Source organism: Pipistrellus kuhlii, unplaced genomic scaffold (genome assembly GCF_014108245.1).
Source record: "Pipistrellus kuhlii isolate mPipKuh1 unplaced genomic scaffold, mPipKuh1.p scaffold_m20_p_5, whole genome shotgun sequence".
Lineage (NCBI taxonomy): Eukaryota > Metazoa > Chordata > Mammalia > Chiroptera > Vespertilionidae > Pipistrellus > Pipistrellus kuhlii.
Window position 1 is genome coordinate 68,048,242 of NW_023425551.1, and position 144,179 is coordinate 68,192,420.

The 144,179-nt window shown below is 38.4% G+C and overlaps 1 protein-coding gene across 1 annotated transcript; it reads right to left on the reverse strand.

Moving 5' to 3' along the window:
• Nucleotides 1-12,982: 12,982 nt before the first annotated feature.
• TFAP2D (transcription factor AP-2 delta) lies at nucleotides 12,983-63,167 on the reverse strand. The gene is made up of 7 exons (XM_036414912.2): nucleotides 62,629-63,167; nucleotides 59,054-59,114; nucleotides 48,729-48,894; nucleotides 48,442-48,560; nucleotides 36,183-36,324; nucleotides 32,312-32,425; nucleotides 12,983-13,326 (listed from the first exon to the last, which is right to left on the reverse strand). Exons 1-7 carry the CDS (start codon nucleotides 63,091-63,093, stop codon nucleotides 13,107-13,109), a joined length of 1,287 nt encoding a protein of 428 aa, XP_036270805.2. The 5' UTR covers nucleotides 63,094-63,167; the 3' UTR covers nucleotides 12,983-13,106.
• Between the last annotated feature and the right edge of the window lie 81,012 nt (nucleotides 63,168-144,179).

Below are 144,179 nucleotides of genomic sequence, written 5' to 3' on the forward strand. Positions count from 1 at the left end.
AGAGCTCATAAATGAAAGGAGAAATGTAATAAAGAATTATAATGTCCCTCCATTTAGCCTTTGTTTAAGTATTTGAGTAGTACTTATTGATGACTTACTCTGTGTCCCATACCCTACTTCCATGAAGACAGAAATAAATCACTAAAAAAATGAATAAAATAATTTCTGAGAGTGATAAATACCAGGGAAGAAGTAACCAGAGTAATACAATATGGAGTGAATGGAAGAAGAGTGTGCTCTGATTGAATCTAACCTGGGTTTAGATGACAGTTTTGGTCATTGTGAGTGACACCACAGAATGCTTTCCAAAAGGTGTGATATGTAAACTAAGACCAAATGGATTCATAGGTGTGAGAAGTAAGGGGAAGGTGGTAGGTGAAGAGCATTCCAGTTTGTGCCAGATCTAGATAGTATGACTTGCCCTCTCAGGTTGTTGAAATAGTTCAGAATCTTCCCAGGAGCTCTGAGTGAATGTGGTGAGGCTGGAGAGAGGCTAATGGGGCATAAATAAGTAAATAAATGAATAAATATTAAATAAAGAAAATTAAAGGGGCTTTATGTCTTAAGATATTTGGACTTTGTCACAAAAATAGTGGGAAACTAATATTCATTTAAATGGAATTGTCTAAAATTTTAAGAAATATTTTCTGAATATGCTTTGGTACAGGTTGACATTTTTCTATTATGCGAACTCTTACATTTGGGATGACAGAATTTTATTTATTTATTTTATTTTATTTTTATTATTATTTTTTTGTAAGGACTCTGTATTAAACATGTATTGTTCAAAAAATGCTTTTAATTTCATTCACTTATTTATTAACTAGAGGTCCAGTGCACAAATTTGTGCAAGGGTGAGGCTCTTAGGGATGGCCTTCAGAGATCAGGCCCCAGCTCATGCTCCTGGCCTTGCAACCCCATAGCCCCTCTTGGCACCCCACCTTGGCCTGGTGCTCTCCCCTCACCTACTCTACCATCCCACCTATGGGGCGATAGATTGGGGGCAGGCCCTGCTCCTAGATCCCTCAGTGACTAGGAGCCCAGCGGTAGCCCCACACCACACTGACACTGGTCACCATCTACAGGGTGATTGGCAGGGTGGTCAGGCCCCCACTTTCATCCTCCTTGACCTGGTGCCATCTACTCACCTGCTTCACGATCCCGCCACAGTCCACTCTTGTTGGGGCTCATAGGGGCCTGCAGCACCTCCACTGCTGCCACTGCCAGCACCACATTGCCGTTGCTTGCCATGTTCTGTGCTGCCCCCTGGTGGTCAGTGCATGTAATAGCAGGTAGTCAAACTCCCAGTTGAATGACTGCCAAAGGGGACAATTTGCATATTGGGCTTTTTTTTATATAGGATATTTAAGTGAACACTTTATGTCAGGCACTGTTTTGAGTGATGGGGATATGTTTGTGAAAAACAGATTAAATTTCCCCACTATTGCAGGTTCATTTAAAGGCACAAATTAGAAGAGAATTCCTTAGGGGGTGTCAAGAACTATGAAGGGTCTGAGATTTTACCTTACTTGCAAGCTAACAAGTTATCCTGCTGAAGCTGTTAGAAGACATGAGACTCTTAGGTCGGGACAAAGGAGTTTATTACTCATGGTAAAAGCAATAGCCAGAATTTAAACATCTGCCCAGTTCCCACAGGACAAGGTGAAAAAAGCCAGATGATACCTATACATACAGCAGGCTGTGCTAGAAGAGAAGGAACCTGAGCTTGTGAAACACAAATCTTTAATAAAGGCCAGTAAACAAAAGCGTGTCTGTTCCCTGCTCCAGAGGGAGAGATCATCTCTATCTTTCATGGTGGTTTACCACATAAACATCCTTGAGGAGATCATTCAGACCAAAGTAGTCAGTGCAAAAGAAATGTTGACACAACAGAGACCCATGGGAAATTATCTCCTGACAGGTTGATCTTTGTTTTACTCAAAGCATGGACTATAAAATCATGACATGGCCAAAATAAGATGGAAACTTCTTTTATGAGAAACAATATATCTGGATATATGCTTAGTGGGTATGTAAGGCGAACTTTTGTAAGTAGTTGGCCTCAGTGCATTTAATCTGTAAGTTTGATTCTGTCTACACATATGTAGTCACAGAGGCTGGGAGGCTTGAGGATATTATGTGCTACCTTTTATGACTGCTTGAAGTTTGTTACACCTTTTAGGACACTTCACGGCTGCTATTTTTGTTTATGTTGAACTTATATAAACACTAGAGGCCTGGTGCACAAATTCATGCATCAGTAGATGACGATTCAGGCCACATGTTCTCTCCCCACCCCGCCCAGTTTGGTGCTAAATAAATCCTTCCCCACCCAACTCTGGGACATAGATGCAACTCAAGAAGACCCTAAATGGACTGAGATAAAACATCTGCCACATCTTATATAATAAAACCCTAATATGCAAATTGACTGGATGGCAGAACCACTGTCTTTATGATGTGCACTGAGCAGCAGGGGACAGATGCTTAATGCAGGTGCTACCCTTTGGTGGTCAGTGTGCTCCTACAGGGGGTGAGCTGCTGAGCCAGAAACTGGGCTCACGGCAGGCGAGTGCAGCAGCAGTGATGGAGCCTCTCCTGCCCCCGAGCAGCGCTAATGGCCTCTCAGGAGATGTCTGACTACCATCTTGGGCCCACTCCCCAAAGACATCCCCTGAGGGGTCCCAGACTGCGAGATGGTGCAGGCCAGGCTAAGGGACCCTGCCCCCCTCTCAGTGCATAACATTTTGTGCACTGGGCCTCTAGTGTAAAATAAGGTTCAAATATAGAAATAATATCAGGTTATAAAAAGTAGAGTTGCCCTTAACATAAAGTCAAACGCTTCTAGAATATTTTTTTAAAATATATTTTTATTGATTTTTTGCAGAGAAGAAGAGAGAGGGATAGAGAGTTAGAAACATCAATAAGAGAGAATCATCGATGAGCTGCCTCTTGCACACCCCCTACTGGGGATGTGCCCACAACCAAGGTATATGCCCTTGACCGGAATCCAATCTGTCACCCTTGCGTCTACAGGCTGATACGGGTATTTATTGTGAGTAGGCATATGCTAAGTACTTCACATGATTTTATCTTCTTTAATTCCCTATTCAATTTATTCTACTTTCCACAAGTTTTAGAGAAGTTATAAAACTTTTCCAGGGCACACAACTAGGAAAGCAGTTGAGCCCAAATTTCAACTGAAGCAGCCGGACTCCAGCATCCTCTCGGATCCTGACTCTTTCCAAAACTGTCTCCAAAATGACTTGCTCCGCGCTAGGTGATCTGGTAAGCAATTTACATGAACTCATTAAGGTAAACATTACAACAAACCTGGAAGGTACTGCTTTTAGCATAACCATCCTCGTTTTACAGATATAAAAAACAAAATATGGAGAGAAATTTGCCTAAGGTTATACCCAATTTGAAAGTACATATTTGCACAACTAAGGGACCACATTGGAAAGTGACCAAGTCAAGACCACCACCCAAGCAACTTGAATCCAGTCTTTGCTTTAAACCAGCCTTGTACATGGCCTCCGTGCTGCTGTCCTGTCCTAGGCTGTACAAGGCTGGTTTAACACTCTATATCTAGTATGATGGTAAGGCCAGATGAACAAATCCATGTACATTTATCCTGTGAATTTTAAAGAAACAAGACCAATGAAAACAAAGGGTTAAATAAAATTTAAAGTTCTAGTGTTGAACTTATTCAGCATCTTCTATTATATGTTTGGCCTTGTGACTGGCATATACAAAATTCTAAATAAATATAGGATGTCCCAAAATATATATGTATATACTTTGAGTTACATTATATAAAGTCAATGTTTATTAACATATAATTCATTTTTAAAATTTAAAAGAATCTACAGAAATGAATGTTGTTGGGTTTTTTTTTTTTTTTTTTTTTGTCAATGCCTGTTTTCAAACTGATTACTGTTCTGGTCCAGACACTGCTGATAACGAGAAGCAATGGAATTGCAAAAATCAAGAATCATTTTGTTCAGTATTTGTAAGTACATTGTTATAATTCATCAACTGTAGCAGGTTTTCTAACATAAACTTTATTTTTTAATTTAAAAAAAATATATCTTGATTTTTTACAGAGAGTAAGAGAGAGGGATAGAGAGCTAGAAACATCAATGATAGAGAAACATGGATCAGCTGTCCGCTGCACAGCCTCCATTGGGGATGTGCCCGCAACCAAGGTACATGCCCTTGACCGGAATCGAACCAGGGACTCCTCAGTCCGCAGGCTGATGCTCTATCCACTGAGCCAAATCGGTTTCAGCTAAACTTTATTTTTTTATGTATCCTCATTAAAAAAAAAAAAAAGTCTGGTGGATAAATTTTCTTTGTTCAATTCTTACTCTGGCTTCACCCATTATTTTAAATAACTTAAACCTAAAAAGGAGTGAAAATTAAGTGAGTTATCAGCTGTTAAAATGTATATACATTGGGCGGGGGAACACACCGTATTTTTTGAAAAGTGAATGAAAGAATGAGTGGAGTGATTTAATTAGCCTTCATTCAGATAAAGTCTGTGAGATGATTTTATTTTTAAAATGTCTGGGTTCAAGAAAGTCTCTTTTGATTCAATACTATTTGTTGCAGATGGTAAAAAAAATTTAGCTTGACCAATTTGCAAAGAAATCTGGAATTTCCAAAATTACTGATACATGTTCTAGCAGCTATATATTCACATGGCAATTAAATACATGCTTTCTTATAGGGTAAGTGAAGCCAGGCAATAGGGAAAACTTGAATGTTTTCTCTGCACATAGTATTGCTTTTTGCTCCATGATCTAAGGAAGTCATAGGCAATCTTCTCCAAAACCCTTTCAATGAAACCATTATAACAGCCTCTGTCTCAAAGTCATTATAATAGCTTTATAACCTCTGGGATAAAAGGCTATAATTTCCAGTGGAACTCTGTCATTCATTACGAAAACAAAAATTTATCTACTATAAAATGGAAGTTAACTAATTAGAGAAAGCATTTATGAAGCCAGAAAGGAAATACAACTTTCCACATCCCCTCAACCGCCCTCAGAAAAAAAAAGAAAAAGAAAAGAAAAAAACATCTCAACTGTGTTAGTAAATAGGCTTCAAGTTGATAATTAGGATAATTTGGGACAATAAGCATTTATACCCATTTCAGTGCTGTTTGTGGATATAATAATTCGTACAAAGAACATGTTGCTATAGATGAGAGAATAAGTTGTCAGTTTTATTTTCCATTACTCCTTTATTTAAAATCTTGTTTTAACAATGTACTTACAAGATTTATGCATTGGAGACTGTGTGATAATGACTTTCTGTGTGAATGCATGAGATATTTTGTGCCTATCACTTTTCACTTGGTAAAAACACTTCTTGGGCTTCTAGTAATTTATGACTGTCTCCACTTCTTTCAGAGAATATTACTCTATAGACTCTTGGTTAGCCCTTGAATTCCATATTCATTTGCTTGTTCCTGCCAGGTAGAGATATGCCAGGTAGGCACTAGGCTAGCTGTTGGGAATGCAATGATAGGCAAGATACATGGATTCCCTCTTTAAAACCTAATAATTTTTAATCCTAGCAATTTCAATCTTACAATAATATTAGCAGCGAACATCATTTGAGCCCCAAGTATGTCTCAGGCCATGTTATTATTGTTTTATATGGAAAATTTAATTTGATCCTTATAATACCTTATTGATGTAAATGTCATAATTATCCTCATTTTACTGTTGTGGAAACTGGGGGTCATCTGTATTAAGCAAATGATTATTCAAAAGTCTTTAACAAGTGACACAACTGGAATAAATGATGGTAGAGGAGCATAAAGGAGAAAAAAGCACCCCAGTTTAGAGAATTAGAGAAGGCCTCTATGGTAGGTAGAATTCTGAAAATGAACTCCCAAAATTTCTGAACTTAATCTGTGGGATTCTGAATAAAATGTAGTATCACATTTATAATGATGTTACCTTAGGTAACGAATAAAATTTGCAGATGTAATTACTGCTACTAAACTATTGACTTAGAGTTAGTTAATCAAAGGGGAGATCATCTTGATGGACCCAATCTAATCATATGAACCCTTTAAAAGCAGAGCTTTTTCTCCGCTTGGTAGCAGAGGAAAAGTCAGAGAGATGCTTGCTGGCTTTACCACTGTTGCTGACTGTGAACATGAAGGGGGCAGTGTGATAATGACCCGAGAGCTCTGAATGACCCTTGGCTAACTGCCAGCAAGGAAATGGGGACCTTTTCAATCACAAGGAAATTAACCTTCCCAAGGCCTGAATGAGCTTGGAAGAGGATTCTTCCCTAGGGTCTCAATAAGCACTCAGCCTGGTTCTTATATTGAGCTCAGATTCATGAGAGTCTAAGCAGAGACTCAGTTGAGCCTGGCTGGACTTGTGGCCTATAAAAATATGCACTAATAGTTAGATGTTTATTTAAGCCACAAAATTTGTGGTAATATGTGATGCAGCAATAGAAAATTCATACAGTTGCTCATCAGTGACTTTTAAGATGAGTGGGAGCTGGCTTGGTGAAGGAGGTTAGATAGACCATAACGTTCTTAGCTAAAAGAACTATATAGGCAAAGTCTTAGATCATAGAGAGTTTCAGGAATTCAAAGAAGATTATTAGAATGTGTAGGTAGTGGAAGTGGGGACAGAATGTGATGGGGGAAGCAGGGATTCAAGATAATGCTGGGGGATGCTGGAGGAAAGAACCAAGGCCAGGTCACAAGGATATTGAAAATCTTCTAGAAGAATTTGACTTTATGTTAAGGACAACTGTATTTTTTTTTTTTTTATATAACCTAACATTATTTCTATATTTGAACCTTATTTTAAACTAGAGGTCCAGTGCACAAAATTTTATGCTCTGGGAGGAGGGCGGGGTCCCTCAGCCTGGCCTGCACCCTCTCGCAGTCTGTGACCACCCGGGGAATGTCTCCTCAAGGGATGTTCTTAGGGAGCAGGCCTAAGCTGGCAGTCGGACACCTCCTGAGAGGTCCTTAGCACTGCTATGGAGGCAGGAAAGGCTCCCGCATGACACGGCTGCTGGGCTCACTAGTCAAGAACCCAGCTTCTGACTTAGCAGCACTCTCCCCCACTCCCCCTGTGGGAGCACACTGACCACCAGAGGTGGTCAGTGTGCATCATAGAGACCAGTCATTCCACCATTGAGTCAATTTGCATATTAGGGTTTTATTATTAGGATGTGGCAGATATTTTATCTCAGTCCATTTAGGGTCTTCTTGAGTGGCATCTATGTCCCAGAGTTGGGTGGGAAAGGATTTATTTAGCCCCAGACTGGCAGGGGGATGTGTGTGTGTAGGGGGAAGAACATGTGGCCTGAATCTTCATCCACTGATGCTGGTATTTGCAGAGCTGGGGCTGGAAATCTGCAAACTACCTTTCTCATAACCCTTCTTCCCTGGCTTCTAATTGTGTTCTGACAATGGAAGACACTGGTGGGAATTCCAAGGAAGAAGGAAAGGCAAAGGATGCTCCACACGTTTCCAGTACTTGTGAGTATTCCTCAAGCAAAAGAGGAAGGTTATGCTTCCAGCCTCTAGTTCCTTTCACGTTCCTAGCATTAGCCATGCTCTACCCTCTCAGAGGCACCACTAGCACCAGCCTCAAAAGTTGGAGCAACAACAATGGAAGAAGGATGCTCTCCTCCCAGCTTCCAGATGCAGTAACCTCACCTTCTTACTTTTGTTTTTCTATTTCTAGGGATGGTCACTATTTTTTCAAATTACAAGTATTTGGGTGATTCAGTGTCTCATCTTTCAGTCTCTCACATCTGTTTAACCGGTGCTTTTTATTAAATCCTTTCTCTTGGAAATCCCTAGAGAGGATTCTGTTCTTCTGACTGGAGCCTGATATATCCGAATTCCCATCTGGTGTTTGATTGGCATGTCTCGAGTTTCTCCTGAATGTACTTGTGTCCAACCTGCCAACCTGCCAGCACTCTGCCTATTTGTCAGCTACCAGGGCTGCTCCTGGGTGGGCCTGAAATAAGCTTTTGCTGCTGCATTCCTCTGGGTTGCAGGAATTGCTGCTTCTTTGTGTTTTATATATCTACATTTTATTTAAGTGAGGAAGGAAAGAAAAAGAGAGAGAGAGAGAGAGAGAGAGAGAGAGAGAGAGAGAGAGAGAGAGAGAAACATCAATGATGAGAGAATCATTGACCACCTGCATTCTGCATGCCCCTTACAGGGGTTCAAGCCCACAACTAGGGCCCTTTGACCAGACTCGAACCCGGGACCTTTCAATCTGCAGGCTGATGCTTTATCAAGTGAGCCAAACCAGCTATGGTGCTGCTTCTTTGTTTTGTGCTTGAACTCACCTCACCCTGGCCTCTCCATGCCATGTGGATTCTTGGGAGAAACCCCATGAAGCTGTCTGACAACCATCTGATGGATACATACCATATAGACATGCTTCTGCTCCATCACTATGCTGGCTGTTGTTCCTTCCTGGGCTTTTATCTGAGATGGAAACATGGTTTCCTCTCTCTCCAAACTCACTCCCAGGACATGGCCCCTTCTCAGAGAGGTGACATAATAGCTAAGCTTTCTTTAATTAATCTTTTATTTTCTCCTTCTTTTCCTGATCTGGGAACTATGGTGTGTGTGTGTGTGTGTGTGTGTGTGTGTGTGTGTGTGTGTGAAAGAAAAAGGTTCTGACAGAGAAACTTTTAAACCTCAACTCCTCCTTAAGGCCTGGGATTTTGAAACTGAAAACTTGTGCAAAAGTTCAACTCTTGTCTGCATTCCACTGGGCCCCATTCCTGCCCCGAGGCAGGCAGGGTGAAATGTTAGCTGCCCCAAACATGAGGGAGGAAGGTAGGAATGACCACAAATACAAGGTACATCTGTTAGTTTTCAAAATAGCATCCTGCTCTGAATGTTTTCATTCACCCGGAACTATAAAATCAATTTTTTTTGCTGATGTTCACCTTCCCATTCCTTGCTCACAACCCACTTCCATGATTTTCTATCCTCCCCTCTACCCTTCATGCCCTCCCTCCAATTCCCTGGACCTGGTCTGGTTTGTGCTGGGGGCAGCTTGTGCCCATTTTTATTGCGGCACTTACCGGATGCTAATGTCTGGGACCTTCTTGGGAGACCGTGAGAAACTTGCAAGAGAAATGTTCTATTCCACTCTGTATCTTCAGTCTCTAGAACAGAGCCTGCCATTCAGAAAGTGTTCAATAAACTGAGGAGAAATTGCTATCTAGACAAAAAAGTGTATTTTGCCCAAGTATTAAAGATAATAACTAACACATGGCACTAGTTCTACTCTTAGCAGTTTAGATACATTAACTCTTTGATTCTTAAAGTAATTTTGTGAGCAGGTACCTATTATTATACTCTCATTTTACAGAAGGAGAAACGGAAGCACAGAGAGGTTCAACAGCTTGCCCACAGTCACACAGGATGAAGTGAAAAAGCCATGATTTGTACCCAGGTAATTTGTTTTCAGAGTCTATGTTCTTAGTCCCTAGATCATGGCACCCCTCCTAAGTTGGCTTGGCTTTTGTAAGGAGATGGCATGCTCATTGTGTAGAGCATTCATATCCATGTTAAAAATTCTACTGGTCTAAAATGCCTCCAAAGAAGCAGAGAAGGAAAAAAAAATACAGGGAAATGAAATTGTATTGTTTTACTCATTATTAACAAGAATAATTTATTGACACATTTACCTTAAAAGCACCAGGTAACAAAAGGTCAAATTCTTATCACTATCACACTAGGGTCAGGTTGCTCATAAGTGCTAAAGGGTCATGTTATGTCCTGGACATTGAATAGAACATACCCTAAAAAAAAAAAAAAAAAAAAAAGTAGGGGTGGGGGAAGGAATAAAAGAATTTAAAGTCAGAAAAGAATTATTTCTATTTTCATACCATCTCAAAAAAAAGTGAGCAGGAGAATAGATGAGGAATCTTTCCAATGCCTTGGTCTTTCTAGAGAAAAATACAGTGGCACAGAGTTTTCATTGATTTTTCTAGAACCACCAACCTTAAGTCAAATGGTAATGCTGATAAAATAACCTTAGAGGCGGCCCTGAAATTGATTATTGAAACAGCTTTAACACAAACATTTCTTTTCATAGCAATTTGACCTAATCTTTCACAAATTTAAATATGAAAATTATACATTAATTTTGTGTAATTATGAGAGGTTTGCACAGTTTTCTGGGCAAGTAATAGTTAATCTGAAAAGCTTTTTCATTGTTTGATTACCTATTATAACACTAAAAATAAGGTAGATTTCTATGAACTACTTACCGTTACTATTAACTATGATACTAATAATGATTATAACTTTTGCTGAAATACTGATATGTATCTAATTTTCTTCATTGTTCTATAGTAACTATATCTACTTGCCACTAATATGAGATAATGGAAATATTTCCTTATTCAAATAAAAAGAGAATTATCTATAAATTGCCATGGAAGAAGCAAGCCAGATTGAAGCACTGAGTATTAAAAAGAATCAAAACTAAAATGTCCTTTGGCCCATTTTGGACAAAGAACACACACACATTCATTTATTCATTTATTTAAAAAGTGTTAAGTACCTATTATATACAAGGCAAAAGTTGGTATGTTAACAATGTCTATTAGGATATGATAATAAATAATGACTCTAAATATGACCAGTCCACTAATTCATTTATGTCCCAATGGCTGGTTAAGTTAAATGATGGGTGCTGTCCATTTAAGGCTCTGAAGACACCCAAAATCCTGGTAAATAATATGCACTGTAATTATTTATAGTTATGCTTTTGTTTCCAGGGTTAATAAAAAACACCCATTGAGATGCTAAGAACCTCAACTAGTAACAACTATGGGTGGAGAAATAAGCTGGTACAATAAGCCAGATCTAACTTTTCATCTGATTATTGGTGAACATTTTACATGGTATATAACTACATTAAGTACCTAGCAGATAAGCATATCAAAATGTCATATTAAATACATATGTATTGTTAATAATAAAAGGACTAAAAAAAATTAATGTGGAAATTTTATTAAGGAAATATTAGTGGTCCACATTACCTGTATATAGCCTCCTACTACTTATGAAACTGAAATATTCATCACTTTTTGTGTATATATTACAATATGGATAATTTCATGTAAAATGGAATAATTTATTTTGTGATGAAATTTGGAACCGCAGCAGAATCTTAGCTTTATTCTATTTTATTTAAAAAATTTTAAAGCCTTGAATAATGATAAGATTTTAAAAATGGATCTAGATAAACATGAAGCCACAATTCATTTCTTTATTTCAAGCTTTTCTACCTAACTATAAAACCCCTTTATTATAGAGTGATTCCTGTTAATGGAATTGTCTGAATAATTTAGATTTTTATTGGTTATGGCTCCCCTTTTCTGTACATGACTGAAGATAAAGGTCAAATAATTTTAAGAATTATTATTAGGTAAAAATATGTTTTGATCTCTACATAAAAAATATTGAGCAATTAATTTCCTTCCAATTAAAAATAATACTACTATTTCCCATGGGGTTATATTATGGCAGACACTTAGTGAAAGTAATTGAAATATGTTAACAAAAGGATATTATCTTCATGCTACACTTGGTGTCAGGTGTGTCCACACATTTTTAAACTATTTTTTCATAGATGATGAACTATATATTTATTGTAATATTTGCTTAGAAGTTGGAAAATGTTAACAGTAGAAAGATTAGAATAATGTGGTACCAGTCAGATTTCTTGACACTTTCTGGTTTAAATGGTTCTAACTTTCATTCAGTTTGTTTCTGGTCTTTGCAGTGCAGAACCTCCTGTGTCTTAACTAAAAGATAATAAACTGTGGGAACAAGCTATAAGAAAAGGAAGCATCTTAAAAGCAAAAGTCACCTCCGGTCATTCTGTTTTTGTTTTTATTGAACACAGACCTGAATGCTTCTGTGCTTCTAAAGGGTTAGGACACAGCTATCGAGCAGGTAGAAGAAGCACAAAGGTAGAAAAAGCAGGGCCCTCATTCTAATCACACAATCACTGGCCACCAGTACTTCAATGAACCTCCAGGGGTCCCCTGGGGTCCTCTGCTGTCTCTGAGGGGCAGGGCTTTCTGGTGAGATCGCTGCTTATATTCCAGAGCTTTCTTATACATTACAATTCTACTGCTTTCCACTGGGAGCCCAAGAATGGCAAAGCTACTGTATCCATCCTGCCCTGACCCGTTACGTGCAGTCTGTTTCCTTGAACGGTTAGGTTGGGTGTGTGAGGAGAATGGATAGAGGAATTCACATTTCTTATTTCTTCAATATTAAGTTGACTCTCTTCTTAGCTATTGGGCAAAAATAAAGACCTAGGGTGAGAAGGGAATAGTCATATTTGGGGGGGGGGGAGGGAGAGGAACAGAGTTTTCTGGAATTTTTAAATACCACCAAGGCACTGGTAGTTAAATGGGCTGGGGGTGACCAAAATTTTAGAATTTCTGTCAATTCACAGGACAAAGATTCGTGACTGCCCTTTTCAGTTCCCAAAGTATTTATTGATGGATTAATTGCCAGGTTGGTCTACTTATTGAAAAGAGGCACTCTCGTTACAGGGAGTTATGTCAAGACTGGAGCTGTGAGCACTGGTGGTAGAGTCCAGTTTGGTCACACTTTCTGACCCTCCCTACAGAGCAGGGTCAGAAAGCGCATCAGTCAGCTGTGAAACGCATGTGCTGCCTCTCCACAGTCCAGGAGCGCTTAACACTGTGATGTCTATCATTCAGAACAAGAAATTACGTGCACGAAAGGAGTTTATCATAACATGAAACTTTAAAAGTGACAATTTCATCACACGGTTATACTGCTGTTTTCCTTTTTTTCACTTTTTTTTGTGGTTTTGTCCTTTTTTGTTTCTTTCTTTCTTTCTTTTTTATTTTTTTTCATTTCCATTTCTGTGTGTGTGTGTGTGTGTGTGTGTGTGTGTGTGTGTTTTATGGAGGTTCAGGGAACAGTCCAGATTTGATCCACTGAAGTGTAATCACCCTCCATGATATATGATATGTTAGAAAAAAATATCAGCAGCAAGACTCTGGAAGTAGACTGGTTGATGTAGCTAGTCTGTCTTTTCTGTTTTGCCCTCTTTGACGGCGGCCTCTGAGGTTTTCCGCAGTGGGGTTTTCTCCGAGTTGCCATGTCCTTGGCCAGAATCCGCCGCTCCGCCGTTTTTGTGGGAAGTGTGTTTTTCCAAGTAGTTCAGCATTTCACTGAGGACTGTTTGGAAAGTGCTTAGGGCTGCACATATTGCTGGAGTCCCAAAGCCATGAGTGATCAAACTGGAAACGAGAAGTGAGAGGAGAAAGAGATGAGCAAGATACAGTATGAAATCGGACAATAAATCCCCCATTTGATCCAGAACATTCAATTCAACAGGCATGTTTTATATTCCTAAGTGGTGCTAAGCATTGTGGAGGATAGAGCACAAGTCAGTGTATTCCTTTTGACCATAAAAAATTTGGAATGTATTTGGAAGGAGGTTTGTCAATAATAGAGTTGATATGCATGAATTATTAGCAAGTCTGAGTATTTAACACATGACCTGACTCTATCTCATCAAGAAAGTCGGAAAATACAACTTTTTATGTGTGGAAATCATCTCATTTTAAAGAATGATATCTATGCTTGATTGGGCATCGGTCATATAAGAAGAAATCAAAACTGGAGGAGTATGCTTGATGGCTGTTTCTCTGACTTCATTCTTTTCTTCTTCATAGTAATAGAGTTTCATCTGGGCAGGTGGCCAGCCAGGTGGGGACTATATTTCCAAGCTTCCCTTGCAGCTAGATTTGAACAAGGGACTAACCCTTTCACAATAAAATATGAGGGTCGGTGTGAGACTTCCACCTATTTAAAAGGAAACTGAGTGCCCTTTGTGTCCTCTCAAAGTAGTTATGCAGCTATGCAGATGAGGATAGTTACCTTGGTGATGGAGATGGAACAACATAGAAAGGAGCCCTTCACCTCTAGTCTCTTTAGTGAGAGAAAAATAAAATTCCATCTTATGTACACCAATCTGTATTTGAGTTTTAGCACCTACTAATTAAATAATAATCATACCTAATAAGCAAATGTAGGGTGCCATTGCAACCTCAGTATAGGTAGCCGTTACAATCATGACAGATATTTCTAGTTGAACAAGTATGTGCAGATTCACTCTTCTTGTGAATAGAAGCCATCCAGATTGTCCACTTGGTCAACTGTCTCTGAAATAATATTGCCAGGTTGCTCTCCATTGTTCATACTTGAAATAATATTGAAAATATGCTAGACATATATTATGCATGTTATACTATGTATACAACATGGTATATACTGTATATTAAAAAAAAAAAACTATCAACTTCTTACAAGCCCTAGGTTGTTAAAACTTTAGAAGTTTTTAACTGTTATGACTAGAAGTTTTTAACTATCCTTGTTATGATATGTTAACTAGTTACCTCTCTTAGGGTATGTAATCTTTAGGAACAAAAATATAAAACAATAAAAATGAGGGACTTAGGGTCTAATACAGTCCACTCATTATCACCTCAATTGTGACAGTAATAAGATATATCACATGGAATTGTGTTTGAATTAATCCATTTAAAGGATGCAGGATAGTGGCTTTGGGGTTTTAATGGTGAGGGTAAGATTATCTGCATGTACCTCATTACACTGCACAGGTTGCTAGCATCCTTCATCTAAATATTTTGCAAAGCTTTCCTTACGTCTAGGACATAATTAACACACTCAATAAAGGAAAACAACCTCAGTCTCCAAGTAATAAGAAACAAGAATGGTCAGTGCTTGGCCAACTATGTGCACCAAATTTGTAATATAAGACATCATCAGTTGAAACTGGTTTGGCTGAGTGGATAGAGCGTCGGACTGCGGACTGAAAGGTCCCAGGTTCGATTCCGGTCAAGGGCATGTACCTTGCTTCTGGGCACATCCCCAGTGGGTGTGTGCAAGAGGCAGCTGATCAATGATTCCCTCTCATCGATGTTTCTAACTCTCTATCCCTCTCTTTATCTCTCTGTAAAAAAATCAATAAAATATATATTTTTTAAAAGGCATCATCATAGCTCAAGCATATGCATCTCTTTGCTGCAGTGTCTTGCACTACTGAGTGGGAAAACTGACTTCGCTCCATTTCTACAATGAGAAGAGTCCATAGGCTTTCGGAACTGTCAGGGAGTCTGGACAACAAGTGGAATTGATGGGAGCAGTGGAGGAATTAAGCATGTCTGCACCCTTACAAAGAACTGAGGAAAGCCAACCATCGATATCTAGATGCTTGGTCCTGGAACAAACTACCTCTTTTCTCGTGCTTTATTCCTGTTTCAACGATCCTTACTTCATTAGATGAGTATCGTTTTCCTCTATACTGCCATGTCCTCTTTGGTTATGACTACCTTCTTCATCTGAATATGCAGAATTAATTTTACTAGGTTAAACATTGAAGTTACTAGCTAATATTTGAGTTCTGACCATATGGTAGGCCCTATTCTGAGTACTTTATCCTGTATCATCTCACATAATTCTGGGATCAACACTAAGTAGGTAGTAATTATTTCTGTTTTATAGATGAAGAAATTAATGCCAGAGAAGTAATAATTTGCCTGAGAAATCTAATATTCTGTATTGCCTCTACTTATATTCTTCTTGGGTTAAGGGTGTGTTTTAGTCCTTTTCTTTGCCAAATCACATTATGTTGGCAGTTTTAGCTTAGTTTCTCTAACTTGGTTCTGTGGGCAGACTTGTAGGCCCAGAAGATGTTAATTCTTTGAGCTCACTTTCCTGTTTAAGACAGGGTTTTTAAAAATCAAGTACAAAATGGATAGGTGTATATAAGTGCTTTAATTCTCCATGTCCAGAAGAGTTGTCACCGTAATGAAAGGTTCTTAAGCTTGCATTCTTCTTGGCTGATGGCCTTTCCTGCTTCTTAAATATGTACCTGCTCATTAGCAGGTTGCATTGTCATCTCTGCCCTGCACTGAGAACCAGGTGTCCCAAGTCTTCACATTGGCTCTGACCTTAGGCAATTTGTGATTTGGGGGAAGTTACTTAGTCTTGTAAGATGACAGTGGTCTAACTAGAACATCTGCATGCTTCTTTCCAACTCTATCTTCAATTCATTATTATTAATGCTTATGGTGCTCTTCTTCAAATGCAGGGCATGAACGAAAGGCTATGGAAGCTGAGCTCAGCAAGGAAGTCAAAATTGATTGTGGAATAGTCAACATAAGAAAAATAATTACTTGAACTGTTATGTTTCCACATGAAAAACAGCATGTAAATTTTGTTGGTTTCCTTAATTTAACAATACCTTCACATTGAAAAAGCATGCACCTGCCCACCCCCTCCCTAGGTGATACTAAATGCAAAGCATAACCTCTATTCTAACAGCTTTCAGTGAGGTTTATGAAGCTAAATAATTAATCCAACACTGTTTTAGAATAGCACAGGAAAAAAAATGTGAAATCACAGGGTGATTAAAAACAACAATAGCCAAAAAACTTCTGGGATATCATGAAAGTCTCTTGGCCGCAACCACTCCAGAAAAATAAGTGTATATCTCACTCTCGGTGACATAGAAAAAGGAGAAAAGAAATAATGTAGAATGTATAGAAAAAATAGAAGAAAAACAGAACTGGTAATGCTGACTTTCAGGCCTAGACAGAAAATAAACTTAAGTAATCTGTAATGTAATACACTACAGTCAAATCTTAAAAATCCGTGATACTGGAGATTGCTTTTTTTTTTCTTTCAAAAATGCTAGTTTTTAACCACAGACTTAATATTAGGTTCTACTTGGAATTTGCATGTATTTTCATAGGATTAACATCAGAGAACATTTCCTAAGTAGATAGCAAATATTACTTGGGTAAATAGTAGCCATGATGGTATTGGAGTAGGTAGTCAAAATCTAGAAGTTCTAAATTCAAATTCATCTAAAAGTTGATCCTCATGAGACAAGTGAAAAAGACAAGTAGCAATGTATCATCTTCATGTCACATTTAAAAAATTTTTGCTGAAGAATTGCAGAGGATACACATGTTATATGGATTTCTTAACACATTTTCATTCCCTAGGTCCCCTTCCCTTATCCTTTGTAATAGTGTGTCCTATTAATTTATTTTAAAAAGGCTTATTCAGGCATATGTCCTCTCCATTCCCAAACCTCTGATGGTCATTCTGTTGTGTACCTTTGTTTGCCCTTTTTCTTCTTTATAGACAATCAAAGTCTATGCACCCTTCAAAATCTGTAGATGTTACTGAAAAAAGGAATTAGTTTCCTGATTCCCTTGATTAAGATATTGAAAAAGAGGTGTTCCTGCCAAAGTGATGAAAAGACTTTAATAGAATCCTGAGGAGAAAGAAGTAACATTCCATCCAAAAATGTGAAATAGAGCAGAGAGAAGACAATGGGAAGAAAATAGACCCATGAGAATAAGATCTCAGACATCAAAGTGAGGAAGAATAATGATGACTTAGAGCAAAAGTGATCATCAAAGTCTACAAAAGTTTAATTAAGTGGCAAAAAGGATGCTTTGTATCTCTAAAAATGTGTGGTTTGGGCTCTTATTATAAATTTGTTATAATTATAGTCTAATATTAAAAAATATAGAGTGCTAAAACAAAGTAGGGGGGGAAAAACCATAACCAAAAGCAAAAATAATAAAACAAACAAGGCTGAGGTGGGGCATTACTGTCATTAGACTATATTCTGCTGCTAGCATTTGGGTAATAGTCACCTCCAGGGGGCAGCAGCCTAGGGGAGAATGAGTAGGGACTTCAATATATGGAATCATTGAGTTAACAAAGGCTAAAAATTTCCTTGGTTCCATTTGGTAGTCTCTGATGCTGGAAGACCTTGAAGTTCAAGAATGTGCAAAAGAAATAATGCAGGGATAGGCCTGAGGCTTGTGAGAGATAGTGCTATGTTTGCATATAAAAGACTAAATGGTAATTAAGATGCTTTCCTCTTTTCAAACTGTGAAATAGAGTTGAGACTTTTTAAATATAGAAAACCCCTATTTCAGGATAAAGAAAACACGGGAATGTGTTTCTGAGACACTAGCTTGTTAGGTAATCTTTGAAAAACTATGGGAGATGAGAAAGGATTCAGTGAGATGGAACAGAGAAACATGCCTTTATAATCAAAGCAGGGGGAAAAGGGACAAATTTGAGAAACTCTAAGATTTTAAATTACATTTAATTAGTACCTTAACAATTTTTTTATAATTAGATATTTTAAAAATCAGATTTATTGTGTTTGAATTTACATAGGGTAACAGACTTTTTAGGTATATAGGTTATTGAATTTTGACAAACTCATAGGGTCATATAATCACCACCATTATCCACAAGTGTGGTTGTGTGTATTTTTTAATACATTCACTCTCCTCACCCCCAGCTACTGAGAATCAGTGCTCCAATTTCTATCCCCAGAGTTTTTGCTTTTTTCTTCAAATACCATCTAAACTGAATCCTAGTCTATAGACCCCTTATGACTGCCTCTTTTCACTTAACATACCGTGTTTCCCCGAAAATAAGACATCCTCCGAAAACAAGACCTACTTACAGGTTTCCTTCTGATTGAAATATAAGGCATTCCCCCGAAAACAAGCCCCCCCGTAGGCTAAACATGAGAGATTTGGTCCACTGATTCTGAAAGAAATGGAGTCACAAGAAATTCACCAGGAAATTCAGGAATTGGATTGTTATGATGATGTTCCAGAAGATGATGATATGATTGTTATTAAATAAATGAGAAAATTCTTGATAGTGTAGGATTCACAGTTTGTCTGGTTTGTGTTGACAACTACCGTACTACCATACCATATACAGGTAATAAATTTCCTTTATTTTCATTTAACAATAAATGTGTACCGTATTCTTCTTCATGGGAGCAAAAATTAATATAAGACACTGTCTTATTTTGGGGGAAACAGGGTAATAATTTTGAGATTCATCCACATTTTTGTGTTTATCAATTGATTCTTTTTATTGCTGTAAGCATTCCAGTGAAGGGATTTATCACACTTTATTCATGTAATGGATTATTACAAGTCTGATATTGGGTTCAGAAACCCAGTCAGCACTTCAGTGATCACCTCTGAAGGTGATCACTGAAGTGCTGACTGGGTTTCTGAACCCAATAAAGTAACTACTATTTTGCTTTATAAAAGTCTTATAGAGCAGTAGCAATGCAATTAATTTACTGTAGGGATTTAGCAATATATCTGCCAAATTCTCCCAAAATACCATGTGATAAGTAAAGATGGAGTGGGTCGGGGGAACTGAGCTAGATGACAGCAGAGTGAGGAAGAGTCACAGCTGGTTGGACAATGAAATCCAAAGTGGACTTAAGGGCAGTTGTCAACCTTGCAGGACATCTCTGGTGGAGCTCCACAAGGCCCTCTCATTAATTCCACGCTGCTCGACATGTCAATTGACAATGTGGTTGAAGGCATCATGGATTTGTAACTTAATGGCTGGAATTAAAATAGAGAGGAAAATTCCTGCATTGGATAGCAAAAACCAACGTGCAGAAATACCTTAATGTGGTAAAAAGCTTAGTTGGTGGCCAAAATCAATGCTGTGAAATTTAGGGGAGATTAAGGAAAACATACCCACTTACAGTACACTGAGAGATCTGACTCAAGAGTAATTGTTAGGAAAACGTCTTACCAAATCAGTAAGTCTAAACTAAAAAAAGCAAGGGTCAAAATTTGAGGTTTGAATCATAGCTTGTCAGGCTTAGGAGCTATATTTATCTTGAACTATTCTTTCTGTCTCTAACTAGATTCCAGCCCATTGATTTCATTTTCCTATTACTAATTTCACACTGAGGAGCAGGAAGGTTCTGACAACTGACTGTGAGCAATATAATCACCTGCTGAGAAAATCTAGACTGACAGTTTATAGCACCTGATGTTAGAGAAAATGTAACTTATATTTAACAGTCATCTTCTTAATTTTATTCATGGTTTAAAAAACTCCTATTTTGCTAGACCTCCCAATTAACATTCTCTAGAGCATCTTTCTGCAACATAAACCATCTCTTTAAATTGGCTGAGTGCAGGAAGGGAGTAACTGTTTGCTGGATCTGTTACCACTGTAATTAGCTAGTTGTTAATATTAATAATAGGAAGAAGGCGAAAGGGAGGCCAGACACTATAAGCATGGTCATCTGGGCATCTTCACCAGAAAGCTGAAACTTTACAGGTCACCGGGGGAAAGGTCCAACAAAGGGGAAGATAGATGCATGCACAATAAAGTCTGCGTGACATAGGGAAGGTACTTGTATGCCAGTCCACAGGAAGAGCAGTTGGGAGTGAGATCAGGCCTGCAGGGGAAGGCAGTTGGAGGTTATCAGGCAGGCAGAGGCAGTTAGGGATAATCAGCCCACAGGGAGAGCAGTTGGGGGTGAGATCAGGCCAGCAGGGGAGGGCATTTGGGGGCAATCAGGCTGGCAAGGGGGGACAGTTGGGGGCAAGATCAGGCCAGCAGGGGAAAGCAGTTGGGGGCAACCAGGTCGGCAGGGTAGAGCAGTTGGGGGTGAGATCAGGCAGGCAGGGGAGGGTAGTTAGAAGCAACCAGGCAGGCAGGCAGAGGCAGTTAGAGACAGTCAGACAGGCAGGCAGGTGAGGGGTTAGGAGCCAGCAGTCCCAGATTGCGAGAGGGATATCCAACTGTCAGCAGTTGGACATCCCCCAAGGGGTCCTCGATTGGAGAGGGTGCAGGTTGGGCTGAGGGAACCTCCCCTCTGTGCATGAATTTCATGCACTGGGCCACTAGTCCTATATAATAAAGAGGTAATATACAACTTAACCCTCATGCCCTTACAAAATGGCTGCCTACAACCAGGCTGGCAGGGGGGAGGGGGTTAGTGAAGGGTGACCAAATGACTGAACAAGAAGGCTGCATGGGGCAACTAGGCCGGCAGGGGGTTAGTGAGGGACGACCAAACAACTGGCAGTTAAGGGCAATCAGGCTGGCAAGCTGAGGCAGTGAGGGATGATCAGGCTGGCATGGGGTGGGCAGTTAGGAGTGACCAGACAGGCAGTCAAGTAAGTGATTAGGAGCCAGCAGTCCAGGATTGTGAGGGGGATCAGATCTAAACCAGCAGTTGGATATCCCTCAATGGGTCCAGGATTGGAGAGGGTGCAGGCTGGGCTAAGGGGACCCCCTCTACCCCCTGGGCACAAATTTCGTGCACTGGGCCTCTAGTACTCTATAATGTTTGCACAGAAAGGAAATAGCCTAAGGATGCATTTCTCAGAGACACATTAATGTTTCTCTCTCCCTCCTCCTCTCTCTCTCTCTTCTTCTCCCTCTCCTTTACTCTGACTCTCCCTCTCTCTCTTCTTTCCTCCATCCCTTTCACTCTCTCTAGAAATCAATGGAAAAAAATATCCTCAGGTGAGGATTAACAAAGAAACAAACAAGCAAAAGAAATTACCCCCATAATTAAGGTGCCACATGACTGTACTTGACATTAATGATGATGACTCTCAAGAAACTTCCATAGAATAGAAATTTCAAAAACTTTTCTTCACATGTTGTGACCCTTGATTAAGGGCATTTTTTTTTTCCCTTGGGGCCAAGGTCTTATGTGTTTATCTTTAAAATCTCCAAAACTTCAGTGTTAATTTGAAATGCAAGTTAATATAAGATTGTGAATGGACAATCTACCAGAGAGACAAGAGCTGTTTTACTTTCCTTAATCTGTGTAAATATGGTTTACATTTCACTAGCTTTGTTGTATCCCAGACAAAACTGTTTCTATATTGCTCAAATTGTCCTTCAGAAGTACTTTATCATTAGTTTAATTGATCTGTCTAAACTAATTTAAATTAAACCACTAACGCAATTTTCTAAAATGTAGCCTAAAGCAAACTCTTTTGGAATCTTCCCCTGGATTCTTCCTCTGTTGGCGAGAGATGGGCCTGGATTCCAGCACATTCTTTCCACCTAACTAAGCAAACACTGATTTAATATGTACTGAAAAGAAAACAAAAGCCTCATTAGTATTTGCCACTGAAGACTGGATCACTCAGTTGTGTCTGCCAACCATGGATGGAATTTTTTAGCTTTCTTTTGATATATCAAAAGTTGGAAGTAATAGATACTATTATGCTACAAACTAGAAGACTGAAAGTCGAGAGAAAATAGCCAACTGCCATTTTCTCATTTCATTTTGTCAAATTTCAATTTTCTATCTGGACAATGTTTGACAAGCCAACTTCTCTTCCTCCATTTCTTTTGGTATGTGTAAAGGTTGAAATAGTTTAGGCTCTTATTCCTAGTATTTTGTTATGTTGCATTATGCCAATGGATGTTTGCTAACATGTATTTTTGCTTTTCTGTATTGCATGCGGATGCCACTGTCATCAACTTCAGTTCTATTCGTTGGCCTCTGGGAGGCATGCAGGTAGCAAGATTTAAAGGAAAGACAAATCTCCTTTTCCTCCCTTCCTGGATTATTCAGCTACTGCAGGTTGAGTTGCAAATACCGCCCCAGGCTCAGTCTGTACTCCCCACTCTAGTTTCTGATGGTGGCCAGAAAAGTGCCTTCTTGCACTCATGAGAACAGCTGTGAGGGCATGGGGCTGGGAAACAGTCCCTGGAAATAGGCAGGAAAGGATTGCAGGCCTTCACAGAAAAACCTTCCTTCTGTTCAGAGCTATGAGGGTAAGTCCTTTCATCTCTCTGAAGAAGCACAACCCTGAATATAGGCTAGGGAGAGAGACCTCACCCTGAGGAAAGCTGTGTTATATTCTCCAGAATTTGATGGCATCTATCTTAACAGGTTGAAGAAATAGAAGCAATGGAAACCGTCTGATTGTACTTATTTTCTACATAGATTATATGATCCCATGGCCCCAAGTGATTTAAAATTGAGTTTAACCAAGGTGCATATTTATGGCACATTTTGCTTTGGTGGCTAGACAGCATTGAAATGTACTCATTGGCAAGGCCTTCACAGCACTCACCATGATCTGTGGCTCCTTCAGCTGGTGTGGTTCTCAAACCTAAACATATATGAGAATAACCCAGGGAGCTTTTATTTATTTATTTTTTAAATACCAATGCGTGGGTCCCACCCCAAAGATCCTGATATTATTGGTTTGAGAGGGATCCAAAACATCAGTTTTTTGTTTTTTTTTTAAGTTTAAATGCAGCTAGGAAGTTAGATGTGTATTCTAGGGCCAAGAAATAACACCTAACTACCATGACTGCTATCCTTTCTGGGAAAATGAAGATAATGAATTTTTTTTAGCATTCCCCACAAGAACTTTGGCAGAACCTGAGTTCTATGGAATGTCAATAAGTATTTGAAAACACACACACACACACACACACAAACACAAATAGTTTCTGTGATCAAGTTTTGAAAAGAGGGGACTAAGTTTTCCTTTCATTGGAATAAAAAATGGTTGCATTCAAAAGGTTCTGGGAACCTTTGACATGCTAATGCGCACTGGCACACTTCAAGAGAGGTATAATAGTCAGGGTTTCTTGATCCGAGAAACACTTGATCTTGAGACAATTTCAAGGTGCACTTTGTGGCACTAATGCTCTATGAAACTCAATTTGGAGAAATATGTTTATGACTGCCCTGAATCTCTGTCAGATAGGGAGAAATGCTGCCTCTTCACCTCCCCTCCCCCTAATGCCACATTCTTCCTGCTCTTCTCAGCCACTTATTCTGAGGTCCCAAAGGGTCCTTGGGATTCCATTTTATTTCAGTCCAGCTCAATAGAAAAGAATGCTAAGGCTAAGGGTACAATCATTGCATACCCATTAGGAGAGACCAAAGTCTATCACAGACAAGTCAACTTTTTGAAGGTAAAGAGTTTTTATATTTTATTTATTTATTTATTTATTTATTTATTTATTTATTTATTTTTACATATGGGAATAGAGCTTTTGTAGATAAGTGAACCATAACCATTTCTGTATATTTCTCCTTATTAGACCATTGATATTTTCTATAGTATAAAGGAATGAAGACATTAATCTTAGGACTGCTGTGCTTTTTAGTTAAACCCTATTCAATTGTTGACTTAAAAAATAAACGAGTGCCTAAAGCATAAAGAGGAGAAATGAGATCATATGGAAATATAGTATAAAGAATGATTTAAAATAAAGCAGTGAACCAGCAATGGAGTAAAACACCATTGGTCTAGAAGGAGCTTTAGAGATCATCCAGCCTAACTGCATCAATTTACAGAGAAACACCCAGAGATTGCCTGCCTTCAATCCACATGCCCAGCTGATAACAGAGACAAGACTGAACTAGGCCCCCTGACTGAGTGTCTCCCATGATCCCGTGCTGTTTCCCTATGTCTGCTCCTCAGTCCATTGCTTAAAAAAATCTGAAATTATTTAAATAAAAATTCACCGAATTTCTTCCTCAATGTATGCATTCCCACAAATCAATTATTCACACGTAACTATTGTGGGCCATTTTTGCCACTTACTATTAGAAACAATTGCCATTGGATTCTGTTATTTTAATTACTAACCTCTTACCTGCTGAACCTAAAAATCCACGAAAATGTCAAAAATGTCATTAAATGACCTGCTTTTACATATGTATCTCTTGTAGCATTTAAAACAAATGCCACACAACATGTGAAGTACAATAAATATTGGCAACTGATTGAATTCTTTAATTTCCCATTTAGTAGTAAATTAATGTAAGTGATTTAATGTTGATTTATATGAGAAGTGCATCGTGATTCCATTTGTCTGCTGATGAAGTGAAAACTGTTTTACCCTATTTGACATTGCTGTTATTGCAAAGCTTACCTCAAGGGAGTCTCTTTTCTTTTGTGTAAACACAGATTATCCTTGTCCACTTAACTGGTGAATAACACCTGATGAGTATATTTTTCTTTGCTCCTGGGAATGGCACTCACTTGCAGAGTTTACATTTTAAAGTTTAATTTCAACCTTATGTAAAGGAGCTTAAGTTTGGGAAACAGGATTTTTTTTTTTTCCTTCACAATTCAGGCTCACTACTTCTAATATTTTTTTAAAAATTTATATATATATAAATTTTATATATATATATTATTGATTTTTACAGAGAAGAAGGAAGAGGGATAGAGAGTTAGAAACATCCATAAGAGAGAAACATCTATCAGCTGCCTCCTACACACCCCCTACTGGGGATGTACCCACAACCAAGGCACATGCCCTTGACCAGAATCAAACCTGGGACCCTTCAGTTCGCAGGCTGACACTCTATCCTAGGGGTGTCGAACTCAATCAGAGAAGGGGTCAAAATCTAAAATCCAGCCTAAATCGCGGGCCGAATGGTTTACTGAACAGTCATAAACTGTCATTGTGATGGAAACGCAGCAGAGTGCACTGATGATAGCGCGGTGCGGGCCACATTGCAAGGCCTGGCGGGACAGATTTGGCCCGCAGGCCTTGTGTTTGACGCATGTGCTCTATCCACTGAGCCAAACCAGCCAGGGCTATTCCCAATATCTTAAATAAATTGGGTTTAGATGTCCCCGTGGACTAGGCTGAATATCCTAGAACAGTAAATGAAAGCTTACTATTTTTATTTCTTAAATGCTAAGCTTAGTTGTATAATTTATTTCATGATGCTTCCTTTTGGGATTAGGTACTTAATTTAAATTCCTTCATTTCTCTCCTGGCACTAAAAATTCTTGTGTAATATTAAGAAATTCACCCTCTGCAGATAATCTTCCCTGCACTTTCCCATCCCAAGGGAGGAGGACTATGCACATCGCAGGCTCCTCAGAGAAAACTAAACATGCTCACGCTTAAGTAAAGAGAAACATCCTTTCTTCAGTATGTTGCCAAGCACGCAGCACTCAGAAGATGCTAGCTGAGTTGACTGGGATGCATGACATATGTGGAACACTAACGGAAATGGGGATAAATAGCCCCAGAACAAAAAACTCAGAGAGGCATGAGAGCTGCCTTTAGAGACTGGGAGGGTAACAGGATAGAACTGACTCTGTAAGACCCCCAAGGAGGGGGACTTTAGGGAGACAGATGTTGCCTCATTGGGGGGAAAAAAGCATTTCTAATAGAGCTGTCAGAGATAGGAGGATGCCTACTCGAGCAAAGAGCAGTCTATCACTGCAAGTTTTCAAGCTTGGAATGGGTGACAACTTGACAGGGATGCTGAACAGAAGATCCAAATATTGAAAAAGAGTGGGGAATATAAGGGAGCTTTCAACAGTGAGAATCAATGGAAAAATTTAATCACCAGCAGGCACACAGGTATCTGGGAATGCTGTACATTTCTTATTTTCAAAGCATTATGGGAGTAGTAGGAGCATCTAATTCTAAGGTGTGATGTTAGCACACTTTCTCACTCAAATAGGAGAAGTAAGCACGTTGATCATTCCACTTCTTCAGCACATGGCCCTGGGGAATGAATCAATGGAGGATTCATTTAAGACCTAACATTGCTAGCATCATTATCTTCATTTATTAATGTATATTTTCTGCGTATATACCATGTGCTAAGTACTGTGGATGGAAAAGTGATAGCCTGTATGCTGCTTCATTCTCTATTCTAAAATCCCTCTCATATAATCTTTGACTATAGTTGTCTTCCACATTAAAAGTCCCTAAACAGAGACAGTCCTTTAGTTAGTTATTTTGTACCGCCTGACACTAGTAATATATTAGAAACATTTTAGGCTGCCAACTGAGTGCTGAGAAAGAAAATTTCCTTTTTCTGATAGACTGTTCTTTCTAAACTGAGTGTTAAAGATAGTTTAACCTCCTTCCCTATTCATGTTGCTAGACGCTTGATTCCAGATTCAATGCGATTATGAAAATGTAAGAGGTGGGAAAACATTAACATGTCCTGAGATCTCAGAGGAGATTGATAGCATTTTGAAAAATTAGGGCTCTGGGTTTCTGTCTTAGCAGAACATGTTCTGTCTGTGGAACCCGATGCCACCTGATCTCACAGCAATTGCCATGCCTGAGAATTGTCTACAGGGTCTCCTACAGATTTCATTTCATTTTCTTCGCACTTCCAGCAGGAGCTGTGTTGTCTGCTGTGTTCTCTACAGCAAGACACATTTTTGTTTCCATACTCAGTAAATTATAAATAAGGAATAAATCTGCCTCCTGTTATTTTGATGGAAACAGTTGTGAAAAGTGAGGAGGGTCCTTGCGCGCACAGGGATCCAGAGCACCCTGATATGTACATTACCACAGAAAATTGGAAGTAGTTACCCGTGCTTTACAGGGCTCTGATCACATCCTGGCTTTACCGGAAAATATTCAACCTGCTGAAAGTAAGCCATGATTCTTAAGGAACCAAATCAAGCACCCTATCAGGTGCAATTCAAGTGGTCTTCCCTGAGAAGGAGATATTTTTTTAAAATTCTTTTAAAAAATATATATTTTATTAATTTTCCACAGAGAGGAAGGAAGAGGGATAGAGAGCTAGAAACGTCAATGAGAGAGAAACATTGACCAGCTGCCTCTTGCACACCCCCTGCTGGGGATATGCCCACAACCAATGTACACGTCCTTGACTTGAATCGAACCTGGGACCCTTCAGTCCGCAGACCGACGCTCTATCCACTGAGTCAAACCGGTTTCGGCAAGAGAAGGAGATTTTGATTAAATAAAATAGTAGCACAAGGTGATGTTACTAATTATTCTCTATGCCCATTCAATCGTGCTCTCTTCTTTTTCCCCAGCCAGCACTCAGCAAAAACCGGAAAACAAAACTCTGCCGATGGACTGTACTCAAAGTTAGATGTGCTCTGCTTCCTGTGTAACTCATTTTTCTCTTGAGTTTTTGCTTCTATCAAAATTAAAGTTACCACTGTCAGTAGGAAATTATGAAAGGAACATACTCTATGCTAATATTGCTACCCAGATTATTAGCAGAATAATAGATGTAGAATCTCTTTAATATATTAGTGCACTGTACAGGATAGAACTTTACATAACTCTCAGCATCACTTTAAACATGAATAAGAATTGTTTTTCTAATAGTCTAGAAATATCTTCGGACCATGGTTCTTAATGCTGCCTAACTATCAGAATCAACTTTATTTTATTTATTTTTTTAATATATTTTATTGATTTTGTACAGAGAGGAAGGGAGAGAGATAGAGAGTTAGAAACATCGATGAGAGAGAGTCATTGATCAGCTGCCTCTTGCACACCCCCTACTGGGGATATGCCCGCAACCAAGGTACATGCCCTTGACCGGAATCGAACCCGGGACCTTTCAGTCCCCAAGCTGACGCTCTATCCATTGAGCCAAACCGGTCCCGGCTCAGAATCAACTTTAGACCTGCACATAACAGATGCCTGAGTGCAATCCTAGACTTGTTGAATCAGATATTTAAAGGGGTAGTCCAGTTCTTAAGCGTTTTAAAAAAACTCCAAGAGAGAGTCCACTGTAAAGCCAGGTTGTAATGTGTGGAGTCTCTTTCAAGATCAGGCAACACGCAGACTTTTACAGTCCTATTAAGATCATCTATCCAGGCTACTTTTAATAAATGCACAGTAAAAACAAAAACACCCACTTAAATCCAGTCTACATTAGGAGAATTCAAACTGGAGATGTTTAAATCATGTTTAAGACTTTTGTTTAAAAGGATATACAGCAGGTCCTGCAATAACATAGTTTCAATATCATGTTGATGAGAAGCCATAGGAACTTAACTCTTGTTTGTATCAATTAGCCTAGAGTAAAATTGATTTCATTATCCATCATTTTGCTTAAAGTTGCAGAACCTATAGAGGACGTTAAGTGAGACCTAGTGTAATTTAAGAAATAGAAAAGAATGAAGTCAGACACTTATCTTATACCATATGTAAAAATTAACTCAAAATGGAGCAAAGACCAAAACACAAGACCTAAAACTATAACACCCTTACAGGAAAACACAGTAGGCCAAAAGCTTTGTGACATTGGATTTAGCAATGATTTCCTGGATGTGACACAGAAAAAAGAGGCAATAAAAATAAAAATGGGCAAAATTAGCTACATCAAAAACATCTGTATATCTATATAAAAAGGACACAATAAACAGAATAAAAAGGCAACCTACCCAATAGGAAATACTTATAAATCATATATCTAATATGGGGTTAATATTCAGAATATATAAAGAACTAATAAAAATCAACCACCAAAAAACAAATTGGCAGATTAAAAAGCAGGCAAAGGACATGAATAGACATTTCTCCAAAGAAGACACAGAACGGCCAACAAGCATATGACAAAATGATTAATATCACTCATCATAAGGGGAATGCAAATCTAAACCATAATAAAATATCCCCTTCCACTTATTAAGATAAATACTACCAAAAATAAAGTAAAAAAGTAAATAGCAAGTGATGGACAGGATGTGGAGAAATGAAATAAAATCCTGGGCCCTGTTGGTGGGAATATAAAACAGTGCAGCCACTATGGAAAACAGTAAGGTAGTTCTCAAAGAGAGTTATAATATGACATAGTGATTCTACTTCTGGTTATAGATACAAAAGCATTGAAAGCAGAATCTTGTAGAAAGGTTTGCACACCCAGGTTCACAGCAGCAGTATTCACAATAGCCAAGAGGTGGAAGCAACCCAAGTGCCCATTGCTGGATGCATGGAGGTGTAAATAAGAATATTGAAAGCTCATTTGGGTAACATTTAGTTCAAGCAAGAAGTGTAATATCACATATACACACAATGGAATGTTATTCAGTCTTGGAGTTAAATTTAACACATGTTACAACATAGACAAACCTTGAGGACATTATACTAGGTGAAATAAGCCAGTGAAAGAAAAACAAATACTGCATGATTCTATTTGTCTGAGGCATCTAAAGTAGCCAAATTCATAGGGACAGAAAGTAAAATGGTCATTGCCAGGGGCTGGGGGAAGCAAGAAATGGGAAATTGGTATTTAATAGTCATGGTTTCATTTGTGTAATGAAAGTCCTGAAGATTGGTTGCAGAACAATGTGAATATATTTAACACTACTTAACTGCTCACTTAGAAATGGTGAAGATGGTAAATTTTATGTCATGTGTTTTTCACCTCAATTTTAAAAAGATATAATTTAGGAAATTTGCTATAAAGTGAATTTTGGTTAAGAGACTTCTAACAACATTCTGTTTCCCATTATAAAATCAAAAGATTTCATCTACATAATTACTCTGGAGTATAATTATAGAAAAATAAATTAAATATTCAGCAAACATTAAAAGGAGTATAATAAGTGGAATTTATAACTTTCTGATAACAAAATACTCAACATATAAGTAACACCAAAATTTTATAGATCACACTTTTATAAATAGATACATTATTTAGTGTTAAACATTTTAAGGTATGGTTATGGCTGTGATTGAGAATCCGCAGCTACAGATGATCTTGAGTTTTACACCTCGAATTTAATCTCTCTTTCTCTTTTTTTTTTTTTAAACTGAGAATTGGGGAAGCAATTTACCATATCTTTTGCTCTTCTCTGGGAGATACCAGACTAGCTTGTTATCATATTCTGCATGGGGGTGTAAATAAGATTATTTAAAACCCATTTGGGTAACATTTAGCTTAAGTTAGAAGCAAAAGTTTTCTCTAAAGAGTTCTGTGGCATTAAGTTGTTAAATGACTAAAGTATCAACACATTAGCAAACCAAATGACTTGGCTATTTATTTCACACTGTAGCTGATATTAGATTTACATATGGATGCTGTATTTTATTTTGAGCTCACTGTCTGATGAAGGCTGCAGCATCTATACTGGAAATAACCTAGTAGACATGACATAGAGATCCAGTTCTCTATTTGAACAGTAAGTTCCTCCTTAGAGTAAATTTGTACCTTAAACATCCTTAAATTCATAATTAAACTAGCATGAAAAGTGTTAAGTTTTGGATGAAACTTCTGTAAAAAATATAGATGTTTTTAGTATGTACCCAAATAAAAATATGGAAAATATCTGTACAGATAAAATAGGGAAGCTATCTGTACCTTTTAAATTTGGGTCACTGGTAAATAATACATCATTTATAGGAAAGCTTACTTTATATTCATTTTTCTTATTTTAGCCCACTACCATGATACAATGGAGGGGTTTTTATTTCACTTACAGCCAGAGAAAGAGAGGCTTAGAAAGAGTGTAAAAGTTACCCCAAACAACCCAGCTCCAATGTGTAAGGGTCTAAATTTGAAGATGGTTCTATTGACTCCAAAGTATTTTGTCCTACATATCTAAGCATTGAATTTCCTTCCAGTTTTAGAATACTCACCTTCACTAATCCAGTTGAGTCATAGTAGAAAAGTCCTGTGAACTATGACTTATATTTTCTGTATTTTTGGAATATAAATCCTAAATTTAGTCTTCAGAGATGTGTCTATTATATCTTGGGGAGTCTTGTGATATTACAAAACAATATTCTATGTTTCTGATGCTGCAGATAAAATTCTAACTTATTTAAGTACCCATTTTTTTTTATTATAATGGGGTATTCTCCTGAATATCATTATAATCATTGAGAGGTATTAAAAATTTAATGTATATTACTCTTTCCTTAGCATTGTATTTAAGCTAAATGATACTAGTTAAAAGAGAATAAATGTATTTCTATGGATGAGAACTCTCATGTAGGCACAGAATCCTAAAATTATAAATTGGAAAGTGTCTAAATAGTTATATATTCTTTTCCACATTGCATCCAGGGCATGAGTTAACCAGGAAAAATATTCTATTCTTCTCCAAAAACCTCTCAAATATGAAATTCAAAATATGCTTTTAATAATACATTCTAGGTCCTTTAAATATGTTAGTGTGGACTAACTTAAGAACCATTTACATTTCTAGTTATCAGAAATTATACTCTTGGAAAATCAGTCTATAATATCCCATTCATTTGTCATATCATCTGTTCATTCAACAATTTACCTAATTAAGGCAAAGAACTGTTTAATGGACTTCAGGCTCCTAATCCAAAGTGTGATTATTTAAAACAATAGTGGGTACTTTTAAAGCCATAAATTCTTGATACAATAATCACCAATGATATTAAATCTTCTTATCTAAAATGCATTAGTTAATGTTACAATTTTATCTTAGATGCTTGGAATTTCAAAAACTTCAGTTAGTCACCATATGCATATATGTGAGATCTCTAAATGAAATTGTGATAAGAACACAAAATGTCTAGTCCAGTTTGAACAATTAGCAAAGACAGTTTGAAATTTAGAAAGAGAGTCGGAGCCAATTAGAAATCCCGTCTTACCTGAAATGTGTTAAGTGCCTCTGGATGTCCAGGTCTAGAATTGGAGTGGGTCGGGAAGATCCCAGGGGTGATCTATCTTGGCTCAGGAGGTCTTGGAATTCTTTACAAATTTGTCTAAAATAAAAGGTTCAAAGTTAAAGTTGAACTCTTGAAATAGGGACTTTAACTTCATCCCATGGTATTTTATGAAAGGTTCATTTTCTCTTTTACTAAAGGACTAGACACAATTTCATAAAGCAACCTGTGAAGTTCCATCCGCAACATGCAGATGAGGTTTACAGTGGCAGTGTTGCTCTCAACATAGTATGATCATAAACTTTCCCAGTGAGCAACAGTCCAGGGGCATTGATAAAACCAAAGTTAATGTTATGGTGAATATTTATGGGTTAACCGCAGGACAAGGGAAAAATCTATGTGAGAGGATTATGAGCAATCATTACTTTTTAAATTAAAATACGATGTTGAGATGATATCATATCTGTAAAGAAGTTTAAATCAAGTTATAGGCTTATTCCAGAGCCATGATGCAAGTAAAATCATGACTTTGGAAAATCCCCCCTTTCCCAATATTTCATTACAATTCAGACTATTGTAGACTAAATTCATAGTTTAATATTTGATGTGGTTACTTATACACTATGTCATCGACTAGCCTCACAAAAATGATTGTCATGCTCCATGTAAGGGCATTTGCTTGCTGTTTTTTCTTACTTTAAATGATTACGATTTCTGATCATTGGTGTCAGTTTTAATTGCCACATTACCATGTATAATATGTTGTATAAAAGTAAAGGCTTTGTGATACATATTCCAAACGACATATTCTAAAGAAGTGAAACATTTTTTAAAACAATGGCAACAAAACACTTGATCAACACAGTAGCTAAAGAGTGAAGGAAAGGACTCCCCAGAAGTTGCTCAAAAGAATATGTTTTCTCACGTGAAGCCACTCCACAGCCAAGGGATAATGATTGTGAATAGATTTACTTGTCTGGATTAACAGTAAGCAGTCATAAAATGTAACCATGTAGCCCTGACAATAATTATCCATGTAGCCAAAGACAATTATGAAAGAGCCAATGTATTCCAGGTGATAGTTATTCCATGGTCCCAGCCACTAATTCCTGCCCAAAGCATTTGTGCCATTAACAAATAACTACTAGAAAATGACAAAATATATTTTTGTTGTTGTTGTTAATCCTCACCCAAGAATATTTTTCCGCCTGGACCGGTTTGGCTCAATGGATAGAGCGTTGGCTTGGGGACTGAAGGGTCCCGGGTTAGATTCCGGTCAGGGGCATGTACCTTGGTTGCGGGCATATCCCCAGTAGGGGGTGTGCAGGAGGCAGCTGATCGATGACTCTCTCTCATCGATATTTCTAACTCTGATCTCTCTCCCTTCCTCTCTGTACAAAATCAAAAAAATAAAAAAAATAAAAAAAATAAAAAGAATATTTTATCTGAACTTTTCACTTTTTCTGTTCTGAGTTAGACTCAGTTGACTGACTTTCAGGTATGTAAACTATTTTTAATAAATAGCAACTCAAGGTAAGTGTTTAATGGCATCAAGTGATGATATCTGTGGGCATCATTATCTGTTGTGCTTTGTGTTACTTAATAGTTGGCTATATTACCTCTGTTTTAAGCAAATTTCTAACTAAAGTTTCAAATACAGACTGATGCTATCATTTTTCAGATTAGCAAAATGAATTGCTATCTGGCAGGCCATCAATATGATCCATTATTATAAAAACATATTGGAGTTGTTTAAAGATATGTTTTTTAAATTTTTCTATTAGATTTAAACATATTAAAAATTAAAATGAAGTTTGAAACATTGCTTTAGTTCTTGTGTTATAATAAGAGAATTATTTGAATAATTGAGCAAACTAATTTATTACATTAAGCTATATCAGGAGAAGTTTCAGAATTCTCAGTAGTAGATATTTGAATCTGCTGCTTAATTCACTGACTTAGGACAGCTTCTAGACTTAAAAAAAGATGACAATTTTATAGATATTCTGTAGGCAATTATCATCATCATCTCCTTATGGCACAAAATTATTTTTATGCCTACTTTCATTCTTATTTAAAATTTTATTTATGAAGTTACAATAAGAAATATTCTTATTTCTTCAAACAAAATGTCACATTATGAATTATGTAACAAAAGATGATCTTCGGTGAATCATAAATTCTAACTTTGTCACTTACATCATTGTTCTTAAGGACACAATTTTTAGCTGATGACTGAATTGAAAGTTCTATATTTCCCCTGTTGATGATTAATGATATGGTAATACTCAGTTAAAACTTGTTAACTATTTTGCTTTACTTTTATGTAGCTCAAATGTTAATCATATTTAGTTCTAAATTTAAGGAAGATGTTGAAATGTGTTTCCATAAATCAAATACATGTTTTGTATTTTACTTTTTAGATTTCAAAAATTTTCTAATTGTTTCTATCTCTCCTCATAAATAACTATCTAATTATACCAAAGTATTTTGGTTAATCAACTAGGCACTAGAAATAAAGAGGAATCAGGAGGCTAATGACACTTAATCAGTGGGCCTTCATACAATTATATATTTAGTAATATAATAAAATACAAGTGAATCTATTATTCATAGAGATAAAAAAAATATGTAAGCCAATGCAGGTCAGCAATTGGATCTCTCATACAAAGAATTTTGAATTTTGTACATATTTTTGACACAATTGTCAAACTCTTGGGAATGAATGGATTTGTGAGAATGTCTATTTAGGCTGCTTAATTTCAACTCTGAGTATTTTAATTGTAAACAGCCAATGCTTTACTATCAGTGAAGTTGAAACTACTCATAACACATGTTGGATCTATTGGTAAGTTGCAAAAAAAGTGCTATTCCTACACATTCTTTATCTACTTAATTTGATGACTATTAGTACTGTATATATTTGTATAACTGCATTGTCTCTGATTCTTCTTCTTTTAAAAATATTTTATTGATTTCAGAGAGGAAGGGAGAGGGAGAGAGAGATAGAAACATGAATGATGAGAAAGAATCATTGATCAGCTGCCTGCCTCTTGCATGTCAGGTGCCCTGACTGGGAGTCGAATCGTGACTTCCTGCTTCTTAGGTTGATGCTCAACCACAGAGACATATCAACTGGATTGTATCAGATTCTTAATTCTCGTTTCACATTATCTAATAAGAATACAGATGGATATAAATAACCAAAAAAAATTATATACGCTCTGTTCTAATTTCTAGATGTTTATGGTCTGTGTACTTCCTGTAAAATAAGGTCATTGAAACTAGAGAATTAAATTTTTGCTTGATTTTTAGTGGTCCGCAAATGTTCAGCTATGGGAAGAAGAATCAAAGAAAAGTGCATGTTTTCACAATATTTTATGAAGTCAAAGGTCAAAATGTCACCTAAAATAATATACATGATTTAGATCCCAGGTGGAAAGAAAATACAACTTCCTGGTTGAATCTACTACTCTACAGCAGATGTCTTAGCCTAACTTTGACAAATAGTCAAGTACTTCTCTTCTCTCAAGTCCTCTTAACATTTATTCCTGTGAAAACAAAACCTCAGCATCAGTTTTAATACACTGACTCCCAGACACTCAACAGAGTGACGGACTCCCCCAAGAAAATGGACTTGTGTTTGGAATGTTAATGGTGGCTGAGGTGGTAGTGGTGAACCGTTATAAAACCATTCCTGTGGAAGGAAGACAGGGAGAAGGATTTCTCTGCTTTAGAATATGCACAACGAAGCCACCCGAAAATGTGAAGGTGTTTTCTCTTTCTGAGAGCCTCCCCACTTCATAGAAAATGAAACACCGAGGATAAAGCGACAACAGAGGCTAAATTGGCTTACTTGGTCGCTAGGATCATCTTTTTTCTTGCTGTCTGTTCTTTCTGTTCCATATGTTGTCTGGCAAGATGCTCTCCTACAGCTTTGGCTGGAAACTCTGTCTCACAAGTGTAGCCAAAATCCCGAGCCAAGTGTAAAGCCTCCCCTGTTGGCAGACAAGAAAAGTCAATTTCTCAGGATTGACCAAACTTAGGAAGAGAAATGCCTTATAGTTTCCTCAAGCCTCATTCCTGGCTGTGGTAGGATGGATCATTTTTTCCTATTTATTCTAAACAATCCAAGGGAAAGGACCTTTGTGTAGGATGGGTATGATGAAGAGAAACTGAGGAACAAAAGCTGCTTACCAGGTAGGGGTATGTGGAAAATCAAGGGGAAAACCCAGAACCCCAGTCTAGGAGTTTTGACTTCTCTTGAGGTTTGGCCATTCAGCCAGACTGACATCTGAGATTCAGGGGCATTAGTTAATGCCCTTGGGAACAAGCTTCGTGGGTATGTCATTCTTGTTGCTGCTCAACCTACAGCCCATTCTCAGTATATCCCAAATACTCAGCTATCTTTTCCAGGGGACCTATCAAAATATTGGCAAAGGGTCTAAATGATTTTTTCAAAGAAGCTGGAACACTTTGGAAAGTGAGATAAATGAATGCTATTGGTTTTATATCAGTATGTTGCTAATGAGAGTATACTGCATCATTACAATATTATAGTAGCATTATCAGGCTTTATGGTTAGCTTCAGTACTTACAGTACTAGGTACAATGCTTCTTAAGTACATTACAAAATATTTGAAGCTTCATCAGTATAATAAAATATAAATAACTTTGGTTCTTCCATAAAATCTTAAACCCAAGTACATTTGTAAGAAATGGGGCAAAAAATTGTTTATTGGTAAAGATTTGTTGATGGACTTTGGTCTGGAAAACAGCAGTATTTTAAAAGCTCAATCAAGCCAACTCTCACTCAACCATTAAAAACATTTAAAAGTCAAGCTTTCACTACCTACTTTGTTCAAGGTACAGTAGTAGATAAGAGTAATGGGGACATCCAAGATTATCCCTATTTATAGGAAGATGACAATCATACCAAATACTAGTTGCAGCAATAACAACAAACACAAAAACACCTTATTAGCACTTTATAATTTATATTGCACCTATAGAAGTAATATCTATAATATGTACATGTTTGTTGACATAGTTGACATTATATATAATACAAGCTATTGTCTTACAAATATCAAATGAGTGTTGGAGATAAAGTGTTTCACATAAGTTCAAAGGAGGTGGAGGTGATCTAACAGCCACCAGGTCAATCAAATGTTGCCATGAAAAATTTTAAAGTCAGGCTTGATGTTCAAATCATATGATGTTTGCATGGTGATTAGCCAAAGTAACCGTCTAAGATGTAATAGATTTAATCCTGCTTTATACTCACAGAATAACATAGTAGTGGATAATTTAATACCAGAAAGAAGTAAAAATGATTAATATTATTATAGAGTAGGAATAGTGTATAATTATACAAAGTAAATATACTTAACAGGCTAGTTAATATTAATGAAACTTTCATATATTTTGCTCAGTAAATATATTCATTTTCTCTGGAAATGAGAAATAATAATTTTTTAGGTTGGGAAACTCATTTATAATTAAGGACAATGAAAATCACCAATAATAAAAAACAGGAAAATATTTTAGGATAATATAGAACTGAGAAAATATAATTCTAAGAGTAATTTTATCTTAAATTATTTTTGGACACCTTGCCTTTATTACAACTAAAAAAGCTACAGGGGAAAAAGGTAAATAAATTCATAAGAATTTTTTTTCAAACATTTTAATTATAAAAAATTTCAAACATATTGCAAAGTTGAAAGAGTTTGACAATGAATTGTCATATGTCCACCCTTAATATTTTACTTGCTTTATCAATATCCACTCACCTTTCTTTACCTCTACTCATTCATCAATACATATTATTTTTGATGCATTTCAGAGTAAATTATAAAACTCTGTATACATCCCCCTAAAGACTTCAGCATTATGTAATTAAACCTGTTCAATATTTGTTTATAGTCTTTTCTTAAAAGCTTTTATCTCAAAAGTTTTCCCTGATGTATATTAATGAGGAACAAGGTTAAAAACTATTGAGCATTGGTTTATTTCTATGATTTATACCTACTGAATAAAGAGAAACTGGTGGGGGTTCTGTTCTGTTTATTTGACAGAAAAGTACATTTATATGCAGATTAGTTAATATCCTGTTATGAAGTTTCAATGTGTACAAATATTAAACAAGCATTAAAATTAGGCTCATATGTATGCAAGTGTGTTTAATTTTTATTTATGTTACCAATAGACACTAATGTTGTCATTCTTTTTTTTTTTTTTTTTTTACCCATTCAATGAGTGTTTAACAACTTTTAAAAAAATATTATTTCTGCAATATGAGAAGTCCTGTTCTAGGTCTTGGAATAGTCTAGTTCAATACATAGTATAAATATTACCATGAGATAAACATGTTAGACCAGACAATGTTTGGTGAACTATCCCATTTTGATCCCTGAATTCTGTTTCAATGCAGCTGCAACATATAAATCTTAGGTAAGATTTTTTTATATTCAGGTGCTAGAAAACATCATTCTCTTTCCTTCATTTTAAATAGAAAGGTGACATAACTAAATGGGAAGGGTCTCTGCCCTAACCGGTTTTGTTCAGTGGATAGAGCGTCAGCCTGTGGACTCAAGCGTCCCAGGTTCGATTCCGGTCAAGGGGATGTACCTTGGTTGTGGGCACATCCCCAGTAGGGAGTGTGCAGGAGGCAGCTGATTGATGTTTCTCTCTCATCTATGGGTCTAAGTCTCTATCCCTCTCCCTTCCTCTCTGTAAAAAATCAGTAAAATATATATTAAAAAAATAAAAATAAAAAAATAAATGGGAAGGGTCTCTATACCAATTAGTCTGGGTAGTGCTAGTTATTGAAGGATCACAATTTTTAATAACACTGAAATGTATAAGCCATATTTTTAAAATGCTTAATACCAGCAGTTTATCACCCCAACCAATTAAGGGAGGAAATGTGTTCATATTTGGCACAAAAAAAAATGGCACAAAGATATTTTCTTAAAAGGATGTTATAATGGCATATAGTATAGTCACTTTTGCAGTTCTGGCCCATTTTATGCAAAGCTCTCACCGTGTGGTCGCTTTAAAAACAGTTTGACTGGAACAGCTGCTATTTACATTTACCCTGACAGCCAGATCCTTCCTTCCTTAGTTCTGTTTACTGCTTCCTCCTGCTTGTGATGTAACATTGTTACTGGATGTACAGTGATGCTACATCAAAAGAGGTGGCAAGTGAAGACACTCTGCTATGTAGTTAAAATGTGTACATCCTGCCACTAAAGCTTTGTATGTTGAGGACCCAAGAATGAATGAGGAAGTGGATCTGTGAATCAAAATACACATGATATTCAGTAAGGATGGAAATCTATAGTTAAAGGCTGTACAGCAGATATGTTAGAGTCAACAGGTTTAAAAACATAGAAATGTCAGGATCACAAAAGCCTATGAATAAATTGCTAGGTTATTTGACTGGTTTGTGAAAATAAAGATCTACAAGCATCTCTGTTTCTGTGGTGGATTAAAACGCCCACAGGGACTTGGCTGGCATGGCTCAGTGGATGAGCCTCAACCTATGAACCAGGAGGTCACCATCAGGGCGCATGCCTGGATTGTGGGCTCAATCCCCAGTAGGGGTCGTGCAGGAGGCAGCTGATAGATGATTCTCTCTCATCATTGATGATGTTTCTATCACTCTCTCCCTTTCCCTTTCTCTCTCTGAAATCAATTAAAAAGAAAACAAAACAAGACACACCCACATGGACAACAAGCAAGTACAGTAACTCATGGTGAAAAGTATGGTCCATAAAGGGCCCAAAACATTTTCCTGTTTACCCCCATACACATTCATAAGTACAGCTGCCCCTACCTTATTTCTGTGTGAGACAAGGTGGGATGCCCTGGTTCTTCTTCTATTTTTCCCCCAGAACAGATTTAAGCTTTTCCTTTATTTCAGTGCACTGTGCCACTTGACTACCAGTCCCCAATTCCCTCTTTACTTGCACAACTGAACACAGTTACACTAACTTTTGCTAGTACACCCATTGCATTTCATGTCATTCCAAGAACATTTGAGAAGCAGGATACATCTTAGAAGGATGGCTTGGGGACTGGTGTTAATGCTTAGACAGTAGTATTCTAAGTGCAAGGCTTTAGGCTCTATGTGGCTATACCACCACTTCTAAAAAAAATGGAAACTACAAAGGAGTATTCAACGTTTCAATAAAAACAGCACCATTTGATGGCACATACTTAGTAACTCTCTCAAAAAGCCGGCACAAGTAAAATTACAGAATACGGAAGAACATGAGAAGAGGGTTTGCTCCCTGGTTTGAGGGCACTCATATTTCCCACTCACAAACAAAAAGTGAAAAATGAAAGAAAAAAATTAAATGGAAATAACTGATGCCTCCTGGAAATAGAAAGTTAATGGGAAAATACTTTCTAAGGAAAGCTGATGGCTCATTTTGTTGAGATTCTTGGTTCCCACAGTATTTTACCAGAAGCAGGTCTAAATGAATTTTTAACAAAAAGGAAATACACCTGATTTTCAACTTTTTATATGGTCATTCAGGCTTATTCCTTCTTTTAAAATCATTGTATTTTAGGGGAAAGTGTACTTTAGACAACTAAATGTCAATATCTAAAACTAATTTGTACTAAAGAACATTTCTACATTGTTATTCACTAGATAATTCTCACCAACCATCACTATAAGTATTGCCTTAAAAACAATTTAGGTTTAACTTAGTATTGCACTACCCAATGTTATTAACTAACAGGAAAAATTCATATGTGTTCAATCCCAGTCACATATTTATGATTTCAGTCTTATTTACATGTACTGGGAAAGAGCACAATTAAGTCTACTGATATGGGGGTTCTACCCCATATCAGTTAATCTCTGGAGTAAGGGCATCTGCATTTTTTGAAAGCTCCTGCAGTAATTGCAAGCCAGTGTTGAGAACCACTGCCCTAAGGCAAGTACTATGTAGGAATTGACTCTATGTCCCCCCCAAATACAAGGAACCCGTGGCTTATTCAATGGGAAGGCAGTCATTACAGAGCTAATATTAAACTGTCCACACCTATATCTGGGCTCTTGCATGAGAAGTTCTGACTTATTATTTGGCTGACATAGTATAAACTCCAGAAACAAAAAAGAACATGTGATGGTAGAAGTGGAGATAGCAATACTAGGAAAACAAAGCCATCAATCCATTGAAAAAGTATATTCCTGTAGGGAGATTTTATGTAAGATGAAGTTGGCTTTTCATACAAGTGAGGAAAAATGGATTATCAGCACCCAATGTTGAGACATACCAAATCTTTGATCTATTTAAACTTTGTTTTGTTGTTGGATGTATAGTATAGATCCAATTTTCTTTTCTTTTTCCCTATATGGCCACCCAGTTGTCTCAACACTGGGTGTTGATAATCCATTTTTTTTCCTCTCACTAGTATGAAAAGTAAAAAAAGAACCACAAAGTAATTAGAAGATAACATGGGATCAAAAAAGACCTTTTAAAGCACGATAATAAAAACTAAAAGCCATGGAATGAGATAGATAAGAAATATGATTATATTAACATCAAAAAATTCTGCAGCACATAGACATAAACAAATCAAACAAACAAACAGCAAACAGATGAACCAAAGCCAGGAGTGGAGAAACTTTACAACTCATATCAGAGATATACTGCCAATTTTTCTGATATACAATGAGTATTTATGCATCAATGAGGAAATATACAAAATTACCCCATAAGGATAAAGTAAATGAACATATAGAAAAGCTCATAAAATTTTCCTAAGATACTCAACTCATCTTCCTTCATAGTATAGGTAGCCTATATATATATATATATATATATATATATATATATATATATATTCAATCAAATTAGCAAAGATTAAAAAATTGACAGTACCCTGCTTAGATTATAGTAGAGGGAAGTACTATCATATCAATACTTCTTACCACCATTGCAGATGGGATTCTAAATTTAAAACCACTGTAGAGAACAATTTTCCATAGCTTCTGAAATTACAAATGTAAATATCTTTTAGCCCTGTAACACATACTAAAATTTTATTGAATAGATATGTTTGCATACTTGCAGAATTATTTACATTTAAGTGTGAGGTTATTCACTGTACAGCACTATTGGTAATAGCTGAAGATTAAAAACACCTATATGAAATTCAATAGGGCACTGGTTAAATAAATTACAATGCACTTGAACAATGGGATACCAAGAGTGTTTTAAAGAATGGACAACTTCTAATCACTGGAAAAAAGAAAAGAAAAAAAAAGAACACTAAGGTAAGATGAGAAAAAAACTCAACAACCAGAAAGTGTATATAGTAAAAAACCTTTGCAAATATACATATGTCATTGGAAAGGAATAGAAAAACTGAAGACATTTGTTTTCTTCCAGGAGGGAACTGTAGAACTTATCTATTTAAAATTATATGAATTCAAAGCAAACTTACACTCTGGCCCTGTTCTTACATTTAATTCTAAACTCAAACATCTTTTATAAATTAAAACATGAGCAATTCCAATACATCCACTGTTGCTCAGTAGGAGTTAGACAACAATAATAATAATTGCAATTTTATTAGAACAAATAGGAAAGTTGATAATTATGAATATTGGAGAAAAGCAGAATGGAGTGCTTGAAAAGCATAAAGTTGAGGCATATAATTTGAAAGACAGTAATAGAAAAAAGACAACAAAATCACAAGAAAAATAATGCAGAGACATGCCTTTAGTGAGCATTACAGTTTATAACAACATGTAATAAGCTGCACCAAAGGGGCAAGGAAAGGCCTGAGCCAAATGGGCTTCAACACATTTGCCTTTTCTGCCATAGTCACCATGAGTAGAAGCAGCAATGTAAGGATACTCTGAGCACATAGTCAAACACAAAGTCATATGTGTAGTAGCCTGTTTCCTCTGCCTCAACCTCTTCCCCCTAAAAATGAATGAAATCATAGATCCGGGTAATATTAGGAAGTAAATGATTTAAGATAATCTAAGAAGGTGTCTGTTTGACCATAATATTGTATGATACAATCTCTGTTTCATTGTGCTCAATTATTGAAAATTCTGATAAACGCTAGTTCTTACTAATACCATTTATCAAAGCAGAATCTCTCAGATAGAAACTATTCTATAACTTAGAATAAGAAATTTACAGCCCGGCTGGTGTGGGTAGGTGGTTGAGCATTGATCAATGAACCAGGAGGTCACGGTTCGATTCCTGGTCAGGGCACATGCCCAGGTTGCGAGCTCAATCCTCAGTGGGGACCATGCAAGAGGCAGCCTTTCAATGATTCTCTCTTATCGTTGATGTTTCTATCTCTCCCTTCCTCTCCCTTCCTCTCTAAAAGCAATAAAAATATATTTAAAATAAGAAAAAAGAAATTTATAAATGAAACAATACCTATTGGCCTGGTGTAGGGGGCATTTTCTGAGACCTTGAAATGAATGTGTAACACAGGCTTTACTAGCATTACTTTATTGAGCCCAATTCCATTGACAGCCGTGAAATGCAGAGCCCAATGCTAGACCGTTTGTGTGCTAGTGGGACACTAATGACCCTCATGATTGAGGTGTTCCAGAGGATTATCTGACTAAACAAGCACCAATTAGAGTTATTATGACAGTCAATTTATTATCCTTTTTATATCATGTATAGTTTTAGAAGGAAGCTGGAAATCTTTATCCCAAAGGAAGGACAATGTGGGAATGTGATTCTGGAATGGGTAGTGGAGGAGTTATTTGGGGATGATAGTCCTTTCATACCTATAATTTCCATGAGTCCCTGAAAACTAGCCTTAAGCTCCACAGTCCATTCAACACCCATTGTGGTACCTATATAAAGGCAATGAGACTATCAGCTTTGTTTTCAATCCCGTGAGAAGAGCAACTGATGGTAAGCATGCCCATCAAAGTTCCTAGCAAAAGAATGTGTTTGAATCCTAGAAGCCTCAAGCAGTGAACAATACCTCTTCTTGACATAAAAAGCCATTAACTAATCACATATCAAGCAAATATGATGTACCTCCACTTGCTATTACCTCTTCTATGGGAAATAATTCATTGTCAAGTTGGTTGTTCTTTTCCTTTGTTTCCTGGCAATGCGATTGCATAGGCTTAGTATTAAAGAAAACAGGGAAATAGCACCAAGTGATAGCATTCCTTTCTCTTACCTTTAGTTGGTTTGTTTGTACTAGAAAAAAAGGGTTTATAGGGTAAAATTATAACTGACTGAATAAATGACTACTGTAAATGGATACTCTACTGAAACTACAAGAGACACTGTTGATAATCAGAAAAGAGGAACAAACCAAGATGTAATGCCATCCTAAATTCGGGCGACTAAGTAGTGTCAGAGGATTCAAGTGATGACCTGCAGGGATCAGGCCGAAACTGGCTCTTCGACATTCCCCAAGGATTGCAGATTTCGAGAGGACAAAGACCAGGCCAAGGGACTTCACCAGTGCATGAATCTGTGCACAGGGCCTTTAGTAGTTTATAAGAAAGCTGATGGACCCTTTTTGGTGAATAGAAATCTAGATTTTTAAATTTTGGGGAGAAAAAAATCTAAAATGTTGCTGGCTTTTACAAAAATGTTTGCTTGATGAGGAAAAATATTACCCAGAGACATGATTAATTCAAAGCTTTAAACATGGTGAGGTTTTAATTTACCACCTACCGTATTTTTCGGACCATAAGACGCACTTTTTTCCCCCCAGAAGTGGGGGAAAAAGTCCCTGCGTCTTATGGTCCAAATATAGCCTACACATATACTTTTAAAAAAAAAGTTTTTTTACTTGCCCGGCTCTGTGTGGTCTCTGTGTGCTTGCCCGGCTCTAAAATGGTTCTAAATGCTGCTGTTTACTTTACAGGGTTGATTACATGTGTTTATGACTGTGATGTTGGGTTTTAATGCACATAAAATATTTTAGGATACAATTTGTTTCAGAATCTTTTTTTCTTCATTTCCCTTCTCTAAAAACTGGTGCGTCTTATGGTCCGAAAAATACGGTAATACTGCACAAGAAAAACAAACCTGGGATAATAAAATCAGACCCATACTAGCACAGAAAGAATAAAGGCCACAAAAGTACTGAAGAGAAGCACCAACTATTTCAATATCCCCAGAGATTGATAAATGGGAGTTGGGTCACCATTATTCTGTATGCAGTTGGCATCACCCAGAGGATTCCAAGGACTCTGAGCCTAACACAGCACGTGGCATCTTGCTGGCTGGAAAAGAGCCATCAATGTTCACCACTAGCCAAATTAACCCTATTTTAATTTAGGTGGAATGTCCTTGTTCTTCAAATGTAAAGCTCCTTTCATGTTCTAAAATTTACTTTTTTTTGTTTTTAAACGGTGAGTCATGACCCAAGATTCAACAGTCTTTAAATAAATTTAGAGGGATTACAATCAACATTTGTAAAGAAAACAAATATATGGAATAGAATAAAAATATCAGAAAATATAGCACTTAAACCTCAGAGGGAAGGTAGGGGAGGGTGGAGGTAAGGGGGTGAGATCAACCAAACGACTTGTATACATGCATATAAGCCTAGCCAATGGACACAGACACCAAGGGGGTGATGGCACGAGTGGGGGAGGGGTGATGGGAGGCAATAGGTTGATAGGGGCACATATGTAATACCTTAATTAATAAAGAAAAAAAAGTTGCAAAAAAAATTCTGCTTCCCCACAATTGTCAACAGTTTGGCTCAAATAAGCTCGCAAAAATTAAAAAAAGAAAATATAGCACTTAGTGATGAAACTTAAAACGTGTGTGTGAGTGTGTGTGTGTGTAGTGTGCATTTGAGGATCATAATGTAATATGTGGGTAGTTGAGGAATGGAAAGGTTCCTTTGTCCCTAACTCTCTTTTCCTCAGTTCCATCAAAGTGCCTGGAATTCAACAACAAAAAAAGATACATTTCTCTATACCATTAATATTTTGGGCACTTCAAATATATCTAATTAAATTGAGTTGTATCTGGGAAGAATAAAATCTTAAGTTTCATCAGCAAAGATTGATGTGACTCCTCTGTATGCAGAGACCAAATGAGTAGAACACAAGTTAGGCACTGTTGTGATAGGAAAGGCAGCTGAAAGAGTAGATGGCAAGACCTCGAGATCATCCTAGGATCTCACATATTTAACCTGCATCCTCTCTGTTAGCATCGATCGACGATTCCCACACAGGATACTCCAGTGCTTTTGGCTACTATAAAGATCAATAAGAAGAATTGCGAATATACCCTATTATGGCTCTTCAGTTTGTACTGCCCAGTATATTCACAGACACGAAGAGAAAAGTCTTTCTTAAGGCCTTCACTTTTCACATCAGTTACAAATTTCATGAGAATTAAGTCAGTCCATCCTACTTGGTGGAAAGGATTTCAGGAAACAGAGCAATGACCCTTAAACCTCATTATAAATCAGAATCACTGGGGGTGTTTTTAAAAAATATAGATGCCTCCAAGAATGATTTCAATTGATTAAGGGGTGGGGTCCAACCATTTCAAATACACCTCTCAGCCCATTCTACTGCAGAATTGGGTGTAAGAACCAATCAAGTCCCACTATCCATGTGGTTCCTATTACATCGAGAACAATTGTTGTGTTAAATAGCTATAGTTTTAATGATGGTGTCACTTAAATTGAGCAGAAATGTCTTCTTTTAGAATCAACACATTAGCCATTTTTTCTACTTTGCCCTTCTCCCCAGCCCTCCCAATTCACTCTAGCAAACACAGCTGGAGATTATAGTAACAGTAAATACATAGTGAATGTTAGTGGCCAATAACATTGTTGTAGTTGTTATTATTACAATTAGAGAACATGCAAATATAATGGTTAACAGCAACATCACCAAAGCAATTTTGCCAAGACAAATGTCAAGAACATGCAACTTCACAAAGTTGTACCATAAGTGGTATGTATAGGTAATCCAGAAAAATACAGATGCTTGTTTTTGTGTGTCACTTACTTTTCACCTCCTACAGCGCCTTCTAGACAAGTGAGCAACCAGTGCAAGAGAAGTGTCACAGGAATACTTAAGTGACTCTTAGAAAAACGCCTATTTGTTAATATTTAAAACAATAGCATTTTGGGTTACAGAATTCTCCTTTAACATTCAAAAACTCCCCCACAAAGATAAAATGAATTTTCAATAATACCTCTTCTTAGAAGAAGATTGAATGAGAATATGCAAAGGTTAGTCCTCATGGAAGAAACAAAAGAAAAATGGGGAAAAAATAACTTCTGGGAACATATTTCCACCTTTGTCTCCACCCCACTGGTTAACCTTAACTTTTCTGTAACTCAGTTTCTCTGCCCATAAACCATGGAACTGCGTAGTACTTAAGAAGATAGATGTCTGCTAGGATTCAAATGATGTATTCTCGGGTTCAGTATCATGCCTAGACTCCCATAAACTCTTTATAAAGAATTATTATTTATCCTGCAGATCATGTTGCACTGAGTTACAATGATTTAAGTCAAATTGATCTGAACTCTAAAACAAACAATAATAAAAATGACAATAGTACAGCCAATTTTTGATGCTGGTATTTAGGGCATACTTGTTAAAGTACCTAAATCTTCTATTGTTATATTCTTCCCTATTATTGCTGAGATCAGTAAATTAAATTATGTTATGAGTTATCTGATCTTTATATTAAGTCTAATTTAGTAATTATTAAGATGAATTAGAAACTTCACTTGTAACTGTTAAACTATCCTGCTTAATAGTGTAGACCAGCGATTTTCAACCAGTGTGCCACAAGAATTTTTAAAACATGAAATACCTGACCTCTTTTTCCTTAGATTGTAAAATTAATAAAATGACAATAGCCAACACAGTAATAGTCATCCAGTGTGAATGAACCAAAATTATGTCTATTTTTATCAGATCAGCAAAAATATATTTTTTGGTGCCCTGCAGAATTTCAGTAATTAATTTCTGTGTGCTATGAGATGAAAAAAGGTTGAAAATCACTGGCATAGACAAAAATAAGACAGCATAATGTAATAATCCTGAGCTTCAAAGAATTGCTAACCTTCCATTGTTACTTTGCAGAGCTGAAAAGCCATACCTTCAACTAAGGAAGTGAGGAGGGTAACATTGGCTGCTTTCCGTCTTCCCGCGGGTAAGTTCAGGCCAAGCCTATCCAGCTTCTCTCTCAGGCAGCGGCCCCCATTCTTGGACTTTGCTCTGTCCAAACACAAGCAAAAACTAGGTTTTGACAATGCACATTCTGAGGGAAAATATGAGAACTCTTGACCACTCAGGGAATTCAACATGGGACAGAAGATGTAGGCGCTGAGGGTTGGGGAGTGTGGTATTGGAAACCCACCATGCTGGAAAACAACTTGAACATACCTTCTCAAAATGCCTCCCAGGAGTGAAGCATTGAGGCATTCTGGTGGTGAGAGGCGCCTCTTCACCTCTGCGATGGTCACCTTGTATTTGGAAGTAGAACTGAGAAGGGACAGACGGCCAGGGACAGAGCAAAATAAGTCTGTGGGGTTGACCACACAGGTACCACCTTTGGAGGAAAAAGCATGTTGTATATTAATGACAGTGAGGAGAGATATCTGCATGAAAGACCGTTAACACTATGGCTCTCCTCAGGACTCAGGGATGCATGGCACACCTGCCTTACACGTACAGCAGCTGGATCATCTCCAAGAGCTGCTCTGAAGATGTCCTTTCAAATGACACTCAACATTTTGTCTTTCAAATATCTACTGGAGGTGTTTATGAAAGATTATCTTAACTTAAATAAAAAGTAGCATACTGTGGAGTGTAAAATGATCCATCAGTGTTAATTTTGATATCATCCATGCCAAGAAACACATCAATTAATTAAAACTCCCAAACTCCACCAATTAACCAATGCAAAAGGTAGGTATTATTTATCCTGTGTTTATATGTATGTACCAAGATTGTTTTTTTGTGTTTTTTTTTTTAATCCAGGACTTAATATATAGAAAAAATTTTGAAAGTTCTTTTCCAAAATGTTTGAGAGCTGCCATATCCTTTCCCTCATACATCTACCAACTACAGACACCACTAAAATTATTTTGCCCACTTCCAGAAACTTCCAACACATGTGGGTGAATAATATGTCAACCCTCGAGATCAGCACACACAGTCAAACACAGTGCATGACCTAGCAGTAACTGAAACACAGTAAATATTAGTGGTCAGTAATCTCCAGAAAGACCCTGGAGCTCTGCTCTCCTCCACGAACAAGAGCACATTTCCTCACCTCTGACAGCTGAAGTAGAGGTGAGGACCCATGATGATCCTTGTTGGGGAGCGTTTCCTGCTGCTCAGTCTTCCCTCACTGCATAATTCCTGAGCCAATGTCCACACTGCTAACAAGGTGGCTACACAGCCCCAGGATCCAAGGCTGCCCTCAGCCTCCCACCCCCCAATTCACTGAGCAAGCTGAGGGAAGAGCTTCCTTGGCAAAGTCAAATTCAAAGTTTGCTTTTGTGAGCATACATTTGATTTCTTCGGTTATGGGCTATCTTAAACTTTTCCAGAAAAGGCTGAAGTCCTCTGATGAAAAAGAAGGAAAAGAAATGTAGGTAGAGTAAGAAAAAATGTTCAGGAGAGTGTTATCCAAAAATCCTTTTACTCAATGGGTGATCCTCAACTGGCATCTCCTAGGAGCTCGTTAGAAATGCAGAATCTCAGGCCCAACCCCAGACCTTCTTGGTCAGAATCTGCATTTTTAAAAGAGCCCCAGATGGTTTGTGTGTGCATTAAAGTCTGAGAGGCACTGGTCTAAAACTCACCACTGGCCTCCCACATACTCCTGCCTTCCTCCTAAGCAGCTCAGAAGGAATGTATGTCAGTGGAGTCTCTGGTATTCTGATTCTGGGCACAGTTACTAAGAAATCTGGGAGGATGTTTAAAAAGGCAAAGGGGTTCTGGACCTGGGTGGAGAGAACAGGCTAACCTTGCCCTACTCTTAAAGTGTTTCCATCCTGTACTTTCTGGAATTCCTACTGGCTGTCTTACAGTCATCTGAATTTCCCCCGGAAGTGCTGGGACTAACATGTTTCTCCCTGAGCATTCTGTGGCTGGTGATCATCCTGCGTGCCCCTCAAAGACAGAAGAGGGGATAGTGAGAACATCAGAAGAGCTAGCCCTCTCCAGACCTGAAGGTGGATCCTGTACACTAGGCTAAATAGCATGTGCTAGTGTCTGGATACCTGCCCTCAGTTAAAACCTGAGGGACCATCATCTTTATTGTCAAACTGAAATTTTTTTTATTATTATTAAACTTGTGGCCAACACCATGCAATACCATGGGAAACCATGCAAATGCCTTCTGCAGGAACTTGAAACACAGATTTACCTGTGCTTCTCCACCTGTCGTCCTCAGAAACAATTTTTAAATAATACAACAGTAGTCCCCCTTATGCACATGGGGATATGTTCCAAGACCCTGAGTGGAAGTCTGAAACCGCAGATAGTACTGAACGCTATATATACTATATTCTTTCCTATATACACATACACTTTGCTGCTTCTCTTTGGCATATATGAATTGCCAGGATCACTACTCTTGCACTTCGGAGTCATTATTAAGTAAAATAAGGGTTACTTAAACACAAGCACTGTGATTAGTTGTCTATCTGATAACCTAGACCAGTGGTCTGCAAATTCATTAGTCAACAGAGCCAAATATCAACAGTACAACAATTGAAATTTCTTTTGAGAATCAACTTTTTAAACTTAAACTTCTTCTAACACCACTTCTTCAAAATAGACTCTCCCAGGCCATGGTATTTTGTGGAAGAACCACACTCAAGAGGCTTAAGAGCTGCATGTGACTCGAGTTTGCCGACCATTGACCTAGACTGTTACCAAGTGACTAACGGGCAGACAGACTATGTAATATGGATATACTGGACCAAGGGATGATTCATGTCCAGGGAAGGACCAAATGGATGGCACAGGATTTCATTGCACTACTCAGAACCATGTGCAATTTAAAATTTATGAATTGTTTACTTCTAGAATTTTCTATTTAATATTTTCAGACTGCAGTAGACCTCAGGTAGCTGATACTATGGAAAGTAAAATCGAGGATAAGAAAGTACTACTATAATGATAATAATAATACAGATTTCCTAGATTTCTGGGCTCAAAAACATGACTATACTTTTGGTTGTGCTCTCACTTTATACCTATGCAAAATGCATTTTAAAAATAAACATGTGACTTCTCAAACATTGAGATGAACAGGAAAGTAAGCTAGGTAATGAATCTGGGTTTTAGTGACATATCATGAGAATTGAGAACCTGAGAACTTTAGAATTTAGGTCACTGCGAGGTCATCTGAAGCAAAAAATATGTTTTTAAAAGCCATAATGATGTTGATAATCAAAATTCGCACAGCCCTCTACTGAAAATGGGCCTCCACCCACAGCCACGATGAATCATAAGCAAATGCATATTCTTACATAAAGTCCCTCTCTGTACACCAGCCAAAACACAATTGAGGGCACAAGACCGCTCACCCAGTGCATCTCAAATTTATTATCAGTGAGAGAAAAGGGTCTGTGTTATTTTCCTGGTTGCTAAGGAAAAGGACACACTTTTAGACCTTTCTTATCTTTACTAATGCACAGTGGGCTTAAAACCTTATTTAGAGAGATTCAAAATATTATAATTTTTGGAAAAGGAGCCAAATTAGGCGTTCTCCAATTGGAAGCAGCACTCTTTGGGAACGGGAAACCCCGTGTGCTGAAAACCAGCTGCTCCCAGGGAAGCCGTTGGTCAGCTACCTGGCTAAGTGCTAGCTCTCTGGGCCCTTGGCCTTCCTCTCCTGCATTCAGGTTAGACTTATGGCTTATGCACAGATAAGCATTTATTAGATGAGTCATACAGGCTGAATATTAACAGTATGCTTGATGCACACACAAATTGCCTGGAGGATTTATTTTGTATTCAGATTAGCCATCAACTCTAGAGCCTTTTATTTTTTATGTCATAGCATCTTTAAAGGGAATTTCTGTTGCTTTGATACTTGGCATTGCTGCAGCCTTGGGGAACTCTCTTGTCCCTGGCTCAAGATTTGGCAACTTGTAAAGTTTACAGCAGCATGGGGGCACCTCCTATTATTCTTCCCGGTTTATTTTGTAGGGCAGAATTCAAAAGCCATAGGTCAACGTCACCAGAGTTGTGTAGTTGGAATGAAGGCTCCAAGGAGGTGGGAATTCTTTAAGGAGATCCAGACAACGGATGGCAATGGTGAGATTTCAAAGAAGGAAAGTCATGCAAGAGTCAACCATGCCCAGCCATTGACAGTGTCCATCCCCAGTGTGACTAGTTGAAACACTGTGCCTGTGTTGCCGGTCAGCTCTGATTGAAATTATATAATATTCATTCTAGTTCCAGCACTCCGGGAAGAGGCATCTCTGGTGCCACAGCCAGGGTCGTCCTCCGGAAGAACTCTTAGAGTACATCTCTTTTCCGTTCCTAGTGCACAGAAGCAATCCTTCCACGAAGGTCATTACTTTTTAAATGGGAACCTGGAGATACGATGTCCTATTTCCAGTGCCGCTGTAAACTTAGATATGTGTAGCTATAGTAACAGCCTAAGAAATCAGGGACTACCTGCTCAAGGTCACTTGTCTAGGACTTGGCTATCAGTGTAAAAGGGATTAACGTGGCCACCGCTATAGGAAGAAGGAGCCAAGGGCTTAGGGTGTGTATGACAAAGTCATGCACTAGAGAATAGATGCAGATCCTTCAGCCCGCAGACCTTGCTGGGTCCCAGGCCTGTAGAAGCAGTAGGGGACTGGGGCTGCGCCCTCTGAGGCCTGGCTGGAAACGTCTGAGGCCTGTGTCTCTAGGCACGGTGTGGGGGAGTGGAAAAAGGACTGGGCTGCAAGTAACAAGCTGGCTCACTAGCGATCCTTTTGATTTTAGGCGAGTTAACTCTGGAACTCAGTGGGGTCATCTGAAAAATGGGGATGCGCACAGCTGCTCTCCTTATTTTCCCAGGTTGTGAGGAGGCGCCATGGGAAATGGATACACGCATGCTCAGCGCCCTGAGCAAAAGCCACCCAGTCCCACCCTGATGCTGAGCACCTACCACGTCACTGGGTGCGAGCTGTGCAGCCTGACAAGATCCCCACCCACGTTTGGCGCAGTTCTGGGATTAGGAAGCCACGCGCCAGCGAGCTTTTCCTCTTCTCATCCCAGGCAATTAGGGCAGAGGAAACAGTCACGGTCGTCTCCAAGGAACCGAGGCTCCCCTGGCGCCCCCAAAGCTGCCTCTAAGCCACGGGTGCCCTCTGATGCCCCCCACGCGCCCCGAGAACAGAGCGGGCGATGGCCAGAGGCCCCGCGCCTTCTCCAGGTGCGATCAATACTCCCCGCCGGGCTCGCGGGCGCGGCCGGGGCGCGCAGCCTCTCCGAAGCCGCCGCCGCCCGTCCGTGTTGACATAATTAGACCAAATCTTGAGAGCAAAATAAATGTTCTGTTCGCCTTACAGCCAAACAGATGTTTACAATTCAAATGAAAGAAATACAAACGGCAGGGATTTTTTTCCCTCCCCTTCTTCATCTCCAGCGATCACTCCAGTGTGTTTTTTTTTTCCCCTCTTTTTCCGGCACATTAAAAATGTGTAAGCGATTTCGAGAGTTTCCTGTCCCAGTTTGTTCTGCTGGTGCATTTCTTCGAGGTACACGTTTAAACGGGGTGGGGTAGGATCATTCCCGGGGGGTTTCCCCTCTAGCCTCTTGCCCTTCTCAATCGCAACACCCCTCCCCAAGGTAACAACCCCGCCCGCCCGCCCCCCCCCCCCCCCCCAGTCCTTGGAAGCAGATACTAATTGTAATCAAATGACAAAGGGATATGGGCTTAATGGTCATCAAATAGGCCTCAGATGGTATTTGAGCAGCAAAGTGCTCTGTCTGGGGGAGGATATGCCAGGTATAACCGGATTACCAGGTTTGAAAGGCTCTTCCTGGTGCAGGTTCCAGGCAGAACAAAAGAAAGGGAGGTCTGCAAGGGGAGACCTACTAGTTCAATGTGGCGGTGGGTGTGCAATCGTGTGTGTGTGTGTGTGTGTGTGTGTGTGTGTGTTGGGGTGTGTATGTTAATCCTATTTCCCAAAGATAGAGTGCTTTGGCTTTTGGTGATTTTCAAAGCAATAAGGAAATTGGGGAGAAGGCATCAGGTTTTGGGAAAGCAGTTCCCCCAGTCCTGCAAAAATAGATTTCTAACAAACCATGTGTCCAGGTCTTTTGGTATATATATGGATTTTAGACTTCACAGAAAGGTGATTGGATTCGGAGTCTGTATCCGGGGACTAACGAGGCAGGTGAGGCTCCAGGTGTATTCCTGGCCTCATTGTCACAACACATAAGCCATAGAAATGAGTTTTGAGGTAAGAAGCGAGTCCATATAGGTCTGACAAAAGAAGAGGCACTAGTGTCCCCACCCTCCTCCAACCTTACTCCTTCCAGGAAATGCTGAAAGACCCAAAGGCTGGCTCAGAGTTGGGGGTGGTGGGGGAGGGCTGGAGAAATCCGGGGGAAAGCCGGTCCTTCTGGCCAAGCAGCCCGAGGGCAGCCGTGGGGGCTGCGGAAGAGGAAAGCGGTCAGATCCATCCACCCTGCTATTGGCAGACTGGGCGATGGATGCTAAGCTCCGTTTCATCCAAGCATTTTTATTTTTTTTTTAAAATTAAATCGGATCTGACAATGTTTGTGCCGCAGCCTAAATGCCTCCGCCTGGCGAGCCAGTCACCTCTAAGCGATCTGACAAACTCCGGCGCTCTTAAAACGTGCAGGATTCAGATCATATTAATTCCCCCAAAAATGTTTTGATTCAAAGTAGTTTGTATTTTGTGTAGCCACAGGCAATCCGGAAAGCGCTCCAGCCTGCCCACGGCCGGGCCGCTCCCTCTCCGCGTGGCCCAGAGGCTACGGCGGTATTTAAGCTTCTGAAATTAGCCTGGGGCAGCAAGGCAGAGTGATCACAAAGCGGAACAAGGGCGCTTCCCCTCTTCCCTTTTTTTCATTTTTTTCCTTTCTTCCTTTTTTTCTTTTTTTTTTTCTTTGTTGAGTCTGCCATCCATGATTTCGTACAAAAAGACCAGAGCCAAAATGTCACTTCCCACCCAACTATGGAAAAACTGGGTTTCCTCATCTCACCTCCATCCTGTTCTGAAGGCCACAGCGCCCAGCCCAATGGAGCCCCTACCCCTGCTTTTCCAGTCTGGGTCCCCCTCATTATCAGCTTCATCATCACCATCGCCGTCCTCATTGTCATCAACATTGTTCTCTTATTATGAAATTCTCAGGGCGGGAAATGAAAGGGGCCAGCGCCTGCCAAAGGGGAGGGGGCCATGAGGGAGTCTCAGAAGATTCCAGGGGAAAAGAAGAGTGGGTTTTCCTTTTTTTTTCTTTTTTTTTTCTTTTAATGATTAAAAACACAGACGACTCCTGTAAATAGAAGCCTCATTTCTTCAAGAGATGCCTTTTGAAATCCAGCATCTGAATATTCAACGGAGGCAAAGCTCCACTCTGTACGTACAACATTAATATGATCTCTGCAGAATTTGCTACTCAGAAATATTAACATATCAAAGCCGACGCCCGGAGGCGAGAGAAGCTATCGATACCGAGGACTGGGTAAAGTAAAGATTATTGGTTCTGATGGTTCGAGTGGCGGAGCTGCGGGCGAAATCGCGCACACCATTAACCGGGAGTGAGCGCGCGGGGAGCCGCACCTCCGAGGCGGTGGCAAATATTTTATCTGGGTGGTAATTACCTCTCTGCTGCCCCCGCTTCCGCACTTTCTTGGGCGATGGGGCCTTCATTATAGGCAAACACTACGTAACTAACTGCCACTTACCGCAGTGAGTCAGGAAAATGGGATTTGGATCTTTACCTATAGATGTGGCCAAATTTTAACTGGAACTCCCTCCCTCCACCAACACACACACACACACACACACACACACACACCACTGCAAACCAGATAACCTCTCCTTGGAGAACTGGTGTAGAGCATTTAGGAATCTGCCTTTTCTTCAGGGGCCTTTGGAAATAAAATCCATTTTTTTTCTCCCACAATAAATTCTAGAAATCACTAGAAATGTAAGTTTATCCGAATGCTTTGCAGGAGAAGGAAAATAGTGAAACGTTGTGCTTTTCAAGAAATTATGTTTCATGTGGAGAGTTACCTGTAAAGCATGTATGAGAAGAGAAACAGATACCCTCATCTAAGCCATTACACAATAAGGTGACATGGCAGAGCGCTTGCGATCATGAAGAACAAAGGTGACGAGAGCTGTTGGTATGAGGAATCCTGTGCGTTACTGTGACAATAGAGACAAGAGGCTTCCTTAGCTTTTCTCCAAAAACTGGGGGTCCTGAGATGAGGTGCTGGGTGTGCTCAGCAGGATCTACACCACATTTCAATGCAAGACTTCCTGGATACCCTTGCTATCTGTGAATTGTCATGCACATTGATCTGTTCAGAGTAAACAGACAGCACATCCTGGTCTCCAGGGCTATCCCAAGTTAATTGGCCTATCTTTAAGACACATAGAAAATGAATAAACTCAGCAGTTAAATGCTGAACTCCTTTTGCAGGGCGGGGGAAGACAGAGGGAGTTAGTCAAACAATACAAACAAAACCCCCAAGCTACCTCCCCATTTTCTTTGGATGCAGGCTGCTCTCCTAAAAGATCAATATTTGGCTTAACATAGCAGATTCAGAGCTGATACGTTAGGTGAAGTGAGCTGGCACCGGGTCCTAGAAGAATAGGAAACCATCACCCGAGGAAGACCATTTCTGTGACTCTGATAGGACAGGACCGCAGCTCTGTCTGACCTTATCGTTACCCAAGAGCTTTGGCCTTTTAGGGGAGGCTGGCGTGGAGGTGTCCCCTCCGGCTCTCTCCTAAAATTCAACTGATTACACAGCCATCTCCTATCCAGCTCCCACCTTGGACCTCGAATAACTCCCACCTTCTGTCAGGTATTGTAGGACCTGACGCTATTTCCAATCAACTGAGAGGGTGATCAAGCTGAACTCAAAATCCGAAGTAGCGCGCGAGCTGCGCTCTGGGAGGAGCGGGCTCCGGGCGCTAATAAGTGGCGCTGTCCTTCAGCACCACCGATATCTTTGCGCGCCCGGAGTGCTTGGCCTCACCTTTGGTGAGATCGTCCCAACAGACTGGGACAAGCTCCTTTCACCTGGCTCCTCTTCCACTCTGCTTTTTTAACCCTTCTTCCCAACAGGCTGTATATTTTCCCTCAGTTTTCACTAGTCTTGGGCCTTTTTCGTGGCATGTCAACATGACAGTATTGGCCTGGCTGACAGGTTTAATATTGCTCATGTAAAAAATATATTTATGGAGCATCACTAGTAATTAAAAAACACACACACACACAAAAGTTCTCAAATACCCACCGGGTAAAACGACATACTTAAAAAGCTATTTTACATTTAATGGGAGTTTCAAGCTTCCACGATAACAATAGTCAAGTTCCCAAAGGAAAGCATTCTTTGTCCCTCCCTCCTCCCCACCTCAGTTTAAATGGAGCTTCACACTGGACATTGGGTTGCAAAACCTGCCATTTAAACATAAAAGAACCTACTGCTGTCTGTCAATATATTTCTCTCTCCCTCTCTGGAATCTTTAAATGAACTTTGAAAGAGAGGGAGAGTGACTGAAGAACATTTATTTGGTGCCATCAGAAGTGACTCAGTGTTTAGTGGTTCAGCTACTAAAGAAAACTGCAGCCCTGGAGCTGGAATTAGTCCTGGTGAATAGGCCACGTCTTATTAATTCGTATGAAGTTGGGATAACAGCTGGTCCCCCTTGCCTTGTATGCTCCTAGGGTTACTCAGCTTACTAGGAAAATAAGCTTCAGAGGCACTGGATACAGTTAAGTGGGAAGCTAGCAAAATCTGCACTGCCTCGAGGCCCTTAAGATGTCATAGTTCAAAACCTTTTGTCAAAATGGAACATCTGAGATGCAGCCCCCTTCAGTGTCTGAGCTGAAATCAACAGCTTTCTACTCTTGTCCCCCCTTCCAATGCCATGGGTAACTCTGGATTCAGATGTTTTCTTCAACAGATGGGAACAAGAAAGCTTTATCCAGTGCAGTTAACACCACCTCCTCCTCCCACCCTCCCTTAAAGAAAGAAATGTTCAGGACATTTAGAAAAATAAGGGCAGCTACAATGTTGGTGTTTCATTAGCCTTCCCTGCAGCCTCAATGAATCCAGCCTTTCACAGAATCCTTCAAAGCCTCAAGCTAACACCATCACCTCAAATACCCAGGCTGTGGCTGGCACATTTAGGACTAAAAAAGACCAGAAATTCTGCTCCAGGATGTGGTGATGGGGAAAGGAGGTGTGAGAAGGATTTTTTTTTTTTTTTTTTTTTTTTTAATCTTGAACTTTGATTCTGTCACTGTTCTGTGAAAAACTCAATCTCTTCTATCAGAGCTTTTTGGGGCACAGGCTAAGTTCAGGCTTCAGTGGAGGAAGGGAGGCTTTTGAATGTGGGTGTGTCTGTGTGGGACAAGAGTAATTGACTAAGAGAAATTGATTTCTCAATCACCAGACAAGGGATCTGATGTTTAAAAGCACCACCAGATCTTCAAAACAACATAATAGATAAGAAAAGAATGTTTTAACGTGTCCTTACCTCTTCTTATCACTCCACCTTGGCCATTGAGAACAAGCCCACACTGGGCTTCCACAGAGCCCTTAATAAAAGGAAAATACATAAAATCACTGAAAGAGGTATTAATAAGTATGACCCTAAGAGTTAAGTCTTTCAATCTGTCCTGTCCCTGAACCTCATATCCACATAACCTCATAGTAGACATTTAAGGCAACCACTGAGCTAGAGCAAGTTTGGCAGCAATCATAATAGGGGGAGGGGAGGGGGTTGCCAGAAAACCACAATCTAAAAGTTGTATAAATCTTAAGGTATGCATTTTACAGCACCATGAAATATTACACTTCAAAGGGCCTGAGTGCCTTTCATCTTGGCATAAGAGAATGAGAAACCCTTTGAGTCCCCATCAAGGCACATAGCACAACATATACAGTCTCCATGGCACTTTCCACAGGAAGCAAATTACACCAAATGTATCAGGTTTGGCACTGTGGGTTTCTTGAGAGCTCAGAGGGATCACTTCAAGTGAGAGATTTAAGTTACCTAATGAAGGTTCTCCTTTACCCCAGTTGGAGGAGCATCCTATAATACTACCCAAAATGGGGTCCTATAGAGGAAACACCTTCAGGGTCACTCCTTGTAGACCTTCGGGGCCTAATGGATTTGGGGGTCATTTGAACTAGGAAGGAGGTAAGGGCTTGCTGATTTTTTACTAAGAAAAATAAAAATTTCTCTCTGTGTGTCTTTCCCCCCCTCCCTGAGTCCAAATGTGTTAAAGGCTCATTTTCCTTTACAAACAAACGAGGTATTGGACATGAAAGAGGCCTTGAAGGGTGTTAACCTACCCAACAGCCCGTGAAGAGTTAAGTAAATGCGGAGAGAGTCGGTGCATAATAAAAACCCACTTTACAAAACAACCTTTACAGCCCTGGCTCTCTTTCGCTCCCCCATTTTCACCATATTGAGGCAGGCCTGTAAGAGCCCCCTTTTCAACCAGTTCACGAGCTCTTTCTTATTTGAACTGTTCTGCCTTAAAGTGATTATCAAATCAATATGGAAAAAAAAAAAACTTGGAAAACTGGGCATAAATTAAAGCGGTGATGGGAAAAGGTGTGACAGTTTCCTTTGTTGGCCATAGCAAATCTTTTTAGGGGACTCAAAGATGGAACTGAAGCCACAAGGCTGTTTGCATCTGTTAGGCAGACTTAGACTGCCCTCCAAACCATTGGACTTTCACTTAAAATTCTGTGCAGGGAAAAGTATATTTACATTTGTTGCATTTGAAATGAGGCATATGCTGATGAATGTTTCTTAAAAAGAAAGAAATAAAAGGAGAGAGACGGGTTTCTCCCACACATCCCCTCCCAAGTTCTCGTTTTAAAAGTAGCTATGACCTTTTTCTTTCTATTTCATTCTGCTAAGTCCAGGAGGAGTGGGGGAAAAAAACAGCTTGCCAGATTTACAACTTGCTTCCTAAAATTATATATGTATATCTATAGACATGATATATAAATAGATCAGATACCGTACTCCTCAATTTCTTCTAGTATCTTGGAGCGTTTCTCTCAGTATCAATATTAATAAATGGGGGGGGGGGGAAAGAAGATTAAAAATGACTTTAAAAAAGCATATAGGCTGGGGAAAAAAGGTTCAAAATATCTGAAGTGAGGAAGGCAAAAGGCCACAAAGCTCTCCATGGGAGTGAAGCCTCTCTCTCCCATTCTCTGGCATACCGCTAAGATGTTTATTTTCTTAGAAGAAACGAATCTTGGTCTCTTCACTTAACAAACTTTCCCCCCTCATAAGTAAAACGTTGTTTGGTCAGATGACATTGCATAAATGACCAGTTGAATGGCACTAAGTCGAAAATTGGATAAACTACGGTGTTCTTTTGCACGGGACTCTCCCTTTGTCTGGTGCTTGCAAATGTTCTAATCCTCCCTTTTGAAAAATGCCCGGCTTTGTGTCTGGCACAGAAAAAAAATTTGTACAGATACAAAAAAATCAGCAGCAGACGTGGCTATTAAAAAGAGTAAATAGGTTTTAGTTGAGCAAAGCATTGAATGGCAGATTTCTTTCCCCCCTGAGACATAAGGGGATCCTTGTGAAAAATGTAAAAATGCCCGGAGCATATAAAATTATTTCATAAATACAAATGTAAAAAGTCAAGGTTTATGAAGCCAAATCTTTTTTCTTGTGTGCCGATCGTGTGGCTATGGCTCTTTGTTGGGATTGTAAGGGCTTTCGCTGTAATTTTAAAATGATCCCATGCTTGGAGGTAAATGAGGGGGAAAGATTTTTTGTGCGCAACGAGGGTTCCCTGACGTCTCCAACTTGGGCTCTTCACGTACCTTGCCCGGCTGGCTTTGTGGCGACTGTGGAAAAGGTGGCCAGCTTTGTGCGGACTGAAAAAGTAGGGACGCACAGATAGAAGTGGCAGCATTTTCAGGCAAAAGAAGTTACAAATTCATGTTTTCTGGGTTCTTTTTTGGACATTTGTGGGCTTATTTGTTTGAAATGGGGCTGTGATATGTTTATATAATTATAAATTCTATTGTTAGAAAGAATATGCAAAATATGCATTAAGAAAGTAAGAGATATCTAGTTGAGTGATGGCCTCCACAGTATCTGATTTCCTTTCTTTCTCACTCTCTCCCTTACCTATTTCCTCCCTCCTCTCTCCCCCCTCTCTCTTTCTCCTTTTTTGTTTATCCTCTCTCCCTTCCTTTTCTCCTTTCTTTCTCTCTATGTCTTTTTTTCTTTCTCTTTATTTCCCCATTCCCTTCTTCTTAAGGAGTTGCATCTTACATAAATTAATGGGTTGGGGAAGAAAAATAAAGTTGCAAATGAACGGGTTGGCAGGATTGGGTGGGCCTCAGGCAAAGAAATTAGGCTCAACCCCAGGCCCTGGTGACTGTCTTGTGCAGATTCTTTCATTGGGATGCATTTTTTGAGTTTTTCATTTGTGATTCTTCCCTATCCACATCAATCCAGTATCTTTGGTGAAACTTCTAGCTAGAGCTCAGGTCCCAACAATGTCTCCAGAACAAACCAGCTCCTTCAATTCATAGTAAGCTCCCCACAGCTCAGTCAGGGGACAAACACCTGAGACCCAGCAAAGCGCCAGACTGAGGTTAGGATTGGTCATCCACTTATCGGGTCTTACTCTAAATCTGGGAGTCTCAACCTCAGCCTCCTAGCTCTCCCCTTCTCCCCTGCCGGATCCCCTCAGGGGCCGAAATGTGGATTCACCAAAGACTTCCCTGCAGACCTACGGAAAGTGGGGGCCTCCGCTAGCCGGACTCCGGAGCGTGCAGGTGCAATGCCTTGATCCAAGGGGAGAAAACGAATGGCACACGCCTCCTCTAATTGTTTTGATAACTTTCCCTAAGTGCTGTGTGTGTGAGTGTGTATGTGTGTGTGTGTGAGTGTGTGTGTGTGTGTGTGTGTGTGTGAGAGAGAGAGAGAGAGAGAGAGAGAGAGAGAGAGAGAGAGAGAGTAGGAGAGCAGAGAGCCGGCTTACAGTCAGAGCCTCGACAGAGCGGGAGGGGGAGGGCGCAGAGGGGAGGGCCAGACAAATTCACTGCATGCTTATTTACCTGCAAGTCGTCCGCTCCCGCTGCGGCCAGCCCGAGGCTGGGCCCTGGCAGGAGCCTTTGATCTGGGTGCATTCCATACTGAGAGCCATGACTCATGAGGGACAGGTCGTGGCGGCGGTAGGCATCGAGGCAGCCCAGCTCCCGCCTCTGCTCGTCCAGGCAGGACGACTTGAGCGCGCGGGCATTGTGCAGGTTGATGAAGTCGGCGGGCTCCCCGTGGTGGATCTGCTGGTAGTACTGCTGCGAGTGGTGGAGCGAGTTCAGGGAATAGGCGTCGGGGGTGACGGCCGGGTGGCTGTGCTGAAACTCGTAGTGGAAGGACTGGTGGTGGAGCGGGGTGTACTGGTGGTTAGTGGAGAAGTAGGGGGACGCGAACTCGGTGCCGGTGGTGGAGTACGTTAGAGGAGAGGAGGAGGAATAGGCGACGGTGGAATTGGCCACGGACTCCAGGCAGCCGAGCTGCATCAAACGGTAGCTGTTTGATCCGTCGTGACGTATCTGGAAGGAAGAGGGGGAAAAGGGAGAGCAGAAAAACTTGAGGTTTGTCATGGTGCCACCGAGGCGCCACTCTCCCGGAGCCGGAGAGCGCGCGCAGGGCCCGACCCGAGCCACAGCCCAGCAGCCCGGGTTCAGCGCCTTCGCCTGGAAGCCTCCTGGCGCTGGCGGACTGGGGGTGGGCGGCCCCGTCCTCACCGTCAAGAGAGGGGGGAAAAAGCCCCCACCCTATATAGGTGCGGTGACACCACACACACACACACACACACACACACACACACACTCACACAGCCCCTGCCCCACTCGCTCGCGGGCTTCGAGGAGCCAGGTCTGCCACTGGCTTGGGGGCCCGGGGAGCAGAACCAGAGAGTCCACCGGCTCAGATCGCCTCTCCCCTCCAGCCGGACCCCAACCCCGAGATCCCGCCGATGTCCTGGCTGGAAGGTTTGGCCAGATTGTTCAAAATCATGGTCCATGTATTAAAAAAAAATTACTCTGTGCACATCGTTCTGCATGCTCATTTCCTTACCCAGTTGGGGCAAGGCATCAGAACCCCCTTTCTGCTTCACTTTCTTAGAATAAGCCCATTCCAAAAAAGGCGCGCTGTCCCCCCTCCTCCCCTGTCCACCTACCGTCTCCCCCCATCAATCTCTTTACTTTGCCTTCCTGAGTATCCTTTCTCTATCTCTATCTCTTTCTCCGCGCCGCCACCTCCTCCCTTTTCTTTATTATTAGGATTATGTTTTCCCCCTCATTATGGCAACTATTTCTTAGCGTGGCACAGTTGCCTTTCCTGGCGACAGATGTCATAACGAACTTTCTCCCCTTTCCTTCCTTAACTTCTCCCGAAAGCCAGATTATAATTAAACATAACGGTCCAACATAGATTAGAGACAGGGGAAGCTGCCACCGCCGCCGCGCCGCCACTGCCGCCACACACACACATACGCGCGCGCTCAAAAAAAAAAAAAAAAAAAGTAATAATACCTCGGCATCGTGGACTAGTCCCGGAAAGGTAGTTGACATGTTGGGTTTCTCCGAAAGCTTACGATGCAATTTCCCCCTCCAAAAAAAGAATCCGGGAAAAAAAAATCCAAACTTCTTGTATTTTCCAATTTTTTTAAAGGAAAAAAAATGTTCTATAGATAGAGATCTAAATTGTAATGGCTTTGCCCGGATCAGATAGCTCCTTGCCTCGTACCCACTTAAAAACCTGTAGGAACAAATTTTTCCCTCTGCACAAAAGCAGCTCCCTGGAACAGATTTTGTACTTGCTGAGTATTTCTTTGGCTGATGTCGTAGGTCCCTTGGTAATATAGAAGTTTTGAAAATTAAGCATCAGCACTGAGAACTGGGAGGACAATAGGCAGAAGAGATTTATCCCAGGAGACAAGGAATAAATATTGTATCTTCGCCTAATAAGGAACTGGAGGTTCTTTCAACATTTTTATCCATTTTTTCCAACCTTTATCATGCTTTTCTATACCGACTGAGGTGAGGACTCATCTCTGCAGAAAGAATTTGCACACATTTTATTGTGAAGATAAAGATCGAGCCCTCCTCATCCATGTATATCAGAGATAGAAACATATATTAATTAAAGCTTCCTTTTGCACGAGAGTAAGTGTTCATTCCTATTGGTTCCACTCCCTGGATGCTGAAAAAGCTGTTTTTGTTTTTCTTTTGCAACACGCACCCAAATCAATTTCATCCAGATTGGACTTTCTGCTTTTACACAAGTGGAAACAATACTGCTGTTCCCATATTTATATCGAATTTGGGTTCTTTCCCCTCTTTTGGAAGGCGGTGGCTTACACTTTCTGCAGTTTTTAAAAGAAATAACCATGGTGGATAATCCCACATTCCCATCATAAAGAAACATTGTAATGGGCAATATATTTTAGGAAAAATACAAGAGAATAAAGACTTGTGACAAGATTCCACATTTAGGTAAAACGTTGTCTTTCAAACCCCAACTCTACCCACTTTCCCCCTCTTTTGTGCGTCCCTTCCCCTTCGGAAACAGTGCCCCCATGAGGTGTGGGGCTGGGCCAGGTAGCAGGGGCATCAGGTATTTGAACACCATTACCCCAAAATAACCCTTACATGTTTGAAAGTTGTATTTTACAAAGAGAGGTCAGAAAGGAGGAAGCACACAACCGCCTCTGGCTCTTTAGTGGGTTTCTCGACTTTCAAGGAGTATTTAGCTTTACTTCATTCAAAATGTGGCTTCTTCCTCCAAGTTGTCTAGCGCCTGGAGGGGGTATCGGTGACTACATGCCCACAATACTGAGGCTGTGAAAGGTCCTCTCTCCAGGCTCATCTGCCTCCTAAGAACTGGCTGGCCCCGCAGAGTCATCTCAGAGATAGAAGGGGTAATTTAGTCTTAATTGCCATTTCATTTGGTTAGCTTTTAAGTGTTTAAGCTGAGAAGGTGTCTTAATCATAAGCCGCAGGCAAACAGGCATGTGGTTTTCTTTTCTTTTTTTTTTTTAGGTCGGGGGCTTGGGAGGGTTTATTAGGATCTGCTCATGCAGGCTAAGTGGGGCTGTCATTCAGCACCCTCTGCTTTATACAAATGGACAAAGGCACACGACAAGAATTGAAATGCACTGTCTGAGATGGAGATCAGCGATGCTTCAGCCCTGCACAAGGGTCAGCAGCCAACACTGGCTCTCCTTTTCCAAGGTGCGCACGCACCCCCACCCCCAAATTCTTGAAATTCCATATTTTGGTGTAAGGAAGTCAGGAGACAGAGTCCGATGAAGATGAAAAGAAAGAATGCCTAACTTGATCTTTAAGTGGGAGGGGTAGGAGGAGCGCAGTTGGCACCGAGGGGCTGAATCCCAAAATGCTTGCAGCGAAATCTTTTGTTTGCCAGGATTGGGTGAGGCCTCTATAGTCTACCCACAGACGAAGTAAATGTCCTCTGTGCCATCTTGCTTGATCCCCCCCGCCCTTCCCCAATGACTTTACCCAGAACCCCTCGCCCCTGGAAGAAACAAACCTCCCGCAGGAGAATGTCTGGGGCCCGCAGGTTATCTTGGGAATTGTCCGGCGCGCTTTTTTTGGTGGATGATGTTGGTTTCCCAGTTAGTCCAACTCAAATGGAAAATGATGACCCCCCCTCCCCCACGCCCCTGATGTCAGATACATCTTCATTGAAGGCAAAGGGACCTTTTTTCTCGGCTAAGGTCCAGGAGGCAGACACAAAATCCTCTCCCCTGGGAAGAACCAGGAGGAGGCTCAGGACGTCGTGACCGCCTGCTCTGCCTGCAGTCCCCGCGCATTTGGCCCGGTCTTTCTCCATGAGGACAGGCACAATCAGTCCCTGAGCTTCTGATACTGTCGGTAATGAGCTCAGGCCTGGCACCGAGTACAGCCACCGAATGACCTCTGATTGTCTCCTCTGAACACTTCAGGACATCACCAAAGAACTGGCAACCATATCTCTCCATTCCCCTTCCTAGTCCAACCCTGTTTCCCCCGAGTCACTTCTAGGGACTGAGATAAGAGGCGCCCAGGGGTGCCTTTAACTGTGCTTCTCCTTCCCTTCTCCCCCAGGAATTGGAAAGTAAAGATAATGCATAATGAGTAACACTTGTATTTAGAGGAGGCGAAGCTGGGAGGGTAAAGTGCGTCTTTTTAAACGTAGGGGTCTACTTAGCCAGGACACCACGTCTCCCTTTGGAAAGCGCTTCTGCCCCCACCCTGGTGTCCCGGCTTCCCACACCAGAGGCTGAACCGTCAGGAGACTCCATTTGGCCAACTGCTCCCTCTCGCCTCATCCCAACAAAAATCTGTTTGTCCCTGAAAGAAAAGTTGGGGAACGCATCCGAGCCATATGCACATACTGGTCAGCACTCCCTTCCATCTGCTCCAGGGTTGCTCAGCGCGCCCCTTCTCTAAAGAAACTCATGGAGGCAGGTGTGTGGTGTGCTTGGTGTCTGTGTGTGCGTTGTGCGCGCGGGATTTGTTTCTGACAGACATTCCCCCCCTCCCCGCCCCCCCGCCCTGTCTCCCCTTCCCACCCAATTAATAGTCCAGAGCAATTAATAAGTGCCATCTTGCTTGGCCCAAAGGCTAATTTCTCTTTCTCTGCGCGGCCTCATTCGGGGAGCGGTTGGCCACACATTCTCCAATGGGGGATGGGGGTGGGGTGGTGAGTAATTGAATTAACCGGCTTAGGCGAGTTGGAGACTGGTGACAATCGCCTGGGGCTCCCTCCCTCGGGGAAACCCATAGTGAGCTTCCCAGCCTAAGCCCCAGGCCAGAAAGGCTCCCGCCCACTCTAGAGAGCTCATAAAAGGGAGTGAGTGACCCTGCCTGTCCCACACCCTGGAGAGGGTCTTCCTTAACACCCAGAGCGTCTGTTTCTCCATTTGGTTCCAGGCTTCACACTCTGGGAGAGATCGTTCTACCAGCGGGGCTTAGGAATCTGCAGAGAAAGCTTTGTATCTATCATTATTGCTTTGGTTATGATCCAGAGCTAGAGAAGGGAGCTTCTGAATCGTTTCCTTCAGTTCAGACGCTGGTGTGGGAAGCTTTGGTCCCTTCTTGAGCTTCCAGGCTGATATCCAATCTTAAAGTTTTTATCCAGTCTTAGGCTTCTGCACTGAAAGGGTCATGGTTGAGGCTGGTGGACAATTACCAGCAAACAAGTGCTGGTCCCAAGTTTTAGTAAACATATATTTCTCCCCCTCCTCCTCATTCCTACTTGGAATATCATTTTCTTCTGCAAATGGGTTTATTTGTTTTTAGGTAGCCTGAATAGATGTTTCCCACAAAATTGCCTAGTACTAAGTAAAGTGGAGTAGTTAACGATTGCACTTATGTGGGCATTTTCAAACAAACGTATTTTCTTAAGACATATTTCCATACATTGATCAACCAGAGTGTCTTCCTACATCCCTTTTACCCTCCTTTTTTCCTTCCTCTCTTCCCTCACCCGCTCCCTCCCTTGCTTCCTTTCTATCTTCCTTCCTCTTTAGCGGAAGCTAGATAAGAGGTCGAATCCATTAAGCTTAAGGCTCAAGAGAGCACATGTGCATGTTGTCTAAGAGTGAACTGTACTGTGCCCTGCTCCAGTGGGGCATGCAGTTCCCTAACCAGACGTAAGTTTGCACAATAGGAGACAATTTTCATGACTGCAAAGACCCTGGCTCTGTATGGGAGAGCAGTAGAGCACTGGAGATCCATTATATTCCTAAGATGTTCTTCCCACAAAGCAAAACAGGAGGTGTAGATCTGAACATCACTACCTGTCTTTACGCTCCCAAGCCTCTGTCTTCCCAGGGCTTATTTGGAACGTACAGAGAGATCAGAGATACCTTTAGCAAATTCAAAGAAAGACAATGGATGTTGTTTCCTCTCTTGTGGTGTCTTGGTTCTGTTGCCCACTGGCACCCTTACACCACTCTGTGACTCTCCTGGCCTCTGAGGCCACCATCCTGGATGGGTTTCTAAGACAAGCTCAGCCTGGAGTCTCCAAGAGCTAACCTCACAGGGAGCTGTCAGGGCCCTCTCCCAAGGGCAGGAGTCCCACAGTCACTCAGGATTTTAATGACCTGGAAAGGTCTTCTTATCATTTTTCTATCTGCCTTCCTTTGGGTAATCCACCCCCAACTCCCATTCCACCTCCAGCAACAGAAGGGCCACTTGGGGTAAAACTTTACTAAATTGCAAAAGGAAAAATAGAAAACCACTTTAAAAATATATATATATATATATTATTGATTTTTTACAGAGAGGAAGGGAGAGGGATAGAGAGTTAGAAACATCCATCAGCTACCTTGCACACCCTCTACTGGGGATGTGCCCACAACCAAGTAACATGCCTTTGACTAGAATCAAACCTGGGACCCTTCAGTTCGCAGGTTGAGGTTCTAACCATTGAACCAAAACCACTTAGGGCTGGAAGACCACTTTTTAAAAGAGCTTTGGGATATTTATAGGAAATTAATATTTCTGACAGACACTCCAGTCATTCCAGTTTAAGTGTTGCCATTGATTTTTAAAAATTCCTTTCTCCACCTCCCATCCCCCCAATTCTTTTTTTTTTTTTTAACCTCTTGCATGACCCTACCTTGCCCTCTGGGCTGTTTGTCAAAAGCCTAATACAGGATCTGTATTCTGTCTTAGCCTTGCAGGCTGGATAGGGACACGGATTCCATAATCATACAGAGAAAATGCATTTCCAAGCAATTAAGAAGTCTTGCGAACATATTAGGTGAAAATTAAATGGAAGAACTCTCTTGACTTGAGATTTCTCTTTGATAACAGCAGAACTTGGAGCTGAGGCCCTCATCTGAGAGGACAGACTCAACAGCCTTGGAGTTGGACGCTGGAGGGGAGTGCACTTTCCCAACTCCCCACCCCCTAGCTTGGGGTGCCAGCACCATAGCCTTGACAGCCTCAGCCTCCAGCTTCCAAGGGACTCACCCCTGAGATCAGGAAGTGTTCTCTCAGCTGGCTGTGCTTTGGGGGGCAGGAAGCTGTCCCTTTGGCTAAGGTCTTGCTCTCCCAAGGGATACTTGCCTCCTTTCGCTAAGAAAAGCATGCTCAGAAGGGCTGTGCTCAGTCCTCTCTCCAGTCCTTCAGTTGTTTGACCTTGAAGCAAATAGAGGCTTTTGAAAGTTCACTTGGAGCCTTGGGTTGCTAGGCACTTTTTCAAGTATTGGCTCATTTGCTCCGGACAACACTCATCCCCATGACTCAAGTAGGGAGGACCATGTAATTCTGGGGCCAAAATACTGGTAACAGCAAAGCCAACAACAGCTAAGCTGTATGGAGCACTTACACGCATCAGGCCCTGTTCTGGCTTCTTTACAAGCAATTCACCCTTCCAACAACCCTACGAGGTCTGCATTATGTGGTAGGTGTAGTGCTTATTAATACTAGCATGAGGCAGGTATTCCTGCAAACAGGGTCACAGAAATGCATGTGAAAGTGAGGTGCAAATAAATAGGGGTGATTGCCAAAGTCACGCAGGGCTTTAAAATCGGTGATTTGGGCTTCCAATTAAAAAAGTTTTTTGTTTTTTTTTTTCTTTGACAGCTCTTGGCCTCTGCTGCTACAGATATTGGTAACTTGTCCTCCTTTTATCCATTCCTCTCCAGAAGCCTCACAGAAAATACACACATGGAGGCCCAATAGGTTTCTTTTGCAGTAAGGGACTTGCATTGAGTGGAACTTTTCCAACTGCCCGGCTTTCCTGATCTTATCCCTCTCTTTTCTGGTGACTGACACTGCCTGCAGGGAGGGGAGGAGGAGTGGGGCCTTCCAAGCTTGTCCCCACTCCCCTGGCTGGTTGGTCTCTGACTCTATCCCCCACCCCCCCACCCCCACTCCTGCAGTCAGTGCTTCAGCCACCCTTCAGATAGATCAATCGATGGATCGCAGGGATCCTTGGAGGCTGCAGCACTCACCCGCGCCAGGCCTCAGGGGGACCAGAGGAGCCACCAGACATTCCATTAATTTATTTTTTTCTTTTCTGGCTGGGGCAGCTGTAGCTTTGTATATCCAGTGCTGGCCTCTGGGACCCCATAGAAACGGAGGTTGTTAGTTGTTAGGCAATAGAAACGCTGAATCTAGGACCATAGGTCCTGCGTTTCAATCCCGATTCTACTGGATTTCACTTGTAAAATGGGGAAAAAATAATACTAACAGCTCCTTTAGCTGTTGTGAGGCTTAAGAGATTGCAGACCCGAGGGAAGGTTTTGGAAAGGAGGGTGTTGTTAAGGAGGTGACTGGAGAGGCCAATTGGGGCATCCTTGCCTCACTATGGTTCATTTTCCTGGCCCTTGGACAGATGCCACCAATGTAAATAGGGTTGGGTGAGACTTCAGAGGCCACAAGATCCTACCCTTTACAGAAGGGTAAGGTGTAACGTCACAGGTCTAAGCAAGTAACCAGGCTGGAGCTGGAACTCAGATGCCTGCATCCATTCATTCCAAAGCCTCTCATTCATGACCCAGGAAATGGACAGCTCTGTCTTCCTCCCAGAACTCAATTCCATTTCTTTCTTTCTTTAAAAAAATAGCCAAAACCGGTTTGGCTCAGTGGTAGAGCGTTGGTCTGTGGACTGAACGGTCCCAGGTTCGATTCTGGTCAAGGGCATGTACCTTGGTTGCGGGCACATCCCCGGGAGGGAGTGTGCAAGAGGCAGCTGGTCGACGTTTCTAGCTCTCTATCTCTCTCCCTTCCTCTCTGTAAAAAATCAATAAAATATATTTTAAAAAATATATACTGATCACCTGTCTCTTGCACGCCCCCTAGTGAGAATGGAGCCCACAACCCACAACCTACAACCCAGGCATGTGCCCTGACAAGGAATCAAATTCAACCATTTTTTGAATGGCTAATTACTATTTCCTCCTGGCTTAATTAACATTTTGATCTTTTAAATTTTGAATTTCATTTCTTCTCTCTCTCTTCCCCCCTCCCTCTCTCTACTTCTCTCCCTCCTTCTGTTTCCCCCCCTGTTATCTCCCCCCAGCCTCCTCAAATACCTTCCTGAGAGTCTGTTCTGTTTTAGCTCCCTCTCCTTTACTCTCCAAAGATTTATCTCACTTTTGTCTAAATATCCTGGGCATCTTCTCAGTGACATGAGGGTGGGTTGAGTGGGTGAGGGGTGAAGGAGATGCTTGTCCATCTGCAGTACTTCAAGTTCTGGTCTCCCTGACCTTCTAACTACCCTGTGAATCTATCTTGTTGCCAACCCCAAGCCCTTGCACTTCTCCCCGATAGCAGCCTTGTGGAGCATTGTGACAATCAAGTCCTCCAGTTACTTTGTGTTTTTTTTGTGTGTGTTTTTTTTGTAAAAGAACTGTGTCTGCCTCTAATGTCAATTACCCCAGCAGCCTCTCAGAGGTTCTGTTTATTTTTTCATTGACCTTTTTCTTCCTTATGTGCTGGAACAATGCCTTATAATTTTATTTATCTTAATCTCTGGTGCAATCGCCCTTTTATTCCTCAACTTGGCTGTGCTAGTGTTTGCCTTTACACTTTCTTGACTTCATTATGTAATCTTGCCGAATCTCCTTGCTCTGTGCATGCTATTTAGACCTCATGTCTGACTTTTACTTACCCTTGAAGAGTTTTGTTTTAAAACTCCTGGTCCATTCATATTTACCTTATTCCTTCCTCCCCCCCCCCCCCCCCATTTCTCTGCCATGTGGAATGTCCAGGGATATTGTCCAGAAATTTTAACAGTTCTGCTTAATTACACGTCTTACCTAACCGGATATTCCATTAATTGTTTTTTTTCTGCTATTTTTTGGCAGCCCTCTTTCTTTCTTTCTTTCTTTTTTTTAAAAAATATATTTTATTGATATTTTACAGAGAAGAAGGGAGAGAGATAGAGAGCCAGAAACGTTGATGTGAGAAAACATCGACCAGCTGCCTCCTACACAACCCCCACTGGAAATGCACCCGCAACCAAGGTACATACCCTTGACCGGAATCGAACCCGGGACCTTTCAGTCTGCAGACCGACGCTCTACCACTGAGCCAAACCGGTTTTGGCAGGCAGCCCTCTTTCTAAGTGAGTTCTGGATATAGGCACCATATGGGCATCAGATAACTACTAGGATGAATCTCCCTCTTTTGATTTATCTTTGATGGTGAAGAATGCACATATTCTGCCAGTGATTGGCTTTGTCACTTCAGACAAGTCACTTATCCATTCTGTTCTCTCTCACAACCAGGTTGGATTAAATGGGGGTAAATATATATGAAACAATTTGCAATTGATAATGTATTTTTAAATGACTCAGGCATGAGTTATTTTTGTAAATTACCATCCTCCCACAGGCCAAGCCTTCTCATTGGGTTTGTGGCCCTAATAGTGATGAAGAGTATCCCTTCTCTTCCATGACCTATCCTTTCCAATGCTAAATTCTGGTTTATCTGTCTTCATTGTAGACATTTCTACTGATTTCCATGTCAGAGGACCGTGTTTTAAAAGTCTAGATGCAGAAGAGGACATATTATTCTATTGTCATGAAATCCTTAAGGGAAACTATAGCACCCCCCTCCCAACCCCCACTCCTCTCTGTCTTCCAAGGATCTCTTAAAAAGATAGAGGTTTCAGCCACAGAAACAACATTTCACCACTCCTGCCCTTTGGTAATCTTCTCTCCATCACGTTCCTCTCCTGCTCTTAACAACTCACTCATTTTCTCTGTCTTCACACAAAGCATCTTTTCTGAAGAAGTGTCCATGAAAAAGAAGACACCCCACTCTATTGCCTCTTGGAGTCTCTTCCCCTTATGGGTATCCTGCCAACATGGTTGGGAGTAAGTCATGCTATGGAATATCCATTTTAAGTTTTGTGAAGTATGTCAGTATGGCTTTATGCTTTGCTATCTTTTAGATGTAAAAGTAACACCTCTCAAGCCCTCCTTTTAGGAGGAATTAGAGACTAATTCTAGCATTGAGACTTCTCTCTAGTACAGGAAACACATATAGACTGTGATGCATTAAATATGGGCCATATACTAGTATTAGACATATCTGTAATGAATGCAGACATTCTGCTAAATAATACAGTGTAAGGTTCTTTGTATGAGTGAACACTATCTACTTCTCAAGTATTCGCGTGCCAGCAGGTACAGAGAACAGGTTTCTTTTGCTAGTTAAATACGTTGAAACAGCATTAGTCTTTTAGGAGTGTGTTCTAATAGAATTGCTGAAATTTAAACAGTGACAAAATTAAGCACATGTAGGTGTTCTGCCCTGGTACATTCAATTTGGACTTAGAGGAGGAGGCTCTTCCATTAATTATCTGGACTCCCGCGGTGAAGGAGGAATAGTAATGCAGAATGTCAGAGAGGCATGTTTAAAGGTACCATTCATGACAAAGTCAAGTGTGTCTCAGCTATAGTTGACAGCAAAATTCAAAATCCTTGATATGTAGAAATGGTATACCTTGACAACATGCTTGTTTACCATGGTCATATAGGTGATGGTAGCCAAAATAACCCAAGCTTTAAAGAGGTCTGGGATTTCAAATTGTTCACTCTAATGTTTTTCCCCCTTTTCAAAATCAGCACAACAAAGAACACTAAAAAATGTGTGTTTTTCCAGAGAACATGGAACCTATTCATACTTCCACGGTTAAATAAGACCACTGGCCTCTTAGGAAGTAAGTATAGAAAGTTCATCTTTTTCCTCTCTAAGTTAGAATATCTGGCATGAGACAGAGGCTGTGTTATGACTCTTACTAGGTTGGGAAGAATGCCAGCTAGATGGTTTGGAATGACAAAGGTAGGGTTCTTCTGACACCATAAAATGTATTTTTAGGAAGTGATTCATTGACTGGACATTAAAAACCTACTAAAGGACAGGGGGATGTTTCACTTACTTAACTGCTTATGCAACTCCACCCCAATGCAGAAAATTGGGCCATCTTAATACCCAATTAAAGAACTCTTTACCATGAAATCAGTACATTGCATTCCAGGGAAAGGAGATAATGAAAAGAGAGACCAAAGAAAATCCCGAGCTTCTTTCTGAGCAGCGAAACTTAACAAAATCTTTTTCATTACACTGAGAAACATCTCTCAATATGAGTCTCTAGCAAATAGACACAATCAGTTTCAGATTGTCTGTTTTATGCAGAAATACTTAGTAACATGTGGGTATTGAGTACTGTTGTGAACTAAATTGTGCTCCTCAAAATTTATATATTGAAGCCATGACCCCCAATGCAACTGCATTTGGATATGGGGCCATTAAGGAGGAAATTAAGGATAGATAAGGTCAAAAGGGTGGGTCCATAATCCAATACAATTTATGTTCTTATAAGAAGAGGAAGAAGCACAAGCAATGTGTATCCATAGAGGAAAGGCCATCTGAGGACATAGCAAGAAGGTGGCCATCTGCAGGCCAAAAAAAGAGGCCTTTGGAGAAACCAAACCTGTGGGCATCTCAACTTCAGGCCTCAACAATTATCAGAAAATAAATTGCTATTATTTAAGCCATCCAGCCTGTAGTATTTTGTTATTGTAGTCCTAGCAGACTAATATAAGCATTTTGAAACAAAACAAAACATCAAAGCAAAATCAGAATGGCCCATGACATCCAGGATTTGGACTTGTGTTATTAGTTAGAGTCTAGCTAGATCATGGTGTTGGTGCAGGCTGGCCTGACAGTCAGATCTTGATTTCTGATGAATACCAACCACCTCTCAAAACATCCACAGTGCCACTCTGACCATAACGGATCAAGATGAAAATAAGATTATGTTGTAATCAGGTCTGAACACAGAGAAAACATTAACTTGTCCAAACCAAATATGAAAACACATCTCCATCCTAAATGCTGCTTCTTTAGTGATTACAGCTTTAGTTTTAGTATTCCCACTCTAGAAAAATGTATTGAGGTGAAGTTTCTTTAAGGGCACTCAATCCAGTGTGAACCTCTGCTTTTTGTATCATCCTTGAAATCACCCAACTAAAATCTAAATCCTATAAGTCCTTTGTCACACAGTTTATTGAAATGTTCCATGGCTCCCCATGATGGGTGTCCTTCATTACTGCAAGTTATGAATCCATTTTATTTTCCAGCTATGGGTGTGCATTTGGTGGTCTTTTGCTGTAAGGCTGGCAATTTGAAGTGAAGCTACTTCAAATTGAGATGTGTTGTAATTATAAAATACACCCCTGATTTTCAAATACTTAGTATGAAAAAAAAAATGCAAAATCTGTCTATATAAAAGCTTAAGCAACCATTACAACCAAATGACCAGAACGATTGAAATGACCCAACAACCAGTTGCTGTGATGCGCACTGACCACAGGGTCCAGACACTCAATGTAGGAGCTCTGACAGCCAACCTCCTGCAGCCCCCCTCCGCCATTCCCCTGGCCAGTTGGCTGGCCAATCCCCATGGTCCTGACCAACCCCAATCACAGGCTAGGCCAAGGGACCCCAACCATGCATGAATTTGCGCACTGGGCCTCTAGTATCTCATGATTTTTATTGATCATATTTATAACATTTTAGATGTATTAATGAATATATTATTAAACATACAATCATCTGTTTCTTTAAAAAAAATGTTGATACTAGAAAATTTAAAATTACTTATGTGGCTTCGGTTTTATTTCTGTTGAACAGCATATAATGTCCCATGACAATTCTGATCATGAGCAGTTTACTCTTTTTTTTCTTATAAAAGAGTTTGTTAGTCAGATTAGGACATATTGCACTGTGACAACAATCCATTTAAAAATCTCAGTGGCTTACCACAACAAAAGTTTTTTGTGCTATCAACCACACAATTCAAGTGGGTTTGGATACCTCCCTAGAGGTATCCTCAGAAGCTTGGGGATTTAATGAGATCTTTATCTCTGCTTTAGCCTATCTAGTTACATGTCCCTGCTTAACAATAGGACAGAGTGAGAGGGCAATATTTCCATATGCCCAGAGGAAGGGGAGAACTAAAAATGAAGAACAATAATGCTATTTACCATAAGGAGGAAATGTAAATGCAAATGCATGTTCTAGGTCTTAGCTTAACATAAATGTATGACTTTCACAATATGCCTAATATACTTTATTAAGGGACCTAGATTCACAGGACATCAGCATTTATGTTGAACATACTGTCAAAAGGATCCTTACATTTTCCAAGCTATATGACATTTTCAAATGAATTCCATGTGTAATTACCAATAACTCATAGTTACTGACATCTTCTTCTACCACAATGAACTTTGAAACAAAGTTCCAGGTACTTGGATTAAATAGCAAATAAACTTTTCAAGATCATTGATCATTTTAAGTTGGTTGTCAGGCTCTACATATCTACATATATTTCTATCTCTATACACACACATCTATGTATGTACACGCATATATTATTTTAGTCAACAAGGTTAAGAACAAATTGATCCTAGAGATTTCATTAGTTAGAATCTTACCACTGCAGGAGGGATTCCTAAAATGCAAGTGAACTTGCCTTTATTTTCAAAGATCTCCTCCTAGCATCAGGAAAGTTGTTTGTAGTAAGCCCAGGGGAGGGAGGAGGGTCTGACAAGCTTTCTCCTCCCGCTTTGTGGCTGAGCTGAGAAAGCGTCTAGTAGAACTAAACTTACAAATACAGATTAGGAGGTTAATTTCTGGAGGAAGCAAGCCTATGATTGTGTGGAGTATAAGAAAGAGGGGGACTCAGCACTTGATCTCTTACTTTCCTCCTTGCCCACCATCTGCACTGCCTCGTAGACTGTATGCCTCCAGCGCACAGCCTAAGAGAAAGGAGCTGTCCGTTCAGTACCATGGCCACGTGCAACCTGCCCGCCAAAACACAAAGAACTAAAATATTAATTAAAAAAAAAAAAAAAAAAAAAAAAAAAAAGCCAATCTGCTCAATCCTCCGCCCGCAGGCAGGCTCTAACGGAAAACTGCATATGCTCCCCCTTTCTCCTCAATAAATCTTCATGTGGGCATTAAAATACCTAAAAGGATTAGTCACTAAATGCTTGTACATTGGCTTTAATTCGCAAGAAGCTGTATGTCACAGGGTACCGTTGGAACTGCAGTTTAATCTAATTTGCAGTATTTGCGTAAATGCTTTATTTCTTTTGCTGATTGTCACACAGGATAATATTAATGTCCCAAGTGTCCAGAGGGAGAAGGTTAACACACCAACACAGAAATGAGCGGGATATTGATTGATGTGTGAAAATATCAAAGCTTCTTTTAAGGTAAAACACAAAAAAAGAATAAATGGAAGTGTGGCTTTTCCTTCTTAAGCTGAATTTATTACTATTATTTATTATTTGATCTTAAGGTAATGAAATGTGTTTTTTAAAAAGGATTTTTGCACTTCAGTTGGATATGCTGTCCTACATACTGCATTCAAAAGCTGTCTATATGGGAGCAGTGAACATATTCTTCAAAGGATTTAATTGCAGAATCATTCTTATTTCCTTCTGAGGAGTGTCTATCTTCCTTTTGTTGAGTTGTGTTAGTTCTTTATATATTTTGGAGATTAACCCCTTATCAGATGTGTCATTGGCAAATATGTTCTCCCATGTAGTGGGCTCACTTTTCATTTTGATGATGATTTCTTGTGCTGTGCAGAAGCTTTTTTAGTATCATTGCTTTCTTAGTAGTCAATCAGGATGATGACAATTTATTTGTCATCAGAATTTTGTTTTACTTTGAAAAGACTAATTATATAAAATTTAAAGTATTCTGCTACTCAATGCTAGTTTTTACACTTCTCTAGATGGTTTAACATATTAATTCTCAATAATTCATTTAAATTTAAAATAAGCAATCAAATAACTAGTAAGCACCCATTATATATATATATAAAATATTTATTGTTGATAGTATTACATATATCCCCCTCCTATTTCTCCCTATTGCCCCCCTCTACCTGGATCTCTCCTCACATCTGGCCTTCACCATCCTATTGTCTATGTCCATGGGTTATGCATTTAAATTTGTTGCGTAATCTTTTCCCCCCCTCTCCCCCCTGCCCTCTGAGATTCTTCAGTTGCACCTATTATATTTACATCCATTATTTTATTAGATAGTGAAGAAGGCATTATAAAGTGATCAAAACATAATTTTAATATTTGGGGAACTACAATAGTTGAAGAAGCAGTATTCACATATAAAAAAAGTTAAGAATATGAAACCAATTATAATGAATGAAAAATACGGTAACAAAATGTGACATTATGATGTGAAGCAGAGAGTGTGGTAGGTTAGTTTACTTGTACTTGGTGAAGAGGAACATTCTGTTATAACACAGTCATAGCCTAGGCATTGATATGTAGCATTAAAAATTATAGTCCCAGAATCATAAAATTTATTCACATTTTCAACCTATAATTCTTCTTTACAGAAAAAAAACTTCCCCACTTTTATATTAGAACTTGGCTATCATTTTGTTCTTCATATGGAGCTTTTTTCTTTTCAGGGAACTCATGCTTTCTTTGCTCTACAGAGGAAATGATACATTCAAAGCATAAACATGAACTTCCCATGGGACTGCTTGGATGGTAACTGGATAAGAGGATTACATTAGGGCAGAAGTTCAGGCCATATCATATCAAACCTGATCATCTTCAGACTAGCTGTGCAAGGTAAAGACTTCCCTAAATAAAGATAATATTCTCATCACTGAACAGTAAGTTGAGTTTCTTTTGAAGTAAACTAGCAAACAGAGTAGCATAGACTTAGAAATTAGACTGGATCTGGAAAAGTTGAAGGGAATAACTTTTAATTAAAATATTGACAATGAAAATGTGTGAACCATAGAGCCTAGCCAGTGTGGTTCAATAGTTGATTATCAACCCATGAACTAGGAGGTAACACAGTGCCAAGGTTTAATTCCTAGTCAGGGCACATGCCTCGGTTGTAGCTCGATTGCCACTAGAAGATGTGTAGGAGGCAGCAATCAGTGATTCTGATCATTGATGTTTCTCTCTTTCTCTCTTCCTTCCTCTTTCTGTAATCAATAAAAACTATTAGAAAATAAAATAAAATATGTGAACCATGGAATTGATTATACAAGCTTTTAGGTTTAAGGATTTTGTTTTTTAAACAAACACATCATTTCAAATGCACTGGTAATTCTAAGGAGAGAACTTTTCTGGGAAAATTATCTACAACACTATTTAATATCATCTGTCATCTACAAAAATACATAACATTTACATCTAATTTGTATTTTTAACAATTATTTTGAGAAAGTTCTTGCTATGACAAATGGATTTTTGCTAATGTATTCTGTTACATTTTATACATATTTACAAACTCTGAAAATATAATTTAGGGTAAAAGATGAATAATAATTTATTTTTTTATTTTTTTTTTTAAATATATTTTATTGATTTTGTACAGAGAGGAAGGGAGAGAGATAGAGAGTTAGAAACATCGATGAGAGAGAGTCATCGATCAGCTGCCTCTTGCACACCCCCTACTGGGGATATGCCCGCAACCAAGGTACATGCCCTTGACCGGAATCGAACCCAGGACCTTTCGGTCCCCAAGCCGACGCTCTATCCATTGAGCCAAACCGGTCTCGGCAAGATGAATAATAATTTAAAAAATATTTATGTGCTATATAATAGCTTTTTAAAAATAATGTTTAATTTATAGTCATAGATTTCAAAATATGTGGTGTGTTTCCAGATTCAGTATACATACATAAAAACTTAGTACCTGAGTTCAGGAATATAACAATACATTATCTGAAAGTCTTAAAACTCATCCATCAAATCTTTTACATGCTTAAGTGAGTGTGTGTGTGTGTGTGTGTGTGTGTGTGTGTGTGTTGCTTATTCTTGAATCTAGGCTGACTATTGATTCTTTTTAACTAATAGAATGTTGTGAAAGTAATACTGTATGACTTCGCAAACTGAAAAAAGTTCTACCCTGTAGACTAGGACACTTGCTTTCAAGCTTATTAATTTCTTGTTTAGCCTCAAAAGTCCTATGATGTTCAACAAACATTAAAGTTTGGAAGAAGCAATAAGTGATTGCTAGGGTTTTGTCATATTCTCCATGCAAAATTTAAAAGTAGTTCAAGGAGGTCATTTTTCTTCTGTTTCTTCCTATTTTTGTACATTTGTGTCTCTTTTATTGGATGCCATCCACTGGAGAATTAAAAGTCTCTATTATAATCCTTGGTTCAGGTGAAGGTGAGCAAAAGAATACAGCTATCTTTAATATATATCTATATCTATATCTATATCTATATCTATATCTATATCTATATCTATCTATCTATCTATCTATCTATCTATCTATAGGCTTCTAAATCCTCTCTGTAAAAAATAATTTATATATATATAAATTATTTTTTACAGAGAGGATTTTTAGAAGCTTATTGAAAACCAGTTATTTATAGTTCAAAGGTGGCACCTTTGGGAGCTTTCCTGTAACAATGAGTTCAGACCCATCAACATATTCTGAGAACTTGTGAGCTATACACTTTGTTAGTCACTGGGAGTAAGATGCAGCCTCTGTCTTTGGACTAATATATTAGTCAGGCTTATGGCAGGAAAGAGACTTCAGCTTAGTTGAAATAAAGGATTACACTTTAATGATGTGGCTAGGGTTAAGAGAAAGAGGATGTTAAGTTACCCATAGAACAATTATAGGAGGCCATAGAAAAAGTAACAGTAGGAGACCATTGCTAGAACTGAAGAGAAAAATCAAGGAAATGGTGTTATTAGAGACTCGTGAGAGCTGAGACATTTGGAGAGTTCTCTGAGAAAGAGTGCAGGTCAAGGTCATACACAACTTCTGCCAAAGATATTGTATCCTAGTTACCACCCATTGACCAATCCAAATAAACAAATAAATGGCTGTAGAGTTCAAATTCTGGCCTACAGGGGAAGCCTACTGGCCCTAGAGAAGGAAACAAAGGGTGGAAAATAACCTTTTTTTAATCTCATAGGAAGCTAGTTGAGATTAACTAGCATAAAAATTTTACAGCCTATTTGGGAGGTGGGATTGTGGCAGTGATCACATGTGTGGGTAGACAGAATATAATTTCAGGAATGTATTTTAAGTATGTTAAATCTACACTCAGAACCTAAAAATCTACATTCATTACTAAATAGGAGAGGTAGGCAGGCTCCCAGGCTGCCTATTGAGTCAATAGATAAAAGTCAGCTTAGAAAAAGCATGTCAAGGGAAAGCTACCCATTACTTATTTAGTTTAATTTTAGAGTGACCAGCTACTACTTTTATTAAGGTAATTCTGACTAAGAGATTGGATGCCATGGTTCCTTCAAAGATTGCCATACACCACAACTAGCATATTTCATAACTTAATATCTTACCTGCAAAGACCTAATCAGGATTTATTTATTTATTTATTTTTAAAAAATATTTATTGTTGAAAGTATTACATACATTCCCTTGCTCCCCCAAATGACCTCTTTTAGCCTGCCCCCACACCTTTGTCCCACAGGCCTGCACCACCTTATTGTCAGTGACTATGGGTTATGCATAGAAGCATACAAATTATTTGGTTGATCTCTTCCTACCCTCCTCTGCCTTCCCTCTGAGGTTCCACATTCTTTTCCATGCTTCTGTATCTCTGGATCTGTTTTGTTAGTCAATTTATTTTCTTCATTAGATTCCACATATAAGTGAGATCATGTGTTACTTATCTTTCTCTTAGTCAGGATTTATTGCTACAAGAAACCCAGAACTGATTTTAGGCGATTATGCAGAAAGGGACGTTACTGAAAAAATTTTGAGTGGCTCACTGAATTGCCAGGAGATTGGGTAATTTGGCTTGGTGAACAGGAAGGTAAAGAAGTGTAAACCTCTGCAATAAATGATGCCTTGAAACTACTTCTGGCAAGGGCAAGTCTGCTTCTCTACTCAGTGGGTACTGGAGGCTTTCCTGTACCATTATTACTGCCTCCAGCAAGATCCTCTACCACTCCTGAGTTTTGTTTTACTCTCAATAGTTCCTGAATCAAACCTGCTGCAGCTGCCTCTGACTAGCCAATCCTAGTGTGTGTCTTGTTTAGCTGTAAGAGAGGCCACAAAAGTAAGTGTCTAGGTTTTTTTTATTCCTCCTCCCCAGGACACAGACGTATTAAGACCTACAAAGTGAGGAATTTTTAAAATGTAGGAATGGGATGAAAATACTGGGAGTCATATATTAAAAAAAAATATTTACCAATATAGCTATATTTCTTCCTTTTTAAAAAATATACTTTTACTGGTTTCAGAGAGGAAGGGAGAGGGAAATAGAAACATCAATGATGAGAGAGAATAATTGATTGGTTGCCTCTTACATGCTTCCTACTGGGGATTAAGCCTGCAACCTATGCATGTGCCCTTGACTGGAATAGAACCCAGGACCCCTCAGGTCAGTGCTCTATCCACTGAGCAAAACTGGCTAGGATAGGAGTCACACATTTTAACTTCACATGGCACACATCTATATCCTATATATAATATATAATGAATATAAATATAAGTATATACCTAGAATACATTTTTATATATGTTATATATATGACTCAAAATGTATTTTTAGGGGTAAAAGACAATGACAATTACTAATTGATATTCTTATAACTCTAAGCATATTGACCTATCAATGATAAGATTGTTCTTTTTATTTTTTTGTTTTTAAGAATAGTTTATTGATTTTTAGAGAGAGAAGAAGGGAGAAGAGAGAAACATCAATGAGAGTGCAACATCAATTGGCTGCCTCCTGCATGCCTCCCACTGGGGATTGAATCAGCAACCCTGACATGTGCCTGGACCAGAAATTGAACCAGCAACCTTTCAGTGCATGGGATGATGCCCAACCAGCTGAGCCACATGGACCAGGGCAAGATTGATGTTTTTTAAAAGTCCACAATTAATACTGGCGCAGAGCAAATCAAATCATTTAACACTTATATAAGTGTCTATATCTAATTAAAGAGAGAAGTACAACTTATGGCATCCCAAGTCTTTCTTAGAAGGTCCATACATGGTTGATAAATTTATACACATCTCACATTAAATTTCTAAAACATCTATTCAACCAACAGTATAGATTTAGTTTTAAACCATACACATTATATATTTTATACTTCTTAAGGTACATTTCAACACTATGTCTCCTAAAAGGGCTTAATTATCAATACACTAGCAACATTTTGTTTTCCAACTCAAATTAATTTATGAAGATGTAGGTTTTCCTTTAATATCTTGGGATCTGGGACATAAACCAGGAATTCAATGTTTACTTTTCTCATGATCTGTTTCAGGAGTAATTGTTAGCACTATTTTTCTTTATATGAAAAAAACAAAACTTGAGTTATATGCTCCAACTGCTTGCAATCTTGGCTATGATCACACAACAGTAAGAAAATCTCATTTCATTTAAATAGGGTAGGCAATGCTGAGGTCTTTAAATTTCATTTTGAGCTGACACTGAAATATACAGAGAGTAGCTTAGATGCAGACATAATATGTTGGGAAAATTCATGTTTAATTTTTATGCGAATTAACAAGGATATCTGCTTTGGAATAATGATTCAGGAGTGATTTTCTGGTTAGAGAGACAATATGCTTCCAATATTGGTTATTCAAGTTTGGAACAGTTTTCAGAGTCCAGTTTTAAATTATTTCTGAGAATGTCTGGTGGAAGGAAACTGAATTAGAAAGAGTATGATGAGGGAAATTCATTTGCATCCTATGTATAACAGCAAATCTGTTGGATGACATTTAAAAGAGGATTAAAGCTGATTTCTTACAAGCTGTAGGATAATCAGATTTCTGAGCTAAAACAGAACTAGGATTTTCAATCCATTTGTAAGATATAATCAGAACCCTCACAATGCATTTGCTTCTGCATGTGGGATTCCTCTTTCTTTTTATCTGGTTCTTCCTGATAGTTTTTAATGAAAGAGTGGGTAAGGATGTGTTGTTGTTCCATGTTGTTCCTGTTGCTGATGTACAAACTCTAGACAAAGTAGAGTTTGTACACACCATGGTTCTGCAGGCTCTATTTACTTGACTTAAGCCCCAAGAGTATGAGATTTTTGTTGTGCAGCATTATTATGGCACTAACTGACTATACAAGTGGATAAAGTAATTTATTTTATGATAGATACATCAAGACAAGGAAAAATAATTTCCAGAGTATAAATGAATCACTAAGAAGAGACTGGGACTAACTGGTAGTTACAAAATAGGCATGAGAAAAAAGCATAGGGAATATAGTTCACAGCATTGTAATAACTATCTAAGGCACCAGGTGGACAATTGAATAATTGGAGGGAACACTTTGCAACCTATATAAATGCCTATCCACTGTGTTGTAGACCTAAAATAATACAAAATAGTGTTAAATGCAAAACTGTAATAAAAAAAAATAAAGAAATAAAAAAGTAAAGGTGTAAAGAAAAAATAAAACTATACAAGAGAAAAAGATGAGACTGGGTCTATAACTTTGTTTTTTGAGAGTAAATTGCTTATTTTTTATTATTATGGATATACAATCAGTAATTCTAATTTATGGCACTTCTCGACATAATCTTTATAATAAATTTACCACTCACTGAGGTGATTTGCTTATCCTACACATGTCTCCTTCAAAATACATGGTTTAGGTCTGGTTGTGAAATTTTCAGACTTATTCATAACTTTCATATAAATTGGAAATCTTGATATCTTCTTAAATTATATTCTTTTAAGATTCTCCCATCTCTCCAATCACTTTAGTTATTTTTTTTATTGAATTTCATCCAAACCCTTTCTTCAGGGAGTAGTCCTTATTTTGCACCAGGGTTAAATACCACTTTCACTTTTGTTTCCAACTAACTTTCTGGAAGGTCTCCAGAATTATTCTGAAACTTCAGGTCTTGGCAGGTACTCTTAGAGGAACTTCAACAGACCTGCAGTATTCAGCATCCCTTAGGCCACAGTTTACCAATGACTCATTACTTTTTCTAAGGTAAGTTTCCAATCAAAGTACAGTGAGTTAATTGATGTTCTCTCTGGTAAGGATACCCAGAGTACAACAAGATTTTGTTAGTGTGATAATGCAAATAAAAACAGAAGGGGCATCCCTAAATAGCATAGGTACTTTCCAATCACTCCCGACAAATGTCATGTAATAAAAGAACTGTAAGTACATCCTCATCAGAGCTTATGTTTGGTGAAGGTCAATGGTCTAGAGAAAGTGCATTGTTTCTGCTTAACTATAGTCATCTTTCAGCCACGACAGAAACAAGAGAGGACATAAAATATATTGACAGTAGTCAGGTGGAATTCATGTTTACTCGGGCCCATTAAAAGCAATTATATAAAATGGAAAGTAGAGCAAAATATAGCATATAGGTTGGGTTGGGCTGGGACTTATTTTGGGGTAGGCTCTGTGAATTATGGTTTATCTGACTTCCCATTTCTTCAGTGGGAATGTGCTGGGGAGTTTGCATAGTGATGAAGTAGGCCTTCAAAAGTGTGTGAGTAGAAAGTAGCAAGGTATATATAGATTCTCTCTTACACTCCCAAATACACATGGCCCATGTTACCTGTCAACTAGACTACTTATGTATATGTTTATTTCCTTGAGCCAAGTTTTCACAAGCTTGTGATTGGGATCTGAGGACTGAAGACCAGTCATGTGATAATATCAGCACACTCTGTAGATTTTCTTTTTAATCCTCATCCAAGGATATGTTTTTAGAGAGAGGAAGTGGGCCAGGGGGGTGGGGAGAGAAACATTGGATGTGAGAGAAACATTAATCTGTTTTCTCTTGTACATGCCCTGACTGGGGATCAAACCTGCAACCTAGGCATTTACCATGACTGAGAATAGAACCTGCAACACTTTTATGTACAGGATGATGTTCTAACCAATGGAGCATCCTGGCCAAGGCTAGATAGTTTTTATTTTCATCCCCTTTCTTGGCTAATTACAAGTAGAAATAGAGCAGACTTATTATTTTTAATAAGTTTTAAAAATCTATTTTCATCCATCCTGGGAAAAATATAACTTTTAGTTAGTAGTTTATATTCTTAAGAAAGGCTACACCTTCTATGAAAATACACACTATGGGACGGTCATTATATGGTGGCTTGCCATTTATGGAGACTGGTACAGGAGTTCAAGGCTTTTCCTCAACCACCTGGGGAAAGGCACAGGAATGTAAGAAAAAAAAAAAAAAAAAAAGAATAAATTATAGTTCTTTTATCCTGAAAAAGGAGTACTGCAGAGGTTGGAGAAATGATTCTCAGCATGATTTTTAGAACTGTGGCCACCTTAATTGGAATTGGTTTGGGTGAATTTAGAGGTTAAACACATATCCTGATGGATTTCGTGCAAGGTTATGTAAAAGTGTTCTTATACTGATTTCTTTTTCTAGGAACAGCAGGGGCCTTGGATCATTTCCCCCCCCCCTGCCACTCAGGTTTATAACTAACAGGAGAGGAAAAACCTGTAGGAACTAAAGGGACATTCTTCTTCCTTCCCCATCTCTCCAAGGAGACCTTCAAAAAATAGAAACTCAACACCACTGGACACCTGCAATTTATTTTTGTAACTATAGCTAATTTCTGCCTATGACAAATGACCTTATATCTTTTCTTTCATCTTCCTGTACACACCCCTGGACAATACTCTGAAAAGAAGGTGGGAGGGTCCTTTGATGGATAAAAGATAGACCGTCTACTAAACAATAGATTCAACAGCATCTTTGAAAGAAGGCGATGTAATGTCCAAAGGAAGGGTAAATCACTACAACAAACAAAAGTGACACATTCTGCTTCCCCCCAGTTCCAATCAGCAGTGCCACTGCAATTCAAGAGCTCATTTGAAACCAGGAGAGTTTGGCCCTTTGGATTCCAAACTAATTTCATAGTTCTTCTTCTTCTTCTTCTTCTTCTTCTTCTTCTTCTTCTTCTTCTTCTTCTTCTTCTTCTTCTTCTTCTTCTTTTTTTTAAATCTTCTTTCTTTCTTTTCTTAAATCTCTCCAGTCATTGCTGAATTTCAGTTCTCCACTGTCATCCTAGCAGCTTGTGTTCAGAAGCTTCCCTCCAGGCTAAGAAATCATCAGAAGGTGGCAAACATCTTCCCGCAAGAAAATAATGATTGAGTTACTTTTCACTTAGCGTTTATTTACATTATAAGATAAGACACTGCTAACCAAATCACAACTGTGTCACTTTTTAATATCCAGGATGTGGAAAATCTAAATTTAACTGTTTTTGTGCTCATGACTTTTATTTTTCAGACCCTTCAAGATTTAAAATGCTAAAAATCTGCAATAGTAATTAAATAAGATAATCCATGAAGGCAATGTCAAAGTAGCAATTCTTCCGTAAAGAACAATAAAACTGTTGTGAGGTGGAACCCTGGGTTCAAAATAAGACCACCGGAGGCTGATGATTGATTAAAAAAGCAGGCAAGGCCGAAACGGGTTTGGCTCAGTGGTAGAGCGCCGGTCTGCGGACTGAGGGTCCCTGGTTCTACTCCAGTCGGGGGCATGTACTTTGCCTGCGGGCACATTCCCGGGTGCAAGCGCGCGCGCGCGCGCGCGCGCGCGCGTGTGTGTGTGTGTGTGTGTGTGTGTGTGTGTGTGTGTGTGTGTGTGTGTGTGTGTGCGCGCGCGCGCGCGTGTGTGCACGGGCGCACAGGAGGCGGCTGGTCGGTGTTTCTCTCTCATAAGCATGCAAGGATTTATTGAAATAAACTGTCCAGGATGGCCGCAAGAGCACCACACGCAGGTGGACTCCACAGGACCGCACCATTCCAAGGGTAGGCAGTCCCTTTAAAGGTTCAAATCACAGGAATTTTTCTTTGTTCTAAATTCTAAATCCTAAACATTACATTCTAAAGACTTGGGTCAGCCCAGTAGGGTCGTTCCCAATCAGATCCTGCTGGACATGGAAATGTGGCCCTATCTTGCGATAGTCGAAAACACAAAAGCAAAGCTCAGAGGTTATCTACAGTTTCTATATCTGAAGGTTACTGAGTCAGTGGGAATCAATCTCCTGTGGTCTTGGTCCCAGGCAAGGGAAAATTGCCTTAGCCTCCAGGTCTCCATCTGAAAGCTAAGGTAAATATCCTGTGTTTAATCAGGTGCAGGAGCCAGACAAAAGGGTTAAAATTCAAACAGCAGTTTTTACCAAAGTATGGTTGCCACTATATTTCAAAAATAAGTGAAAGAGAAATTCTTAAGTTTTATTTTACTTAGTGACCAAATCCTTTCTTGCAGAAAGTTATATAATTAGCACAAGCATTTTAAATGGTTAGGAAATTATTTTATGATATAACAAATGGTTTGGATAGGAAATTGTAAAGATACTTTACAAAATAGTAACACATGATCTACTAGAAGAAAGGAACTTCCATTTGCCATCTGTGCATGTACTAGGCAGGTGTTATATGTTTTGGTGAGTTACCTAATTTTCTTTTCTTTAGTTGGTCAAGAGAAAAGTCACATGATATTTAAACTGCTTCCTCTTCTGTCTATCTTAGAGAAAAAAAATCTAGTTTAAGTCTGTAGCAAAGATGAACAAGCATTATTTCTTTTAAAAAATATATTTGTATTGATTTCAGAGAGGAACAGAGAGGGAGAAAGAGATAGAAACATCAATGATGAAAGAATCATTGATTGGCTGCCTGCTGCACGTCCTACACTGGGGATTGAATCGGCAACCCAGGCATGTGCCCTGACCAGGAATCAAACTGTAACCTCCTTGTTCATAGGTTGACACTCAACCACTGAGTCATGCCAACAGGGCTTTTTTTTTTTTTCTTACAATCATTATTTCTACAAAGTTTTTACATATTAATATTTCTCATTTTCGAGAAGCAATTTTCCCCCAAACTATTTTAAGTAAGTTTATAGCATCCAGTTGTTTCAAAAAGTTTATAGGGTATTTACAAATAACTCTTTATAGGGTATTAATTATAGAAAGACTTTAAAGGGCTCTTTTAAGCAATGCTTTATGAATCTGTTTGAGGCATTTAAAAATAAGTTTCACTTCTAAAACATTATCTCTAGTTAAACCTGGTGTTATTGCCACTCCCTTTCTTTCAATTCATTTATTAAATATATATTTAACAAGATCTTACTACATTTCAGAATAGAGCAGAAAGGGGAATTAGAAACTGACTGCTGGATGTTGGTGGAGAAGGATTGAAATTTTAGATAGGGAGGACAGGAAAGATATCATTGAGTTGACATTTGAGTAAAAACCTGGAGGAAGCAAGAAGGTAGCAAGCCACCTGGGAGAGGAGTGTTGTAGGCAGAGAAAGCAGCAGGTGCAAAGGCCTGACTAGGAACAGATCTAAAGTGCTCAAGGAACAGCTAAGGGGCCATTGAGGCTGCAAGGGACATAGCAAGGGGGAATGTAGGTCAGAGAAGTTATGAGGGACCTGATCATTTTGATGAAACTTTTTTTTTTCTTGAGCTTTAACTTTGAGTGAGACAAGAAAAAATTGCAGAGCTCAAAACTAATTTGACATAATAGGATCATTCTGGTTGCTGTGCTGAGGATTTTCTCAAAACAAGTCCAAGCAAAAGAAATTAGCTATGGCAGGAATTCAGGTGAGAGATTATGGTGGTTTTGGCCAGAATGGCAAAGGTAAAGGTGGTTAAAAGTGGTTAGGTTTTAAATATATTTTGAAGATGTTTCTGATAAGATTTGATTACAGATAGGGATGTGTGAGAGAGAAATTAAGAATGATTCCAAAGTTTTGGCTTGAGCAACTAGAATTATTGAGTTATAATTATTCATGATGCAAAAGCTTAAGAGAAGAACAGATGGAGGAAGGAGTTTATGACAGATCTGGAGATGTAGTGAGATTGAGAAGCCTATCAGACTTCAAAGTAGAGATATTAAAGAGGCAATTGGATGTACAGCTTTGGATATTAGGAAATAGGTTAGCCTTCAAGGTATAAATTTTGAAGTTATCAGCATTTTGCTGAGTTTAAACATATGGGCCTGGTTCAGATAAATACAGAGATAAAAAAAAAACACACAGAAATCCAAAGCCTGGCATGGAGTCCGCCACTGTTTAGAATTTGGAAAGATGAGGAGAGATCAGCAAAGGGGGTTGAGGAGGAATACAATGAGGTAGGAAGAGAGCCAGCAGAGTGTGTATCTTGGGGGGAAAAGTGTTTGCCCTGGCTGGGTTGGCTCAGTGGATAGAGCATCGGCCTGCAGACTGAAGGGTCCCAGGTTTGATTCCAGTCAAGGACATGTACCCTGGTTGCAGGCACATCCCCAGTAGGGAGTGTGCATGAGGCAGCTGATGGATGTTCCTCTCTCATCGATGTTTCTAACTCTCTCTCCCTCTCCCTTCCTCTCTGAAAAATCAATAAAATATATTTAAAAATAAAAGAAAAGTGTTTTAAGAAGGAAGGTGTGACTAACCAAGTCCTTTGCTGCTGACAGATCAGATAGGATGAGGACTGAGAATCGGCAACTGTAATTTAGCAGCTGGAGGTCACTGGTGACTTTGACAAGCAAATTCAATAGAAAAAGCGTAGGTCTTATTGGAGTAGATTCAAAATATGAAATCAAATAGTGGGTCAAGAGAGAGTTTTCTTTTTAAGATGAGAGAAATGATAACATGTTCCTACACCAATTGACTGAGCTTCATTCAGTGTAAAGTAAATCATGAACACACTTTGTACAACTACTATAAAAATTGTCACAACACTTTTTTAAAATTACCAGTTTACATGTCCCTCAAATTCAGCAGACTATGAGCTCCTCTGGGACAAAAGATGAAAAATGCCAGCAGAGAGGGAGAACATGATGATTTAGAGAGCAAGGAATGACTGAAGGAATTGTTACTGAGGGAGCGATTGTTCTTGTGTTGGCGTGAGAGAATGACATCTATTGTACAAGTGGAAAAGTTGACTTGCCCAGGTGCATAAATAGCTTGTCCTTAATAATAGTGGGAAGACATATCTTGTGGGTGCAAGTGCTGATAGGAATGCATATGGGAGCTTGTGGCTGTTACCATTGAAGTAGTCATGAAATAGAAACTATTGGAGGACTGAGGGGAGAAAATAAAGTCTAAAATAGACATTTACCAAATGTTACCCGAATGAACTCAGGGAAATGCAGTATGATTTCCAGACAGCACCAAGGGCCCTCTTGAGATTTGTGGTCATGCATTGAAAGTGAGATCCGTCAACATGCTTTCTTCCACATGCTTTTTTTTTTTTTTTTTTAGCTTGGATGAACTGCTCAGGTTAATTATTTAAAATGTTTAATTTTTTCCCATGCTAAATGTTGTGCACTGGGGAAATAAAAATGACTAGGAAAAAGCATCTGGTCCCAGGAGTTCATCGTCTGCTGAATTTGAAGGACATGTAAACTGATAATTGTAAAAAAGCATCGTGATAATTTCTATAGCAGTTGAACAAAGTGTGTTCATGACTTTACATTGAATGAAACTCAGTCAATTGGCCATAGCAAAGTAAAAACAATAACTTCAGAAATTGCTTGTTTACTTTGATATTTGGCATGCCTGTGTGCAGTGTAACTGTGGCATTTGTAATGATTGCAAAGTGTATGCTTTATGGAAATTGTTAGGATTATAGGAAATCAGAGCTGGAATGAAACACATGATTCATCCCCTTATTTGACTAATGACGAAGCTGGATCTCGGAGAGGAAAGGCAATTTGCTTAAAATGACAGGCCTGGTTTCTCTAAACCCAGCCTCTTTCTGTTCTACCCTCAGACCAGGACTTCCCCAACCCAAGGCTCTGTGATAATTCTTATTTGTTAATATTTTAACTGGCCCTGTAGTGGATTTCTCCACTTTGCAAGTTCCCAGCCTTCTATAGTTTAAGAGCAGAAATTGCTCTGGTATGCCGAAACCGGTTTGGCTCAGTGGTAGAGTGTTGGTCTGCGGACTGAAAGGTCCCAGGTTCGATTCTGGTCAAAGGCATGTACGTTGGTTGCGGGCACATCCCCGACAGGGGGTGTGCAAGAGGCAGCTGGTCGATGTTTCTCTCTCATTGATGTTTCTAGCTCTCTATCTCTCCCTTCCTCTCTGTAAAAAATCAATAAAATATATTTTAAAAAATTGTTCTGGTTTATTTCAGAGGTTAAACTAGGAAAGGACTAAAGCAACTTAGAAGTGAAAAAGAGACAAAAGCAAGAGGAAAGTAGAGAACTCTTCACCTACAGTCACACAGGGGACTTAAATTGTCTCTAAATTTCTACCCGCTATAAATATAACACATAATTAGTGGAGATTTATTAGTATTTATTGTTGGACATTGTGTATCACATAAAAAAATACAGAAGGTCCTTACCTTTGAGAAAATTAAAATCTACGGGCTGAGGGAGAAATCCATTTGTCACTCTATTTTGCCTTTGTTCCTTTTGTAGTCCCTTCCACTCATATTCAGACTTAAAGAAACTCAGAAGGGAAAGAAAGCGTCATATGTAATGAACTCAGTAACTTCCTTGGTAAATCTCTGAAAATGTCAAGTAGATTTGGGTAAACAATACATAGTGGAAAAGAAAGACTTTCCCCCCCCTAAAGAACATAGTAGAGACACATAGTCCAAACAGTCCAATTATTCAATTAGTTGACAAATAATTAAATTAACATTTTAAACAATTAAATTAACATTGAGTGTCTATTATATACCCTGAAAGTTTTAGAAGCTAATATTACATGAATTAATTATTCATGCATAATATATAACATGAAAATTGATGGTTGGTAATAAGTTTAGGTGGATAAAGAATATTCTTTTAAAAAAATATATATTTTTTTATTTCAGAAAAGAAGAGAAAGGGAAAGAGAGAAACATGATGAGAGAGAATCATCGATTTATTGCCTCCTGCATGCCTTTTACTGGGGGTCGAGCCCACAAAGTAGGCATGTGCCCTTGACAGGGATCGAAACAGGGACTCTTCAGTTCACAGGCCGATGCTCTATCCACTGAGTCAAACCTGCTAGGGCAATAATATTCTCAAAGAAGATTTTCTAATCATATAATTAAATAAGACTCTTTGGTTTTTGTTTTTTCATCATATACTGCTTGTTAATAAAATAATACAAGTTGGATACACACACACACACACACACACACACACACACACACACACATATGGTAAAGGAGTAATCTATGACTTAGTTTGGAGTGGAGATTGCTGGGAATTAGAGGGCCCATGGCCTCAATGGAGTGCATAAAAATCCCTTCTTAATGTTCATAAACAAATAGCTGGAAGAGATGTTAATTGTAATTATTACTCATTTTTGGCCTGTGTTTCCCTATTTATAGACAAAAAATACAAAAATTTAAAAAACCATATCCATCTTGCACCGTTATTCTTGATTTTTCCTACTGGTGAACAATCTTGCCTAGTTCTCCTTTCCTTTAATTGGTCCTTGGAGAGTCCTCTCAAACCTTTACAATGACATTCAGTGAACATTTCTGAGTGATGCCAACCCAGAATCCCTGTGATAGCTCACAAATTATAGATTGAACTAAAGCTGTATTACTTCTTTTGCAATGTTTAATGCATGAGTTTTTCTATTTGGTATGGCTAAGTTGATGACATACAATATTTTTTCTTCTTCTTCAAGCTTCATGAATTTCTGTGAATATGGTTTAAAGTATGTTCTTTAAAAATGATTACATGGCAAAGCTTTCCTTCTATTGTTTCCTCTGCACATGGTTTGAAGCCAAATGATTACGCACGGATGATGTATTTCTGAAAAAGTAGAAATGGTCTGCAGCGGTGGATTTAAGATTCTTAAAAGTCACTGCTTCTGCTTTGACAGATCCACACAAAGAAAAGTGGATTTTTGGAATATTTGCAGATCTCTTCAACATCTCGTAAATGAAATAAAGGGTGTCTTTTGGTGCATATATCACATCAATTTCAAACTATTTTCAGCCTTGAATAAATAGGTTTTAGATGTAGAGGAAAACTTGAACAATATTTTTAATAATGAGGAAGGAAACACATTGTGATTTTTCTGTCTGTGTTCTCTATTCTTCAAAATTACTTAATGTATTGTGCATGAAAGCTCATTAAATAATGCACTTCTATCTCCCTTCTACTTATTTCTCTTTTTTTAGCATTTATCATTCTCAGACATATTTTACAATATATATGTATATTCGTTTTTAGGTTTACTGCCTTTCTCTAATGACTCAAATGAGAGCTTCAAGAAGCCAGAGATTTGGTCGATTTTGGTGATTGTTGTATCCCCAGTTCCTAGAACTGAGGCTAGGGAAGGAGGTGAGGTTGGCCCTATCTAAACAACACAGAATAGATTCTCTGCTGGAAACATTTTCTTTTTCAGGACTTAAGAGCTGCTAGACAGATAAAGCAACAGTTCACTACTATATTTGATTTATTGGCTTCTTAAGCCTTCGTGCTGGGACACATGTGTGCTCTTCTTCATATATGATTTTAAGAACTATCTGGTTGCAACTAACCATGCGCTCTCTGCTCCCAATGGGAGACACATCTTATTACTTCTAGCTACTGTATCTAATCCCAATTGATGATATATTTTCCTTGAGGTGTGTCCAGGTGTGACTCCACGTGATTTGACAATAAATTGATTATAATTTCACTGTCCCTAACACTGTGCTGGGCAGGAAGAATGAGGAATTTCTGCCTTGGCAGGGAAGATGGTTTCTTGCTAAGCCCAAGAGAAGATTCTTCCTTGTTCATGGTTTTCCATGACCACAACTGAAGTAGATAGAGAGGAATTTCTGTTTTAGAAACAGCCATTTTAGCCTCTCACCTTCTGTAAGTATGATTTGCTGGGGGCAACACATAGAGAATTGACTCCTAGGCCCAGACAATGAAAAATGAGAAGCCTTTGTTTACCAAACATGGCCTTCCCGTCTCTCCCCACAATGCAAATTCTTTAAAAGTCTAATCAACTGCTATTTTATTGAATTCCTCTTCCACTGTCAGCTATCATCTATCTATCTATCTATCTATCTATCTATCTATCTATCTATCATCTATCTATCATCTACCTATCACTCTTGATATTCTCATCTAATCCTGCTTCTTGAATATCCACTGCCAGCAAAATGTTCACCCTTGCTTTCTTCTGTATCTTCTGTTCCCTTAGAAACTAGATTCAGAACTCTGCCCATTTTTCTAACCCTTCTACCATTGGTGTTCGTCTTTGCCTGTTCCTTAGATCACCAGGAAAGAACAAAGCTGTAGCACCTGTCCCTAGGCTTTTTCTCTGTGGATGGCGTTTACCCTGTAAGTAATTATTGCTTTTGTCAGGTGCAGTAAGTTACAGAAGGGGTTTTGGAGAGACCTGTCAGATCATGCTCACCCATTTCTCTGGCTTTTCCCATATCACAGCTTATTTTTCCCCAAGGCCTCTGCTCTCACACATACTTTTTCTAGCATTTTATTTGGCTTGAAACTGCCTTATTAGGCTTTTGCAAATTCTGAAAAATGCATGATTAATATGACCCTTAGCATTCTTGAATTTCTTGCTCAGAGTAAAAAAGACTTGTAACAAAGACTCCTTCTCTTACTGTCTCTCTTGTCAATGAATATATCAGTCTAAAGTGTCTCCCTTTTGACAACACACAGTATTGTAGAAGCAACACAATCTAACTTTATATTTTTCTACCACACTTCTCAAGTTTCTAGTCTAGGTATGAATATGAGCTGCAAGGCACAAAATTCTACAAAATATGTAAGGATAAGATTATGCCAAAGCTACCTACACTTTTTCTGAGCATAGTAAAAGAAGAAAACCATCCTAATTCTTTAATGAAGCAAGCATAAATTGATATAAAAACCTGACAAAATTGTACCAAAAAAGGAAACTATAGCTCATCAATGCCAAATTTATAAAACAGATATTAGCAAGCAGATTCCAAGACCACTTAGAAATGCATCATGACCAAGTGGAATTTATTTCAGGAATGCAAGGGCATTTCAAAAGGAATACCATTCATATAATTCAACATATCAATAGAGCTAAGGAGAAAAATAACAATTTGATAAGCAAAAAAGCATTTTTCAAAATTCAACAAGTAATAATGTTAAAAATACACAATTAATTAAAAAACAACAACTTACTTCAGAGAGAAGGAAGAGAGAGAGATAGAAACAACAATTGATGTAAGAGAGAAACATTGATCAATTGCCTTCTGCACAGGGATAAAATGCACAGCTTGGGTATATGCCCTCCCTGGGAATCATTCCCACCACCTTTTGGTGACAGCACAAAATTCCAACCAACTGAGCCACACCAGCCAGGGCTACACAATCAATTTTAAATTGGTAGTTACTTCCTTAACCTGATCCTATATTCATCTACATACACTCATGCCTAAGTCCAAAAGAGTCAACATCTTACTTAATGGGAAAACACTTTTCTTCTCTGTTGAAGTCAGGAGAAAAACAAGGATGTCTTCTATCTACTATTCAATAGAATATAACTCAAAGAAATAGAAACATAAAAATGTGACAGGGAGGAATAAAACTATGTTTTTGCATATAAATATGGTTATCTGGAAAAGCAAAATAATGGAAGCACTCCAACAAATGATAAAGAAATTTGATAAAATAAAAAAATTAAATATAATTGATAAATCAATAGCCTACATATATTCATATAATAACCAGTTGGAAGAAATAGTGGGAAATAGATTTCCTTTACAATGGCAAAAATGATATATCTAGGCATATGAACAAACTTAACAAGATATAGGTAAAATATGTCATAAAGATCTATAAAGTATTTCTAACAGACCTAAAAAATACAAAATTACATATGCATTAACCCCCAGAAATTACTTTTAAAAATGTACCCCATAGATACACAGCAAAATGAAACAAAACAAAAGGAAATAAATTATGTATGTGCAAGGCTATTCATTGTCATACTATTCATAATAGCAAAAGACTGGGGAAAAAACCCTTAATGTCCATTGATAGGAGACTGATGAAAAAAAAAAATAGTACATTTATACAGAAGAGTTATCTGAAGCTGTAAAAAGGGATGGGCAAGATTTTCATATCCTTTTATTGCGTGAGTGATAGAATATACAGTTAAATTAAAAAAAAATGTGAGGATAGCTTGTATAGGGTGTTTTTTTAAAAAAATCTTTCTTTCTTTTTCTTTTTCTTTTTTTGTAAAATTGAATATGCAATTGAAAGATTCTAAGATGTTCCCCAGTGATCTATTCATGCCTTTGGGTAATACTTTAAGTACTGGTGGTCACTGTGGTTTGTTTGTAACCAATAGAATATAACAAATAAGATGGGAGGTCATTTCTATGATTATATTATTTTTCTTTGCTTATCAATATGTAGGGGTTCTTTATATTTTCTGGTTTATAGAGAGGTGGGCAAAAGTAGGTTTATAGTTGTTCATATGGAAAGAGATTTGTAGGTTATACTTATTACAATAGCTTTATTAATTCTGTGTTTCCCATACTCAGAACCATAAAGCTACTTTTGCCCACCCCTGCCCATACATGTACTTTTTACTCTCTTATTCATTTTATTTATTTTTTTAAAAAAAACAGTTGTTCTTAATTTTAATGAAGTCAAATTTATTACTCTTTTATGGTTAGTGGGGGTTATTTTTGTTTCTTTTAAGAAATCTTTGACTATCTGAAGGTTATGAATAGATTGTCTTCTGTTCTAGCAGGTTTTTATTTTTAGCTTTCACATTTAGGTTTATGAGCGTTCTCAAACCAAGTTTCCTTTGGATGTGAATTAGAGATCGAGACTCACGTTTTCTCATGGAGAGACTCATGTCCCAGAGTCATGTATTGACAAGGTCATCCTTTCCCTACAGAATTGAAATAGTCTTCTAATTGGTCTTTTTGCCTCTAGTTTTGCCTTCTCTGAAGTCTGTTCTCCACATAGCAACCAGGATTATTTTTATAAACTGGACATTGTATGATATTATTTTAATGCTCAAACTCTCTAATAACTTCCCAACATAGTCTAAATAAATTTAAAAGAATCCCGTGACTTATAAGAATCTATATAATGTGGTCCCTACATAACTCAACTCCAACTTTGACCTCGTGTCTAGTCACTCTTTCCATCACTCATTCTGCAATAGCTACACTGGCCCCTTGCTATTCCTCGAACTCTCCAGGTGTGTTCTGCCTCAGGGCATTAAAACTAATGTTTCCCTCTATTTGCACAACTCACTATACTACAGTACCTTTAATGTCATTTCCTTAAAGAGGCTGCCTCTGAATGATTGCTCTGATGATCTATAATAACACCACTTCTGTATTCCTACACTGTTCTATTTTTCTTCATGGCATGGTCGACCTCTATCATCATACTTGTTTGATTATCACCTCTCTGGCTCCCATATTAGAATGTAAGCTCCATCAGGGCAAGAACTTTGCTGTATTTATCCCTGTCTGCCAAACTAAGATACCACAGGAAATAGTAGGTACTCATTCAATATTTGTTTAATTATTGAATAAATAGAAAAATAAAAATTGTCAGTGTCATGAAAGACATGAAAGAAAGCAGAGAGAAGAGAATTTAAAATGCACTTGAAGCCCTAACCAGTTTGGTTCAGTGGATAGAGCATCGGCCTGCAGATTGAAAAGTCCCAGGTTTGATTCTGATTAAAGGCACATCCCCAATAAGAGGTGTGCAGGAGGCAGCTGATTGATGTTTCTCTCATCGATGTTTCTAACTCTCTATCCCTCTCTCTTCCTCTATGTAAAAAAAAAATCAATAAAATATATCAAAAAAAGAAAAAAGAAAAAAGAAAATGAACTTGAGGAAAGGAGGAGGTGGAAGAAGAAGAAATAAAAAAAATATGAGCAATAAAATGACAATAATTCATATATATAAACAATTGAATCTAAAAAATCAAAATAAGTGAACAAGGAATCTAATGAACAAAAGAAACTGATGAATAAAATAAAACACACACACACACACACACACACACACACACACACACACATATATATATATATATATATATATATATATGCAATACCTATGGACATAAACAATAGGGTGGTAAAGGCCTGGGGTAGTCCAGGAACCAAGTGTAGAGGGACAATGGGAGGGAAAAGAGGAGGCATCTGTAATACTATCAACAATATAGATTTAAATACATACACACACACACACATACATACATACATAAAAGTTTTTAAAAATGCACTTCTCTTTTGTCTTTGACCTTTTAATTATCTTATATTATGATGCTTCTGCTTCTTACATGTGCTTTGCTGATATTCATATAGCAAAGTGCCGAAAGATTTGGTTCAAATCTTGATCCCATTATGTACCAGTTCAGTGATCTTTGAAAATGTCTGAGCTTCAACTTTTCTGTAAAATGAGAATTAAAAATACCACCCTTGCTGTGTTATTATTTTAGTAATATAAATAACTTATGTAAAACACCAACCCAAAGTTATTATGGAAGATTGCAAAAATTATAACTGTTTTCAATATTACATCATTTCCTATTTATAATTTAAATGAGAATATCACTTATTTTCTAAAATATCTCTTTACGTCCTCCATAATTGCTAGTAGAATTTTTTTGCACATATTAAATACAAAAAATGTTTGCTGAATAAATAAATAGATGCAGACAGGCTCATAAGAAGTAGAATTGCAACAGGAGTCTATTTCCTTCTTTATCTCTGTGTTTTACATTGATTTATTGATTAATAATGGAATTAATCTATCCTTGAGCTAATTACTTAGAAAAAATCAAGATTAAAAAAATAATCCCCATTTTACACAATCTCAGTCTTCACAAAATATCTTTGGCTTCTTATTTCTTCTTTAACTTTAGAACTAGACCTTTTGATTATTCAATATGCACAACTGTATATTTCAATAGGCAAAATACATCTCTCTCTTCCCTTTTCACTTCTGAAACCTTACAAGCTGTTAAAATGTCCATCCCTTCTGCTCCATTTCCTCACCTAAATCCTATCACATACCATATGAATTTTTAACCCTAACACCTGCCTACCCACATGGTTCCAGAGGGGTAAATTAAAAAGCAATAACAATAAAGCTCACACATATTTTAGCCCATAAAGTCTATAAAACATATTTTTCAACACTAATTGCCTACTGTATACAAAACCCCAATAATCAGAAGAATTCAAACTATGTGTATAAAGATCACCACTTTTCCACTTTTCTTAGTTCCTGATCATTTATTTTGATGCTCTTCAATTCATTTAGCCTCAAAAACCTTGGATTTGATGCTTTTGTCTCATTATCCAGGTACCAAATAATCCTCTGGGCAGCAGAAAAAGCTACTATTATTCTGTGATACCTGCTTCCACCTTAGGGTGTGGTGTATGACAGAAAAGAATATTCTTAATTTGTTTCATTAATATATAAATGCTTGATATTACACTTTTCTTATTCTAGTATTGAGTGTGGGTAGAGAAAACTTTAAAGAAAGCTTCTGTATAAAGCCCTACCTCAGTGAATATTTGAATTACTATATACTGGTGATCAGTTAATGGCTCTGTAGGAGGGTACCTGGAACAATTGCCAACCTTCATTTGCAAACATCCTTTATTACCCCATACATCTTTACATTAACCTCTTTTTATGTTTTCATTCTGATGATTTAGTTGGGAACCAAGGGAAAATGATGATGTGTGGAGTAGCCCACTCTGGATGAATATTACTGACATTGTTTAGAATTGTTGGTACATGTTGATAAAATAAAAGCAGACAAACTTTTAGTCAGTTTTGTCATCATTTTAAGATTTTCTATAGACAGCATTACCACTGGCCCTCAGGGCACACCACAAGCACCCCTCACTCTCTGTTGACATGCTACCATTAGCTAGCCACCATGCTGTGTTGATATATTGTGTATCATTGGGAGTTCAACTCAGTGATTAGAGGATGAGTATTCTGAGGGGGAGAAAAGAAAGGCCTATCTTAATCTCACTCTATGTTGGGTATTTTATTTAGGGAATTGCATTTAGCTGGGTTTTCTTTTTCTTGGCTTAATTCTTTTGTTTTGGAAATTTTTGTGCTTAAGAAGCTTACTGGTAGGGCAAAGGAGTCAAATTATCAATTATTTAAGTAGCCTGGTCTACACTTTTCTCCATGCTGTAAAGGTCACCAAGAAAGAATAAAATAAAAACAATAAATTTTGGAGAGCACCCAAAGTTCCTTGTGTAATTTCCTCCTCTTAAATGTGGGCTACATCCAATGACTAGAAAATGGAATATGAAAATTGCAATGGGGTGATGCTTCTGGATTAGGTTATAAAAGACTGATTTATGTCTTTCTGACTCTTCCCTTCCCCGACTCTGAAGGAGACCCCTGGTCAATAGCCAAGGAGAGCAGTAGCTCTCAGGGAATTGAATCCTGTCAGCAACCATTGAGTGAATGTTTGTGTCTCCCTCAAATTCATATGCTAAAATCCTAATCCCCAAATTGATGGTATTAGTAGGTGGGGCTTTTGGGAAGTGATTAGGTCATGGGGGCGGAGCCCTCATAAATGAGTTTAATGCTCTTATAAAAGAGACACCACAGAGGGATGTAACCCTTTCTACCACCTGGGGACACAGAAAGGTCCATGACTCAGAAGAGAACCCTCCCTGACTGACCACACCGACTCCGTGATCCTGGAGTTTCCTGATCCTGGAGTTGACCATGAAAAGTAAGTTTTGTTTTTTATAAGCCAGTCTGTGCTGTTTAGCTATCGAAACCTGAATGAGTTTGGAGGCTGGGCCTGTCCTACTTGAACCTCCAGATCACTGCAGCCCTAGCTGACTCCTTAATTGCAACCTTGTAGGAAAGCTTACTCAGAGGCCCCAGGTAAGCCACATTCAGATTCCTGATCTACAGAAACTGAGATAATCGATATGTGTTGTTTTAAGTTCTTAAATGTGAGGGTCATTTGTACACAATAGGTAACTGATATAATCCTAAAGGCTGAGTAGACACTTGGTCTGTCTCCCACATTATCAGATGACAGTTTTGCTAAATGTTTTGCCATTGCATGACATAGTCCTCCTCATTGAGTGTCTGGTATTAATCTCCTTGTCAACTACCAGCCAATTACTAATCCACTGCAAAATAGTTTAATGTTTTTGTATGCCAGCCCCCTGCATCCTGGACCCATATAGGTACTAAATATGGCAAAACCAATTTCTATAATAAATGTTCCCAAATTTTAGTGGCTCAATATAGTAAAAGTGTATTTTCTCTTCATGTATGGTGCAATGTAAATATTCTTGGTTAATGAGGGTGTGCCGCTTTATGATTCTTTGGTATCTCAACATGCTTATACCTGGTGGCTCTGCTTTCCCTTAGATCAGTAGTTCTCAACCTTTCTAATGCCAAGACCCTTTAATACAGTTCCTCATGTTGTGGTGACCCCCAACCATAAAATTATTCTCTTTGCTACGTCCTAACTGTGTTTTCCAATATTTTGCTACTGTAATGTGAGCCTAAGACCATCGGAAAACACAGATATTCACATTACAGTAGCAAAATTACAGTTAGGAAGTAGCATTGAAAATAATTTTATGTTTGGGGGTCGCCACAACATGAGGAACTGTATTAAAGGATTGCAGCATTAAAAGGTTGAGAAGCACTGCCCTTCCTTCCCTGGCTGTTGGCCAAGGCCTTCCTTCATTCTGTGCCTCCCCCTGGTGGTCAGTGCACATCATAATGAGCAATTGAACTCCCACGGTGTCCTGTTGAACTTCCAAGGGGACACTTTGCATATTAGTCTTTTATATAGCTAGTTATTTATGAAAATTTAAAGTTAAAATCTACCCAGTCTTTCTTAAGAAAGTCTCAATAAGGTATCAAATTATGTCTTCTACCACAAAATTCATTATATTTCTAAGGGAACTCTTGACTTTGATTAATTTGCTGTGAAATTAAATTCTATTTGCATAAGACTTTTTTTTTTCTTTGACTCATCCCTTGAATGTCCTCCTTGCTCTTTTTTTTTGTTTATTTTAGCTTATCATTTTTCAAATTCCATTTTCCTTTGTTAAGTCACCCAGGGCTTCTCCAGCCTTCTGAGATCTTGTCTCCTCTAGACTCCTGGAGTGCTCCCTATGTGTACCATTGATTTGATGGTAAAAGTATCTGTAAGTGCACTGTCATACATATGTATTTATATTACAGAGATGTATTAGGTAAGGTAGGCTAACTATTGTAATAAGCGACCTCTAAATCACAGTAGCTTTACAAAATAGAAGCTTAAGTGTTGCTCATATAACAATTCATAGAGAGTATTTTGGAGGTGACTTTCATGAAGTAGCTCACAGCCCCAGCTCCTTCCATCCTGAAATTCCAACATCTCCTACAGCTATGCTGTCCAACATTGTCATCATTAGCCTGCATGTGGCTGTTGATCATTTGAAATGTGATGTACTGATAAACTGAGATGTTCTGCAAGTGTGAAACACGCATGGATTTTGAAAACTTAGTGTGATAAAAAGACTAAAAATTTGAATAATTTCTAATTGATCACATGGGGAAATGACAATATTTTGTATATAGTAGGTTAAGTAAAATAGATTATTAAAATTAATTTCACATTAAATAAATATTTTGTGCCTATTAGAAAAGTTTAAATTTTATATATGACCATATTATATTTCTATTAGATTGCATGCCCCAGAGTTCTCTTGGATCTTCTTTGGCTCTTCTGTAGTTGGTGGAAGATTAGGAGGGAAAAGAGTGCAAATGATTGGTTAGGCCTAAAAGAGACATATCATTTCTATTTGAATCTCTTGGACAGAATGCAGACATATGGCCTCACTATTCTAAAAGAAGCCTTTTAGATGTGAAAAGAAAGAAGTGCTCAGGAGAAATAGAAAATAGATTTTAGTGACCACATAAGCTGTCTTTTCTGCATGTATTTGTGTCTCTCTGTGTGTGAATAAATATGTTGCTACTCATGTGAGAGACTTATGTTACTTCTCTAATGTCTTGATGTTAAATCTTAACATATTGGAATCCTTCCCTACGGAGCCTTGCACAGTCACTTAAGTACAGAGTCTGATTAAATGCTTTCTGATTGATTTGAATATCAGTGAAAACATGGAGGCAGAGATTAATGTATCAGAATTGAAAGACACTAAAGAGACTGACTTTACTAGAATGTGTGAGTGTGTCTGAATGTGTTTAAATTAGTAAATGGCAGGGGCTGAGGAAGATAGTGAGGGGGTGAAGTGTAAATTGAAGAATAATTGAAAATTTTAACAGAGGAAAAAAAGTTTATAGAAGGCAATGCATACCACAAGAGAAATAGAGACTTGATGTGATAAAATATAAAGTGATTTAATGACTAAAGTGCATGTGAGATGGTGAGACCATTATTTGAGAAAATTGATGCTGTGTGCCTGAGATAAGTATTGGAGTGAAGAAAAACTTTGAATCAGTGAGTCCTGGGAGAAGACTAATGATGATGTATTGAGGCCAAGTCAGGTTCATTTAAAAAAACAGGTGGGCAAAAGTAGGCTTACAGTTGTTCATATGGAATAAAGACATGCAGGTTATGATTATTATAATAGCTTTATTCATTGTAAAGACTGTCACAATGCAATTGTAAACCTACTTTTGCCTACCTTGTGTGTATTAGGAGACAGAAAGGAAAGGGTGCTATATTACTTAACCTGCTACACTTTGCTGCTTCCCATTTCTAAACAAGGACATCAACACTTTTTTTTTTGACGTGGGATGCAGAAAGATTTATGTTTGTTTATTTTTCAAATGAAAATTGTCTCTTTTTTTTTTTTTCCAGCCGGTCTGCTTATTTCAAAGTAGACATAGGCAAGGAGGGAGGCTTATGGCTTTGTAGCCCTAAATAACAAGAAAATGCTAAAGTTTCTTTAATTTTAGAAAAATTTCATGTGGTGTGCCATGAAATTAAGTTGTGACTGTTTGGTGTCAGTGTCTTTTGTCACACTGATTTTTTTATAACCTTTCTCCCACCAAAGAGGGGAATGAAGTACATATAACTAAGGAAGGAGGCACCTTGGGGTCTGAAGATGGCCAGGTAGGTTGGTGGAGTGTCATTGGTACTCTGGATGTTAACCCATCTGCATGAAAAAAAACAAAAACATTTTATTGATTTCAGAGAGGAAGGGAGAAGGAAAGGGAGATAGAAACATCAATGATGAGAGAGAATCACTGACCAGCAGCCTTCTGCACGCCCTCTACTGGGGATGGTACCTGCAACCTGGGCATTTGCTCTGACAGGGAATCAAACCTTCTGGTCCATAGCTCAACCAGTGAGCCATGCCACCCAGGCTCATTTGCATTGTTTTAAATAGAGATGTTATCCTTTGATTTTTGGTTCAGATTGGAGAGCATGAAAAATCTGCCACTAATTTAGCAGTGGCAACCATGTGTATGTGCATGTGTGCATGCCCACATGCTTGTGTGTGTGCATTAATAAAGGTTTTCTATGTACGATAGTGATTATGGATGAGGGCTAGGTAGGTTTAAGTGCTTATGGATGTAGACTGAATGTCTAACTATCCTCTGCAGTATTGTAATCAGATAATCTTACATTATAGCATCCAAATAAACTTTGTGTTTTATGATTTTCATCATTAAAGCATATGCTTTAATACTTTTTTAAAATAGCACTTTCTATTGTTATAAACATTGTGGCATCTATCATGTCATTTGATCTTTGTAGAAATTCTTTGAGTTAAGGATAATATAATTGTTCCCATTTAACAGGCTAACAAGACCAGGATCCAAACAGGAAGAGTGGTTTACTCTTGTTTACTTCATGTGGTAATTGGTGGTGGAGCTGAGACTGTGGATATATAGGATCTTGCTTCAGCTCTAGAGGCAGATAAGAAAAAGCAGGTGTATCAAATCTTAATCTCTCTATATAAAAACCTAAGTGAACGTTATGACCGAACAATCGAAACAACCAGTTGACCACTCGCTATGATGCGCACTGACACTCAATGCAGGAGCTGCCCCCTGGTGGTCAGTGTGCTCCCAAAGCCAAACTCCCACAGCCAGCCAACTTCCCCAGTCCCTCCCCCTGGCTGGTAAACCTCTCAAGGTCCTTCCCCTTGTCCAGCAGGCACTATCCAGCAGCCAGCAAGCTACCAGGCCCTGGCTGGCAGGCTCTGGCCAGCCCAACCCTGGTTGGGACTGGGTGAGATGGCTCCGATAAGCCCTGATTGCTGGCCAGTACTAGGGTCCCCATCAGTGCATGAATTTCGTGCACCGGACCTCTAGTTGGAATATAATCCAATTCATTGGAATGTGAATGATTTGCCTCACAACCATCTGGGACTGTTGTTCAAAGTTCAGACGTCTGAGCCCAAGGAAGATCTACTGAGTCACAGTCCCCAGAAGTGGCACCTGAGAATCTGTGCCTGTAGAAACTATCCTGGGTAATTATCACGCAGACCTAAGGTGGAGAGCCACTGGAGTGAAGACTACAATTAGGCCTTGCAGTTTTCCAGTTCTAGATTTGAGTCCCAGATGTTCTACTAAGTTGTTTGACACCAAGCTGACAAGGGTAGGTGACAAGTGTTCTTGTGTTTAAAATATGAGTAGTAGCCTGGGCCTGGGCACCTCAGCTGGTTGCGCACATTTTTCTTGCACTGAAAGGTTTCCAGTTCAATTTCTGGTAAGAGCACATGCCAGGGTTGCAGGCTTGATTCCCCTGTAGGGGTCATGCAGGCGTAGGTGATCGACGTTTCACTCTCACATCAATGTTTCTTTCTCTCCCTCTCTCTTCTCTCTCTGAAAATTAATTTTAAAAAATCTTCAAAAAATGAAAAAATGATAAAAATGTGGATAATAACACATGCAACTATGAAAAAAAAGTTCCTTAATGTATAAGACTTGTGATTTAGCCAAGACCGGTTTGGCTCAATGGATAGAGAGTTGGCTTGGGGACTGAAGGATCCCGGGTTCGATTCCGGTCAAGGGCATGTACCTTGGTTGCGGGCATATCCCCAGTGGGGGGTGTGCAAAAGGCAGCTGATCGATGACTCTCTCTCATCGATGTTTCTAACTCTCTATCTCTCTCCCTTCCTCTCTGTACAAAATCAATAAAATATATTAAAAAAAAAAAAAAGACTTGTGATTTTAAAAAATGATTTCTGAAAAATGGTGAGTAGAGCTTTATTCCAAAAGTGGGTTACCCTCTTGCTAAGGGACACATGCACATTCAAACCCTTGTGTGTTACCCACATGAGATCACAGAAAGAAAAGAAAAACTAGTAAAAAATAAATTTAAAAATAAAATAAACTTGGCTATAGGTCTAGCAAACTTATTTGGTTAACATAAGAACCCATCTGAAAACCATGGGATTCAAGTTTTGAAGAAAAGGTAAACCATCTGAACTTCAGAGTTTAAGTTGTCTTTAGCAGGTATAATTGATGGCTGCTTGGTTAAATTTTTTTTGTAATTCAATTCCCTTGGTAATCCTAGAAGAATATGAATAACCTTCAAAAGAAAAAAATCTTTGTTGTTTGAATAGCATAGATTTCCATTCAGTTGGAAAAAAATTATAAAATTTTCCCTTGAAAAGCAGTGATTGATATGTTCTGAAAAATTCAAAGAACTTTTTTGAAAATATCAGCTTCAAAACAAAATTTCTCAAGGTTTTTATAAAACCAAAACACCAAAACCCTGATGGGTGCTCTCTTATCTCTGGCCCATATGTTGTCAGTGAATCTGATGCTCTGAATATTTGGAAAAGAAATTTTATGTATCACAGAGTCATATTTTCTTTGTGCCTCAGCTTCATGCTAGGATTGGGCCAAATACTAATGGAAACTTATTTCTGCCAGGCAGAGAAGTTAATTAGAATAATAAACCTTTATAAAACCCAGAGTTTGAGCCAAACACTGTCCAAGCACTTGGAAAGTGTGACATCATCAACAACAACAACAAAAAGATTTCTACCCTGTAAGCACTAACAATTTTATATTTATAGACTATAAGTACAATATAAAAAATGAACCTAGGTGTTCAAAGCAAGAAACTGTCAACTTGATTTTGGGGTCTTTAGATATGAAAGTTTTCTGTACTGGCCATTATATAAGCACATGTTTGGTGGGTGGCTTAGATTTTGTCATCCGGGGAATGAAGAATTTAGGATGTTTTAAAAAAATGTTTATTTAAATAATGTTTTATTTTTTAATTACAGTTGACATATAATATTAGTTTTAGGTGTATTCTACAATGATTAGACATTATATGACTTACTAAGTGGTAATTCCAATAAATCTAATACTCATCTGACATCATTCATTGTTATTAAAATTCCTTACCCCGGCTGCCAGCACAGCCTTTGCTCCTGCCCAGAGCTACCTTTCTGCCTTCCCACGCTGCCCAGAGCCTGGAGCAGCTGGGGCGGTGTGAAAAGCCTGCATTGTCATTATGTTGACGATGCAAGCATCCCAACCCTGGCTGCTGGGAGCCTGTGTATGCAAATTAACCCACCATCTTTGTTGGGTTAATTTGCATACTCACGCCTGATTAGCTGGTGGGCATTGTGAAGGTACGGTCAATTTGCATCTTTCTCTTTTATTAGTGTATTCTCTATGCTATACTTTATATTCCCACCGCTATTCTGTAACAAACAGTTTGTACTTCTTAATCCCTTTATCTTTTTCACTCATTCCCCAACCCTCCTCCCCTCTGGCAGCCAGCCCTCTGTCCTCCGTATCTATGAGTCTACTTCTGTTCTGCTTGTTAATTTATTTTGTGTTTTAGATTCAATTGTTGATAGATAAGTATATATTGTGAATTTATTGTATGTTCTGGGCTGCAAAGTTTCTGTTGAGAAATCAGCTGACAGTTTTCTGGGAGCTTCTTTGTAGATGACTAATTGCTTTCCTCTTGATGCTTTAAGATTCTCTCTCTTTTTTTTAAAATCTTTTACATTTAAATTATGATGTGTCTTGGTGTGGGCCTTTTTGGGTTCATCTTATTTGGGACTCTCTGCACTTCCTGGATTTGTATGTCTATTTCCATAACCAAGTTAAGAGAGTTTTTGTCATTATTTTTCCCACATAGATTTTTAATGCCTGTTCTCTCTAATCTCCTTCTGGTACCCCCATGATGCAAATGTTGGTACACTTGAAGTTGCCTCAGAGTCTTCTTATACTATCATCATTTTTATGGATTCTTTTCTGTTTCTGCTGTTCTAATTGGGTGTTTTCTGCTTCATTATCTTCCAAATCTTTGATTTGATTCTCTGCTTTATCTATTCCACTGTTGATTCCATGTAATGTACTCTTCATATCAATTAATGTTTTATTAATTCTTGACTGTTTTTTTTTTATGTTTACTATCTTTATTTTTATGGTACCTGTCTTTTTGATGAAATTCTCACTAAGTTCATCTACTATTACCCTAAGTTTATTGAGCATTCTTATAACCTGTTTTGTGCTGAGAACAAATTCCAGCATATAATAATTACAAGAGTTTTACCAAAAGGTTGATGGGACTTGGTGAGTCACATGTGTAGTTTACCTGTTGGAAATGGCTAAAAGGCACTTCCCCCAAATCTGAATAGGATTGTTAACTGCCAGACACCTCAGGGCATTTTATTGCCTCCTGTTGGCCAAACACCTGAACAGCTGTAGGCTATTTTCCAAACTGATAATGCTTCTGTATCTTTTATACCTCACCCTTTGAAGTGTATATTTCCACCTTGCCTTGGGACAAATTGTACTAATAAAAGTAGGGTCCGTGGTCAAGGTAAGAGTCTTGCAGCTTCTTCAGCTAAAGCTCCTCTGACCTCCAATGCCTTTCAAAACTATCTTTCGTTCTTAGACTCCTTCTTGAATCTATGTGCAGCTCCTTTCTCCAGGATGTTGAACCCTTTGTAAGGTTTGGAAAAGAACCCCCCGACAGTATGGTGCCTGAATGAGAGACACTAATAACTATGATACCCTAATGAGGGACACCAACAGTTTTGAACTCTGCAGCTAGTAGATTGCTTGTCTCCATTTTGTGTAGTTCTTTTTCTGGAGTTCTGTTCTTTCATGTGGGGTATGTTTCTTTGACTCCTCATTTTGTCAGCCTCCCTGTACTGGTTTCTATCTATTATGTAAAGACACTGTGTCTCCCTGGCTTGGTAGAGTGGCATTTATTATGTAGTAGATATCCTGTAGGGTCCAGTGGCACAGTAGCCCCATCATCCTAGCTGGACACTCTAGGTCTGTCCTTCCCCTGCTCCTTTGTGGGTTATGTACATCCTCCTTTTCTAGTTGAACCTTGATTGTTTTTGGCACCTCAATAGGGTGATTTATCCCTAGGCCAATCAACTACAAAGACTGGCAGTTACCACTATGGAAGATCAGCTTTGTAGTAGCCCACCCCATGGAGCAATATTAAGTATTTTTGCTCAGACCATGACCAGTGCAGCTAGAGAGTGGTCCATGAGTTCTGAGTAGGGGCATCTGAGGATTGAGAAAATAAAAGAAAGAGACAGACACAGAGACAGAGGGAAAAGCTGAGACCAGGTGGGACAGCTGGCCCTCTGATGGAGAGATAGTGACCCAGAGCCAGTGCAGCACGTTTATTATATACAGTATAATTCCAGAAAGTTTTACTAGAGTTTAAAACAGAGAAAATTATGTGAAATCATGATTAAAGATCAAGCTATAGTCATGGTGAAAGGTCAAGCTATAATTTTTCATTCTTTGTGGCCTCTTTGTAATCGTCACTCCTAGCTAAGCACAGATAATTGCATCCATTCCTTGTGCCTGGCTGAACTTAGATAATGAAACATACCCACTGGCACCTGAGCTAAGGGTCAGGCTGACAACGTATCTGCCTCTGGAATGGTATGTCTCCAGAATGTGGCTCTGCCAACACCACTGGACTCAGCTGACAATGATTGTCTGAAGCTGTCCAAAAGGTGTACTGGCTCTTGTGTCTTCTGGGAGGCACAGGGCAAAGTGAGATGCCAACTGTGCCCTCCTGAGGGCCATAATAATGAGCTATAATGTGATCTGCAGATGGCTGTTACTTGTGCTGGGCTTTGTGGTGCCCAGGCGAGGCCAAGCTATGAATCAAGACTGGCTGCCACTAGTGCTGGTGAGAGGTACGAGCACACTGAGGATAGATGCGGTGTGTTTGAGAAATTTTAGGTAAGTCTAAAGCATGAGCTAGGACAGGTCATTTGTATGGAAGTCACTGAAAATGGATTAGGTGAGCCCACAAGTTGGGTCAAGGGTTTCTTAGGGAATCAAAAAGGTGGAACAAACAGTGTTAGCCAGGCTGATGGAGACACAGGTATAGTGCCTGCCTGCTTAACTCTGTGGGAGAAACCCCAGCAAAGGAACAATGGCCTCTGTCAATACTTATCTCTGGGAAAAAGCTACTCCTCCAGCTCTCATTTTGATGCCAGACAATCCAGTTCCTCTCCTTACGTTCTTGGTACTTTTCAAGCTGCTGCCCCTATGCTGGAGCTCAGAGGGAATGAATCCAAGTAAGTCCATGTACAAGACCTTTAAGAGAAACTGTCTTATACTATAGCATCCCTCAGTCTCATTTAGTCCCAATTGCCACTGGTTTTTACAGGCAGAAGTTATGAGGACTTACGTTGCTGGCATTGGAACCATGAGGTGGGGTTCCCGGTTTAGGGTTGGGACTCCTCACTCCCAAGGGGGAACCTCTGCAGCTAAGATATCCCTCCTATTTTTTATCTGCCACACATGAGACTAGCCTATTTTGCTTTTCCACTCCTCCTACCATTCTCACTGTGGCTTCTTTATACCCTTAGTTGTAGAACTTCTGTTCAGCTAGATTTCAGGTGGTTCTGAATGTTGTTTGTCATGTAGTTTAGTTGTAATTTAAAAAAATGTTTTTATTAATTTTTAGAGAGAGGGAAAGAGGGAAGGGTAGAGAGATGGAAACACTGATGAGAGAGAAACATCATTGATCAGCTACCTCCTTCATGCCCCCTACAGTACCATAACCAGGAATCAAACCATTGACTTCTTGATTCATACTCAACCACTGAACCACACAGGCCAAGCATAATTCTAATTTTTATTTGATTGTGGGATTATTCAAAAATCAAATTTACCTACCCTACCACCTTGATCCAAACCCAACTTGGATAGCCTTTTTTAATTTTAAAATATATTTTTATTACTTTTAGAGAAGAAGGGAGAGGGAGAGAGAGCTAGAAACATCAATGGTGAGAGAGAATCATTGATGGCTTGCCTCCTGCACACCCACTATTGGGGATCAAGCCTGCAACCCATGAATGTCCTTGACCGGAATCAAACCCGGGATCCTTCAGTCTGTCGGCCAGCGCTCTATCCACTGAACCAAATAGCTAGGATGGCCCTTTTTATTTTGGAAAAACTGTAAACCTTAGAGTGAGCACAGATATATTGTCTAATATTTGCTATGCATTATTATGCCTTCTATTGGGGAGTTATCACATCTTAATGGATTAAGACTATGAAAACTTTTGTTTGTAATTTGTCATATAATTACAGTGAGATTTGGGACATTTTAAAATGGGATATCTGGGAAATCAATTATTTAGATGATGTTAGGCTAGGAGTTATAAATCTGAAAATAACACAAGTAAGGGTAGAATATCTGACAGAGTAAAGAAATCACCAAAATATGGTAAAATTCTTAAGGACAGGAATCATGTCATATTTAACTCTGCATTTTGAAAACCTCATGCTATATGTGGCACATAATAGGTGTTGAATAAATATTTGTCCAATTGAGTATTTGCAGAACTAATAAAAGCGAAGTTTGAAATCTACACACAGGGGGAGGTGGGAGTCTATAATCACAACAATTAAGTGGAACAATTATGGAGTCTGTCAGAAGTGGTACCATTAACCCTCCGAAGACTGAGACTTTGTGAGAGTAGATTTGAACATTTATATTTGGCTGTAGTTTGACCTAAAGCAGCTCTGCCATGGAAGTCTGAAGAATTTTAAGTTCTGAGAATGTAAAGTTCGACTCTAAATAGAAAAAGATAGTCTTTAGTCTTTAGGAAATCACTTTTTAAAACAGACCAAATGGTTGCAGAGAAAGGTGACCTATCTTTGAGAAAACCCAATACATAAATATCAGAACCGCCAAAAGAGATCAATGTTACTGTCATGAAACTGTCTTAAATTTCCATCCCAAACCTCATTTTAAAATAGCCTTATTTTAAAATGTTCTCTTCAGGAAGAATATAAACTCTTTCAGGAAACAGCTCTGGGAGCTCTGTACTAGGACAGGTTAGGAACTCAAGTGATTACTAGAGTGTTTCTGAAAGAAGATCTATTGGACATACAATTCAAGGTCATCTATCTACTAATTCTAGTAAAAGAAAACCATAGCTAGTGCTTGTAATGTTTCCTTTTAATAAGAAAAAAGAGTGATATTTTTCTTAAAAGTTCTAATGTTAGATGTTAAAAGTAAGCAGCAAGACTCATGGGAAAAGAGGGGCTAGTATTGGAAAAGGAGATTCTTTAATTGATTCAAGTAAGTAAGTGGGACAGAAGAAAACTCACCCTTCAATTAAGCTGGAAAGAGGCTAGAGATGTGCCCCAACAGTAAGGCCGAGTATCTCAAAGAAATATTGATACCTTAAGAAATATTGATTTCAGCCCAACCAAAATTTGAAGACTTGAAACTTTAATGACTTTTAAATTCAATGTGGGAAATTTGACTTCAAGTTAGAAATCAGAATAAATGATAAAGTTAAGAATCAGTAAAAAAAAAAAAAAAAAAAAAAAAGGTAATATTATGGGATTTCTTTTAATTTTCCCCCCTAAAATGTGATATTGCAATGTATTAAAAGAACTAGTAATTATTAAATACCCAAATACTGTGCTTAGTTAGGGCTGTGGGAGATGAAGATAGAGAGTTAATTTTCAAAAGCTACAACTAAGTATTATATAAGAGCTACACTTGTGCTACCAATAAAAATGGAGCACTACCTGGATATGGAAGGGAGAGGTCACTTCCTACTGGGATAATGATGGAAGAGGTGACATTAAAGTTGAGCTTTCTTTTAGTGAAAGATTTTTGTGGCTAGATTGAGGAGCTGTTGTAGCATTTTAGATAAAAGGAATGAATGAGCAAAGGCTTATAATAAGCATTTATTTAGTCCTCATTATGTATTAGGCACTAGTTTAAAAAAAGATGACTATAATATAGAAGCATAATGAGAAGAAGAAAAAAAAACATGTGAGAAATAGTAAACAGATCTGATTTGATATAGCAAATGTTTCCTATACAGGATATATGTAGGAGATGAACTTGAGAAGAAAATTGGGGATTGATGCCAGACTAAATCTCTGATTCTTGAAATAGCTAAATATAAAGAGCATAAAATATTATATTCCAGTGAGTTAAGAGGAAAGTCATTCTTTGTTTTAATTTGAATTTCAAAGCACATTTTAGAGGGACCACCACCTGGTGGCAGAATACTTACATTGCATCATCTGTTATTGAAAGAAACATTCTGACCTTTAAAACTGCAAACCTTTATAAATAACAAATAAGAATATTATAAAAATGAGATAATTATTTTTTGTGTAAATGGATTCTCCATCAAATTTCTTTCTAAATAGAGAAATCCATGAGAGCAATTAAAATTATTTTCCCCTATAAACCCTGATAAATTTTTAAATAGAAAAAATGGTAAGAGTATTCATTTATCTAATTATCCAAATTATTTTGATTATTAGTAGTTATGATTCCACAAATATATATTTAAAGCATTAAGAAAGAGATTTAACAATTTAATTTTTGAGATATTTCAATCTTAAGATATCCTTTGACTGAATTCTTTAGTTGTATCTTAATTTGGTGGTGATTTCACATGTGATAAAATTGCATAGAACTACACATATACACATGTATAAATGGTGAAATATGAATATTTAAAACATGTAAGATCTCAATAAAGTCTGTGCTGTACCAATGTCAATTCCTAGGTTTAATGTTGAGTTATACTTATGTAAGCTGTCACCATTGGGAGATACTGGGTGAGGGTACATAGGACTTCTCTGCACTCTTTTTATCTATCTTCCTGTGAATCCATAGTTGTTTAAAAATGAAAAGTTAATTATAAATATCATTTAGCTCAACTTTTATAAAACTCCAGGGCAACATGAAGTGTTACAAGGTTTAGTATCTAATGAACATTTGGAACTGTATATAAATTCCATCAAATAAAGAATATATCTAGAAAATTAAAAAAAACATAAGATATGAACATTATATTAATTTTTTTCTTAATTAAAATATGTTTATCTAGATTGATGTGTTTTGTTCTCACTTATTATTTATAGACTTATTTTTTCTCTTTGAAATAAGTATGTACATTGAGTGACATTATAGAATACATCAGGTACTAAAAGGAAGTAAATTGAATTATCACTCAAACCCACTTAAATAGTATGGTTTTTCCATCCTTTTATCCGTCTGTTCATCCATCATCTATCCATTCATTCAACATTTATGAGCAAGTCTCTGTTCTGGATGCTCTTTGATAATATAGATTAAAAACGTGGTCCAGACTGTGATGCCTTTTCTAAGTTGCACAAAGGCTCTCTAAGGGCCAGCATTGGTTCAGAAGATAGATATAATGTGTACAAGGAACTTACATTAGTAATTCTCTCATAATATGTATTAAACAAGTTTTCTACATGTCTGGCACTCAATAAACACTATGAAAGTATTAGCTGCTGTTATTGTTATTTTATTAAATTTATTGGGGTGACATTGGTTAAGAAAATCACATAAGTTTCAAATATACAATTCTATGATACATCATTTGTATATTGCATTGTGTGTTTACCATCCAAAGTCAAATTTCCTTAAATCACTATATGTTTACCCTTTACCCTTTACTACAACCCCACCTCCCCTTTTTCTCTGATAACCTCCATATTGTTGTCTGTGTCTATGAGTTTTTGTTTGTTTGCTTTTCCTTTCTATTTTATTTTTTAATTGAATTTATTAGGGTTACATTTGTTAATAAAATTATATAGGTTTCAAATACACAATTACCTAATACATCATCTGTATATGGCATTATGTGTTCATCATTATATTTAAATTACTAGAATTTGTCCTAAGTATTTGACCAAAAGGAAAGTGGCAGGGCCTGATAACCAGCAAAAGTAGAATCATAGAACTTTGTTTTTCATTCGACAAATACTTTTGAATGCCATGGACATGCCAGGCGCTGTTCTTAACAATGGGCCTCAGTAAAAAAAAAAAAAAAAAAAAAAAAAAAAAAAAAAAGTGATTCTCCTTTCAACCCTTGCTGTCATAGAATTCTCTTATGAGTGTTGTGGGGGAAAAAATTATCAAGATTAATTAAATTTATTTTATTTAATCAATTGGTTTCAATTGAACTGCAATATGCTAAATGGCAAAGGAGAGGTTGTGAGATACAATATATTAAAAAGTTTTAAGGTTACCTCTAGTCTTAAGAAGCTATGGTATTAATAAAGGAGTAGACTTTCATAAAGAAATATCAAGTCAAAATGATAAAGTACCAAAATGCATGGTTCAGATAAAAGTTCAGAGGGAGAAGTAATTGTTCAGGCCTGTGGTAACCAAGCAACTTTTCCTGGAACCAACAGCACCGATCTGGGGCCAAAACAATGTACAGATTTGTATTTTGAAATGACTTTTCGGATACATCTTTGCATGACAGAAACTGGTGAGCTGCTCTTCCAATTGGATTTCTCTTTCTTTTGGAAACATGGCCACAGTTACGCATCACACTTCTAGCCTGACCTCATCAGCTCCATTTGATGCTCCATTTGCCTTCTTTCTTCCAAATGGTGATTGGATGGTGAAATTCAGGAAAACCATGGAAGCCACATGCTGAGGTCAGCAGAGGCCCCATGAGCCTGTGTCCCTGAATGACTACATGGAGTCAAACTTTTCTCTCCCTCCCCACCCCCATCCCCATTCCACACTAACTACTGGTCTTTACAAATGGAAAATAAACTTTTCACTATTTACAAGTTTATAGCAGCTAGCTTTAATACACTACAGGGCACCACCAGATTGACTTCCATTTTTTTATTTATTAGCATCTTTCACAGTATATCAGTCAATGAAATACAACATGCAAACTCTGAGTCAGCTGACAATGTACAATCCACAGCGAGGTTGCCGTGGGGACTCCTGGATAATCATTGACTGCTTTAGATAAATTCTGAGCCAAAGATTATGTGCATGAATCTTGTTTTGCAGATATGGATACAACGAGAGAAAGGAGATATGGAATGACTTACTTCATCTCTTAATGGGGTGTTAGGTATCTGAGGAGGTCCATGCGTGTGCACAGAAATGTGTGTGACCACTGTCACCCAAGCTGGTTTACTTTCCATTATGCTAAAGAATGTTTAAAGTTATTCTAAATTCTCTTTTCAACCATTCACCTGCAGCAAATATTAAAAAGCAGCTTCGTCAGTAGTTTTTAAAAAATGACTATGCTTAAAAGATAGTTGTCACCTCTATCTTATCTTCCCTGGCTACAATCCCAGTCCCATTAAGTTTCGTGATGACATTTGCCAAATAAAGCTGATCAGTTTATAAATACAAATGTTCACAAGTTTTCCTTGTGATATGAGTCTAGCTCTATCTTTGACTTTATGGACCTCAGGCAGACACACATTGTAGCTATAAAAAACACAAATGCTCCCATAGCCTGAAGTCATATTAGTAGCCTGAAGTCATATTAGTATGGACCATTTACTAGTAATAGCCGATGGACTGTAATATGGATCCACATGCAGGGGCCAGGCAGTGGCTCACCGGGCCAAGTTGTCACAGCTGGAACACAAGGACCCAGGTAAGAACAATAGTATCATAAGCCTAGACTCAGGGCTTTACATTAGAATTCCTTATGCTCCCATTACCTAATATCAATATTTACTCTTGACCTTTGGAAGACACTGAGCCTAGAGATAGGATAAAATAACTTGAATTTTAGGTAGAGAAATATGGGGTAGAATAAAGGCAAATCTCAGCACACATTTGGGTCTTTCCGTCCACTTTATATAATTGATACACTCTCCCCTTTTTGTCTGGAGTGTTTCTTTGTTTGGACATAGGCCATCGTCTTCTGTTTTAAAAGGACTATGGCAAGGATAGCCCTCCAAAAACGAACTCCTTTCACTCAGATAGGAACAAAGTTAAGAAGAGATTCTAATCTTCTGAGTCCTTGCCAAAATCTTTGGGTACAGCTGAGAAGTCTCCAGAGTAATTAAAGAAGCTGCGATGGAAACTTTCTTTAGAGATTATTTGCAAGTACAGATCCAAACTAAGAAAGTTTAGTTCTCAGTTCCGCTAAGCGCACAGTGGAAAGTAATATGACTTCAGGCTATGGAAGCATTTGTGTTTTTGGATGTCAGAAGGGTTCCTAAGACCGAGTTCCATGTCTTGCTCTCTTTCTGTGTGTCACCTAGAGAGCTGACAGACAGACAGATGCATCCTATTCCTCATGTCTTTGTTCTGAGAAAAGTATTGCCAGACCACATCCCATTGCAATGCTGCATCTGAGAGGATGCCTGGCGCTGCAGCACTAATTAGGAAGTGCCCCTGGCAGTGGCCAGACCCTCACTTGCTGTGATCATGCTGTCAGATCCAGCCAAGGATCTAGCTCTGCCAGGTAGACCACAAGAGGAGGGATACTCTTTTTCTTTCACCCAAGTGGAAAACATGCCTGTGCTAAGCTCCTCCATGTTAGAAATTCACTCTTGCATATCTTATGTCTCTCAATGGCACCTCCAAGGATTTCATTTCTTTAGACCTTAAGAGACCTTTGAGGAGATAAAGAGTGGGGATTACCAGGCAGCCACTTGAAGATGAGACAAAGGCAGAGGCATCAGAACACACACCAGTGTCTGCAGGCATCAATACCTTTGTTATGATATCAGATCATGGTAATTTTCAAATGTTGTCATTTGGCAAATTGGTCGTCAAATAGGTGAAAAAGCTCACCTTAAAAATAAAATAGTACTTTCATACAGAGACTGATTGTTCTTTTTTGTAGTTTCTCTTCTCTGAGTGTTTATGGTGTTTAGTGCTCTACCTTTTGTTTTCCGAGCCCTTTGGAAAGTGTGCTACTCTCTGCTGGTTTCTGATGATCGTTTTGCTCACTGAGGCAGAGCAGCCCTGGAACTGTTCAATACATCTGACTGGCAGCTATCCTCAAGTGCAGATGAAAGACCCTGAGAACACGCTCTTAGCTCCTTATTTCTAAGACATGGCTGGAGTTAATGAAAATTCATTAACTTTCACACATTCAGATTTTATATCATCAAAGACAATCACATGTTTTTTTGTTTGTTTTTTTTCAAAAATGGAATGGTTTTTCTTCCTTTATTAGTGAAATTAAATAACTAAATTAGGATTAATGTATTTGTTAAATTCTTTCAAGATTTTCACCTTTGTCTTTTTACAATGCACATGCACTTGATTTTCAAGACAAAGAAAATCTGTAATAGTACCACAAAATTTGAAAAATATGATGTTGGGACCTGTGGTGATTGACTTATTCTAATAAACTTAATGTGCATAATTTATTTAAAAAGGATAAGCGCTCATAGTGAGTGATTAACTGCAGATCATCTAAAATTACCCTATCTAATAAAAGAGTGATATGCAAATTGACCATCACTTCAACACACAAGATGATCACCCCCATGTGGTCAAAGATGGCTGCCCCCATGTGGAAACAAGATGGCTGGCAGGGGAGGTCAGTTGTGGGCAATCAGGCCAGCAAAGGAGGGCAGTTAGGGGTGACTGGGCTGGCAGAGGAGGGCATAAGGGGTCCTTAGCGCTGCTGTGGAGGTGGGAGAGGCTCATGGCTGGTGAGTATAGCGTCAGTGGTGGGAGCTTCTCTTGCCTCTGAGATAGCGCTAAAGAAAAGTGAGCCTCGGCTTCTGGCTGAGTGGTACTCCCCCTGTGGGAGCACACTGATCACCAGGGGGCAGCTTTTGTGTTGAGCATCTGCCCCCTGGTGGTCAGTGCATGTCAAAGCAACCGGTCATTCTTTCCTTTGGTCGATTTGGATATTAGCCTTTTATTATATAGGATGCTCGTGCCTTCCTTATTCCTCTTTCTTACTTTCAATCCTCAAATAGAGTTATTGTGCCTTCTATAACTATCACTCCATACTCAGACAACTTGCTTATATACTTAACTTCATTCCCTAAAGCTTTCTTCCTCTCCTTGCTTTGATTGAACTTTCCCTTGAGAAACCTCCTCCTCTGTAGTTCTTCCAATCAGGACTTTCTATTAGGAGCTGATGTGCTTGGTGTTCATTGATCCCCACTCTCTCTTCTAGATATTACCTCTCCACCATCTTATACAATCTCTGGACTCTTGAAGTATCTTTCACTGTACCAGTCTCTGTCCCTTCTCACTGCAGTCAGTTTACTCCATTTATTGGAGACTCTAGAATCCAATGGCAGATCACTTCCACAAAGTCTCCACCTATCATTCTGAGAACTCAGTGTTCTGTGGACCAGATCCAGTATCCTATCGTTCTGTGACTGTGCTATCCCCTGGGACCTCAGCATCATTTTCATTCAGTGGACAGTTGGGGAGAGTGAGGATAGAGAAGCAGTATGCACAGATTCTGCTATTATTTGTCAAGAACCAGTCACATGGCTCCTTTATATATATATATATATATAAGGAATCTGAGAAAAATTCCCTCTGGCTGGGCAAATGATTCTCATGACTACTTTGCACTATGAAAAGGATGCAGAAATTTTTGGTGTACCACTCAGTTATTTCTGCTGAAGGATCATCACATAACTCTTTCAGAATATAAACTGATAAATCTGAAGTAATAATGCTATGGAATGGTAGTAATACAATATGGCTTGGAGAGATAATCAATAAGTAATATTAGGATCCACTAAATGAATTATTGCAATCATAGATATGCTCATAGAGAATTTGCAGAGAATAATTAACTAATTTTGAAATTTCGGATATAAATTTATTTTGTAAGTTACTCCTTTTACTACAGTAGCAAAATGTCAGGTATGTTTTACAAATGATGCTGACCAAAATTATAATGTAATCTCTGAGGACATAATGGGTTTTGAGCTCTTTTCATTCTTGGACATTTTTGGCTGCATCATACCCTCTCTCCTCTCTGGAGGAAGTATGAACTCTCCTCAGCCCTTGTTAGTTCCTCACTTTATCATGTGCTAACCCCATACCTTAGAGCAGGTTACCAAGCAACTGCTAGCTGTCTCTAAGAGTGTCTGGCAATGGTACCTCTTGATACCTCCTGTCACGATGTCTCCTGTTAAGTTGTCAGGGACACTAACATGGTTGCCATAGCCACTCTTTGCTGTGGCCTCTGGTTGCTGGACCGAGAGCATAGTTCTGAGTTTCTCAGTTAATTACTGAAATTAGTAATGAAATAGGCTATTCTGGCCGTCATCGATTTTTGAACTAAACACATTTATGATGAGCATGAAGAGTTTTCCACCACTCAAGTGTTTGTGAATATTAAGGCAATGCTAGCTTAAATATTTGAAGTGAGCAAAATATTTTGTATTATGTAATAACCGCAAGTATGGCATTTAATTACCAATGAAGTGTCCCTCAAAGTAGATCACATTAGCAAACATTATTGCTGTTTTATCTATATTAGAAAGAAAGCCTTTTAGGAACTAGAATTTGGTCTTTTCCAATTGTTTCTATGTGGCGAGTGGATTCATCTTCATTTAGTAAGGCCAGTAAATGTGTGTAGAAACTAGTGGTACTTAACAGAGGGAGTGTTGCTAATGGTAATAGCAGCAGCAGTAGTTACCCTTCACCTGTTGTTTACTATCCTGTGCTTTCCTCGTATTGTCTCATTTAATTTCCACAAAGCCAATGTGAGGCAGATGTGATTCACTTTCCTCTTTTAAATATGTGGGAACCAAAACAAGAAGAAAAATAGTTTACCTAAAGACAGCGAAGAAGAGCAAGGCTGGGAATTTTATTTTATTTTATTTTTTAATATATTTTATTGATTTTTCGCAGAGAGGAAGGGAGAGAGATAGAGAGCTAGAAATGTCGATGAGAGAGAAACATCGACCAGCTGCCTCTTCACACCCCCACCGGGGATGCTCCCGCAAGCAATGTACATGCCCCCGACCGGAATCGAACCCGGGACCCTTCATTCCGCAGACCGACGCTCTACTGCCGAGCCAAACCGGTTTCGGCAAGGCTGGGAATTTTAACCAGCCCAGAGATCTTAGGCAAATGTGATTTTTCAATGAACAAATGATAGAAAAGAGAAATCTGAGTTGGATAAAAGGGATTTCTTGTGATAAATTATTTGCTGTAGAAACTCCTCTTTGCAGCATTCTGAAGTACCGGAACTGACCAGCAGACCCTGAGTGATGGATGAATGGATTCCTCTGACACAATGTTTGCTGTAAAAGAGAGGGCTAAGGGCTGGCCTGGCCTCGTCAGCCTTTATTGTAGCAGCAACTTGAGATAAAGTTTGTCTTTAAGATACAATCAGTAGGGTGAGTAATCTTGGGAGGACACTTGTCCTCTAGGCAAGGGCATCCAGGAATTAAACATAAGGATTCCAGTAAACACCCAGCGGTTTGCCCGTGCACACACTTGTTGTTGGGAAAGGTCAAGGAATAATTAGGGGTACCACCTTTGAAACTTCCCTAAGTCAGAATTCCGATAAACAGGGCCGGAGGCCTTCCACACACTTCCCTTTTCTCAGAACGTCCTACTTACAAACTTTTCAACCAAGTCTCGTGTGCCCCCCAACATTGAAGTTGATACAGAACCAATATCATGAGGAGCTGACTGTTTACGTGATATTATTGGAGGAGTTCAAGAATGCCGAGACCGGTTTGGCTCAGTGGATAGAGCATCGGCCTGCGGACTGAAAGGTCCCGGGTTCGATTCCGGTCAAGGGCATGTACCTTGGTTGCGGGCACATCCCCAGTGGGGGGTGTGCAAGAGGCAGCTGGTCTATGTTTCTCTCTCATCGACATTTCTAACTCTCTGTCCCTCTCAATTCCTCTCTGTGTAAAATCAATAAAAATATATTAAAAAAAAAAAAAAAAAAAAAAAAAAAAAAAAAAAAGAGATGCCCTCTTTGTAGAAAAACTCATTCTGGGCCTGAGAGTGATTTGAGAATCTTTTATTTGAATGATCTAATTGGGGGTGGGGGGTGGGGGGGGTGTCCAGGGTTAATTAACCCCTTGCTGACCAGGAGAGTGCCGCTGATGACTGAAGGGAAGGAAAGTTCCCAGATGCGGCCTACCTGCGAGGGAGATCTGGGATGAATACTAAATATGGGTGAGGGAATCTCATGGATTATTCAGAAAGAGGGAAGAGGAATTTAAAAGTGAGGTGTGAGATGTTGACCATAAACTATTGGCTTGATAATTTAGCAAAGTAGTTGCCTCTCAGTCAATGTTTACTGATATCTTTTTAATTTGTATTCAGCTTTCATTGACATATAACTAATAATTCACTTATTTTAGGTTATAATTCTGAAAAATGTGTATAGTATTGTAAACACTACTACAATCAAGATACAGATAGTTCCATCATCCCACAAAGTTCCTTGTGCCCCTTTGTAATAAAAACCTACTACCCACCCCAGCCCCTGGCATTGTTTTGTTCTCCATCACTGAATGTCCTGCCTTCTGGGAAAATTTAAATCAAGTATCTGTTTAAATTTTTTGCCCATTTAAATTAAATCATGGAGAGTATGTAGCCTCTTAGTCGAGCTTTTTAAATCTATCATGACACATTTGAAATACATCTACTTTTGTGTGTGTGTTTGTTCCCTTTCAATAATGAGTGGTATATCTTTGAATGAATATGCCATAATTTCTTTACCCAGTCTTCACTTGATAAATGTGGGTTATTACTGGTGATTATGAATAAAAGCTCTCTAAACATTCACATTCTAAATTTTGTGTAAATTTTAACTTTTTGTTGTTGTTGTTAATTCTCACCTGAGGATATTTTTCATATATATTTATGAAAAATGCATACATATATATTTTTAAAGTGGAAGAGAGGGAGAGAGGCAAAGAAAAAAACATTGATGAGAGAAACACATATTAGTTGCCTCCTGCACATTATGTGTCCTTGACTGGAATCAAAGCCAGGACCCTTCAGTCCACAAGCTGATGTTCTATTCACTGAGCTAATTCAGTTAGGGCTCAACTTCAACTTTTATTTCACTCGGGTCAATATCAATGATTAGGACAGTTGGGTTGTGTAGCATCATTTGGTTTAACTTTAATTAAAAATGCAGAATTACTTACCAAAGTTATTGTATTATGTTGTAGTCCTCTGTATCCTTTCCAACATGTGCTATTGTTTTGTTTTGTTTTTCCCATTCTAATAGGTGTATTGTGGTACTATCCCATTGTGGTTTAAATTTGTATTTCCCTAATGAGTAATTTTGTTGAACCTCTTTTCATGTGTTTATTTATATTCCATATAACTTTTTTTGGTGAAGTATCTGTTTAAATTTTTTGCCCATTTAAAAAACGGGGTTGTTTTCTTACTATTGGATTTTGAGAGATCTGTATATAGTCTAGATTAGGGGTGTCGAACTCAATCAGAGAAGGGGCCAAAATCTAAAATCCAGCCTAAATTGCAGGCCGAATGGTTTACTGAACAGTTATAAACTGTCATTGTGATAGAAACACAGCAGAGTGCAGTGATGACAGCGCGGTGCGGGCCACATTGCAAGGCCTGGCGGGACGGATTTGGCCCGCGGGCCTTGTGTTTGACACATGTGGTCTAGATGAAAGTCCTTCACCAGGACTGTGATTTGCAAAAATTTATCCCAATCCATGGCTTATTTTTCAATTTTTTTTCCCCACAGAATCTTTCATGGAGAAGCTTTTAAGATTGATAAAGTCCAATTATTTATTTTTTAAAATAGATTATGTTTTTTTGGTCTTGTATCTAAGAAAACTTTTTCTAACCAAAGGTCACAGAAACATTTTTCTATGTCTTAAACATTTTATAGTTTTAATAGAGGCCTGGTGCACAAAAAATTCATGCACTCATGGCGGTTTCTCAGCCAGGCCTGTGCCCTCTTGCAATCTGGAACCCCTCGAGGGATGTCCACCTGTTGGTTTAGGCGCGCTCCCAGGGGTATCGGGCCTAAACTGGCAGTCAGACATCCCTCTGGTAGCCCAGAAGCCCTTGGGGGAGCAGGCCTAACTGTTAGTCGGACATCCTAGCTGCTGCGGAGGTGGGAAGGCTCTACCACCACTGCTGCCCTGGCCAGCCATGAGCAGGCTTCTGGCTGAGCGGCACTCCCCCTGTGGAAGTGCACTGACCACCAGGAGCCAGCTCCTGAGTCTAGCATCTGCCCCAGGGTGGTCAGTGCACATCATAGCAACTGGTCATTCCTGTTGTTCCTCCATTAGAGTCAATTTTCATATTACCCTTTCATTATAAAGGATATTTACACTTAGGCCTGCAATCAATTAATTGTGTGTTAGTTATTTTGTATAACATGTGAACGATTGTACATGGTTTGGTTTATTTTTTTGGCATACAGGTATCTACTTTTTTTCAGAAGCATTTACTGGTAAAGTTATTAACTCTCCATTGAATTACTTTTCTACTTTACAAAAACTCTATTGGCTGTTTATATGTGGACCAATTTTTATTTTTTTTACAGAGAGAAAGGGGAGAGATGGAGAGCTAGAAATGTCAATGAGAGAGAAACATCGACCAGCTGCTTCTTGCACATCCCCTACTGGGGACGTGCCTGCAACCAACGTACATGCTCCTGACCAGAATCGAACCTGGGACCCTTCAGTCCTCAGACCGACACTCTACCACTGAGCCAAACCGGTTTCGGCAATATGTGGACCAATTTTTAGACTCTGTTTTGTTACATGGGTCTATAGGTTAATCCTTTCTCCACTGTCACACTGCTCTTGTTAATCTAGTTTTATAGTTAAATGAATGAGGTCTTATGAGTCTTTCTATTTTGTTCTTATTTTTCAAAAAATGTGGCTCCAATAGATTCTTTACCTTTCCATATAAATTTTAGAATCAGCTTAATGATTTTGACAAAAAAAATCCCACTGAGATATTTATTATAATTTTATTTCATTGACCTTTTTACAATATTGATTCATCCATTCCATGAATATTCTATATTTCTTCATTATTTCAATATATTTTAGGTTCCTTCCAGCAATGTCAATTTTATTTTTAGCATAGCAACAACTACACATATATTGTCACATTTATACCTAGATATTTAATTTTTGACCTATTATAATGGAATGGAAACTTAAAAAATAGCTAAGATCCAATTTATGGTTTTGCTGGTGGATAGAAATATGGTTGATTTTATTTCTTACTTACTAAACTGTAGCCTTTATTTCTTTTTCATGTCTCATTGCTTTATGTAGAATAGATACCCAGTAAAAGATGAATATGGATGTCCTTGTCTTATTTCTGGTCTTGTGGGGAAAGCATTCAGACTTTAACCATTAAATATAATGCTAGCTGCAGATACTGTATAGGTTGTACAGATGACCTTAATCAGATTGAGGGAGTTGCTTTCTGTTCCTACTTTGCTAAGAGTTTTCATTAGGAATAGATGTTGGGTTTTGTTAAATGTTTTTTGCATCAATTGAGGTGATCATATAGTTGTTCATCTTTAAGTCTGGTGATAGGTAATTTACATTGATTGATTTTTTTTTTTAAATGTTGAACCAGACTTGACTAATCCTGCTTTTTTCTCAGGATAACACCTGCTTGGTCAGGACCTGTAATCCTTTCTTTTTAATACTGTCGTACAGATTGCTAGTCTTTTATTGAGAGGTTTTGTGTCTTATTAAATATATTGATCTGTAATTTTCTTTGCCGTACTGTTTTTGTCTGGTTTGGTATAAATGAAATATTGGTTTCATAAAATGAGTTGCAGTGTGTCCTCCTCATTTGTATTCTGAAAGATCTTCAGAGGACTTGGTATCATGTGTTTAGAAAAGATTTAATAGAATGTGTCATTAAAGTTATTTGAAATTTCCTTTTTCAAGAGGCTTTAGACTATAAATTCTATCTCTTTAATGAATACAGGAATATTCATTGTATTTATTACATTATAAATACATATACTCTTTATTGATCTTTACAATATATATATGAATATATATATATTATTGTTGTAAGTATAGCACTTTATATATTTTAAGGAATTTATCAATTCATCTAAGTCATCAAACTTATAATAATATAGTTGTTCATAAAATTGTGGTAAGCAGAATTCTAAGACCACCATTAGCCCTCAATTATGCTTGCCTTTTCATAATTTCCTCCCCTGTGAATATGATAAGCGTTGTTTCCATGATTATGTTACATTACACATTAAAAGGGACTTTGCAGATAAAATTAAGGTTATTAATAAGTTGATCTTAAGATAGGGACATTATCTGGGTAGACTAGTCCTAAGTAGGTGAACTCTTTAAAAGAAAAAGGTTTTCTACTGGCTGGTAGTGGAAGACAAAGCTGGAGATATTTGAGACATCAGAAGGAACTGTGAGATAATAAGTGAGTCTTGTTTGAGTCACTAAATTTGTGATGATTTGTTACAGTAGGTATTGAAAACTAAAATACCTTTATTATCCATAGGGTATATACAGGGGTCTTCAGTGATATTCCTTCTTTTGTATCTGTTTTTGGTAATTTGCATCTTCCCTGCTTTGTTTCTTAGAAACCAGGTTAAATTTAACTGGAGGTTAAATTTTTATATCTCTTCTCAAAGATCTAACTTTTGGTTTCATTGATTTTCTCTAGTATTTACCTGTTCTAATTTTCCCCCTCTTTATTATGTTATTCCTTTGTGCTTGCTTTGGGCTTATTTTCTATCGTTTTTTTTTTCTAGTTTATTAAAAAAACTTAGATAATTGATGAGACCTCTTTTATTTTTAATATAAGCATGTAATGCTGTAAATTTCTAAAAAGTATTTTAATGCATCCCACACATTTTAATAAGATGTTATCATTTTTGTTTAATTCAAAATATGTTCTAACATCTGATATCTTTCTTTTTAACCCAGGAAACATTTAAAATTGTGTTGTTTAATTTTCAAACATATGGGAAATTTCTAATAATATTTCTGTTTTTGATTGATATTTAAATCTGTCATGGCCAGAAAATATTCCCTATTTTAATACTTTTAAATTTGTTAAAGGTTTTGTTTCTCCCCCCCCCCCCCCCCAGCCTATAATATTCTTAATCTTGATGAATGTTGCATGTGTTCTTGAAAAGAATGTGTTGTTGGACAAGTCTGACCTAATTTTATGGGAAAGACAGGGTAACATGGGCTTTAAAAACCTTAAAAAAGTGTTTAATTAATTACCTGTCCTTGGACATCCCAACCATCAGATTACCATTTTCCTTCTTGAATAGGAAAAGGAAGGGAATGCCGTAGGGGTACTCACTTCAAAACACAGGGACTACTATCAATCTATAGCATATTACAGCAACTTGATGTTGTGGCATGGTAATACCCCCATTGCCTTTGAGTCATTACTGCCACTGTCCTTTTGGCTAAGGCCACTGGGGAAATTGTTGTGAGATTCCTTTTAACCATCTTTGTAACCTATTAATAGAAATCCTGAGACACAACATTTTTTAGTCAGCCACCTCACTCCTATGAAATACTTTTATTAACTGCTCCTTGTAGAGGGCCGTCTGAGAATGCACATGGACATCCTTTAAATTGTCAGCTGAGCCTCAGACACTGGAAGAGTCCGTGTCCTGGTTACCCCAAGAGGATGGGGTGGGGGGTTGTTATTCAGTTTCTGACTTACCTTTGTTCAGGTGTCAGCAGGGGCAGGTTTAGATATGTAAATCCAGTAATGCTAGGGTCTAGTAAAGATACAAATAAGCTCCTTTGATCCTAAGTTTTGGTGTTACTTCCTGGTATTTTGGGGTATAAAAATAAACCTGCTACATGGCTCGGTGCCTGCTGCCTCTCCCAGCTTGATGAATCTAAAAAAAAGAAGGAAAAAAAAAAAGAAAAGAATGTGTGGTTGGGTAGAGTGTTCTATAAATGACAATCATGCCAAGTTTGTTGATAGAAATAATTAGTTTCTTTATATCCTATATAATAAAAGGCTAATATGCAAATTGTCCCCTCAACCGGGAGTTCAACCAGGGGACCCCTCACCCCAGCTGCCCCAACCTGATAGAGAGGGCCAGCTAGACCCCACCCATGCATGAATTCATGCACCAGACCTCTAGTCTATAATAATAAAAGTGTAATGTGCTAATTAGACCAGATGTCCTTCCTTTTGGACAAAGATGCAGTAGGCTGGGGCCATGGCAATGGTGGGGGGGGGGGGGCCTATGGCAGAAGAGGCAGAGGTCCCTGGCCATGGCAGTGATGGGTGGGGGCCGGGGCCAAGGCTCTTGCACAAATTGCATGCATCAGGTTTCTAGTATCATTATAATTGAAGTCAATTACTTGTAGACAGCATGATTTGGTACTTGTTGTTTAATCCACTATGCTACACCTTGGAATTAAATTGGTAAATCTACACCATTTATATTGAATGCAGTTATTGATATGCTAGGGCTTAAGTCTACTATTTTATTATTATTTTTTCTATTCTCTGCTTTTCTTTTTTTAAAGTATTTTTTTCTGAGTTTTAGAGAGAGAGGTAGAGAGAGAAATTTATGTGAGAGTAGAACATTGATTGGCATCTGCATGCCCCTCACCTCGGATTGAGCCCACAACGCAGGTGTGTGCCCTGACTGGGAATCAAACTGGCAACCTTTTAGTTCATGGGATGATTCCCAACTAACTGAGCCACACCAGCCAAGGATCTTTTCTGCTTTTCTGTTTTCTCTTTCTTGCCTTCCTGCAAGGCTACGCGAACAATTTTAAGAATTCCATTTTGATATATCTGTTCTGTTTTTACTATCTCTTTGTATAACTTTATAATTGTACAATTGACATTGTGGCACCACTTCATTACTTCCAGGTGTTCATGTTCCATTGACACCTGAGGAAAAGGGAACTCTGTTGTTACTGCTAAGCAAGGGGTATTAATTCTGGCTCCACAATGGACCTGAACTAGCACCTCACTGGCTGAAGGGTTAGTAGTATCTTGCTACTGCTTCTTCTCACCTGACTGCTGTTGACATTCAGAAGTGAAAGATGTCACCACTGGTGGTGGTTAACGTCCTGATTTTCCAGTTGGCTCTTCTCACATCATTCTAGTAAGGAAGGAGAAGTGAACCTCATTACTGTTGGGTGTGGGCAGAAGTCTGGCCTCCTATGTGGTTTCCACAGATACTGCAGAAGTTGTGGGTGCATGAAAGAAACTATCGAGGATAAAATTTCCTGGCTCCCTACTTGGCCTTCTCTGATGCGACCCTGGTGGTGGCAGGGGAGGGGTGCATAGGAATTTAAAGTTTCTTATTACTGCCTAAGAAGAGTGGAAGTAAAAGCTTCCAGCTTAGCCTCTGCTGACCTGCACAGGGTGGGGTACAGTTTTTTAACCCCTATCCTCGCCCTGTGGCATTTAGTTGGAACAATTATTATTTAAAAGTTTTCTGTCTTTCTAGGCTACTCTTTTCTTGTTTCTTTGGATAGAGAGAGTTTTGTTATTTTATTAGAGTTTATTTTGTCTGTGCCTTTTGGCATTTCTGGGTTGCTGGCTGCTTCCACTCCAAGTTTGGTGTTTGAGGCAAAAAAAAAAAAAAAAAAAAAAAAAAAGTACAGGAAAGTCACTATTATATTGTTCCTTGAAACCTGAGATGCCTAGCTGGTCTACCTTCCTTTTCCCCACCTTTTTTTTATTTTTTTATTTTTTTTAAGTTTTGTTTTATATATAGTGTCTAGGGAGTTTAGTTGTACTCAGCAGAATAGCTGTACTTAGCAGGAAAAGTACATCAACTCCATCCTCCCATAAACATGGATTTTTAAATATTTTCCCAGTTGTCCTATGGCAAAGCAAAAATTGCGCAGGAAAAATCAAACAGTAAAGGAAGAAATTATTCAAGGCTATTGCAATAAGAGAGAGAGGCCAGAAGTTAGTGAGAGCTCCATTCCACTGAAACAAAGCAAGGAAAGCTTTTTAAGAGCTGGCATAGGGGTAGATAATTAGGACATCTGTGTTTGCTCCTTGGCTTTTCCTGAGCAAAAAAAAAAAAAAAAAAAAAAAAAAAATAGTTTCTTGTATCTTAATAACAGGAGGTTATTTTACAACTTGGAGCAAAGCAACCACTGATGCTATTATCCTATCCTCCCACTGAAATAGAAAGATAGGGGTACTCTCTTCCTAGATGGTTATATTTCAAAGAGATGGCTCCCAGGCCTTTCAGAAAAACATTCCTGGATTGTAAAACTCTCAAGAAACTTTGTAAAAAAAAAAAAAAAAAAAAAAAAAAAAAAAAAATTCTATCTCAAGGGGCAGAGGAAGAATTTATTATTACCAATTTTTGAAAATAAATGCTCTAAGAAAAGGGAGATCAGAGGCCTGTCGTCAGAAAGTCAACCTGAGGGGAAATGTTAAGGCTGCCTTGGCTACCATAGGAGATAAGTAGCCATCATTAATCATAGGCATAGCTATTCCTCTTTCTGTCTTCTATTTGCACGTTGCATGGTTAATGTGCATAAATATCATTATTATACGTTGTTCTTCTTTGATCCATTTTATCAACTGAGTTCTGTTCCTCTAATATGCATGTGAGTAGAGGCCTCTATATAACATGGTTAGACCAATAAAAGGTAGCTACAACAATACAAACCTGTAAGAAAATGTTCATCAGACTCATTTCATTGATCTCCTTTATAGTTTGTGTCTTGGCTTTATCCCTGGAACTTGTGCTTTATGATTGGCACATTCAACTGTGTCTCTGTCTTTTCCTGAATGCTCCTCTGTTGCTGATTCTACCTGACTTGCCTATTATTGATACATAATGCTGGGAGTCTGATTCCTGGTCAAATATCCCCATTAATAGAGTATTATCTTTAAATTTAGTCTTTCACAAGACTTTTCTTGTGGGATGAGACACTGACATAGTAATAACCACCACCACACCCATTGCATACTCAAGTTTAGTGAAGGCAGCTGGTCAGAGACCACTGAAATCTTATCATCCTATCTAATAAGGAGGGAATATGCTAATTGACCCTCATGCCATTGTAAAGATGGTGGCACCCACAGCCAAAAAGGAGAAAATATGCTAATTGACTGCCCCACCTTCAAAGATGGCAATGCCCACAGCCAATAAGGAGGGAATATGCTAATTGACTGCCACACCCTCAAAGATGTTGGTACCCACAGCCACAAGATGGTGACACTCAATTCCCTCAGCCCCACCAGGGTGCCTGCCTCTGGAGTCCCCCATCCCCCTCAGCCCCTCAGCTACCCAGGGCCAGCTGAGGCTTGTGCTGCTGGCAGTGGCATCAGCAGAGGCGTGATGGGACATCACCTTCCCCTGATCACCAGGTTGCCTCCCACCCCTGAAGGCTCCCAGACTGTGAGGGGGGGCAGGCCGGGCTGAGGGACACCCCCCTCTGGTGCATGAATTTTCATGCACCAGGCCTCTCATTTGCTTACAACATCTCTATATGTAATTCATATTCTAACACTCAAGTTTATTTTAAATGAGCAAATGGAATTTAATAAGCAATGACCATGTATTACAACATTTTGCAGATCTACTTCTACAAAGAATTAAGACAAGAACCAGAATATGTGTAAGTATTTCTTATTGAACTTACTATTCAATATGGATATTGGCAGCCTTAAAAAGCAAACATCACATATATCTCAGAGGCCACATTCATCTTTTAAGATGCTAAAAAGAACGCCTGCCTCGTTTTTAAATATAGAGTTAAGTTGTATCAAAAGTTGTTTAGATCTCCCTTTCTTGGACTGGTTTAAGAAGTAAATGATGCAAAGAAAGGGCTTCTTCCACCAAGAAAGCTTTCATAAACTTATGAACTCAAAAGCCAATAGAGCAAAGGAATACACTTTTGTGTTTCAAATGGCTCTCATGTAGCAATTATAAAGACAGAGGAATCTTTATTATTCTTGGAGGTTACAGTATATACTGCAATATTTAAAAGTGGCTTGATAACTGGCATTGCTTTATTCTCTTATTCCAAAGGCCCCCCACTGGGGATATGTAACTTAAAGGTGATAACTTAAAAAGCCATAGTGTAGTGTTGCAGAAACTGTGCGAAAAATAAAGAGAAGGGATTTGGCTCCTAGTCTAGTATCAGTGCAACTTAGGAAAATATCTTTTTAGTTCTTTAAACTTGATTCATTATATTTGGAAAATATTGCACAGAATATTTATTAAGCTATTATTGGGGGAAATAACAGACATTTAGCTGGTGTTTTAATCAAGCAAAAAGGACCTTTTATACATATCATATATCTTTGATCGTGATTTGATGCCTGATATATTTAAATCTAGCATAAAAACTCCCCTTATAAAGTTGAATTTGGTTAATAATATACTATTTTATCTCACTAGAGGGCAGTATGATAAGTTAGACTATCTCTAAAATGTTCTGGATGCAAAATCTCCTATATGAGGTGGAGAAAGGTGAGATAAATCTAAGATATTTTTTAGAACATTGCATGATTTTTAAGTCTTAGAACACACATAATTAGAATATTTTTCTATAATTTCCCCAGAAGCCATTTATCAGTAAGTAGCAGAACCAGGATTTGGAACCAAATTGCCCACAGAGCCTGAACACCTTACACTCATATAAGATGTACTCAGCTGGGTATAGATTTTTGGTGCAAAGATAGATGAAGCCTTTACTAAGCACTAAGTAATATTAAAGTAAAACATGCAGTAAGAAAATATGCCCTAGACCCGTGGTCAGCAAACTGTGGCTCCCAAGCCACATGCGGCTCTTTGGCCCCTTCAGTGTGGCTTTTCCACAAAATACAACAGCCTGGGCTAGTCTATTTTGAAGAAATGGCATTAGAAGAAGTTTCAGTTTAATAAATGTGGCTCTCAAAATAAATTTCAATCGTTGTACTGTTGATATTTGGCTCTGTTGAATTTGCTGACCACTGTCCTAGACCACGCTGAATCTTAATTGTTACTTTGTATGTTGTTTATGATTTATAACTATGATGTTAACTTTTTTAAATTAGTTATCACCTTTAAGTTACATATCCCCAGTGGGGGGCCTTTTTTTATTAGTATTCAAAGATTTTCACATATTCCAATCTTGATCTTCTATGAAACAGACTTAGGGAATGAAGCTATGCTATTGACTGACATACTATTCTCCTGGCCTTGGTTTTCTTATCTGTAAATGGAAGAAGCTGGAATAAATGTGTGCTACCTCTAGTTATTCCCATTTGCAGTCAGCTTGATTCTATAAGCTTCAAGTGCAGGGAATATTCATTTCATGTGAAAATTGAAATTCCAACTGCTAAAAGCAGTCACCACCTCTAGGTTATGAGTGATAGAGAGGAAATGAAGACTTGCTACTCCCTTTTCCTTCAGGCACAGGGTTGTGTGGGTTGAGTGTATGCTCACTTCCATTAAGCTTAGTATTCATCATAAGGCAGAACAGTCCCAGGTAACTTGCATTCATGGCACATCATAAGGATTTTGCTCTGGTTCTGCTCTATATTTCAACCAGATATAGATTACAATATTCCTTGTAATGAAATCCTTGGGAAAAATGCTCAAATGGAGTCTGAGAACCAAGTACCTTCTTATAACCATCTTCTCTTGGGTAATAGATTATGGCCATTGTTCTTAAGCAGAGAGTACCATATGCTCATTGCTATTACCTCAAAGCATGGTTGTATATTCACATGGAGGTAACATGAATGACAATTTCAAATATTTCTCTTAAACACTATTTTTAGGAACCCTGATTTCTTCCTCTTTGTAATATTATACACTAATGGATAAATTAGGGGGAAATGAGCCTTTTGTATTCCAAACAAGGCAAAAGGAAGTCATTGATTCTAACCAAAGCCCACAATTTCTGCTTTTGAAAAATATATGGTGTTTCCCAAAAGAGTGTATAGACACTTTAACAGCTGACTACTCAATTTTGAAAATGAAATGTATTTTAATAAACACTACCTTTGTAATTATTCAGAATGTGTGTATAAATTTGGGGGGGGGGGATACTCTATATTAAATATATTAACAGTATCCTCCATTTGTTAGAATCTCCATTTGTTTTGGGTAGGACTAGAAGCTATGGCCAGACCCAGGTCACAAACATCAATCATTAAGGAAAATCTGCTCCTGAATTTTGGGACTTTTGGGATTTAGAAGAGTCATATATCTGGGCAGAGAGTTGGTGACAGTGCTGAATATCCTAGCATCTAGATTTTCTTTGATATTCCATGCATTTGATATATAATACAGGGCTTGAGACTGCTTTAACCAATAGTCTTTGGATTTTAAAGACCAGTTTTTGCTTTAATGTTACCAAAAGATTTGAAGGGTGGATAGATCTAGGGAACAGAACTATTTCTAACTTTGGCAGACCCTAGAAAAACTTCAACTCACATCTTAAATTTTTGGCATGGAGAACCAGTTGCACTGCTGACCAAGATCTTTTATACCTCAATCGTTTTTAGATCTTACTTCTTTTTCTAGGAAAAGATTTTATTTTTCCCTTTTTGGTTAGTAATTTTCTCTTGCTTACCAAGTAACTGATAGTGTATTTCATTTGCAAATTAAAGATTATAGTATCTGCCTTACGTAGTTCAAAGGGAGAGATGTGAGTAACAAAAAAGAGAAATATTAAAAAGTGCCTTTAACTAGAAAAGTAATCATTACATGAATGGTAGTAGTTGTAGTAATATCTGTGGGAATAGTATTAATAGAAGTATTGTAGTAGTTATTATTAAACCAGATGCGTTAGTAGTGGTGTAAAAGAGGGACAATATAGAAAATGATATATCTGTACATACATCTTAATATCACATATTTCTTCAATTCTTAGTATAGTCAGCTAATATTATTCAATGCTCTCAGGTTCCTAAACTCGGATATGTTTTGTTTTTTTAAAAATATATTTTATTGATTTTTTACAGAGAGGAAGGGAGAGAGAGAGAGCTAGAAACGTCGATGAGAGAGAAACATCGACCAGCTGCCTCTTGCACACCCCCTACCGGGGATGTGCCTGCAACCAACGTACATGCCCCTGACCGGAATCAAACCTGGGACCTTTCAGTCCGCAGACCAATGTTCTACCACTGAGCCAAACCGGTTTTGGCTGATATGTTTTGACTTGACTAAAGATTTTCCAGGAAAATTATTATATTGTGAAAATATGAAAATATTTTATTTAATATTAATAATATAATATGAAATTAGGAGAAAGATTTGCTGCCAGTTTCACATTGTATGGTCTATTTATTTATTAGTATTAAATGTTATTGCAAAGTTCTCCCAAACTTTAACCTTTATCATAAAAATTGTGCAATTCATCAAATTCTGGAACTTGGGAAGGTAATTGAAAGTTGATTTCTTGCTCCATCTCTAACTTGTTCAAACTCAATGAAATTTTCTTTCATTGTTGATTTAACATCCTTTCTACTCAGGTCCACTTGCTCCTTGTATTGTTTTGCTTTAGACTGGCTGCTTTCTATCCTTAATCTTTTGCATCTTCTTGCTTGCCTCCATTGACTGACAAGGACTTGGTTTAACTGTCCTTTCCAAGTGATTTGGAAACAGTTTTAACACACTTAATTTTTAGAGCTATCAAGTAAAGTTATTGCTGAAAATTGGATTTTAATTCTGGACTAATATTGAGGTGATGACCTTTGGTAGAGCATAGGTCTGCTTAAACATACTTAAGGTTGGATTCTCTATTAGTATTTCTCAAACTTAGACCATTTGCTTCAGAATCAGCTGGAGTATTTGGGCCCTAAGACCTCCCGAGTCAGAATCTACATTTTTAACAAGCTCTCCCTGTGATCCTGTGCGCAAACTAAAATTCAATAATCATTATTGTCAGTGATGGAATCATCAAAGTAGTATGCTTATTTCCAAACCAGCAACAATACTTTTGTATGTGATTAACATATAAAATCATACTAGACTGTGAGTTTTTCTAGAGCAGCAGACATAGCTTATTTATTTGTGTCCAAAGTAGGTGCTCAATGTATATTTTAGACATGAATATTAGGCCAAATCTACCAAGGAATACCTTTGACAGACCAATTATTCAGCTTTGTCAAAAAAGGAGACTAAATGGTTAGAAAGCAGACAGGTCTGCTTAATGGTCTTACTGTCTTCCAATGATCATGGAGCTAAGAAAATAATTATGAAATACTAGAGCCCAGTGCATGAATTCATGCATGGGTGAGGTTCGCCCCCATTGTGGCAAATCAGGCCTGGCCAGCCAGCACTACCCCTGGGTAAACTCCTGGGTAAACTCCTAAACAAACTCTGGTTGAGGGGACAACTTTTATTTTTGCCTTTTATTATATAGGTAGATTAGAAACTGGAAACAACCTTTCATTTTACAGATGAAGAAACTTAGACCTACGATTGTTGAGACATAGTCAAGCTACCAAAGAAATAGACCCAGGAGCAGAATTTATGACTTCAAACACATAGGTTATTCCCCTTTCGCTCTAACTTCTCACATATCTTTCATTTGATGCTCAATGGAGGGATATTTACACAACCATAGTTAAACTAGTGTTTTTGTTTTTCATAAGTGCCAGAATGAGTAGTTCATTAATTAGCTAAGTAGGTTCATTTATATGAAAAATGAATTATGTAAATTTTGTATAGTATTGTTCAATATTTTTAAGTAAGGTTGATATCTATTAACTGTATCAAAGTGGGAAATTCAAGATGAAGGCAAATGTATAACTGTCTGAATGGCCTTCCGAAGATTATTCTTGTCAATTGTAGGGCCAACTGCCTCCTGAGCTGAGGTTTCTCATCCTGGTTTCACATCCCTCACTCTCCCAGGACATTAACTCTCCATGACTGCTCCACAGAGGTGGAGAGGAAGCGTCTGCTTCTCACAGGGATGGTTTGGTTTCAAATCCTGCTTCTGACACTTTCTAGCTCTGTACTTTTTACTTCTTTGTGCCCCGATCTCCTCAGTGATCAAATAGGGGTGATAGCATGCCTGCCTCACAGAGTTTTTGTGAGAAATAAAAGACCTAATAAAGTCCTTAAGACAGAACCAGGAATATAACAGGCACTTAACGAATATTGACTTTTATATTCTACCGTCACATTTCTGGGCCATTGTTACTCTCCTCCACAAGTTAAAATAATGCAAAGTTAAAATTGAAAAAGCCTGTGATTCTTCTAAGGGGAACTTTTAGGCATAGACAAACTAAAGCCTAGATTTGCTGTATAAGTTTCAGGAAGTTACATGGTTGAGAGAAATGACTTAGAAGCTAATTCCCTTGCAGACCAGGTGGGATTTCAGTGGGTGGATGGTGGAGCCTGGAGCAAGACTCCTTCCTTCCCTCTACCTCCCTTCCTCCCTGCCCCGCAGGCGCCTTGCAACTCCTGGTAATTTACATTGATGTTTTAGGATTCCTGGTCAAACATTGCAACAGTGTGGGCTGATAAAAAAACAAAACAACAACAAAAAACTATTGTATGGCCTAAGAAATGCTCAGTTGTGTGAAATACACAATTCTTTACTTAGTGCCACTTTCAAACACTGAGAGGTACTGTTTTTTCAATTGTATGTAGACAATATGAAAAAGTTCAAAGATAAATGAAAAGTTAAGTAAAAGAACTAAATGAGTCTTTGCAGTTTCAAAATTAGCTCTGAAGAACCCAATTCTAACTCCTAAATATTAGTGATTCTCACTTGGTGTTTGTAGCCTTTAAAGAGACTAGAGCTTCTTAGAAATAAACAGGTGATAACTGTAGAGCATTAACAATTGCTATTGCTTTGTAACAATTCCTGTTACTGAAAACAAATTCTCTTCCTCTGTGATTCCTACTCAACATTTAAAAGATTACGAAGGCAGTGGGGGGCTGTATAGACTTGTAAAATGACCATCAAACTCTAAGTTTAAGTTATCTGTTAATTTATCAAGAGGGGTTTATGATAGTTTTACTCAACAAAATGGGAAATTAATACCTTGATGAAACCCATCTAATAAATGATATTATAACATGACATTCCAAGTTGAATACTGCTTAGGAGAGAGGAAGAGATAGTGCATGTAAAGTACGCGCACTTAAATTGGTAATTCACAATAAGTGCGGAGGTTACAGCTTGAGAAATGGGCTTCTAGGGGAAAAAAAATTATGTGGCAAGCCAGACTGCTATGTGGGAATAATTATCACATAATTTACATGCAAATATTTTAAACTAAAGAAATAATTCTAAATTTTCACAGCATAAGGTTGATTTTGCATTGTCATTACTTCCTACATTAAATATATGATATAAATCATGTTTTTAAGGTAGAGAAAAACTGAGGTGAAAATATAGTTTTCTCCCAAACGTCCAACATGCAATTGAATATTCCACGTTGAGAGAGGTAATTCTCAATTACAGCGTATTAGAATTACTTGATAATCCATTATATTTAAGTAGTTTAAGCAAAAAATGTGCCTCTTTACAACAAATTAACTTTTCTTCAAGGGATCTATTCCTACTCTTTGTGTAAGATAATAACTATTTATTTATAAACTATGAAACATAACACTGTTACGCCTACAGCACTCAGAAATTACTAGGCTATATATTCATTAAAGAGAAGTAATTACTTTCCAGATATTTTGCCTGCAATCTTTTATTGACCTCATAATGCAGTTGCTATGCTTAGTACATTGATGCAGCTGTTTATGCAATTCTTTTCACATGAGTTTGCTACACAAGTTCAATAATAATTCAAATACGCACACCCGCTTAATAAGCTTAGCAGGGAGGAACGCGAAGCCTGCCGTATGTAGGGAAATATCCGTGGAGAGCCCCAAGGATGTGGAAGAGGAGGGCAAAAGTGATAAAATGCTTTTATGGTAATTGATTTGTAATTGTTCCTGCCCAGACTCAGTCTCATTGGGAAATAACAGTTTTTGAGGATAGTCACTGAAATCATTTGAATGCTGATTTGGAGAAGTTGTTTGCAAAACTGGAGTTCATTTTCTTCAAGATGGCACAAAAATATTCATAGATCATCACGGACACGAAAACGCAGGAGTAGGAACAGCAATGATAATGCAACAATAATTTCCCCTTCCTCGGGGGGCTATTTGTTATGCGCGCGATTTTTATTGTCACAGTTTTTTTATCCGGTATTTTCCTGACAAGAAAAAGAAGATATGAGTATGAAATAAAAGTGTGAGTGCAGACTTCACTGGAATAGCAAGCAAAAAGGAAGAGAAAGTATGTGTTAGGTGGACTTAAAGTTAAGAGTTTGGAATGGTGACTTTCTGATAACTTTGCAAATAGCCAGATTATTAAAAAGGAACATTTAAAACATCTATATGAATGTATGTGTTTATATATATGAACACACGTCTGGTCATAATTATATAAGTTAACTGAGCACATCAGGTTAGTAGAATAAAAATTACAAGAAAATGCCTTTTCAAATATGTTTTAAAATTAAAATGCTATATAAATTCTGTTTACTATGTATCAAAATCCACTGTTTACTTAGAAGTGTTATTATTCTAGTCTGTTTATTTCTGCTTATAATTTTACTTTTTATAAAGAACGTATTCTGAGATAGGAAAATGTGTTATTCTGATAAGACCTTCAATATAAATAAGCCTTTTAGGACATCTGAAAGAGGACAAAAAGTTCAGTATCCATCTTATTGTTTAAGTTTTCCTGGTTAACAAAAAACAATTCAAGCAACCTTTAAAAATAGTTATTAAGAGGATGGGGTGATTAAATTGAAAACGCTGGCATTTGTCCATTTTAAAATTAGACTGTAACTTTTGGTCGGGAAAATACTAATCAGTGTTCTCGGCTCAGTGTTAGTATCATGTGGTAGCATCATTTTCTATTAACATAATACAAATATCCTGTGCACTGCTACACCTTTCATTGCTTGGGGCTTCCGAGTCAAAATGTCACAGCAAATTTTACTTTCACTAATAGATTGAGACTTGTACATTACATTAGTAAAAATGAACCCATAGCATGGTATTTTGCCCAAATGGCAAAGGTGGGCACATACAATATCCTAAAATACACCTTGGTTCTCCTTTGTCCCCAAACAATAGCAAAAGGGGACAAAGTTTGGGTAGTTTATTATTACATGTTTGGAAAAAGAGTTCACCTTTCTGCACCTTCTCTATATGCATTGTCAAAATATCACATTATACAATTCACTGGAAGTGAACTTACTTGCTAAATACACATTAGATTCCCAGGAGGTGCCTTACATTAATTGTTTAGTGAAAGACCCCTTAGGCTACCACTGGGGAAGCACATTAAATGCATAAAAAGAGAAGTTGACGGAGATCCCTGTAGAACAAGATGCATCTACCAAGCTCCAGACTTCTCCAGAAAGAATCCTATGAAGTCCTGTTGAGAATGGTCATTTAGTGTGGGGGTAGTTTTTCTCCTATTTCACCCCCACCCCATGCCACCCCAGCAGGCACAAACATAAACTTATTATCAAAGAAAAAAAATGGCGCAAGAAAATAATTAGAAAAAGACTGCTCAGGAATTGTAAACAAATTTGCTTATATGTCTTGATTCTGAGGCATCAGTGCAATTTACAGACAGAAAAAAAGAGTTGCAAAAGTTAGAGATGAAAAGTATTTATTATCCGCTTAATGATGTTATAAAAGAAGAATGATGGCAAATAACACGGAGGGGAAAGACAAAGTTTTGAAGCAAATGAGAAAAAGAGTGACTGATAGCAAAGTTTTGGGCTAATGGTCAAATAGGTGAATGCAGGGAAAAATGTCGTCACAAAATTAGTGACAGGGAATTCTGGCAAAACATGTTTTTATGTCTGTCACATTGCATAAAATCGTTTTGTGTTCTGCATATAGCAGATTTTTATCACTCCCTTGTTTTAATTACAATTGCTGGCGAAACTATTGTACCTCTATTATGCACTATTATGTTTGTTTATTTCACATTATTTTGTTTAGAATGTTTCTAAAGAGAAAATGTAAAAAAAACAAACAAAATATGTGCTTGGTGTCATAAATCCCCCCCACCTCCTTTTGTGGGAGTCTACATTACCCCCAAAATTCCACCAGAGGGAGCACTAGTAAAACAAGAAGCGAGCTCGAAGGAGAGTGTAACTTTTTCATTCTTTTCTTTAGAGGTGAAAAAGATTCATCGTCCTCTTTTTCTCATTCCTGGACAGAAATATTTTGAAGTTACAGGGAAGCAGTGAATATGCCATATGGAAGAATTTTTAGGTCTTTAAAATACTTCCATTGACTTCAGTTTCCTATTTTAATGTTAAATGTGCTGCAGTTAAGTTTCAGCCCAAAGAGCAAAAACTCTTGGTTAAATATAGATAGGATTTCAAATGTTCGTATTATGACTGCTGAAATTTGAAGTATTCAAGAAGAGATGTCTCGCCTATGTGACTTTTCTTTAGTGACTCTTGTCATTACATAAGTAATTGAGAGATGTGAATTATTATCCTTTAGTTGTCAAGTTGAATTTACCCATGGCATCTGGTCTTAACTTGAGTTCATCACATTAAAATTTTTTTAAAGGTAATAAAAAATATGTCATTTGTTTATAATTAATCTTTATCAAGAAAATGAGAATAAAGATAAAATTTGCTGAGTGTTATGAGCTTTAATAGAGCTATATAATGCTGTATTTTTTTTTTTTTTACTGTTATTACTCCTTATATTCAATTACAAAACTTCCCTAAAAATTAACAATGCTGACAGGACAGAGGTGTTGTTTGCTATAAGATTTCAGAGCATACCCCTATCTCTTGATTCATACCAACTAGCAAAAGTCTGTCCATTAGGAGCCCAACTCATCCTCTCTTTTTAAATTTCTACACTTCCTAAATTTATAGTATGGCAAAAATGCTTTTTTTTTCCTTCAGTTTAATTCTCAAAAAGTGAGTAAAATACTATGTGGTATTGGATTAAATACAAATAACCTATGCTAAATTTTCATCACGATACCCAGCACAATATGAATGCTCAGAAAGGTTAACAGATGTTTGTTATTATTCATTCAAATTATTCATTTCTCATCCCTTGGAACAGACAGTTTGGCTGGGTTTTCATGATATGCTACCATCCTTACTATTTCTATCCAGTCTTTTTTTCTGATGTTACTTAACAGATTTTCTGAAGGAAACCAGCTACTCCTTGCTTGAAGATCTGCTTTCTACTGGTATTTCTTTTGTCTTGGCTTTAGTAGATTGCCAGTATTTCTTACAAATGTCAGAAGAATGTTTTAGAAAATTAATGTTTAAGTTCTCTAGCTATGTAGTTTTTTTGTTGCCACTTAAAAATAGCTGTGACGATAATATCCACCACAGGCATTAAAACATTCGGTCTGGAATATGTTCTTAGAAATTAGCACAAATGCCTCAAACATGGGGAATTTGAGGATTGAAGGAGTTAAATGTCTAAGGTCCCATAGCTAGCTGTGAACTGGCCCATCCACGTCT

Coding starts and splice junctions, on each gene's coding strand:
- TFAP2D (XM_036414912.2), bottom strand. CDS start 63,093: ATGCAGCTCGGCTGCCTGGAGTCCGTGGCCAATTCCACCGTCGCCTAT. Junction 48,895..59,053: donor AGGTGGAGTGATAAGAAGAG/GTAAGGACACGT, acceptor TTTCCTCCAAAG/GTGGTACCTGTGTGGTCAAC. Junction 48,561..48,728: donor CTGGGAGGCATTTTGAGAAG/GTATGTTCAAGT, acceptor GTGTTTGGACAG/AGCAAAGTCCAAGAATGGGG.